At 42.1% G+C, this 144,179-nt stretch overlaps 8 protein-coding genes and 1 pseudogene across 12 annotated transcripts; 5 read left to right on the top strand and 4 right to left on the bottom strand.

Moving 5' to 3' along the window:
* Positions 1-19,330: 19,330 nt before the first annotated feature.
* On the bottom strand, positions 19,331-19,876 carry LOC310862896 (malignant T-cell-amplified sequence 1-like; the record flags this gene model as incomplete). Its single annotated transcript, XM_083771017.1, has 1 exon — positions 19,331-19,876. One exon carries the CDS (start codon positions 19,874-19,876, stop codon positions 19,331-19,333), a length of 546 nt encoding a protein of 181 aa, XP_083627143.1.
* An 18,497-nt stretch (positions 19,877-38,373) lies between these two features.
* Positions 38,374-41,485, bottom strand: btg2 (B-cell translocation gene 2). The gene is made up of 2 exons (XM_083771385.1): positions 40,791-41,485; positions 38,374-39,864 (listed from the first exon to the last, which is right to left on the bottom strand). The coding sequence occupies exons 1-2, from the start codon at positions 40,954-40,956 to the stop codon at positions 39,515-39,517; spliced, it is 516 nt and encodes a 171-aa protein (XP_083627511.1). The 5' UTR covers positions 40,957-41,485; the 3' UTR covers positions 38,374-39,514.
* Positions 41,486-44,771: 3,286 nt separating this feature from the next.
* On the top strand, positions 44,772-60,231 carry LOC310863198 (LETM1 domain-containing protein LETM2, mitochondrial-like). The gene is made up of 12 exons (XM_083771375.1): positions 44,772-44,897; positions 50,701-50,770; positions 51,355-51,651; positions 52,420-52,582; positions 53,024-53,167; positions 53,399-53,539; positions 53,854-54,057; positions 54,781-54,900; positions 56,679-56,798; positions 57,098-57,202; positions 58,305-58,382; positions 58,531-60,231. Exons 2-12 carry the CDS (start codon positions 50,724-50,726, stop codon positions 58,582-58,584), a joined length of 1,473 nt encoding a protein of 490 aa, XP_083627501.1. The 5' UTR covers positions 44,772-44,897; positions 50,701-50,723; the 3' UTR covers positions 58,585-60,231.
* A 4,663-nt stretch (positions 60,232-64,894) lies between these two features.
* LOC310862895 (alpha-2-macroglobulin-like) lies at positions 64,895-88,456 on the top strand (the record flags this gene model as incomplete). Its single annotated transcript, XM_083771016.1, has 30 exons — positions 64,895-65,068; positions 65,210-65,369; positions 65,578-65,633; positions 65,994-66,011; positions 66,266-66,431; positions 66,736-66,820; positions 71,456-71,654; positions 73,378-73,441; positions 73,635-73,780; positions 73,909-74,058; positions 74,657-74,737; positions 74,834-74,909; positions 75,025-75,145; positions 77,137-77,362; positions 77,635-77,761; positions 79,249-79,370; positions 79,671-79,722; positions 79,940-80,023; positions 81,547-81,723; positions 81,881-81,962; positions 82,196-82,352; positions 82,522-82,596; positions 83,050-83,218; positions 83,454-83,644; positions 84,110-84,322; positions 84,437-84,555; positions 85,525-85,615; positions 85,722-85,790; positions 86,537-86,642; positions 87,496-88,456. 30 exons carry the CDS (start codon positions 64,895-64,897, stop codon positions 87,540-87,542), a joined length of 3,603 nt encoding a protein of 1,200 aa, XP_083627142.1. The 3' UTR covers positions 87,543-88,456.
* Positions 88,457-88,963: 507 nt separating this feature from the next.
* On the top strand, positions 88,964-103,166 carry tctn1 (tectonic family member 1). 2 transcript variants are annotated; one of them, XM_083771369.1, is made up of 16 exons: positions 88,964-89,044; positions 89,152-89,230; positions 89,874-89,977; positions 90,562-90,682; positions 91,263-91,396; positions 92,250-92,386; positions 92,483-92,588; positions 92,886-92,998; positions 93,704-93,724; positions 95,706-95,840; positions 96,485-96,610; positions 99,075-99,163; positions 100,513-100,650; positions 101,053-101,206; positions 101,892-102,023; positions 102,567-103,166. In XM_083771369.1, exons 1-16 carry the CDS (start codon positions 88,987-88,989, stop codon positions 102,711-102,713), a joined length of 1,794 nt encoding a protein of 597 aa, XP_083627495.1. In that variant the 5' UTR covers positions 88,964-88,986; the 3' UTR covers positions 102,714-103,166. The 2 variants fall into 2 exon arrangements, with proteins under 2 accessions (XP_083627495.1, XP_083627494.1); XM_083771368.1 differs by having other exon boundaries at positions 89,871-89,977.
* Positions 103,167-103,358: 192 nt separating this feature from the next.
* On the bottom strand, positions 103,359-105,630 carry LOC310863206 (tripartite motif-containing protein 16-like; annotated as a pseudogene). The gene is made up of 2 exons: positions 104,285-105,630; positions 103,359-104,125 (listed from the first exon to the last, which is right to left on the bottom strand). The product of its transcript is annotated as a tripartite motif-containing protein 16-like (transcript).
* Positions 105,631-107,262: 1,632 nt separating this feature from the next.
* Positions 107,263-117,911, bottom strand: hvcn1 (hydrogen voltage-gated channel 1). 3 transcript variants are annotated; one of them, XM_083771382.1, is made up of 7 exons: positions 117,835-117,911; positions 116,334-116,422; positions 115,966-116,170; positions 112,579-112,683; positions 110,889-111,120; positions 110,130-110,242; positions 107,263-108,869 (listed from the first exon to the last, which is right to left on the bottom strand). In XM_083771382.1, exons 3-7 carry the CDS (start codon positions 116,137-116,139, stop codon positions 108,807-108,809), a joined length of 687 nt encoding a protein of 228 aa, XP_083627508.1. In that variant the 5' UTR covers positions 116,140-116,170; positions 116,334-116,422; positions 117,835-117,911; the 3' UTR covers positions 107,263-108,806. The 3 variants fall into 3 exon arrangements, with proteins under 3 accessions (XP_083627508.1, XP_083627510.1, XP_083627509.1); XM_083771384.1 differs by having other exon boundaries at positions 115,966-116,165; XM_083771383.1 differs by having other exon boundaries at positions 117,776-117,883.
* A 2,095-nt stretch (positions 117,912-120,006) lies between these two features.
* On the top strand, positions 120,007-120,981 carry LOC310862894 (polyprenol dehydrogenase-like; the record flags this gene model as incomplete). Its single annotated transcript, XM_083771015.1, has 1 exon — positions 120,007-120,981. One exon carries the CDS (start codon positions 120,007-120,009, stop codon positions 120,979-120,981), a length of 975 nt encoding a protein of 324 aa, XP_083627141.1.
* Positions 120,982-121,622: 641 nt separating this feature from the next.
* LOC310862893 (solute carrier family 41 member 1-like) lies at positions 121,623-141,796 on the top strand (the record flags this gene model as incomplete). The annotated part of the gene is made up of 10 exons (XM_083771014.1): positions 121,623-121,679; positions 125,558-125,665; positions 125,735-125,806; positions 127,113-127,257; positions 136,938-137,084; positions 137,439-137,586; positions 137,960-138,039; positions 138,930-139,064; positions 140,996-141,144; positions 141,599-141,796. Exons 1-10 carry the CDS (start codon positions 121,638-121,640, stop codon positions 141,794-141,796), a joined length of 1,224 nt encoding a protein of 407 aa, XP_083627140.1. The 5' UTR covers positions 121,623-121,637.
* Positions 141,797-144,179: the final 2,383 nt, after the last annotated feature.

The raw sequence follows: 144,179 nt of genomic DNA, 5'->3' as shown, positions 1-144,179 counted from the left end.
CACTTTAGTCACTTAACCCACTTTCACTATAGACAACACATCACATGCTTCAAAATGAGCAGATCTACAAGCTCTACAAGATGCAGTGGATCTGAGATTATTAATTAATGTAAAAACATGTGGGGCGACTGTGGCTCAGGAGGTAGAGCAGGTCGTCCAATGATCCATGGGTCGGCGGTTCGAATCCCGGCTTCTCCTGTCTACATGTCGAAGTGTCCTTGGGCAAGACACTGAACCCCAAATTGCTCCTGATGTGCTGGTGTCACAGTCACTGCCTGTCTAGCTCTTGTATTTCTATGTTGTTCTAGTTGTTTTGGTTCTATGTTGTCTTCCCCAGGTGTTTCTCATGTGTAATCAGCCCTCTTGTGTATATTAGTCTTGTTCCCCAGTCAGTCCTTGTCCAGTCATTGTTTGGTGTCACTTCTTGTTCAGTTCAGTGTTTGTGGTCCTCACCACACCACCGGAACGTGACAGCTGGTTGGTACCTTGTATGGCTTCCGCCGCAATCGGTGTATGAATGTGTGTGTGAATGGGTGAATGTAATACCCAATCTATGTAGTTTATATATAAATATAATATATATATTAATAGTTTATTGTGCTCAGATCTCTTGATTTAGAGCCTCGGTTACAATGTAGATAGCTGTGTGTGGCCGTACAATCACGTGTGTACATGGAATAGAGGACAGGGCTCAGCACACAGCCCTGGGGGGCTCCTGTGTTGAGGGTCAGGGTTCTGATGTGATGTTTCACATTCTCACCACCTGACTGCGATCCGATAGAAAGTCCAGCTGCACATGTTGGCCGGGTGGTGCAGGCCTATATAGGTCCCTGAGCTTTGCTTCTAGTCTGGTGGGAATGATGGTGTTAAAAGCAGAGCTATGAATGAATGCATGAAGAGCATCCGAACACATCTGTTCTCCCCCGTCTTGTCCAGATGGATGAGTGCAGAGTGTAGAGCCAGGGCAACTGCATCGTCCATGGATCGGTTCTGACGGTATGCAAATTGCCATGGGTCCAGTGTGACTGGCAGCACCAAAGCCAGAGTAGACATTAGTAAAGTGCCCCTTTAAAGACTTGCATTCTTTTAGAGCAGGGGTTTTCAACTGATGGTCCATGGACCACTGATGCTCCATGAAGGCCTTGCACATGGTCCCTGGCTATATGCATTCAATAATGTAGGAATGCTGTGGACATTTTTCTTCCCCTTTGGTTTTATTTTTTGAATAAAAGAATGTGGATTGTCTGTGTTTGAAATATTTCGACACATCAGCTTGTGTAATGGGACATTCTGCATAAGGATGTTATGGTGATGGCAATACTACTTCTCAACTGTGAGACCAAAGCCTCCACATTTGAGGAGTTGGGGTGAGAAAGTGTTGGCACAGCTGGACCACCACTCTCATCGTCCACTGGGTGGCACTGTTTACAGAACTTTACACCATTTTGCCTATACAACTCACTCTTACCTATCTTAGTTTTAATAGTATTATTATATTGGTCATTGTGGTTGTAGCAGTACTGAATGGAACTCACAAAAATGCATTTAACGTCTTGTACCTACATTAGCAGTGACAGATAAATCTACATTTCATATCCAGTTATCTTCTGTTAGATCTAGTTAGATCTGTTTGCTTCCATGGGGGGATTTCAGTTTTCAGCTTCACCCAGCTGATTGCTGCTCACAGAGAAGCACAGGGGACACGAGAATCGAAATATTCTATCTAAATATTAATTAAATATTAAAATAGGACACCACGATGGCACAACAAGTCATAAAAAACAGCAAATTCAGTGCAAATTATACAGTATAAAACCACAAATGTACAAAAATAACAGCAAACTTGTGTGCATGGGTCAAAGACCTGGGCAGAACTACACACTCCATGCCATACACTAGCTCTGACTCTAATCCACTCAACATTGTGTAGTCTATAAATAAAAAGTACTGCCTGGGGATTTTACTGTGTGGATTTTGGTAAATAATATTTGGGAATATTGGGATAAAAAAAGTATCAAATGTGGGTCTGTGGTAGTGTTAATGTTGGCGACAAACTGTAACAAAAATGTTTGTTGATTACCCTTTTCACTGCTGAAAACTAAATAAAAAATATGCTATAGCCTATATGCCAAAAACTATGATATAGCATACTAGACGATTCCATCATGCTGTTTACACCATCCACCTGTGATGTGCAAAAACTGGAACAATGTGTCCAGGAAGCCATTAGTAAAATCAGCGTTTTGTGCAAGCTCGTTCATCCTCGAGGTAAATGTCTGATTGTTTCTTTGTCGTGCAGCATCGATGGCCATCTGGACAATCTTGCGACGATCTTCCCGACGCTGGGCACGTTGCTCTGCAACAATCGCATGCCTCTCCCTGTAGGTCACACGGTCCTCTTCCCGCTGTCCTTTCCTCCTGCCTGGACAATAATGCAAAAACAAAGAGTTAACTAGTGAACGGTGCGTGCTCTTCAGGGGCCTACACTAGGCCCTAACAATCTACAACAGGGCTGGCTTGTGCACATTGCCTACTTAACATGCAATCTCACGAGTAGATTGTGAACTCCATCGCTGAAGTAGGCCTTACAGTACGTTTTAACAGTGGGCGACAGCCAGACGAATTTTCCGGAAGTGCATTATTTGTCAATGGGACCCGGCAACTACTGGCGATAGAGGCAATAGCAGGCGAACAGGCGATGGTCGAAAAGTGGGCGGAGGAACGTCGGCCGAAAAGATAAAAATAATTCTTCTTTTCGGCGACGTCGCCCAGCGATAGTGGGTGATAGCCAATGAAATTCAAGCGACGCTCGCCGTTGGTCTCTAAGGTCTCCGGGTAGTCACCACCGGGTCCCATAGACAAATAATTTGTCTGGCTGTCGCCTGCTGTTAAAACATACTGTTATGGTCACATATTCAAGTTCACTTTTACATTGAACAGAACAACAAAATCAGTGGCCTACCATTGATACAGTGCTGTGTCAGCTTTGAATCCGGTGCTGATCTCTGTGTGGCTGGTGGTGCTGGCATCCAGGTTACCTGGAATACATTATCTGTTATGTGACTGCCAACTTTGAGCAATAATACATCTCTGCTGTCTGGAAGAAACCACCTAATTCCAAATTCATCTTGGTACTTCAGCTTGTAGAATGTAGATGTACCAGTAGCTAATTCTGATACCTGCTCAACATTTATCTACATGCAGCCTGTGCCCACATGACTCGCTGTGTTCATTGTTTGTAATCACATTAACAACTGGTTCAGAACTGGAGTAATTTTCTATTCTTTCCTATGATAACTCATGGTATGCTACACATAATGACAATGTTTCAAGTTTCAAGAACATTTATTAGAAAGATATGCTGAGATTCAAGCCATCCAACGTCTCTTTGTTAACTCCTCTGTGAATTGCCCTCATGCTGGAAAGCTGAAACATCAAACTCCTTGATCTACCTGCCACATTCCCTTGACGCGACCTGTTATGGCACTTCTAAACTGAGCAGGTCTGAACTTTTTTTTTTTTGGCTTTCACCTTTATTTTATATTTTTTATAGAGGGACAGACAGACAGACAGTAGGCTGACAGGAAATGGGGGAGAGAGATGGGGGAGTGACATGCAGTAAAGGCCGTCGGGATCGGGAGTCGAGCCCGCGGCACACTGCCAGACTTGGTGACAACTGACAAGGTGCCTGGACCGCTGAGCCACGGCCCAGGCCAAGACTGCACCATTTTAAGTCAATAAACTATGTAATCGCACAGAAGAGTCACTGTTTATAAGCTCCGTCACAAACCCTGTGATCCACTGTCAATCTGTAGAAGGACCACGGGCGTCATTACTTGCGCAAGCAGAGCGCGCAAGTACTAGTTTCGCCCGGGACTCGTATGCACCGTCCCAGCCGTCCCGCCAATTTTGATGCGTATGAACCGTCCCAGCAACATATACATATACATAGTATATGTATAACTAGCTCTCAATGATGACGTAATAAAGATGTGGATTAAAGGACCCAATGCCAGAGTGTAATTGGTTTTCGATGGTGACGTAATGACGATATGTTTTAGTGTTGGGAGGATTAAAGGTAATGCTCCTATGTATACATGTATGTAATCTGGCACCACTGCCGTATCATGCACAAGTAGTCATTACTGAGATTTGACAGTTTGTAGCAGTCAAAAGTACTAGTGTGCTATATCGCTATATCAATTAAGTGACACGCGTGTTGATATGCCCTTTTGGGTTCTTTTGCCAGGCCCTATGGACCAGTGATCGTGATATTAAACACATGCTGATGTCAAGTACAGGTTAACTCACCAAATCAATGTAGTAGCTGTCCTCCTCTTCCTCCGACTCCTCATCTAGGTGACATAGGCGTTCCAAAATTGTCCTCTCCTTTTCTTCGTTCCTTTGTCTAATCTTCCTCAGCCTGCCGCTGTAGTCAAGGTCTCTCTGTTGCTTGAGATACAACCAAAAACAGAGAATCTTATGTCTGAGATACAACCAAACACAGAGCATCACTAACACCATTCCTTCAAAGTCATCCATGTTGCTGTGTTGAGATGACGTCAAAACAGAGGAGAGGAGTTCAGCTCTTAACAACAACACACATTTAAGTAACACAAAAAACAGAGCACTGCTAAATACTTGCCGAGGGGATCTGATGGTCCAATCAGAGTATGGGTGGGACACACCAACAATAGACAGAAACTGTACTGGACGGGCTGTCCAGTACAGTTTCTGTCTATTGTTGGTTTGCACTTTGCATTTAGTAAAGAACTGGTCTTTCTGGGTTATAAATAAAATAATAAATTAAATCTATAGTATTTATCTTTGGTAGCCAACAACAATATGAGACATTATGAGCCATGGTGACCTCTAGCTGTTCCCTCATTCTCATGTAGCTCAACTGTTTTGTTTCAGCAAAGCATTAGCCTCCTGGACAAGTTTTGAGGTTTCATAAAGTAGTGTAGTGACATTTATACAAATCAGCTAGACAGTAGTAGTGAGAATTATTTATATTATATATTATTTTTTAGATTTTACACAAAAAAGGAGATAAACGAAAATTATACTATGCTTCAGACATACAAATAGACAACAAATGAGACAAAAGATAAATTCAATACAGTACAATACAAATCTATACAGAAAGAATACAATATAATACAAACAATACAATAAATAAAATAAAATAAAAGTAAAACAATGCAAGGTCCTTGGTAATAGTAACATACAATTTATCCAAGAGGGAAAAAAGAAGACAAAAAGAGTTTTCTCTCTTACTCAAAAAGTATGTTGCACTCACACCACATTGGGATTTCTGTTATTTCACAGTATGTAGAATGGGTACATTTGAAACGAAAGCACAAGTAAAAACTGCTGGGAGGTATGCTTCTGGCGCATGGAAGGACACAGTTTTCCATAAAGATATTAGAACAGTAAAATGAGGTCTGTACAAAACACCATGGTGGTGCCATCCAACAACTCAGAATATTGAGGCAGAGTTCTGGGTGAACCAAATACTCCACATAGTAAGTGCCTCAATTGCAAATATTGCCAGAATATATGTAGATCTGGGAAGGCCAAATTATATAACGAAGATCATCAAACAATTTGAGAGAATCTTCTTTGTATAAGTGGCCCAATGTAAGAATTCCTTTATTAACCCATTCCTTCAATAAAAATAGAGGTTTATTAATATGCAATTTAGGATTCCGCCAAATGATTGATTCTGAGTTGAGGTATGGGTTTGTCTAGTTGACATTATTTTGTCTGTACAAACCAGGGAAATAGTACCAACTGGAACCGAACTGTCATCCTGTTGTGCAAATAAAATTAAAAATTAAAATAACTCTTGTATATTTTATATATATGTATATTTTGTACTACTGTAACTTTATATATTATATTATGTTATCAATTTATGCTTTATGGTGCTATATCAATAGCATTTATTATTGTGTTGAATAAACCAGTATGTACAGTATATCCCAATGCAGACAAAACAAACCTTGAATTATTCTATAAGGTTCAAAGAATTTATTGATGCAAATAAAACTATACAAAACAAATCATGTAGTCTACAAATAAAACATGCAATATCCTGTGCAAAATATACAGTATATACAAATAAAACCATAAACGTACAAACGTCAAAGAAAATTGTACTGAACTACACGTTCATAACATACACTCAATATTGTGTAATTTGTATAAACTAGCCCTTTTACCCGTTGTGAGATATTGCCCCCCCCCTCTTGTGGCCGCAGGGGGTACTGCGCCCTGGGTGCGTTTTCGCATTTTTTATTCACTAATAAATTCATTATTAATCATTAATGTGTAAGACCTCCATATTATTATGGTCAATGCCTGTGTGAAAAGTGGGAGTGATTGGTGCAGGCAGTGAGGAGATACGGCGGTGTTTCTGACAGACACACACACATTCAGACAGACATTGTCAGAATTATAGTATGATTATAGTATGATGATGATGATGATGTATAAGCACTGGGGATTTTACAGTGTAAATTCGTCCCAGGAATCCAAAAGGTATCAAATGTGGATATGTGGTGGTAGTGTTAAAAAGTAAACTATGACAAAAGTTTGTTGACTACCTATGCTATGATGACAAACGACATACTACTAGAGTACAATGTCACTATGCTGTGCAGACCAGCCACCCGTGATGTGCAAAAGCTGATTCAACGTGTACGGGAAGCCATCAATAAAATCAGTGTTTTGTGCGATCTCGTTCATCCTCAAGGCAAAAGTCTGATTTTTTCTTTTTTGTGCAGCATCAAAGGCCATCTGGACTAACTTCCGACGATCTTCCCGGCGCTGCGCGCGTTGCTCTGCAAAAATCGCATGCCTCTCCCTGTAGACGCTCACAAGATCATCTTCCAGTAGTCCTTTCCTCGTCCCTGGACAATAATGGAAAAACAAAGGGTTAACCAATTGAACAGTGCTCCTCAGGGGCCTACACTAGGGCCCTAACAATCTACAGAGCTGGGCACATTGCCAACCTGCACTACCTACACTAGGGCCCTAACAATCTACAGGGCAGGGCACATTGCCAACCTGCACTACCTACACTAGGGCCCTAACAATCTACAGGGCAGGGCACATTGCCTATACCTGCACTCTCACCAGTAGGGCCCTAACAATCTACAGGTCTGGGCACATTGCCTACCTGCACTCTCACCAGTAGTAGACTGTGAACTACATCACTCAACAGAACAACAACAAAAATAGTTACCTATACCATTGATCCTGTGCTGTGTCTGCTTTGGATCCGGTGCTGATGTGTGTGTGGCTGGTGCTGGCGTCAAGGTTACCTGAAATACACAGGACATACACAAGATTTACATTTGTGGTAGTCCAAAGCTCATTAAATACTTTATACCACTCATATTGTGATGGTGACATTAAACACATGCTGGCGTCAGCTACAGGTTAACTCACCAAATCAACGTTGTAGCTGTTCTCCTCTTCCTCCGACTCCTCATCTAGGTGACATAGGCGTTCCAAAATTGTCCTCTCATTTTCTTCATTCCTTTGTCTAATTTCCCTCAGCCTGCCGCTATAGTCATGGTCTCTCTGTTGTTTGAGATACAACCAAAAACTGAGAATCTTATGTCTGAGATACAACCAAACACAGAGCATCGCTAACACCATTCCTTCGAAGTCATCCATGATGCTGAGATGACGTCACAACAGAGGAGAGGAGTTCAGCTCTTAACAACAACACAACACAGAGTGACACACAACAAAACAGCTCTGCTAAATACTCACAGTCACAGAGAGGGTGGTATGATGGACCAATCAGAGAGAGTGTGTGGGGGTGAGGGGGGGGGGGGGCAGACCAACAATTAATGAACAGAAGTGTGCAAAGAACTGGGCTTTCTACTGGATTATAAATACATCTATGTATTTATGTTTGGTGGTCAACAACCATATGAGACACAACCTCTATACCTGTTCTAGCTGTTAGAAGCAATATTTTGAGGTATTTGTACTTTTAGTATTTTTTATTTCCAATACTTCCACTACATCTCAGATCAAAATATTGTACTTTTACTCCACTACATTTATTTGAAATCTTTAGTTACTAGTTACTTTGTAGATATTGCTTTTTGGATTAGAAAACATACAATAAACAAGTCAGCCCTATACATTTTGGCCATTTTAAAATAGCAGATCTAGAAGCTCACAATGTGTCCCGACTCACGATCCGACGCATTGTAGACACTTGTAGATCGGCTATTTTCAAACGATTTTGTACACACGTTGAACTTGTGAAATGGGACATTCTGCGGAGTACTTTTACTTTTAGTACTTAAAGTACATTTTGATGCCGATAATTTTGGCACTTTTACTTGTAACGGAGTAGTTCTACATTGCAGTATTGATACTTTTACTTAAGTAAAACATTTGAGTACTTTTTCCACCACTGGTGATGGTGATTCATTGTTGGGTAGGCCTCTCACTCACACCTTTCCATGCTAGATCGAAAGGTGTGAGTGAGAGTGTGAGACATAGGCCTCTGCACTCACACCTTTCGATCTAGCAAACAACATTGATGCATGTTAGATGTAATCAAGATGTAAGTGTCATGGCCGCCCCAATGCATTTCCAATGGAAGTCACATGGTTTGATACAACATTTTGGACTACAAGCTGTTGTATGGCTTTCGGCTGTGTTTCGACTGCCCCCCTCCCCCTCATACAACACAAATGTGTCAAACCATGTGACTCTCATTGGAGTATCACACCCTTTGTATACAACAAGCATACATCAGTCTGTTGCGAAGGTGTGAGTGAAAGTGTTGGCCAATAGATTTACCATTCACATGTAAAGTAAGTAGGTCAATGTAGTAAAGTAATGCATAGGCCTATGGATGGTGGCTTGTTGTCGTGTCATTAAAAGTGACTCATTGCTTTCGCTTTGTCTGAACCAGGGGGGCAGTCAGACAGATATTTTGTGAAGCCATAAGGAAATCGGGATTTCCTGAAATATATATATATAGTATAATGGCCTGTTGTGGCGCTGTCATTGGGCCCAAAAAAACCCATAGCCCCATAGAAGTCCATGTATTTGGGCCCAACTTCACCTAGACTGTATTACCTTAATAAACATGGTCATGAATACTTTCTGCTTCCAGTCACTAGTTTAAAGTCTCATTTCTAATGTCATAATATTCTTTTTGGAAAATGATGGTCCCATTTATTAAAAAAATGACCATAAAGTCGCGTATGTTCTGATGGGCATGGCTACCGTTACAGTCTATGATCGGGATTCCCCACCCACTCGAGTCAAAATAAAAACCAACTAAGAAGAAGGGGGGAAGTCCCGCCTCGTTGTCTGGGCCAGCCAATGGGCCAGCTGGGCCCAAACGGATCTAGAAAGATGGCGATTTACAATTCAAGGACTGACAGGCTTCATTTTACGTTCATGTTAGACCCGGGGAACGCTTTGTCCATATTTCTTTACAGTCTATGGTCTGAACACACCAGAAAACTAGACTTTCCAACTGGAACCGAAACTGGTTCTTGAGTGATGTTAATACTTACCACCCGTAACTTCATCAACCAGTGTCTTCCCTGGGAGACTTGGTCGAATACACTACTTTTTCCCTCTACGCCAAATCTTTTTGTTGAAAATACACGTTTTGTGCTATGACACATTGTGAGCTTGTAGATCTGCTACTTTCAGTGAATGTCGCATATAAGAACTGTGTTTGAAAAATAAACATGTCACCCCGGCCGTTTCACTCATATGGATATTAAGAATCAACTGATTGAGAGAAAACGTTAATGTTACTGCTTAGTTACATTTTCGCTAGAAACAGATTGTATCAGTGACTGACTGTTGCAAACGATACAGAGACACTTCCATGACAATAACGCCAAGACAGCTTGTTTATTTTACGATTTTAAGATGAGCCCATGTTATTCTCCATAGCGAAATTACTTCCGCGAACCAGGGGAATCGAAGGGTTAAGCGAGTTACGTCAGGACTTCGGTGCTCTATATGGCCAGACATCATCAATCCCTGTACGCACAAGACACTCCCGCCGCTGCAACCCTTAGATCTCCATATTTGAAGCTGACCTGTTCTGACATTCCATATGTTGATCTGACCATGTACACTCAAGACACGCTCCATATATGGCCAGTACAGAATTTATTCCATAATATGTTGATCTGATCCCCATCCCAAAGCACCAGCACTCACACAGCAGTCTGCCGCCACCTAGGTGGATGTGTGCACGCGACCTCGCACTTCTGGGCGAGGTTGTTTCTCGCCCTCAGGGCGTCTTACTCGTAATATAGGAAAAACATTTTTTTTTTTTATGAAAATAAAACATAATAACCTTGTAGAGAATTACTTTCATGTTACTGTATTTTTTTGCTTCTTTGAACAACTCCTATTTCATCCATTTACATTTTGAGTATAGTTTTCATTATATATATTTTTTAATTAGCACTAGTCCAACACTTGGCATGTGTACTGTAACTATATATGGTTTTATGCTACTATATCATTATGTAGATGATCCCAAAGCAGACAAAAAAGTATTCGATAAGGTACAAAGAATTTATTGACACAAGTAAAATGATACAAATAAAACATATCGATATAATCAATATAAAAAAAATATGGGGGGAAGATACATAATGTAATAAAAAGAAAGATTGATGAATAATTTTTAGCTAATAACCATGACACATAGCATACACACACAAGTCATGGTTATTAGCTTAGTAGGAATATATCTACCCCCTTAAAAAGCAACACATTGACCATATTTGGTGAGGTGTGTAGAGGTGCTCCCATGCATCTAAACCCTGATAATTGGTGTTGAACACTCCACCACTGCATCTAACTGCAGTGTTCCAGAGTGACACACACCTTACTAGGTAACACCTTCAGAGGGACTTCGAGGTCAGAAGTGTGACCGAAGAATGGAAAGAGTCTCTCAGTGAAAGCATGTGTGGTGGTGTGTAGGTGTGTGTTAGAATCAGCGTCGTAGAAGGACAGCTTTCCTCCGTTCCAGTCCAGCTGGACTCTGACCTTCCTGAGTTTCAGCGAGGAGTCTCTTCCGACAACAACAGTCATTGTTGGAGCTGGGGACTCCACTTGGTACTCTCCATATGCGTATGCTAAACAGCAGATACCTCTTTGTCCTCCCGTCCTCGGGATAGACACACCCACCTCCCAGGACGTGATCTCTCCAACCTCAACCTCCCAGCTGTGAGTCCCTGAGTTATAGCCCTCAGAACCCATGACAAGAATGTTCTCAAACCTCTCTGGGTTGTTGGGAAGATCTTTACGTTCATATCCACTTTCATCGTATATCAAACTGGTCAGATCATCAGACAGCTTGATTTCTTTATTCTGGGTGTTGGGGTCAAGGATCACAGGAGTGTACGAGACAATGTCCTTCATCTTGTCCCAGACTCTGAAGGTCAGGTTTCCCAGGTGTTTGGCCACATCTACTAGTGCTCCTGAGACCAGCCGTGGATCCGGAGGTGTGCACTGGACTCTTTCTACTATGGTCTTGTAGTTTTGCAGGCATGAGATGTCATCTGTCTCGATATATCTGATGGCATTGGAAAAAGTCACCATCTCTCTGTTCAGCCCATCAATCTTCTCCCTTATCATCTCTCTCTTTTGCCCCTCTTCCTCCCTCAGTGCAGAGATTCTGGTGTCCTCTTCCTGTTGTAGGAACTTGTGAAGCTTTGTGAACTCTTTCCTAATGTGCAGCTCTGTTTGCCAGGCCTGGGCCATAATGTGTCCGGCTGTGTGATCATAGTTTGCTTTAACTTCATTAAAGGTCTTCAGTTTCTCCTTTAAGAGTTTCAGGAATTTCTGGAAGTCCTTTTTGCAAAATTGTGCAGCTTCGTCGATGGGTCTGAACTTGTGTCCGGCATGTTTTTCAGAATCTCGACACACAAGACATGCCAGATCTTCGTCATCCAAACAGAACAGCCTGAGTTTCTCCCCATGCAGAGTGCAGACAGCCTCAGGCCTTGCTGACAAAGATCTGTGATTTCTCTCCTCTAAGAAGTTCTCACACAGGTTCCTCAGTGCTAAGTTGATGGGAGGTTTCTCATGGGAGCAGCTGGTTTTGCAAACAGGACAGTCCTTGGTTGGTTTTCCTGTCCAGCATTGCTGCAGACAGGCTTCACAGAGGCTGTGGCTGCATGACAGGAGAACTGGATATTTAAAGATGTCACGGCACACAGGACAGGTGAGCTCCTCTTCCTTCCGACTCTGAGTCACACAGGAAGCCATGTTGTCAGCAAGAGTTCTAGTAGTAGAGGAAACAACAGTGTTAGCATTTTGAGCAGCAGTGGCGCTAGCAGTTGTAGTTTTCTTAAACTTAATAAACTTTCATGCTACATTTGTAGCAAGCTACTGTCACAGCCCCTTGGCCTGGCCTGTAGGGCCTATGCTGTCTATATGGTGTACTGCCCTGTGTGTATTTCTCCCACTTGAGACTCCTCGTTAGGTGCATTAGGAGCACCTGGCCAGTGCTCCTGGAACCCTATAAAAGAGGGCTTGCCAGCCATTTGTCCCTCTCCAGATGACAGCACGTTTGTTTCCCTTTACTGTTTGAGGCACATACAACACCCCTTCACCATACTAAGGACACATCCACACTGGGGGAAAAAAGCCTGCCTGATTTGAGTCTGGTTTATTAGCCAGAAAAATTCAATTACATACCTGAAAAAAGTTTTTTACATACCTGATAAGTGATAACCAAGTCCAGAAGAGAGAAGTTCAGCTCTTAACAACAATAAACACACATTAAAGTGACAACAAACAAAACAGAGCCCTGCTAAATACTCACAGAGGGGGTCTGATGGTCCAATCAGAGTGGGGGGTGGGAACACAACAACAATAGACAGAGACAGACTGTTGCATTTCGTGCAAAGAACAATACTTCTCTACCAGCAGTAGCCTAATGCATAGGTTAAACTACTACCTAAAATACAATCATATCGGTTATCAAATCATATTGTATAAGTTAAACCAAACCAAATAGCAGATTGAGGATTGTATATGTGTTTTTATAAATGTATTATAAATGTATCTGAAACAGAAATTAAGTTGTGAAGTAGAATAATTCAATTAGCATTCAACGCATACACTATTTTCTCTGACTTGCAACACACAATCTTCTCCCAGCTTTGAGGATGGACATGACCACACACACACACACATTTCAATTTATTTATTTGAATCCACAAATTATAACGGGGTTGACAGTTCGTGTTCACTTAAGGATACACATGGCACCTCCTTCTCCACACAGACAAACAGCCTATAACAGCCGAAACAGAACAGTATTTGGCAAGTTGTTTGGCTTTGCTTTTTGTCATGCCAGCTATTCTTAGGCCACTCATGGTCAGTTTATGCACATGGCCCAGGCTTCCAAATATCAGTATGGCAAATCTACAGCGATACCCCAAGTTTGTTATACTTCCAAGTAATGGTTGATACTTAGAATATTTATCTTGGAATGCCTGGTCCATGTACAAATCAAAGACACAGCCCACCTCCAGAATCAGGACCTCCTTGTGACTGGTGTCAACAAAGACAACATCAGGTGTATTCGGGATGTTAGCAAAGACATCGCATGCACAGCTAAACCAATCTGGTAACACTCCGGTCGTGGCAAGCAATATACAAGTTTTTGTATGCACTACATCCATTTGTTATGTGTGCGATGGATTCTAGGTGTTGTTCAGAATCATGATGGTTTATACAGAGTGGAGTGTGGGTGTCGGGATACCAGATTGACAGATTTAAAACATCCTCCCCAATAGCAGCATTTTTGTACATTTTTTAATCATGTTATGTAGACAGCACTATAATTGTATTGTATATAGTCATAGCACGCCATAGTACATATGTATAGCATAGTAGTGAATATGTATAGTTTATTATGTATAGTGTATGTATAGTTTCATCATATAGATATTCCACTGTTACCTTCTTAGCTTACGCATGTTTCATGATAAATGCTTTTATGTGATGTATTCCCATGCTTTTGTTCTTGCTTAAATGTAAGTCGCTCTGGATTAAGAGCGTCTGCTAAATGCCTAAATTGTAAATTGTAATTGTAATCAACACAGGCCAACTTTCCCTGCAGTCGAAGGCCACGCCAATGTTCTTTGGCTTCAGTCTGTTTCGTGCTAAGCAGAACCCTTCTTGCCGTTTCTTCCTGTAGTCTAGTGTCCGCACCCTGGTGGGTGAGGGTAGCCTTCACTACCACTGTACTTAATCCATCAGAGATGGGCATATTTTCGTTGTTTTTTGCCCATTTTAGCTGGACTCCTGTCCGATGGCAAAGGTCGTTGAGATCTGGCCAATCAGACCAGACCCCGAAGCCCTTGGCTTGTGAGTCCAGTTTCCCAGAGTCTTTCCTCCTAAAGCCTAGGAAGTTATTCTGGTCTGCATCAGCCAGGGGTAGCCTACCTTCCTCCTGCGCAGGTCCAGTAGGAGTGATGCCCTGGCCATTTCTCTGACGGTGCCATCATCATTATTGAGCATGTGTAGTATGTGGCTTAGCCGTGTTGCTGCATAAGTCCACTCTACATTTGGGACCCCCAGCCCCCCTTCGCCTTATGAAAGGAAGAGTATGTCTCGTGTGGAGTGTGAGTTTAGGCCAACCCATTTTCTGGCCAGCTGGACAGTTCTATTTGTCATGTCTCTCAGTGCATGTTGTGGGATGTGTACATTGGCAAATAGGTGTGGTATCTTCGCCAGGGCCTCTTCTCTCACAGCCTTTAGGCAGGTATTAAAAATATCTGTAAGGTTTAGTAGGTCTAGTAGCGCACACACACACACACACACACACACACACACACACACACACACACACACACACACACACACACACACACACACACACACACACACACTTCCATGCCAATTGAGGAAAAAGTACCTCTATTCGAAAAGATTTTGAGACTCCCATAAGAGAAGGCATAAGACAAAGCATTTCTTTTCTGCTTTCTTTTCACAATGTTTTTACTATTTTCTAGCACTAGCATATTCATTCATTCATTCAAGTCCCCAAGACCCAAGACTGTACAATAAAGCAGAGGACACAGAAAAAACTCAACTCAACTCAAACTTTATTTATATAGTATTTAACATGACCAGCTCAACCAAAGTGCTGTACACTACAGCTTAAAAAACGAAGAGCAAACAATGCCATATAAACAGACATTGGCAGACAATAAAATAAGCATAAACAAACAGACACCTGTTTGCAGATCTGAGATGTATGACATCAGATCAGTGGGGTCCAGGGACCCCCAGGGGTAATTGAGAGGGTCCACAGCAAAATGTGTTAGTATAGCATCACAATCAATTCAATCCATATTTTATAGGTTGGCTATTCAAAAATAGCAGATATGCTGCGCTCGGTGTGTGTACATCTGCTAGATTTGAAAAATCTATATATTTTTATTTTGCATTTGTTAATACAAATCTTCTCTTCTTGTGGTCCTTGTAATTTTTCATTTATATATTTGTGGCCAAATATATAATTATCATTTTTGGGGGTTCTTGACATGAAAGTTTGAGAACCACTGAGTTAGACAGTAGAATCGTTTGGATATGGCCTACTGTAAAATAGATTTGTTGATTTCAAATAGTCTATAATCTATGCAAAAAAAAATCACCAGTGTTTCATCCTGATTCATTGTTGGGTGGGTGTGAGATATACAGCACATCTTGGCCAATAGCTTTACCATTCACATGTAATTCAGTCAGTAAAGTAGTGCATACGGATGCATGGCTTGTTGTCATCTTATTGTCATTAAAAGTGACCCGGCATCTCTTTGTTTGAACACACTACAATAGTTGTCAACTCGACCGAAACTGGTTCTTGAGTGATGCCAATGCCATAGAAAGAACATGTTCGGTTCTAGAAAGAAGTCTAAGTTTGTGTGTGTGTGTGCGTGCGTGTGTTTTTGCGAGTGTCACAAGTGTGCTTATTATTGAGGGGGGCTAGCCCTCCTATATACAGGTTTAATGTTTGTTTTTAGTTCAATGTTTGTTTTAATAATGCCATTGACAATGAAGGGAACATTTATGTCAGCTTGTCCCTAACACAAACATTAAATGCCATTAACAATAAAGATAATTGAATGTTTGTTTTGTAACCGTTTGTTTTACCTCACCATTACATCACCTAATTATAGCAACATGAGTTAGACTTTAATATATTAGCGGCCCTCACTTCACACGGGTGTGATTTTTTTTTAATATCAAATCAACTAATGATGCGCAGGAGTGGGATTGAACCCCAGTGTCACTCCACCTACTCTTATTTTTGAAGAAAGAGGGTGCCCAGGACCAGAGGAAAACATGTTTTGTTCTCTACTGCTCAAAAGGGTTCACGGACACTTCAGTGGTAATGTAGTTTAATGATGTTGTGATCATTATCTGGTTGTGTCCTGTATCTCACTGTCAATTGTTGTGTTTTCATTTGTGAGTCAACACTAGCCTAGTGTTGTATTGTTATACACAAAGTATTGTATATTTACATCATTACCATCCCAGTTAATTCATGTCATTGTGAGTCTACAGCAAACATCATGTGATTAGCATTATAACAGTCCATTCTAGCCCCATCCAGCACACCAGTGAAAAGAATGAGGAATAGGCCTACTTTGTTTCAACCAGTAGTGGAAGAATCACTCATCTTTTTGGCCAATGACAATCATATGGAATGTGGCCAATATGAATAGCCTAATTTACATCTGGCAAAACCTTCAATGATGACAATGTCAGCCAATGACCTCATTCTGGCAATGGGATGAGGCAAGAATGAATACCACCAACACCTTATTTTTGGTTTTCTAGTCCTGATGATTGGTAAAAAAAAAAAAAAAAAAAAAGTTTTTTCCACACTGTTTTACTCCCACTATGAGGCCTAGGGCTGTATTTTGCGTGTCTTAAGTACCAGGTCTTATTTCCCTAACTTGAGTAAACGAAAGACCTGGAGGCGTGATCAATGCTCTTTGGCCACTCAGAATAGTCAAATGGCATTGATCACGCCTCCAGGTCTTTAGTTTACTCAAGTTAGGGAATTAGACCTGGTACTTAAGAAACGTAAAATACAGCCCTAGGGTAGAGGGTAGAGGCAAAAGTAAATCTAGTACCTCCCCCTTAGCTTCCGAGGCAAGAACACATCTTAAGTCAGTCTCTCAAGCCTACCACAAATCACCACCACAAGCCAAGAAAATCCAACTAATAATGGCTAAAAAGGCACTTGACGATGCTTACCTAGATGCTGAGGTGAACTTTATAAATGGCAAAATCGACCATCTCTCAGAGCAACACTCCAGCAAGAAGCACCATTTAGCATGGAAAACAACCGGGCAAGAATTCAAACTCCACCATCCGAATCAAGGAAGGGTCAGCCAAAAAGCGTATGGAAAACTGGTCTAACCATTTAAAAAATCTTCTTGGTAAGGAGGCCAAACTTCCAGAAGACTGCACTCTTCCGAGTGTACAGGTTTCAGAGACGCTGAACATCAATACATCCCCATTTACCATCATTGAAGTTATAGCAGCCACCAAACAATTTAAGTCATCTAAAGCTTTTGGTCTGGAATATATTGCTTAAATAAGCAGTTCCAATATCTATTGCTCAATCTCTGCAATCATACCTTCAACACATTCAAGGCACCGACTACTGTATATGGCATAAAAACCAGATCATCCCAACACCTAAGAAAGGAGAACTCTCATTAGCCAATAATTATAGAGGCATTTCCTGAATGCCAATTGCTGCAAAACTTTACAACAAACTCATCCTTAATCGTCTTATCCGCTTCAGATTTAGACGTGGTAGATCCACTTTGAGTCAAATCCTATGCTTACGTAGGGTTATTGAGGAATCACAGCTCTGCAACACCGATCTCGCACTAGTCTTTGTTGATTTCTCAAAGGCTTTTGATTCAGTGGACAGAGCCAAAATGTTTGAAATTCTTAAATTATATGGTATCCCCGACAAAATGATCAATGCCATAAAAGGTCTATATACAAATACCTCAGCGATCATCCTTACTCCTGACGGAGAAACACCATCATTGCTGGCATTCTCCAAGGCAACACACTTGCCCCGTTTCTATTTATTATTGTTGTTGATTATGTTCTTTGTATGTCAGTTGATACTATCAATGATAAGGGCTGCCAACTAAACCCTAGGTGAAGCTCTCGTCATCCTGCCAAATACCTAACCAACACTGACTTCGCTGATGACATTGCGCTTATCAGTCCATCATTGGAATACGCTCAGGCTCTCCTTCAGTCTCTTGAGCAGGCCTCCAACTGTGTTTGTCTTTATCTCAACGAGACGAAAACTGAATACGTAAATATATGCAAATCCAACAATAACCACATTATAAAAACACTTAACAACACTCCTCTGAAACAGGTTGATGACTACAAGTATTTGGGTTCATATATATCTTCTTCCCAAAAGGACTTTAAAACTAGGAAGGGTATGGCCTGGTCAGCCTGTAATGACATGCATAAGATCTGATCATCCCAGCTTAGTAAGATGTTAAAAGTAAAAATATTTAGGACGACCGTTGAGCCGATTCTACTCTATGGCCACTTTCAAAGAAACTAGAGAAACGGTTGGATGGCACTTAAACCCGCCTTCTAATGAGAGCGCAAAATCTGTCTTGGAAGAGCCACTCATCGACTAATATACGGCAACCTTCCCCGTGTTTCTTCACTAGTCCGATCCAGAAGAACACAGTTTGCCACTGCTACAGAGCTGACAATGAGGTTATATCTTCCTTTCTTCTCTGGAGTCCTGCCTCAAAGCAGACCAGAGATTTCTACCTCTGGTGATTCCCTGATGTCTTCGCTAGGGACACAGGCATCAGTAAGCAAGAACTGGGGATGGCAATGACGGACCGGGAAGTCTGGCGTGTTATTGTGAAATATACGATCTCGACCGCGGTCGAAAAATGATGATGATGATGAGGCCTAGCTGCGGGATTTCTGGAGGAACACCCTACTCGTGCGTGGCCACTTTTGGGGGGAAAACAGTGTAGTACGTAGTACACATTGCATGGGTCTTTCACGCACGCCACACAGACAAGGAAGCACAGTCAGCAAGAGCAGCCGACAAACTGAAGCAATCACATAATTGTGGCATCTTTTGTAGGGAATTTATGAAGGCAATTACAGTCAAATCGTATCCTTGGCCTACACCACAGAGAGCAAAGTTTCACATTGATCGGTCCAGCGGTGCCTGAGATTAGATGTACAGACTCAGACTATTGTCACATCAATTACACATCTTCATGTGCCACAATCCATCATTAAGATAGTGAACATTCTCAATTCCGATTCCCTTGTTGACTTTCTCGATGTTTTCCGCAGACATCTTCATCAGTCCAACACAGAGTGCATGCTGTTTGCCCTCCGCAGTGATGCCAACTACCTTGTCCACAGTGGCGGGCTGGAGTTTAGCTCCCAGGGATGTCAGTCCCGGGCACATAATGTTGGCTCCACTTAAGACAAATTTGATGGCCCCTTTGTCTACTTGCTGGTATGGAAGTATGAATGGATATTTATGCAGCAGTCTGAGAGTTGGGTAGAACGGTCCTTCCCTCTGTCTGAAGAAAAGCAGCTCCCCGTTCACTGTCAGGATTTCAATGTGTTCGTGGCATCTCACTATTTTGACCGGGTCCTTTTTTGGCATAATTTGGTTGAGCCATGCCTCGATTTCGGGAAACTGCTCCAACAGCTGGTTCTTGATCCCTTTGATAACTGATGACTTCAGCTGAATGCAGTTGGAAACGTTTTCCTTCTCGTCAAACTTTTTAAACATCCTTGATCATGTTCAACACGGTTCAATGAACTCCACCACGGCTACATCACACTTATTAAGTCACACTGACTGCAAGGAGAATCCATATTTGGTTACAATAATCGTCTATTTAAAGTTGAAGCTTGTCTGTGTGAGTGTGAGTGTCCAGATTATGCCCAAATATGGACATAGGCTATCTCATGTGACATTACTGACATTATTGACTATTTATTGGCTGCGAGCTACCAATTGACGGTTACACATACACAGTTCTGATGCCCCCAAAAATCTGAATGCCCCCCTATATTCAGCTATTAGTGTAGATTTCCGTCCTATACACAAACATGAATAGATAATTTTACGTCAGTGTCTGAGCAAATCGGTTTAGTGTCTATTTTTGTACTACACAAACATCAATTTCCCATTGACAATCAATGGACAATTTTACCTCAAGTGAATGAGTGTGACTGGGTGAATGTGAAATACATACGTAAAAGTGCTTTGGAGACTTTGTCCATTTCCTCAGACATACAGATGATTATCCTCTTCTAAAGTTATGCCATGGATGGATATGGATGTCTACACATCACAGTGACATCACGCCAAATCGTATAAAGGGAACACTTTGTCTCTGGATCTAGTGCCATTAGCCGAGGATTAGCAGAAGACAGCCATCAATCTATCTGCTTAGGATAACCCTCTCAGCAGACAGCTGTACAAATGGCTGATAATAGTATGCTGACTCTCGACAAATGTTTGCTGCCATGCTATATTGATCTAAACCTGAGGCCTACCCTGCAGACGTTAGTAGTATACCACGACCACAAGTGAACTCAACTCATTTTTATTGTCACATGTTTAATGATAATAAAAAATTGGTGGAATTCTTAGTCGTATGAGCGCAAAAACGTAATGTCAAAAACGTGTTAAGAGCCGAGTTACACAGTGCGATGGGCCCAATCAACAGCATCAGCGGAAGCCGTGTAACTCGTTACACTCTCGAAGAAATTCGATCACACAACGCGAGCGATGACGCGTGGCTCGTCATCCGTGACAAGGTGTACGACATCACAGACTTCCTTGAGGAGCATCCTGGGGGTAAGGAGGTTTTGCTGGAGCTGGCGGGCACGGACGCCACAGAGGGATTTGAGGATGTCGGTCATTCCACCGACGCTCGAGGGATGCTGGAGCAGTACTACGTTGGGGAGGTGCTTCGTACGGATGTCGAAAAGGACAAGCCGAGACCAGGAGAGTCCAGTATCAGTAGGAGCTCCTCCTGGTGGTTGATATCTGCTATCGCTGCAGCTGTTGTGGCGCTCATGTATGGCTATTATGCGTGTTAGAACCACCGTTTCTCAACGTGGGGTTCGAGGACCTCCAGGGGTCCTTGATGGGGTTCCACGGGGATAAAGGTCCTTGCAGACTGGACATGTTTTTCGGAAAAAACGGCAGAAAAACGCTGCTAAAATCCGAAAAATGCAGCAGCGTGCAAGGACCTTAAATGAATGATAGTTGGGAACCAAATGGACCCCTATCGGTACTGTAACTCTGAGAAACAGCCCACAAATGTTTTTGTTGTTGTTTTGTTTTGTTTCTCTTTTTTGTCTTTCTTTCTGTTTTGAATTGTTTTATGAACAGCGGTGAGAAGCAACTGGAAAATAATTGATAAAGTATGTTTAAAGTACTGTATACTTCAGTAACATTTTTAGGTATCTTTTTTCCTTTACTGGAGTATTTCCAATACTTTTACTTCTTCATAACATCTCAGAGGCAAATATTCTAGGCCTACTTTTAAATCTACTGTGTGTGTGTGTGTGTGTGTGTGTGTGTGTGTGTGTGTGTGTGTGTGTGTGTGTGTGTGTGTGTGTGTGTGTGTGTGTGTGTGTGTGTGTGTGCGCACGCGCACGTGCGTGCGTGCGTGCGTGTGTGTGTGTAGAGAGAGGGGTGCCCGGCTGTAGAGCACCGAGTCGGTACCGATGGAGGTTGGAGATCCATGCCCCGCACCAGGCTATGCAATACCCGTTGTACCCGTGTCAGAGTACCCGTTCCACCCATCTGTCTGTGTCCCTTTTATGTCCATATATGGAGGCATGCCCAAATATGAAGTGTGTTGCCTAATCTCAATGTGACATCATGGAATCTACAGGGGAGGGGATTAGGCTCATTACTGTAGTTCCACTGGCAGAGCCATTTTGCCAGAGCCTTTTGTGGTGCTTCTGGACAACCGTGTATCTGGCTGACTTGACACCAAGCACTCTGTGGATTACAGACATACGTACAGAGTAGACACGTACAGAGATGTTACACTAGGCCATTATTGACAAAATGTCCGCAACACAAACATAGACTGACACCGAGCTAGACAGGAACGCCCAAAAACGTCACATCCGGTTTTAGCCCGGGGTATGAATTTTCTATGGCTGCCAATGCAACTTGGTCCAATCCTTAATCACATACGGAACTTGCGGAGGTAGCATGCCTTGTCCACGGGCAACAGATCTTTCAACATATGGCATTGCTACTAATCGCTACTAATCGCTACTCTGCGCAATATTGTTTTGGAAATGCCGCAAATTGCATTGCAGTGAACGAAAGCAAATCACAACTTCCCCCAGGGGTGGGCGGAGTCACAGCTTGACGCTCTGAATACGCGCCGTGGTGTCAGTGTATTGAATGCATGCACACACGCACGCACACACGCACGCACACACACACACACACACACACACACACACACACACACACACACACACACACACACACTCACAATGCACCTTGTGACCTTAGCTTGGCAATTTTCAAAACATTTTGAAAGGTGCCGATCATATTATCTCTCTGCACTGGCTCCAGGTTAAATACAGAAAATAATTTAAAATTCTCCATGCCTTCAAAGCTCTCAATGGTGAGGCACCATGGCAATTTAAAGAGCTCATCAAGCATTAACAACCTGCTAGAACACCTGTGACTGTAGCTAGATTGCTTTTCTTGGCACTCAAAGTCGCTTTACAAAAACAGAACAAAAAAGGTCTCCACCAGGGCAGGTCAGGTTGTGGACTTCCGGTGGCGCTATAATAAGCCAATGTGAAAAGGGTGCCATTTCTTCTTACGCCTTTGATGGCAATTGGATGATTTGAGGCAGTTTGTTCCAATAATAAGCAATAAGCCATTGGCTTGTTATAGCCAGTGCTATAATAAGCCAATGTGAAAAAGGTGCCATTTCTTCTTACACATTTGATGGCAATTGGATGATTTGAGGCATTTTGTTCCAAAAATGTGTTTAGCAAAAATCCACCTGTTGGTGGTGCTATAATATCCCTCAGCCTAGTAGGAAAGTCTGTGAAGGCTTTTTGTTCAAAACGGGCCAATCCTGTAAACTTTGAAAGCCAATGTTAGGCAATCAGGATGGAATATGAAATATCGGACACATCTGTGTTGAGCACATGACTATAGAGATACTGTGTAACGATTTGCAGGATTTTTGGATAAAATATTAAATTTAAATTTAAAGCAATTGACAATTTAAAATAAATAATTAAATAATTATACTGTATACGTGATAACATATTTTATTTCAGTTTATATACCTTTTCTTTTCATCGTTTATCGATGATTTATTTTTCTTTGAGAAACTAAAAAGGGATCCAGAATAATTCTAAATCGATAAAACTGTATTTCTTTTATAGATAGAAACTTGTACCATACTTCATAATACTACTTTTTTACATGCATAAAGTAGGAAATAGCTAAACCTAATAATTCAACATTTCAAACGTTACTTCACAGAGAAGCTGAGATTTGACAGTTTGTAGCGGTCGACGGTACTTGCACGCTCTGCTTGCGCATGGCCTACTAGTGTGCAACAAGCATGTATGTGCCTTTTATTTCAATGTATCTTTGTTAATGGTACAAGATACCGGGTTTGTGGCTCTTTCAGAGCGGGAACTCTGGGGAGAGGGAGGGGTAAAAATGTCAACAATTTATGTATGCTATTTTTGACTCATATAAGATTGAAAAGTTAATAAAGAAACTTTCAAAAAATATTAAGGGTGCAGCAAGTTTAAGAAAAGTCTGTCCTCTCCAGTCGACTTCCTGGTGTCAATAGCTTGTAGTGCACGAAGAACATCATTACAAGGGTTGAAAGTGAAAATTAAAATCATGTCTTTCTGCCTGCACCTGATGATTTCCATCAATAGGGGGCCCCGAATAGTTGGTGTCAAATAAGTTGCCTGCATTTACAAAATGCTTGTTAAAAGCTTGGTGGATCTCCTTCAGTTAATAAGCAATCATTATATTTTACTTGTGTTGGTAATGTTGTAGTTGCCTTGCTTTTGTCACAGCTTTCCAGAACTTTGATGGGTCAGTCAGTGTTAGTATGAGCTAGTGACCAGATCAAAATAATAATTTTACTTAGCACTTTCCACTGCAGAAGTGTCTGCCCAGCACCTCCCTAGTGTCTGCCCAGGGCCTCCCTGGTTACTCCCCAGTGCCTCCCTAGTGACTCCCCAGTGTCTGCCCAGTGCCTCCCTAGTGACTCCCCAGTGTCTGCCTATAGTGCCTCCCTAGTGCCTCCCGTCCACAGTGTCTCTGTGCCTCCATAGTGTCTGCCCAGTGCCACCCTAGTGTCTGCCCAGTGCCTCCCTAGTGACTCCCCAGTGTCTGCCTATAGTGCCTCCCTAGTGCCTCCTGTCCACAGTGTCTCTGTGCCTCCATAGTGTCTGCCCAGTGCCACCCTAGTGTCTGCCCAGTGCCTCCCCAGTGTCTGCCCGGTATTAGTTGGTTACCTTTAATGAGTCACATTTATGTACATAATTATTGTGAATAATAATAATAATAATAATTTTTATTCATAACGCACTTTACATTTGAAACAAATCTCAAAGTGCTACAGGCAGAATTTTTTTAAAATACAAATAAAAATAAGAATAAAACGGTTAAAAACAGCACACAGGGCAGCTTAAAAGTCCGACTGGGCAAATGCCTTACTAAAGAGGAAGGTCTTTAGTCCCTTTTTAAAAGCGTCCACGGACTGTGGTGCTCTCAGGTGGTCGGGGAGGGCGTTCCACAGCCGAGGGGCAGCTGAGCAGAAGGCCCGGTCCCCCATGGTGCGGAGTTTGGTTCTAGTGCATTTGAGTGTGTTTGATGTACCGGAGCGGAGGGAGCGGGTGGAGGCTGGGGGTTCAAGGAGTTCCTTTAAGTAGGGGGGGGGGGGGGGGGGGGGGCGTTGCTGTGGATGCATTGATGGGTGAGGAGGCAGACCTTGTATTCAATCCTGGAGGAGACGGGAAGCCAGTGAAGGGAGTGGAGTATGGGTGTGATGTGGTCGTATTTTCGCACTCTCACCAGGATCCTAGCAGCACTATGTTCTGGAGTGGAGGCAGGTGGAGTGGAGGAGTGAGATAGGGCGGAGCGGATGTTATTGACCTTTGACCTAAATGAATCGAGGATGTTGTTGCACTGGTCCTCTGTGGTGTCACTGTGGGTGGGTGATTGAGGTTTAAGGAGGTTATTTATGGTGGAGAAAAGTTGCTTGGAGTTACTGGAATTGTTATTGATGATATTTGAGTAGAACAGTGACCGAGCATCTCTGAGGGCTTTTGAATAGGCTTTTTGATGCTCCCTGTATGCCTGTCTGTGGACAGTGAGCCCTGAAGCCATGGAACGGCGCTCAAGGACACTGCCCGCTGCCTTCATTTTCCGCAGCTCACTGGTAAACCAGGGGGAGGAGCGTGAGAAAGTGACAGTTTTTATTTTGACAGGGGCGTGAAGATCCAGGAGACGGCTCAGGGTGTTGTTGTACAGGTCGACTGATTCAGTGGCTGATGAGGGGGTTGCAGAGGAGAGGTGATGAAGGTCCAGGGCTATGGCGTCCGGTCTTCAGTCTATTTTCTACCTTGTTTAGTCAAATATAGACGTTTTATTATGTTTCAGCAGTGGTTATTTTCATCAAATCCTACGACACTCTCATCACTGACAAGCTTGATGTGGCCAACTACTTGAACATCTTCTTTACAAACATAGCAACAACTCTGGTTAACAAACTGTCCTCCCACTCTGGGCTCTTTGGTTTAGAGCACATTAAAACCTTCTACAGAAACCTAGGTGTTTGTAAAGATGATTTTAAACTAGTTATGGTAACAACTGATGAGGTACTTAAGAAATGGAGTGTCCTCCAACCCCACAAGGCCACTGGCCATGACAATATTCCCTCCAAATTTCTCAGAGACTCAGCCATCTCTATAGCTCCAATCATCACCCACATAGTAAACCTCTCCATCAAACAGGGACAGGTCCCCCAAGATTTCAAACTGGCCAAAGTAACCCCCTTGCACAAGAAAGGGAGTAAATTAGACCCCGGCAACTACGCCCTATTTCTATTCTAAGCTCCATCTCGAAAGTGATGGAAAAATAGTCTATGAACAGGTTGAAAAGTATCTTGCCACAAATAAATGAATGTATGAGTTACAATCTGGCTTCAGAACATCCCACTCCACTGACACATGCCTTCTCTATTTGAGCGACCACATCAAACATGAGGCGGATTCTGGCAAATACTGCTAGTCTCGGAACAAACTGCAGGTTGAAAAGGCCCTCAGCTCTGAACTCACTAGAATCTGCACCTGGCTCGCTGATAACAAACTATCTTTACAATCCATTCTCAGCAAGGCAAATGGCTTCTTGGTTAGAGTGGGTGACAATGTTATCACACGTAAAGATGAAATTACCTACCTAGGTTCAATCCTGGAGGCCAATCTTTCTCGTGATAAAATGGCCACCAATGTAATCAAAGAAGTCAACCAAAGAACAAGATTCCTTTACAGGATCTCCTCACTGGTCAACAAAAACACCTTGAAGACCTTAACAGTAGCCCTCGTACAAGGTTTCTTTGACTATGCATGCACCTCCTGGTACCACAGCACCTCAAAGACCCTTAAAACTAGGCTCCAGACTTTCCAAAACAAACTGGTCAGGCTCCTACTTGGCCTCACCCCCCGAACCCACCTCACCCCTACCCACTTTGACAGGCTGGAATGGCTTAGGGTCTTGCAATGGGTCTGGTCCACAAGATTCGATACACCACCAAGATACCCATGTACCTGTCTAGATACTTCCTTAATGTTAACAAAGTCCACACCCACAACACCAGAGGGAGTGCAACGAACCATGTACAACCCAGATTCGGCACAAACAAGGGACTAAATTATTTTCGCTCCTATGCCACCAAAATGTGGAACTCCTTCAAAACCGCTATCAAAGGGCACCTATACGGACGGCTGCAATTTGAAACTGGCCCCCGTAAAATCTGAATCCCCCCCACCGCCCACTCCTTTTTCCCCTCACTGTATAGGCTATGTTTCTTTTCCCTTTTTACCTCCTTTATGATGAATTCCTGTTCTGTTCTTTGACTATATAGAAGTGTCTATTTGTACGTCTCTAAATGTTTTGATGAATTGAACAAGGTGGACCCTAAACAAGTGTAATGCTTAATTGGGTCGTCCACTCACAGTTAACAGTCTTTGTGCTTGAAATGTACTGTCATTCTGCAAACTGTTAATAAATATTTAAATCAATCAAAATTCAATCAATCAAGTGGCCGCCATCTTTAAATGGTCCATTTTGAGGGATTAGGGGCCATTTTTGCAGCTCTACAGCAGATGTGGATTCAGCACACCTTAATACCCCTAAAAAAATGTATGGCAAATGTATGGCATAAATCACCACGTATCTTGGATTTATAAAATAGTTGTGGGTTCTTATTAAAACCAATCAATCCGCTGGTTTATTTTATAAACATGAACACATTAGTGATTGAAGGTGGTTTGTACCGAGGTCAGGAATGTACTGATTACCACCGCTGGATGGCAGCATTATACGAGGTTAGTGATGTATCGATTCGTTGCCACTCAGAGACATGTTAATACCGCTAGGCGGCAGTACAGCACTGCACATCTTAGCTGTATTGTGATGGTTTAATATAGGGCAAAGCAAAAGGAAAGTCAGTTTGTTTGTAGTGTATTACGTATTACAGACTGTATCAGACTGATTGTATTCAAAGTAAGTGCAGCTTTGTTATTGCTATGTATTGTCCCACCGTATATAGAGTCTATACGGTGGGACAATATGTTGGTCGTCACGACCAACATGACATCACCACTTAGATAACGCTGGAGAGGAGACCTCATTAGGAACTGTGCGGCAGCATCGCATTTCTGGATAAACTCTGATATTGTCAATAGGTGAATCCCAATTGGGATTCACCTATTGACTATTAACACTTGTATACTTTATAATATTGTGAAAACGTTCTACCCGGAAATATGTTTCTGATTAATTGAAATAAATGGTGGACCCTATTGTAAACAAGTGTAATGATTTATGGTGTCGTGACTCGTGACTGTCGTCCCACGTACAGTAAACAGTTTTTGTATATTGAGTTGTGCTTGAAATGTAGGCTACTGTAATTCGATCTGCAAACTGTTAATACATAATTCAATCAATCAATCAATCAATCAATCAATCAATCAAACCTGATTGTTTACAAACATTCGATCTGTCTGATATGGTTTATATGGGGTGGGCTAGTAATATACACATGGACGACAGACAATCACGACATTATATTATATAAAGTCTGTCTGTCTGTCTGTCTGTCTGTCTGTCTGTCTGTCTACAGGTAGCCTAGAAATACCAAGGCCTCTCTCTACCTACTGTCTTAAATGTTCTTGTAGATGTAGACTATGGGAATAACAGTGAAATAGTAGTTTTTTTGTGTTTACTTAATAATGCTAAAGACTCAAATCAATTAAGTGGAGACCCCCCCCCCCCCCCACACACACACACACACACACACACACACACACACATGGTCCCCTGGGGACCCCACAAACCAACATGACATCACCACTTAGATAATGCTGGAGAGGAGACCTCATTAGGAACTGTGCGGCAGCATCGCATTTCTGGATAAACTCTGATATTGTCATTGACTATTAACACTTGTATACTTTATAATATTGTGAAAACGTTCTACCCGGAAATATGTTTCTGATTAATTGAAATAAATGGTGGACCCTATTGTAAACAAGTGTAATGATTTATGGTGTCGTGACTCGTGACTGTCGTCCCACGTACAGTAAACAGTTTTTGTATATTGAGTTGTGCTTGAAATGTAGGCTACTGTAATTCGATCTGCAAACTGTTAATACATAATTCAATCAATCAATCAATCAATCAATCAAACCTGATTGTTTACAAACATTCAATCTGTCTGATATGGTTTATATGGGGTGGGCTAGTAATATACACATGGACGACAGACAATCACGACATTATATAAAGTCTGTCTGTCTGTCTGTCTGTCTGTCTACAGGTAGCCTAGAAATACCAAGGCCTCTCTCTACCTACTGTCTTAAATGTTCTTGTAGATGTAGATTATGGGAATAACAGTGAAATAGTAGTTTTTTTGTGTTTATGCTAAAGACTCAAATCAATTAAGTGGAGACCCCCCCCCCCCACACACACACACACACACACACACACACATGGTCCCCTGGGGACCCCACGAACCACTGCTGGCACAACTTATGCAACAACAGGTATGTGTTGTGTACTACCTTTTGGGTGGGTGCTTTAAAAAAAATACATACAGACAAGTTGGAGACAACAATAAGATCATAATCATGAATACAAAAAGAAACTGCATGGTAAACAAAACATAGACAGGACAAAGAATATCTCTAAATTCTTCACAATATGTACGTTAATTTAGTCAGGGAATTCTCTGCAGCGAATTGAGTGCACTATAACCAGTGGTGGAATAAATCTGAGAGGGCACATGATTTGGTACATTTGTACAGTCTCAGGGTTAAAGAAGCGTTCCATCTAGTTGGGCCCCAGTGGGCCCCAAACCAGAAGTTGAGAAACAGTGGGTTACCACACACTATAATTAGGCCTACAAAGATAAGTAGCAGGAGCTAGGGGAGCTTTGTAAATAAAGACAGATAGGCAAGTCAACTCAAGCATGGAAGTCACAATGGTGTGTGAGGGCTTATACATCTCAAAGCTGCATGAGAAAGAAGACTAGGCTACTGATTGTGTGAAGATAGTGACAGGAAGCATAATAATGAATCTAAAGTTTACAATAGGCAGCAACTCTCTTTGGATTCTAAAGAAATGCAAACATTTAAAATTAAAATTCATTTACAATTTGAGAGCAAGTGACAAACAGTTGAGTATTGTTTTATACCTTTTAACCTACCCTACCTTCTACGCCACTACAATTATTTTGCAGCTTTAGTTATTGGTTATTACAGATTTAGATCATTAGTACAAATCATACATCAAGTGATGTTTGAAAAATCAGCCCCACCTTAAAATGTTGCACATTACAGACAGTTGAGTGATGAACACATTTACACTTATTTACCTGTGAAATGGACCATTCTGCCGAATGAATCAATTTACATGCTATGATGCTAGGCTACTGTAATTAATATTTTGGTGCCAATATGTATGTAATTATACCCAAGTAGAATTTGGCAGGGCATTTACTTTTCTTTTCTTTTCAAAATATTTTTATTCAAGTTTTTGTGACAAGTATTAAACAGACATATCAAAATATGAAAATAAAAATTTAAACTCAATCCCCTATCCCACCCACCCCTCACCCACAATCCCAAGGATAGTCGGAAAGACAGTCAAAATTAAATACATATATACACATATACACGAAATACATGCATACATAATTACAAAAATAACAGATTTTAAACAGATTTTTATAGCAGAGCAGATTTTGTTTCTGTTGTGGTTTGGAGGGCATTTACTTTTAACAGAGTGTTTATTTAAGTAAAACATCCCAGTGCTGCTTTCAGCTCTGGACTTTCATTCAAAATGAGACGCACTGATAAAAAGGCTGACAGTCAAACTTGCAAAGAGGCAAAGAAAACTGTGTTTTTCTCCTGTTGAATGGTCATAATTATTCTACTGCTGCCATGCTCCACCTCTCTGTTTTGTTTATGTGTGGGAGGGGGGGCACTCAGGCACTTGGGGGTCCCACCCTGCATGCCCCTGTTGGGCTCAAAGGAGGAGCAGATGGCAGGGTTAAGCCTAGTCTATATTTTGTCATACCACGGTGTCGCTCACCCTAAAGAGCCAATCTACAATATCATGTGTGGCATCAAGTGGAGCCAGAGTTGCCATGTCCGCTTATTTAAGCGACTTTGGGCTCGTTTTTATAAATATTGGTAGTTGCGTGTTTTTTGGGCTTGTTTCTAAAGTGTAGTTGCTTATTTGTCTTGCTTTAATGCTTACACATGTTTTTAAATTATTATTATTACATATACCAGTGTGTCCAATGTGTCCTATACCCCATCTGAAAATATGTTGTGCCAGGCCAGTAAGTGCTCCTGTGGTAGCCTGGTTAATAAACCAGACCGAATCAGCCGTTGGCAAGTCTGGTTTATTAACCAGGCTACTCCTACTGGCATAGTCATTTATTTTGGGCTTGTTCTGGTTGCTTTTTTCTCTCACAAAATCTGGCAACACTGAGCAGAGCGGCTCTGCTTTCCAAATAAGTGGGTTGGGGAGAGGATGGGGGGGCAATAAAGTGTAAACATGTATAAAACCCACAGACAGACATGATGGGGGGGCAATAAAGTGTAAACATGTATAAAACCCACAGACAGACATAAACCACTTTCAACATGTGAGGTGGGTGTACAGTAGAGCTGTCTTTTTAATGTTAATCTTGGTTCTTGCCATTGATTAATTGAAATATGTATTAACAGTTTGCAGAATTACAGTACATTTCAAGCACAAACTCAATACAAAGACTGTTAACTGTGAGTGGACGACCCAATTAAGCATTAGACTTGTTTACAAGAGGGTCCACCTTGTTCAATTCATCAAAAATATGCAGCCATATCCAACCTGGGAGAAACACCCTGGACAGGCCAGAGACATGACTAGCATAACACCAGGGACCCGACCATGGTCATTTTACAATAATAATAATTATTGTTATTTGTTGGGGTGACAACAGTTCGGTGTGACTTTACCTGCCACCAAAACATTGTTACTTTAGTCTCTGGGTTCAATGAATACTTCAGCCATTCACGTGGTGAATACACAGTACACATGAGCAGGAAATCACCTGAGACTGCACTCAAAAGACCAAATAAAAGTACTATTACATTTACGATTGAACTGCCAGACAAGAGAACAATACATTTCCAATTCAACAGGTATTCTGTGAAGACTGTGCTCAGTGTCGCTCCATTGTTATGTAAGCACGGCGGGTAGATATCTTTGTTTCAGTAGGTTCTGTGCAAAGTACAGACACACACTGTCCTGTATGCAGAATCAGATCACCTTTACTATCAGTGATGGACTCAACCCTGGTAAAAGTGTAGATACTCCTGGTCAAATATGACTCAAGTTAAGGTACTGAAGTACAGATTACATGCTTTTAGAGTTAGGGTGAAAATAGCATATCTACCAGACAGTCTAAACTAATGTCAATAGTAAATAAAAAAGCCAGTGCAGGGGTTCTCAACCTTTATCGAGCTCTGAACCTTCTCTTGTCTCAAAGAGTCGGCTATGAATAAATTGTGACAAAATAGCAGATAGGAAAATGACACCATAGTAGTAGACTCTATATGAAGTCTGTTTCCTCCTTTGTCTTTCCACAAATTAACTGTGTTGTTAAGCACTTATATACTCTACTCTACTATTCTATTCTACTCTATTCTAATTCTCATTCTACTAATACTCATTCTACTGCAGTTCTTACCCGCAAAGGTAAACATACAAGCTGAAGAATTGAAGTTTGTTTGTCACTACACAATGACAAAACCAAGATAAGATAAGAAGAAGCCTTCAGCAGTAGCAACATCTGCGTAAACAATAAAAGGGAGCGGTAAAAACAAAACGTATGCATATAAGTATGGCATATAAATATGGCATAACCATAATGTGCAAGATACATTGTACATACTATAGCAGCAATGGCAACAGTTACCTTGTGTTAACGTATGTACTGTACTATAACAGCAGTGGTAACATCAACATTTAACAACATACAAAATTACTGTCATGATGAGCATGATATGTGCACCTATTCCCTGTATATGTACAATGTACAATAAGCAGTCTGTGCAGGAATGACTGCAGTTAATTGTGCCAACATACAAATCTTGTTTATTTTTCCTGTCTTTGTTTCGTTTCTCTTTAAAAAAATAATAATAATAATAATAATAATAATAATAATAATAATAATAATAATAATGTAAACGATATGGTGGATGTTGTAAATGTAAATGGACACTGGCATGGTCCTTTAAGGTCAATATGCTCAAGGGTCAACCAGCCGAGACCTTAATGTTTGTGGTTGTATGTTTGGCTGGTCTGTGCGTGGCTTGGGGGGAGGGTGTAGAGGAGATTGTTTTGGTGCTAGGAGTCCCCTCCCCCTGCTGTGTTCTCATCCCAGAGGCAAATATTGTACTCTTTTACTCAACTACAATTATTTGAAAACATTAACATTAACTAAATATGTTTTGTCCTAAGGCCTAAGGCCTAGGCTTAGGACAAAACATACACTCCTATTTTATACTTAGCTTCCAGCTTAAAAAAAAAAACATTTTGCCAATACTACCATATTATCTTAGTTGATGCCACTACTTTTGTACTACTCACTCAAATTGCATTTTTAATGCAGCCCTTGTAACTTGTAACTTCTTCCACCACTGGTTTGGGAGGTCGGTGGTTTGGAAGAGGGTGTAGTAGGGGTTGTAATCTATACCAGTGGTTCCCAAACCTTTTAGTTTGAGATCCAAAAAGAGAAATTCGACGCCTCGCCCCCAGGACCCAAACTAGTGAAAAATTGCAGATATACAAGCTCAAAACTTGCCACAGATGTGATGCGTTGTGAGCTTATAGATCACTACTTCTTAAAATGTCTTTTAGGAAATGGGGGGGGGGGGTATTTAGTCAGGACCCATAAAATGAGCCCACGTCACGACCCACAAATGGGCCCTCCTGACCCAGAGTGTTTGGGAAAACACTGGTCTGGAGAGGAGATTGTTTTGGTGGCTTGGGGGGAGGGGGAGGACGGAGTCCTCCTCCCTAGCAGCTGCTCCGAGACTACGGGAAGGGACAGAGGTCCCTCCCAGCATGCATCACACACACCGCAGACAATACCAGCTTTGTGGTGGGTCGGGAGGGGTGGCGGCGAGGGGGTGAGGGAGACGAGTGATCAGAGATTTGGCAAACAGCTGCTAATAAATACCATAAAATGTCACCCACCGCCTTTCAAGGTGTCACCTCTGTATGTGTGACATTTCCGCGTTTACAGCCATTGTCATATACCGACTGTACCAGCTACTGTAAAGAAGCTTTGAAGTTATTTCAACACTGTGTGTGTGTGTGTGTGTGTGTGTGTGTGTGTGTGTGTGTGTGTGTGTGTGTGTGTGTGTTTGTGTGTGCGTGCGTGCGTGCGTGCGTGCGTGCGTGCGTGCGTGCGTGTGCGTGTGCATGTGCTGCATGTGTATGCTTTTTCAGGAAATATAGTTATTTCATTCATAAGCCCTTTTCAGCTTCAGCAATATTCAAAAATGGCATCAAAACCCCAACAGATCTATGCATTGTGAGCTTGTAGACTGGCTATTTCTGTACACTCAACCCTTAAGGGTCCATTTGGTTCCTATGAGGTCCCCCTGGAGCCTCCTCAAGGTCCCCTGTGGGTCCCTGGACCCCACATTCAGAACCGGTGCTTTTATAGTGTGTGAGTGCAGTGCATGTTTGAGCAGGATACGTTCAAGAACGTTTTAATGAAACAAATACCAAAAACGATTTCAGATTGTGTTGACATGGCCTGGGTTTTGATCCAATTTAAATACTCTTTTCGTAGGAGTGTGTGCGTGCCACTTTTGAGGGATTAGTTGGCTTATGTTGAGCAACAAGTGACAACACTGCAGGAAGTGTCACTGGCCCTGGGCGAGGGAAGGGCCAATGACAAAGAAATATAGATGAAGGAGGAGGGGCTGGTGGGGAGGGGGTCTCTTCTTGCAAAATGCTGCTTCAGAGAGAGAGAGAGATTTTGTTGAGTTGATTTTGTTGATTGTTGAATCAAGCCTTTGACGGTGCAGTTGAGTCAGCTCAACATTATGACATTAGAAAACACTACATCACATTGTTTATTCAGCATAAGCATATCAGTATGTAATATTGAATGCACAATTCCTTCAATAGTTTGAAGTAGAGATATGTTAGCAATATGTTTGAAGTACATGAGCTGCTTCCAAGATATGTTGTCTAATCTCAAGTAGACAGATTAAACATTCCATATTGTAGCTGTCGAAATAGTAGGCTACCCACTACTAGACAGATCCATGTACTGTATTTACTGTTTTTATGATATGATTTAGGGTTAGAATTATGTGGTGTAAACCTTTATCTGTTATCTGTACCGATCCACTTTCATCAGCATAAGCATACAAATATACTGCACCAGGGTTTCTGCTTTATCACTGTATGCCTAGTGATACAAGATGCAACTGTTGTTGACATAATGTTTTATTGTGTACTTACTCTTATCACACTCTGTTCCTTTTTATTCCTTTACATTGAGACACACTTATCCTCCTTTCAATATCTTTTAACAATATAGCAAAAAATGCCAATCTACAAGCTCACGTGTCACGTTGTGACGCTTTATACTTCAACTTTATTTTTCCTTTCAGAAACTTATTTTGTGCAGTAGTTAAAAAGACAACAAAGATTCACAATACAGACAGATGCTATAAAATGATAAAACCTACTTTTAAAACTAGTAAAAGCATCCAAAATCCATATGGAGCAATTATATATAAGTATTGTAGGATGGTGATGAAGTACTGTAGGTGATGACTTTGCATAAGTGTCACGTTGCTGTGCGTTGTGAGTTTGTGACGGTTGTAGATCGACTTTTACGCAACACTGTTGTATAAGGTATTATTTTATGAAAAACATAAAATGTTAAATTATGAAGATACAAGGTCTTACAGCAGCGATATGTTAGCAGCAACCTGTTGAATAAATACTCATCTGTGTGCTAAAGTAAAAAAAAAGGCTATATATAAGTCATGTATATAGCCTATCCCTGATTTTCTCAGTGCTGTAACTTGTAGCCCAAACAAAGTAGTATTTCCCTGTGGGAGGGAATCAAGGGAGTGGAGAAGAAAGTGAAGAGACAGTCTGCCTGGATACTGGGATCTTGCCGTCAACCAATCAGCTTGCAGGCTGCTCTCCAGTGTTTTGACAGTCTCTAGCAGCTGCCTGGGGGTCACAGAGCAGACCATTCATTGTCAATGGAGCATTTAACCCCCCCCCCCCCCCCCCCCCCCACCCCAGCCCCAGACAAGCATGGCTGCCTGGGGAAGTGATTTCTTTCTTTTTGTGGGGGATGTTCCATTCTACACAGAGGGGGGATGTGATTTTCTTTATTTTGGGGGGGTGTTCCATTCTACACAGAGGGGGGATGTGACGATACACTTCTTAGTTAGTGAACATTTAACTGAACAGCCATTGAAGAAGTACTCAATGTTTACTTAAGTAAAAGTAGCGTTAATCCATAGTAATAAATACTTGGTATTCGGCAAGCCATTCTAAATTGACTTGGATCTAAATGCCTACTTAAACACCCAACGTAAAAGTACTCATTATAGAGAAATGCCCCACTGATTGATTTATTTAATACAGTTTGCGAAAAGTACAGAGGTACAGTTATACAAGCATGGTAAAAGAATTACACAAAAAGCCCAGATGGCTTTTTTCCATTGTGGTCCACCGTCCTATGTATTAAATGTAAGTTTAATAGCTAAAATAATTTTAATAATTCATAATTTTAATAGCTAAAAACTATACTCAAATACAGTGCCTGAATAAATGTTAGTTACTTTCCATTTAATTCATTTAGTTATTTGTATGTACTTTATTTACTGTTTTACTATTTACTTTAAGCTGCTGTAGTTTTAGTTAGCTACTTTTTGTTACTTTAGTTTCAGTTCATTCTAGTTACTGTAGTTACTTTTAAGCTGCTGGTTGGTTTGCTTTCAGTGAATCAACCCTATGATTTTATCTCAACTTCACTGCTGACCCCCCCACTGCTGTCCTCCAAATGCCCCCCATTACAGGAGGAACCCCAGGGGCAGCCAGCAGGGCCTTTTTACACCTATTATTTTATACTCCAGTACCATGGTGTCGCTTGCCCACAGGGTTTGTTGATGCAAAAGTTACCCAAAACCTCTCAAGACAGATCCAAACAGCATATCTGCTGTTGGGCAAAAACCAACTATGTTGAAAATATTAACCTCTCAGGGAAAAAAAAGCCTCATCAAAGTTAGCATTTAATATATTGTCACTTGAATGACATTCTATTATCATCACTTTACCCAAATACAGCTCAAGTGGAGTTAGATGTTAGATATTTTCAGCCACTAATGTGGAGATTGTTATTTTGTCCATCATTTATTAGAATTAATTAAGACAGTTTTAGGATCCAATGGCGTTAGGTTTAGTCATAAGCTATTTTTAATACTTTTCATGGGTCAAAATTGGAAAACCCACATGCAGACTGGGCTGATGTTCATACTATTGAGAGCTTTTATTTTCATTTTTTTCATTTTACTTTTTTACTTTGTCTTATGAAGTCCCTTGAATAACAGTGTGGTTTCCATGTGGATCTGAGTTAGCCTCGCGTAGCCAGCCTTCAATTTGCCTTTGCAATGCATATTGCCCCAAATATCCATGCAGTGATATTAGTATGGCTACGTGAGGCTAGATGTCAGTGACATCATTCATCTATGATAAGTGGTTCCCAAAGGGGTCATTGGGGGAGGAGGAGGGGGGTTCCAGCTAAATGATTGATAGCTAGGAACCAAATGGAGTTGTAGGGACATGTCAGTAACTGAGTGTACAAATGGAACGCTCTGAAAAGTGAAGGGGTCCATGGCTTAATGCATACCAAAGTGGGGTCCTTGACATGTCATAACTTGTTAACCCAACATGTCACCCAACATTGCGGCTCAATGTACGTTCTACACAACCTAAACCTGGCAGAAAGATCTACATTTACGCTTCTGTGTATTTGAATTATGACAACACAATTATGCTTTGTGTTTTGTAATATACATACTGAATTGTGAACAGAAAAAATAAGCTTGAGTAAACATTCACACGACTGCCAACACTGTAGACTTGCATGTATTAAAAGGCAAGCGAGATACAATTTCACTATAGGATCTACTCAACTGTCTGTAAGGCTGTATCAGCATTCTTCCTAGTTAGGAATTTTGTCCTAAATGACCAAATGTTTGAGAGTTCAAGAGTTTGCAGGACTAATGTTCTTATAACACTATAATTAAACCTTGACATTCAAGTATGCAAAGATTCTAGCATTAATATGAATGCAGGCATAGATGTCAATATCAAATTGATATTGAAATGTGATTATTGTGGGAAATTAAGTCAAGCAAAACATTCAATTCACTTTCAATTCATATTCAGTTTATTGTAACAAAAACTGTAAAAAATATAAACTGTACAAGTCTTTACAGAAACCCATTGCAAAAATGTACAATAAATGCATACTAACTCATTACAAAAATATACAATAAATGTATACCGAGCTTCAAACAGCTTACAAAACTAAAATGTTTTCAGTTCCTAGAAAAGGTAAATGGACTGTTCAACAGGCCAGTTAAAATGCTACAAGGACTCAACACCCATCATATGATAGAGTATAAAGCCAGTATTTGAGACGATAGGCAAACAACACTGACCAACCACTTCAGACTTCAGTTAGAATATAAACCACCTTACCAGCCTCAACTGTGAAAACGGTTTGCTTTTAACAGTGCTCAGCTAAATGAGCATATCTTGTAGATCTGCTATTTTTGTTGAAATGTTCACCCTAGTGTTCATGTTGGAATTCAGATGGGAAAGTCCAAACCCGTGGGCATGTCCCATACAAAGTAGTACCCATACATCACACTGTAAAACCCTCAGTGCTCAGTTTATCAATTCAGAGTCACAAATGTGATCTTGGAAATGTACCTGAACAAAACCCCAGTTCTGACTGGTTTTCAAAAACATTCACATCTGCCAAAAAAAAAGCTGTATTTCTATCATGGCTATTATTGCACCTTGAGAACACCATTTTACACGGCCATGGCAGCTAGAGTTAGTGCTCAAGACGTTCACATTACAGGACTGGTTCTCAACTCCTCAGCTAAATGATGATAGCTAGGGACCAAATGGAACCTTGGAACCTTGACATGGGTCTGTAACTGTTAAGTATAATAAGAATGGAACTAAATGTTCCCGTAAGGTCCATTTGTACAGAGTTAAAATAATTACAATTTCTAAAAACGTGTTAATCAAATGGAGGTCTGTGGCTTAATGCATATTAAAATGGGGGTCCATGAAATGTAAAAACGGTTGAGGCTACATGTCCAGAGCCACTGGCAGTGCAAAGTAAGCCTGTAAAACAGCCAAACGTCTGCAAAAGTCTTAATAGTGCCTGTCCCCAGTGCTACGTAATCAAACAGGAAGTAGGTAGGAGGTCAGAGGTCGTCAGCGGTGTCATGGTAGTGCAGTGCCATTAGCCCGTTGGCCCGGCTCACGTTAACTGGACACCGTCATCATCAGGTTCTTCGGGGGGCTATTGCGGCCACTCATCAGAAAGTGGTTCTTACAGTACGACAGGTCGGCCCGGAGGGCCGGTGGTGAGGGCGCCGGGCCGGTCTCGTACAACACGCAGATGGAGCCGTCCTCGCCAATGCGATAGGAGACCTCGTTAGGGTCCACCCACAGCGTGAGTTCCCGGGGTAAGAGGCTGAATAGCTCCTCAGCCGTGATTCCGATGTGGTGGGCGGCCCGACCGATCAGGGGGTCCATTTCGTGGTTGATGCGAATGCAGCGGTAGCCGGAACCCTTCTGGGGTACTTCTGGGAACCAGTGGTGCTGGTAGCGTTCTAAAAATTATATATACAAACAAAAAAAACTATCAGCAAGTATTCTAAGTAGGCAACCAACTGCATTAGAATGAACACTTACAGAATGTCTCCAATTCATGCAAAACATTAAAGCTAGGTGACGGTCACCATCACCACCACCATTTGCATATGTTAAGGAGGGATGGAAAATGCAACATGGGGACTGGGGGGCAATGTGCCCTTGAGGGGGTCCCATATAGACGGTGGGGGGTCCCCATCTAATGACTGGTAGTTAATCTTCATCATTTAAAAAAAATGGAACTACTGAACATAATGACAATCAAATTGGAGGTAATTTACATCAAATTGGTTTAAAGGGTGATCTGCCTACGTGCAAAATTACATTGCTGCAAAGTTGTTATTGGAATTTGGGCGTACTGTGTTGTGAGCTTGTAGATCAGTTTCAAATGGCGTTAAAATGACATTTTGCCTCCAAGGACCCCCTGAACCCCGCATGAGAACCAATGCTTTAGAAATAACATACCAGGCAGTAGGATATAAATGAATACCTAGGCCTACTTGTCTAGACAGACTAGGAAAGTTGATCAAATGAACATCTACGTGTCGATGTCCTGTATATTCTTAGCCCTACAAGTCAGAACCCAATGCTACTGAAGTTTCTGACATTTTACGGAGGGTTCCGAGAGGGGCTAGTATATTCTCCAAGTAGATCTACTATAGATTCCGAGAACCAATATGGGTCCATACCCAAATGGACCCATGTCGATAAGACCCTGCCTTACCCTTATACAAAGAACATTATAGTTGGGTAAAAGCTAAGGCCCTTAGCCTTTACCAAGCGATACGGTGTCGTATAAAATGGGGGTCCATGGCCTTACGTCATTGGCATTAAAATAATCACTGCTACAAATTGAGCTTTTGGTGTCAGGGAACATTGTACCGACCTGAAAGTGAGTTCTGGAGACAGTCTTTGAAGACCTGCAGTTGGTTCTCGTTCAGACAACCTCTGGTCCTCAGCAGTCTGGACACGAAGCCTGCGGCCGCCGACACCTCCGGAGCCATCTGGGTCCTACAAGATCCGGACGACGATCCTCCATCACGGTGCTCCATCGTCTGTTCCGTTTATAGTTCCGATCCAAACGTAGAAAAGGCCGCTTTGAGACGTCAACGACGTGATTGTTTTTCAGGCCGAAAGGAGCTGCTTGCTTGGGTAGATCCAGTTCCAGCCGACGACGATTGAGACGTAATACCGGTAAATCAGTTGGAATTAAAAAGTCTAATTCTAAAGGAAACGCTCCTGCTTCTAAAATAAATTCGTATTTGGCTTGTGTTCCGTTCCGTACACAGTGTGGATGCAGGTCCGAATAAGAGCAGATGTGAGATGGTTGCCAGCCAGGCTGTTTATTTATAGGGCCTGAACGTCCTGTGGGCCGCAGGGGAGTTATTGTCTTCCCTTCCGTGAGCGACGGGCGATCGAGCCAATCCGCTTACTCCCTCTTTCATCACGCTGGTCCCGCCCCGTTCCGAGCACTTCCAAATATGGCAATTGACGTCAGCACTACTTGCTGCTATCGCCTAGGAACCCGTGACGTCAATGACCGAAACTGACTGCTAGTGCCTATCAATTGGGCTATAATGTTCTTGTCCCAACAATGGCCTGTAGCCTACTACATTGTATAACAAATCTTATTTTGATTTGATTATATAAAACGGTGAATAGGCTACTGATTAATGATTATCAACTGATTATATATTTTAATAAATAATTTAGACCTGCAGGTTTAGGTTTATAGTACCATTGTTTATCAGGACACCAATCTACACTGTCTATATTAAACTGCTCAGTCTTCACTCTTATGTAGAAATGGAACCAAATCGACGAGTTACATACCCCTATAGTCTCGAGACTAGTCTCTCACTCTCTCAAGTCTGTTGACTAAGGAAAAGCGCCCCCTTTCCTTTGTTTCCTTTGTTTTGCCAATGGGTACCTTAGAGTGTATACTCTAAGATGGGTACCCATTGCTCGAGACAGACTGTTGACTATGGAAGGGCGCTGTTTCTCCCCTTTTGCCGATTCATTCTCAGATTGACAGACCCCTATGAAAAATTTGGGGCCCCGGTAGTCCCCGGACCCTTGAGAACCAGTAACCAGTAATATAACCAACATTTACATTTGAACTATATTTATCTACATTTGCTAAAGCCTTATTGAACTCGTACTTTATATTTGTATAACACAATCCCAAAGCCATAAATACCTAAATATTTTGCGATGAATATTGGATACTGTAGGCATATTTATTATTATTATTAATAATAATAATAATAATAATAATAATAATAATAATAATAATAATAATAATAATAATAATAATAATAATAGAAAACGGAAATTATTAAAATAGTTTAAGACTCGATCAAAGTGTATGTGAAGTTGAACTTCCCAGTTTGGCCGAGTTGGATGCCCCATAGCACTTAATTCGCAATACAACAGTGACACCTGGTGGTGGAGATTCATATAGGGAATAAACTAGGCCCAGCATGGGCCAGGTGGAAAGTAATTACTAACAAAGTACATGTACTCAAGTACATTTACAGCTTGAGTGGAGTATTTTCACCTTTTATATGCCGTATACTTTTACTTCTACTCAACTACAATACATCTCAGAGGCAAATATTGGAAGAAAACATAATTATACTACCCACCCAGTCCCATATCCACCCTCTGGACCCTCTGCCAACAGGCTTCTTTTGTTTAAAGAGGGACATTTGGTATATCGTTTTTTTATTGGCCTAAAATAGTGTCTATATACTGTAGGCTACTGTCTATATACTGTACATATATATACATTCATGAATCCACTTGCTGACCGGCTGTCCGTATTGAGGAATCTTTTTTATAGGGGATATACTGTATGTGACCCTTAGAAGGCAAGATTTTCAAATTTTCATTATGCTTTATGTAGCTCCCTGGATCAGCAAACACAGGAAGGCAGTTCAAACTTTGCCCCAAAACACCTTGGACAACACCCCATGCATTCTACACTCTTCTGGCTCTCAAAGTGTGGATTGACTTCTGAGCTTTCCAATTACATCAGAACTTCACACTCAATCTCCATTTTCCACCACAGTCTGGCCTACCTCACCCCCCTAGCACTCACCTCTTTCCTGACACCTTATACTCTACCCCCCTCTGTAGGGACTACAGTTGTATCACTTCTTGTCTATTTTGATGGCTTGTTATGCAGATGTATGTTGGTTACATCTACTGAATGTGACGGTAGATCAAGGTACTAGGGGGATGCCATACTGTTTGTTACCTCCCCCTTCATATTCAATAGACCCCGTGATCTTTTGTGGCCAGGTGTAATTTCTTGGGGTCTAGTAGGACTATAGTAAAAATATAAAAAAATAAATCACCATATTTTTTGGTAATAAAAATACATATTTAGCCCCTTGTTCGAATAAATAGCTAAAATCGCTTAAACTAAAGAAAGCATCTAAATAATCTAATAACAACCTAAAACATGAACCTTGGTTGAAAAAAACTAAAGTTGTCCTATGGTGCAAAAGAGTATCAACGTATTTGTCAGGTTCAACCAAATTTTTTATAGGATCCAAAACGAAGCACGCACATTTCAGAAAACTCTACAGGTGCCTAACAAAAAAATACGTACAATGAGAAAGAAGGGTTGTCTTCACACCGTGTATCTGCTCCCAGGAAACTTTTATTAAATAAACAACGTTTCGACCCTTCCGGGTCTTCGTCAGAGCGGGTGGCATACTTGACGAAGACCCGGAAGGGTCAAAATGTTGTTTAATTGATTGGGAGCAGAAACACGGTGTGCAGACAACCCCTCAACCACATTTTTCACAGGTAAATCCACATGGTGATGGTACGAGCAGTAACTACCACAGGTAGGTTATCAATGACAGGTGATGGCACCATGGTCAGGCCTGATTGATTCGTACAGTAGACTAGTATTAATTAGTAGGCCTACCGGTAGCTCTTGTAGTCTGTTGACCTGGGATAATTTATTCTAATCACATCAGACACACATCCCCTAGTTAGCTAGTAGATCAGCACGATACAAAAACAGTGTTCAACAGTGTTGTATACCAGCAACTCCCCGGACTGATTTATTTTTTGATTCATGCATACATTCCTTCAGTCATTTAATTTGACAAATTAAAATACCATACACAGATATGCATAATTGGTACCCTAGCCTAGTAAAGTCGCATTGCAGTCCTGCAGTCTTGGCTGCAGTGCAGAGGAGGCAGGAATAAGGTGTATAGGCCTAGATCTGGCCTACTGTGTAGGTTGTAAAATTAGTGATGAAATGTAATTTATCTTAATCAAAAAGTAAAAATCATAAAGTGTGAGTCTCTCTGCTCTCTCAGTGCTCTAGTCTAAGATTAAAGGATTATTGTTTGTTTGTAGAATATAATAGATCGATGCTTCATTCATTGCTTCAGTTGGATGCAACGTGACACCCTCCTGTATCAAGGGCAGACCCCACTCTGAGGAGGACCACGCCTACTGCCATTTTGAATGGCCGAGAGCGCTGTCTGTCATCCTTTACGTCCACACGTTTGCTCCCCGCACGAGACGCGCCTCCATGCTCTATGCGCCATATAGGAGGAGGGCGGGGGGGTGTGTTCTAATTTATGATTCGACCGTACGATAGGAGGAGGGCGGGGTGGGTTCTAATTTATGATTCGTCCGTACGACGGTGTCACGCGACAAAACACAGCAGATCTACAAGTTCACAACGCGTTGCGTTCGCGACGCGTGGAGAGCTTGTAGATCTACTAAGTTCGGAGCTGGTAGATCGGCTGTCATCGGTGGCTTTCGGTTGTTTTCGAATATAGGCGTGGTCTGTAGTCTGTTCCTTCCGAGAAGTTGCGGTGTGACATTGTGCAGTGTGCGTGCGTGACAGTAAAGGACGTGGTGGAAATTTACCGGCCAAAGTGAATACTAAAATTGGCTTTTCATGACGAATAAAACGCAACAAGTTTAAAAACAACAACCCGACAACGTTTCTTAGGTAAGTTGTGTTCATTTATTTGAGCGGTTTGATTTAAATCGCTTCGTTTTCATATCAAAACGCCGGGTTGAATTGGGTTTTATGAAAGTTCACGGAGTTCGTCTTGAATTTATGTAATGGTTGATTGATTGCTCGTTCGTTACACAACGGGCGAAGTCGCGTTCGGTTGTGATTTAGTTGATTGTATTTATTTATGTATTATTGGTGGCATCAACAACAACAGGCACAGTGCATCGTGACAGGACGTTCACGTGTCCGTTTTATTATTCAGTATATTCACGTAGCATAAAGCTTACACGTGAGCCGATATCTCGTGGACCTGTCGCCAATGGTGTGCATCATCATGCCACCACCGGGGGCGCTGTTTCATAGTAATTCTCACAGTATGCAGGGAGCCGCATGACCGACTGTGATTGATTCAATCAATCATTGATTGAATAGTATACATACTTTGCAAAAACTAAATGAACTGCCTACACTGATTCATCAGGTTATTTGGTGTGGCTACCCATTGTGCAGAAAAATAAACATTATGATTTGATAATTGAAAGGGTAAGGCCCTTACCCTTTCAATTATCAAATCATAATGTTTAAGTGATAAGAATATCACTTACAGTACAAGTACACCCTTACCGTAAGGGTGTACTTGTACTGTAAGTGATATTCTTTGTAAAATGAGTGTTGGGTCTCATTAATTTACATCATGAGAGAGAACTTTGACAGAATTCTGCATATAAGTGATTAAACAAAGACATGGGCAAACATTTTGGAATTGGAACTTTCCTGACTGAAGATTGTGAAGAAATTGGTTTGACCCACCTGAAATTATATATAGTTTGAGTTTATTGAAGAGATGGTGAGACCCCTGCTAATGAACAAACTTGATTTGCTCATTGCTTTAAATAAATAAATCTTTTTTTTTTAAGAATTGGCAAGAAGTGAAACTGATTACTGATGGCAGATGCACCAAGGGCAACAACCTGTGGGGTTGGTGTGTGTGTGACACTGTGGTGGATGAAAAATAAACAAATAGAATCCATGTGATGTGAGTGACTATTCTCACAGGCTGTGACGCTTTTAATTGATTTGACAGCTTCATCCCCAATGTTGCACAGAGATGCACCCAGTCGGTACAATCAACTGTCACTTGATGTTATCAATAACCACTTAATGAAGGTGGTTTAACATGCACATGCATGTATACTGTATCTATTTTTTATCAGGATATGAGATAATTATTTTATTGCTAGGCAGGCACACGTGTTCTCATCGTGGTCCCCGGGGACCAGCAGGGGTCCAAATGGAACCGTTATGGGTCTATCTCTCAGTGCACAAATGGACTCTCGCAGGTCCATTTTTATTTTTGTTGCATTGCTTTACTGACAGACACAAAGCTTGTAACGGGGACAATCCTGGACGTCTGGTCTTTACACTTAAGCCCTGGCCCTGCTTTTTCAAAAATGGTTAAAAATGACCTGCCTTATAATTATATAGGGACACAAGTCCTGTTGAAAGTGGTTAAAATAGTTAACAGCTGCAGGTAGTAAAGGACAAGAAGTGGGACACTGCCTTGCCTTGCAGCCAAGTGTTGCTAGCACAGAGGGTGTGGTTTCACACTGTAGAACATTCTGTAATAATGACCTACAAGGAATCTGGACTCCAGCCAACAGACTAGTCTGCTTTTTTTTAATCAGTTTATGGATCCTATTCCCGGCCAATGACAGCATACAACAGAGCACTACACTGAGGTATACTATTGTATAATAGTAGTAAATTATAGATTGACATTTTTTATAAAAATCTTTTCAATGGCGAATAAACTAAAGTAAACTTAATTCAGAAAACCAAACTAATGGGTATCAAATAGAGCCCGACCGATGCCAAATATTTGATTCCTAGACCACATTACAGATGTTTTAACTGATATGTTGTCAGAAAATGTAATGTAAGTTAAGTTTCCAAATCTATTCAAAAAACAAAACATGGATGTTTCTTTGCAAAATATATTATGTATTATTCGTCAGAGCGTTCAGGTCACTGCTTCTCTTATTTGAATGATATTAATTTCTATTGCTTGCTGGATATTGATAGTAACTCCTAATTTGGGGATTTTAATGTGTTTTGTCACATGTATTAATCTGTACTCCTGAGTCCAATCCATTGACAATACATGAGATGTCTGTTTGTGTTTATAGTTATACCCAATGTTCCCTCTAATTTCTTTTCGGTCTGAGCAAACACTCAAACCTCCTGATCAGACATCAGCAACTACTGAGCAAACATACGTCACCTTGACACCAACTATCCAAATGTTAGATAATGCGAAGTGAGCGCCCCTCACTTCACACAGGTGTGATTTTTTCCCCCTTTTTTCAAAATGGATTTTGGTATACGAGTGAATCAATGAATAGTTACATAAGGTTACGCAAGTTACAACATTTTTATTTTATATCAAGGTGGTAGGCTAGCAATTTTAGAAATATTAGTTAGTCTATATCAGTGGTTCTCAACCTTTTCAGGCTGTGACCCCCCAAAGTAATCATATTTGAACTGGGGATCCCCCACCCAGACAAGCAACAGAATGGTTCCACAGATAAATATTGTGAAAATAGTAAATGGCCAATCTACAAGCTCGTTGTGAACTTGTAGATCGGCTATTTTCACCAGTTTGACCAGTTTTTATAGCATGGTTTGCTGATTACTTTTGATGCAGTAATTGTATTTTTTCTTTTAGAGCCTTTGAGGTATTATAAAAGTCTTAAGTCCTTAAAATGTCACTTCACTGTCATCTGGGGTCCTCCCCCCACCCCCAAATCATATGGAGACCCACAGGTTGAGAACGACTGCTATATGAATAGCCTACTCAATTGTGCATTACATGGGGGTCATGAGAAACCGTAAAAACTTTATTGGGACACACACACACACACACACACACACTAAGACCGAGTTTGTTGGTGTGTCAACTCCTATAGTTTCTCAGATTGTCGAACGTCAGCAGCCCCTACTACGCCAGCTATGAGCTATTATTATATGTAGCTCTACATAGCAGAGGGATTGATTGATTGAAGAAAGCTGTATTAACAGATTGGATAATTACAGAGAGAGGTTTGATGCGCCATCCTGTGAGAGGGTTATCTAATAGTCCAATAAACAGGCTGTACACTTAAAATTATGGATTCACAAGATCTGGCAAAATTGAATGGTCATGTGATATATACATGTGAACAGCAAAGACATATATGAAAGCAAATACGACCTGTTACGTCACGAATTCGGATTCGATCATATCAGTCCACAGATTTGGGGGCCCCGCGAAGCGCAGGCCAGAGAGGTTGTCTGACCCGGAGAATTCTGACGTGTCACTCTCTGCCCTGACAATATATACAGTAGCAATCTCTCACTCACTGAAGTGACCTTGCATGCGCACAGCTCAGGCGGCACACTCTGAAAGTAATGGTAACTGCTTGAAGGGTCTACTTTACCCCACCAGGTTCCATATGGGACTAGACCACTAGAGATTAACGTTAACTTCCATGTTGTTTCATTCACAAGTACACTGGACTGGAGGCTTGTTGTGCTGTAGTGATAACAACAACGTTAGCTAACCAGCTAATGTGAAGCTAACGTTATTCCCCCTCTCCTTGTTGCGCACAGCCGCACTTCCATCCGTTCGCCTTTTAAATCTAAATGTCCCATCAACGCACAGGTCCAAGGCGCAACGCGATCTTATCTGGTTCTTGGGGTTTCACACACTGACTGCACTGCAGTGCTGCCTGCTCCTTACGTCTCCACCTAAGGTCCTCACTCGCCGCGCAGACGGCGCAGTATACACAGGAGGAGAGGAGAGCAAAGAGTCAAAAAAGGAGGGGAGGAGACCTGTCTGTCGCCTCGCCTGTGTAATCTAAATAAACTGAAGTTTGGGCAAATGTCGACTCGGGATAGGTATTATTACTGTAATGTAGATGATACTCCGGGGGGGGGGGGGGACACCTTTTTCTTTTAAAGAAAACTTTTTTTTACACCAGCGTCGGTGTCTGTGCGCGACAGATTTCAGTTGTGCGTGAGAGCATTTGGCCGTGTGTGCGCGCTCGCACGTTAGGGGGAACATTGGTTATACCTCTCTACTGGGTAGTTCTAGTAAAATGGCAGTTCCAGTTTCTAAAAGACAAGTGTACGGTAAATGATTAATGATTAAAGGTGATTTAATAAAAAAAAACACCGGGTCACATATGTGAATTAATGACGGATTAATAAAAAACAGAGCAAATCATTCCTGAGTTTCCTCATTCTCAGGTCCTTAAGATATTGTGACCATGTATTATTATTATTATTATTATGTATTGATTTATTAACTCATCTTTTTATTAACTCATCTTGTCATGGATCTTTGACCAAAGATCCATGACACCACAATCTGGAACCTTCCGTTGGCGATCATAACAATTCAATTAAAGTGCTCTATATCTTTAAAGTTGATCAAAGTCAGATCAAGGCAACAGCCATGTCTCTGCATACTAGATCTAGACAGCCAAGTCTGCAACACATTGTGAGCTTGTCATTGTACTTTCTTTGTATGAAAATGTGGAAAACAATCCCACGTGTCCCCTAGTGATAAAGTTAAGGGAGATAAACAAGGCAAAGGCACGTTCCCACCCATCCGAGGGGGGACTTTGCTGCTTCAGTCGGTGTCACTCTGGCTTGCATGTTGTAAACAAACAAACAAAGCCAGGTCATCTTCCTGCCCTTCACAAACAAACAAACAAATTGACACCAGCAGCCAAACAAGACAAATGTACCAGTGGTACCACCACCTAACCTGACGCTGCCAGATCCAAGAAGCTTGCTACACAAATTTGTTTCACAGCTTATTGGGATCTGGGATCGCGGAAGCAAATTCGATGACGGGGCTGTTCCTTTTTTTCAAGATACTTAGTAGATGATTCGATGGGACCGTCTGTCTATCACCGTGTGGGCGTGCAAACACAACCAATCATATTGACGTGTCTATATAGCTTCACGTCCGGTTTCGCACATATCCCGCCCTTAGCTCACGCTGATTGGTCCGGTACGGAACGGATTTTTGTCAGCTCAACTGCCTGAGAGATCCCAGATGATTGCTGTGTTGGGAAACATGGTTACCCAATACCGCCCTCATCTGGCAGCGTCAGGTTAACCACCACCCACCTTGTACTTTTTATTTTCTGTACTGAACTTAGGCCATGAGTTGCCTATGGAGTATTGTATCGCCCCTGGGGGAGGGGAAATTCCTTTTCCGTGTTCACAGTCACACAGCAGATGATTCATTCAGAGGTTAAGTGTCTTGCTCAGGGACACTTTAACACGTAGAAACCAGAAAAGCAGACAAACCTGTCTTACTTCTGCTGTATCATTCTGTTTTGTCTTGTTCTGAAGGTAGGCTACCGTAATTAACGTAATAAGACTTGGGCGGAGGGGTGTCTTTTCTGTATTCAGCAAGAAGGCATTGCGGGTTAAGGGTTAAGTGTCTTGCTCAGGGGCACTTTGAGCCAAGGGTCAAACCGGTGACCTACTGATAATAACCAGATAGCGTCTCTGCACACTCTGCTATTGCAGCCCAAAATAGATAAATTGAATTTACAAATTGAATTTACAGCACAATCTATAGTGTTAGAAGGATTATAACACACTTTTTATATTATGTGATACTTTTTTTTAAAGGTTTTGTGTTTATGTTTTGTAATGTCAACCATTACATCTACAATCAATCAGACTGACAACGCATACTCAAACTGATCTGTTATATGAATCTTTTCACCTCCAGGACCTTTAGACCTGCTCCCCACCATGGCTGTGTTTGCATCCCAAGTCCTGGTAGCTGTGAGTCGTTCAAGGTAAAAGACTTCAGCCACTTTATTTGCTATGGCCAAATTGGCCATGCATATTTACTAGTAATAAATGATGGGTGACATTTGGTGTTATCTGAAATGTACATGTTTTAGTTTTGGTATGCAATGAATTATAATTATAGGGTTTAATGATTGTTTAACTTTTTTGTCGTTTGTTCTCCTAGTTTATTGGTTGAACTTGCATGAATGATGCTTGACATGTGGTGTCCTTAGCTGAACTAATGCTAAGGGCCGATTCATACTCCTATTTTACCGCTGTTTCGGCGCTGTAGTGCCGAAATGATTTTCAGTAGCACCGAAGAGCCGACTTTAGGACGGTACCCGCCCCCCCGTACCTCAAATGATGTCACATTGTAGGCTCTACAGAGCCGAACCGACTTTTATTCGGCTCTAAAATAGGAGTATGAATCGGCCCTAACACTTGTTGCACGCCTGTGTCACGCACCGAAATCTCTGTGTGAATACACGTGTTTGTATATATATACGTATATATCACATATCGGCAAATTTTGGTGCATAACAAAGTATAACACGGCTTTAATGCTGTTTTTGTTTGTTTTTTCTTACAGGGGGTCACATTTGATCTCCAGACACCAGCACCATGCACGTCTCATGTCTGTGTCTCAAAGTGGTCCACTGTCTGAGACTGTCACACCCGCACAGCACCGTAGAGCAGTTAACTGGACCGCACCACCTTCACAGAACCACAGACGTCAAGTGTTTGGACCCACCACTACAGAGGCTCATCGGCATCATCTAGGCTGCGCTCCAATGCGCTTCTTCCACCGGTCATATGACAGGCTGGACGAGGCCAAGCCCACCCCCCCACAGACCGAAGCGTCGGCCAGCAGCGGTGCCGTTGACAGGTAGGCCTGTGACAATTATCACAACAAAACCGTTATAGGTGAAGGCACGCTCTACTCAGTCAAGTTACTTATTACTACCAGTAGGTAGTCTAGGTACTATAATAGGGATTTGTACACGGTGAGGTGTCTGAAAACACTTAAATAAGGCGCGGACCGAAACGACGGTCCGTCCTCAAAGGTTCCTTCTGAAACGGAATCTGTATAAATGGTTCCTACTGAAACTGAATCCATGTCCTGAGTCCTGACAATGGCCACGTTTACATGAGGACTTTTAACCCCCTTTAATTCCGAATAAAAGTTAAATCCTATTAAACGTTGTCATGTAAACGCCTACAAAAACGTAAATCCGAATGAAAATGCTCAATGCGATTTAAAAACCATTCCGATGTCACTGGCCGGATGTTGAATGCGATTGAAAGAAAATTGGACTCGTGTATACACTCATTCGGATTTAAGTTGATTCTGTTTTTTTCTGAGCATGCTCATTTCCAAGGCGCTCCAACTCCAAGGCACTCCTATCAAGGCGCACCGAGGAGCTTGCACATAGAGCGCGTTATTTCGTGCATTTTGCAGATCAATTTTCAAACATATTCCAAGTTGCAACCAAAACGTCATGAAACATAACGGCTTTGCAGTTTAATTGCATTGATGAGCAGCTGTAATCATTCTAGTATTAACTAAGCCGCGGAATCAAGGATTGTTGTCTGCTGAATGTTCGCCGCGGAATCGATTCCTGTGGGGACTAAACAATACATTCCTTGTTGCCAGGCTGTTGGTGGGGGCCAGGAAGCCTTTGAGTAAGAGGATTGTGGAGGAGCTACAGCATTACTACAATGGCTTCAGACTGCTGGCTATAGACACGAACATTGCATCCAGCATGGTCTGGATGTTACTGCACGGACACAACCTCACCAGGAGAGAGCGTAGACGAGTAAGTAACATTTGATTTATTAAATGGTATTTATTTTGGCAGCCATAGAAATATGCACGTAGATACCTCATTGGAGCTGTGCAAGATCGTGACATATTGGTGCGGTCTATTGAAGCAGGGGGTCTCTACACAATACAATTCATAACTCACTGAACTGTCAACCGATCTTAATGCATGTTCGTTTTAACAAATGTCAGACGTGTAGTTTTATGAGGCAGCATTTTAACCGGAAACACACGTGACCCCTTCACATGTTTTTCCGGTTCAAATCTGCGGCTTTGAATAAAAACAGCGAACGTGATATAATGCCACCCTCTGAAGACTGGGACTGGAGTTGTGCAAATAGCCTTTTGACCCCGTCTGTTTGGTCAGAGTTAAAGTATGAGTAATTTGGACGTGAACAGTAATGCCTTAATGTCATTGTATCTTTTGTGTCTCCAGTTGTTAAGGACCTGTGCAGATCTGTTCCGCCTGGTTCCCTTCACGGTCTTCATCATCGTTCCCTTCATGGAGTTCCTCCTGCCCGTCTTCCTCAAACTCTTCCCTGAAATGCTGCCGTCCACCTTTGAGACAGAGTCCAAGAAGGTACGTTGATCGCCAGCGGTCTGTACTTGGCTCCCTCCTTTTTCCCCTCTACAGCAAAAGAATCGTCGATCTACAAGCTCGCTATGCGCCGCAATGCGATGTGAGCTCGTAAATGGTCTATTTTGGCAGTATGTTCGGTTTGTTTGGCATTCTGGCTGTATTTTTAAATCCTAAATTAGGATCAGAATCTGAAATGAAACACTGGATTTGTATTTGTCTTTGCATGGTCAGGAGGAGAAGCAGAAGAAAGGTCTGGCTGCTAAGCTGGAGCTGGCCAAGTTCCTCCAGGAGACCATCACTGAGATGGCCAGTAGGAACAAGGCCCTGGCGGTGGGAGACGAGACCCACCGCTTCTCCAGCTACGTCCAGAAGGTCAGTCTGCACCCGACTGTCTGCATATGAACACACACTACACCCAAAAAACAAACGAACCAAACCAAAAACATTATTTACAGAAAGCTACTTGTCTTTATGTCTCCCTGCTATTTGGATGACTTGAGCCTAATTTATACACTTGTATTCATACGACGGTGTGGCTTGCTGATGCAAATATAGTTCTTATTTAATTGTGTAATCGTACCGAAATTGCTAATAGATTTTCAAAAGACTTGAGTGTCCCAATATCATCAGGTACAGGGCAGATATGAGTCCCACACATGTACAACTGTATGTGTGTCATGTTCCAGATGCGTCACACAGGGGAGCAGCCTTCCACCCGTGACATTGTGCAGTTCTCCAAGCTGTTTGAGGATGAGCTGACTCTGGAGCATCTGGAGCGCAGCCAGCTGGTGGCGCTGTGTAAGCTGCTGGAGCTGCAGCCCATAGGAACCAACAACCTGCTGCGCTTCCAACTGCTCATGAAGCTCAGGAGCATCAAGGCTGACGATGAGGTGAGAGCAGCACGTGTGAGCTTGTAGATCTGGTGTTTTTGACAAGGGACAACTTGGCTGTACTTCCTTACTTCCTTGTGTCTGTGTCGTTCGTAAATAGCAGCTCAACAAGTTCACAATGTAATGCATCGTGATAAATTGTGAGCTTGTAAATTGGCTATTGCTGTGGCGTGTATCCATTATAAATCATTAACATTCATGTCTGCAGACGTAACCAAGAGGTAGAAAAGAACTAGGTGTTCTTTCTTGACTTGACTTGATACGGCACAGTTATATAACTGTGTGTAGTGTGTGTACTTGTAATACTATACATCGGAGGGACAAATGTCCCCACAAGACCCAAGAAATTCAGAAATAGACATTGTGAGGATCATTTTCCTGCACCTCTCAAAATAAATGGTTGTGTTAATGGTCATCAATGTTTAGAGTTGGGCTTACTTTTATAAGTTATGGTTAGGATTCGGCATTTAGAGGTTCGTTTTTAGGGGTTAGGGTTAGAATTATGCCTGATTTACACTAGTTGTGTCGCATCGTAAAAAAGCCGTTCTACGACTGACATAGAAAACTGTCAGGATTTAGAAGACTTTTTTAGAATCTGATCTCAGGTCAAAATGGGTTATGGTTAACGTTTGTAAAAAATAAATAAATTATATTCATTAAATTGCCATCCTAAGATATTGGATGTCCTCACAAGTATACTAATGCAAATGTGTGTTTCTCTAGATGATCTCTAAGGAGGGCGTGTCTGCACTGAGCGTTTCGGAGCTGCAGGCAGCGTGCCACAGCAGAGGAATGAGGTCACTGGGTCTGACAAACCAGCAGCTCCATGAGCAACTACATCAGGTACTGTACCATGTCTACGTTTGTCTTGTTTTTCAACCCTCCTCAACCCCTTGAATCCATCCTTTCTTTTACAAAGATTCTTCTCATTTAGCTGAGACGGCTGTGTTTCTCCAAAGAGCCAGATCTTGATACTCCATCTTTCACCCACTTGTCCGCCACTCGCATCATTTCCTTGTGCCGTAGCCCTGCATCTGTGTGAGAAGGAGAGGTGAGGACAGAGAAATCGCTTGGGTTCGCTTTAAGGAATGGGAACAGTCCTCGCTCAGTCAGCGTAATTAAGGTCACATTCCCACCTAATACTTCGGTAGACTCGATGTGTATGGGCGGAGAAATTGGGATTCTTGCATATTTCATTTGCTGCGGTTTGCCGTCACACTGTCATCCGCAGCAATTGGAAACGCAGCAGGGGGGCCCTTTATCAATGTGCAGCCACGTACTGTTCTTTTGGGCATGGAGGCACAGCACTGAGCACACTGATATAACAGACTGCAGCGCAAAATGTTTACAAGTTTATCGAGATGAAAGTCCCTACTCCCCATGCAGTCCCCACACAGTGACAGCACTCCATGTTTACGGCTAGGGATGCACCGATCCGGCTTTTTGGCATTCGATACCGATTTCGATACATGGGGGTCCAGTATCTGCCGATACAGAGTACCGATCCGATACCCCCCACAAAGAAACGTAATAACCTATTAAGCTGTATGCCTCACTGTGTGGAGTCTGGAATCATTACTTTGTGTAAGGCAACATCAAGGCTTGACTTAAACATTACTTTCCCAACTTTGTAAAACAAAATGTAACAAACACAGATATAAATGCACTGAATTATTTATTAAATAACTGTGCAACAATTAGACCAGGTTAATGTGTGCGCAGGCTAGCCTGGCTGCATTCCACATGTTATACTGTCGATACTACACTGCTGTGTCACAGAGGAGGTAGAGTTGTTTTCATACTGTAATTACACATAATTATCGGATCGGATAATGGATCGGCCACCGATCCGATACCCGATCTAGAATTTTAGCCTGGATCGGCGCCGATCTCCGATACGAGTATCGGATCGGTGCATTCCTATTTACGGCACGCACAGACAGACCGACAGACAGAATATTCTGTAGGCTATAATACACTGCAGTGTTTTTATGTGTTTTCTTAAGCAATTGATTAATCTAAATCTACATTTAGATCAGGGCTTCAGTCTCCTCATTCGACCACGTCTATCCACGGTAACGGGACATCTTTGCGCTACGTAAAATATGCCTTCTCCGTCTCTGACTGTGTTCAGCTCCTCACCCGCCACATTGTTTGCTTCATTTCCTTTATTTACTGCGGATTGCATTCACACATGCACTGTAATCAAGTGCGATTGGAAGCGAAGCGAAACCCCCGTTTTTGCTCTGAGTAGAATGCGGTTCTTTGATACGCATTAGGATTCGAATGAGCCTTCACACCTGCCAAACGAAGTGCACTTTCTGAAAATGCGCAGCAGGATTTGTTTTAATCGCAGCAAAGCTCTCTGGTGTGAATGTGACCTTAGAAATGACGGCAGTTACTTATGATGCGTCACACAGATGGCTCACTGGACCACTCTGGTGCCTCTCTCTCCTCCAAAAGCAAATTAACATTTTGGATGCGATTTCCGAGTCACACTGGAGGACGTACTGTGGGAGGCGTGGAGGCAGAAATGTGAATACTGGGATTTTATTGTCTTTTAGTGAGTTCCTGGGTTTTTTGGTTGTCAGATAATCAATGAACCCTTGTACCTTTTGCAGTGGTTGGATCTCCACCTGACAGAGAAGGTTCCTCCATCTCTGCTGCTGCTGTCTCGTGCCATGTACCTGACTGAACTCAAACCCAAGACACCCATCATCCCTGCTGTGCCCAAACTAGAGGTATACACGATTCCACTATATTTATACTGTATATATTGAGCCTGACTGATACATCAGTTTGTCCTTATTTGACCTCTCCGGCGACATTGCAGTCGGCAACATGCAGCCGATGTGTCCCGATTTCAATCACTTTGAGCCCTATTTTGGCAATAGGGCTACGCAATTGTAGGTGGAAGTTTCTAACGTTCTCCGACATGTTCCAAAATACCAGATTTACAAGATCACAACTCAACAGCTTAAAAAACAGAAATGTTTAATGTTTTGGACCCGGTTTAATGTTTTCCACTGCTGTTTTGCAGAGCGTTACGGTGGTTCCTAAGGAGGATGAAGCTCCAGTGAAAGACGAGTCGTTTTCAGCCTCACAAGTCATGGTGGACCCTGCCCTGGTCCTCATGGACAGAAAGGTAGCACAACTCATCCTCGTAGAGACTTCTTACTACTTCATGTAGGCCTCCATCTCAAACCTAATTTATACTCTATAGTATAGAGGTGTCGCAGTCGTGTGATGAACTATTCACAAGGCTTTATTGTCTCCACCAGGCCGAAGGCATGGGGGGAGAGTATGTTTTGCACTCCGTCCGTCCGTCCGTCCGTCCGTCCGTCCGTCCGTCCGTGTGTCCGTCCGTGAGCAGCTAATCTCCGGCACCGTTAACCCGGTCGATGCCAAATTTTGCACACACACAATTTCCAGAACGGCCTGTTATAGCGCCACCAGGAGGCCGCTTTGTGCAAAACAAGTTTTTGCACAGTACACCTACAGATTTTGTCCAAACATCGCGCAAATTGGTACACCGTCTCTCTACAGCCATTCAACGAAACGGGTCTTTCAGATTTCTCAGACTCCATCCTGATTGGTTAAGATTGGCTTCCAAAGTTCACAGGAGTGCTCAGTTTCAAACAAAATGCTGCAAATCATGAACACTTCGCGTGATTTCCGTGAAATTGTGCACGCACATTCCCACTAGGCCGAGGAAGAAATGCCACATGAACATTTTCAACTCAGCCTCATGGTGGCGCTATAACATCTGCTCTTTATAGCACCACCAGGAGGCCGACATATGTAAAACACATTTTCTAATATATTACTCCTTCAAAATTTCACGCAAATCGGTACACATGCTCTCCATAGTCATGTGATCAAGACGGGTTTGTTTGATTTCTCATAATCCACCCTCATTGGCTACCGATTGGTAGCCCGCTTTGTACCCGTTTTGTACAAATCGCCACAACTACTCAACACAGCGTCCGATTGTGGTGAAACTGTGCATGCATATTCCCACTAGGCTTTGGAAAAAATGCCACTTGACCGTTTTCAAATCAGCCTCATGGTGGTGCTACAACAGGCCAAGCAGCGACACACACACACGTTTATATTGCTCCAAAACATTTTGCCAAACGTCACACACACACACTCCTATCCTCCTGGTGGAGACCTGTGCCCAGAAGGGCACTTTTTCTAGTTCAAACTTGGACCGTGTGAAACTGTTCAACTTGCTTGTTTTGTAGATGGAGCACATATTGGACCCGGCTAGGATTCTGGAAGTCTCACAGGACATGCCATCCATGGAAGCCCAGCTGATCCATGTACGTTTCTATCACTTGCTCTTGCTTGTCACTTTCAACGGTGCACAGAAATCGCACTCGACTTCAATATCTTATTCAAGGTTTCCTTTCTAAATCCAATCTTACATTTTTGTTTTGTTTTGTCCTTATCTTTCTCCTCTCCCTCTAGGCCAAAGGTGCAGAATTGGCCCAACAAGCTCACATGGCAGCTAAAGGAATGTGAAGTCTATAGTGATTTTCAGCTCATTGCGAGACCTGTGCAGGGGACCGGTTTACCATGCCAAATGTCCCCTAAATCCTGATCCAACATTACTGGAGCTGAGCTGTTCCACGTCAACGGTAACTCCATTCTTCACATAGGCTTCTTTTCATCCTGGAAGATCTGCTGCTTCAAGAACATACCAGAACCAAAGGTTCTTGTTTGGGAAGAAACTTCACTGGGGGGGAATTTTGCACTGTAACATATATACATTTGTAAATAGGATGTACAGACCAGTCCTGCTATTGCTACTGGCATTACCTCATATGTACTGTAACAGATTACTGTTGGCTTCAGTGTGTTATGTACTGTATGTAAACAGAGACTGCATATAGAAGTGCCTTTTTATTTACACAGTTCATGTTGAGCTAGTGTTCTTTGCGGGTTTCCACCTACAAAGTATTTGTTTAGCAGAGGTTACTTGGACATGAATGATTATTTAAAGACCTGAAGCATTGGTCTGATTATTTGCAATCAGACAAGTGAATCATAAATCTTGATCATTCTAAGGAGTGCAATTTAACGACCTGTCACTTGAACAAGTGCTGCTAAAGGGAGTAGTTGCTGTATTTTTCAGCCAGTGTATAAAGATTTCTATTGCAGTCAATATAATTTATTTATTTAGTGTAAATGAAAACATCTGGGGTAAAAACAAAAAAAAGGCAAGCCTTACTCCCAAGCCACTATGTCTTGATCCCTGGTATTAAATTAAATAGTTGAGAACTAGTATTGATTGGTCAAGAGAACTTAACAAATGCTCTTCAGAACTATATCTGTATTGATTGTGGAGCACATCAACCCTAGCATCCCTACTCTGGACAAAAGTAGCAGATGTACCAGCTCACAAGACAAAGAAAATCATTTTGCTATGTTTGGCAAAGAGATTTGGTGTAAATGGAAAAAAGAACAGTCAAAATCTTTTGAAAGCTCTACAAGCTCACAACTCATCACATTGTGAGATTTGTGACGAGTTGTGAGCTTGCAGATCTGCTATTTTCAAATGGCCAAAGTCTAAAATAGGCATAACGTGGTTTAAACGATTGTGATGCCTACTATATCGAACTTTTTTTCCCCCACCCAGACCCCACTTTGACAACAACTGGTCTAAACCATACTATTTAGTCAGTAGCCGAGGTGATAGGATTTTCATAAATCATTGAATGGTGTGATTTGTAAGATGGAGGCTTTTCTCCCTGTCCTCTTAACCAACATAAATGACAATGACAAAATGTTCCTTTTGCCAGTGTCCTCTGCTGCTTTTGGATACAGAGCAGTTTGTTATAAAAATAGCCAATCCACAAGCGTCAACTTGCAATCCGTTGGCTATTTTCTAAAGCCGAAAAATGAAATGGGTCTTGCTGGGGACCCCATGGAACTGCCTTAAGGACCCCTGGGTGTCCCGACTCCCTAGAACCCACTTTGAGAACCACTGACTTAGATGTCATCCTGTATTATATGTTTTAGAAACATGCTGATTATTTCAATACGGCATGTAGTTCCCTGAAGTCTTTTGATATTGAGCCCAATCTCACAACAATGACAATTATCTGATTTGTGTAAATATAACCCTACTGACTTTATGGAATTGCATTGCACCCAACAACCTGACATCATAAATATAAAATTGCAGCATTCCTGCTGCTCTGCCCATGGAAATACTACTGTCCAAAATCCAAATGAAATATACTGTGAGGGTATTGATTATGAATTACTTTTTGTAATATGGTTCACACATCTGGAAAGAAAAGTAGCATTCTGCTCATTTCTAGCTCTGTGCTGGAGTAAAATAAATTGGTTATCCTGTCAAATTGTGCTGGCCTGTGTTTTTTTAATATTTTACATCTCTCGATTTCATAATACACCACAAGTAAAAGTGAACATGATATGAAAAGCTATTTTAACACATTGGTGTATCTATGAGGGCTGCTGTAACACCTAATTTAACCTCGGGATGAATGAAGTACTTGCAATACTGTACCAGTGAATCATAAATCTTGATCATTCTAAGGAAAGGAGTGCAATTTAACAACCTGTCACTTGAACAAGTGCTGCTTAAAGAGATTCACAGTGGATTGAAGACAAGGTCCTCCATTTTCAATTCATCAGAACATTTAAAGACATACAGATTTACACTTCTATGCAAAACAAAAATCATATACACAAAATAAGGGAAAATATGTACAGTAGGCTATAGTATTCCAGTCCCACCTTCTTTGAAGCACAAGCCTACTTTACATTATTATTTTTTGCATCTCCATCGAGCACCTGGTTGATTTTCTTTTTGTCGCTAGACAATAAGGTCTGTAATAGCATTTGTCGGTTCCAAACATTTCAATATTAGTCAACAAACCCACCCACTGATGCACCAAGACTTTTATTTGGTCTTTGGCAGGCGTAAAGAAAGTAAACAGAGGCTTTTCCACCGGTTCAGTTCTTTTTGGTTCTTAGTCCTGTAGCGGTTTGTTGGGGCGAGCTCGCGTCGGGTGCCAGTCAGAGACCAGAGCTCCAAAATTGGACCGTTAATTATGAATTGAATGTGCAAAACCATATCTATATTAAATTGTTATCACCATGAAACTTCCCCAGTTGATTACTTAAATTTAGACAATGATTTATTGTATTACAATTTATTTTAATTTATATATTCAAATTAGGCATTATATAAGAAAATATGCAAAAAATCTACCGTGGAAGAGTTATCATATTAATTGACTTATATTGATCCTATAAACAATTTAATCTGGGTATGGTTTTGCCCACTCAATTCATAATTAACGTTCCAATTTTGGAGGTCTGGCTCATGGACTAAGAACAAAAAAGAACTGAACCGGTTTTTACAATCTACGGTTCAAGAGTTGTATAGCCAAAACATAAAGCGGTCTAGCCGATTTGAAAAAAATTGGCCATGGTTCCAAAGATTAATTGATCACAGACCAACGGACATGGTTATATCCTGCCAGGAGATAAATTGGCCATAGGCCTACAATAAAATAGAGTCTGTATGGCATATTGTCAGTTCCAAACATTTCAATATGTAGCCTATTAGTCAACAAACCCACTGATGCACCCAGACTTTGGTCTTTGGACTTTGACAGGCGTAAAGAAAGTAAACGCCCCTTTTCCACCGGTTCAGTTCTTTTTGGTTCTAATTAGTCTATGAGCCATACAGAGCTCCAAAATTGGAACGTTAATTATGAATTTGATTGTGCAAAAACCATACTTATATTAAATTGTTATCACCATGAAACTTCCCCAGTTGATTACTTAAAGTAAAAAAAAAATGTAAAATTGTAATCATTGACTTTGTTTAAGTCTTAAACGAAGACAATGTTGTATTCTTTTTTTATTTAAATATGCAAATTAGGCATTATATAGGAAAATATGCAGAAAATATGAAAAAGCTACTACTGTGGAAGGGTTATCATATAGTTAGTTTACTTATATTGATCCTATACAAACAATTTAATGTGTGTATGATTTTGCCCACTCAATTCATATAATTAATGCGCCAGGTACAAATACTCGTATTCGTATCCCTGTATACTCCGTGTATATAATGGTTGAGTCCCACGGCAGCTTTTAACATTCTGACCACCATCTAACTTGGTTACAAACAGGATTTTCAAACCTCCATAAATCGGAATTTTGGAGAGCTGTCCTATGGTGGATCTTCATCTTCTGCCATCCAAAGTTTGGATCTAATTTGTGACTTTGTACCGCGTCGCTCCCGACATGTAAACATTTCAGGTAAAGAGCGTGTGCTTGCGCTAATGATAGCAGCGTATGTGTGCTCAGTGCTGTGTGTGTGTGTGTGTGTGTGTGTGTGTGTGTGTGTGTGTGTGTGTGTGTGTGTGTGTGTGTGTGTGGGGGGGGGGGGGGGGGGGGGGGGGAATCCTTCCCTTACTGTGGACGTGGATGGTGGTACTGGGAGCCTCATAAATGCAATAGCTAGCTGCTAGCTGGCACAGAAAGTATTAAGGTTCCAATTTTGGAGGTCTTGCTCATGGACTATTGGACTAAGAACCAAAAAGAACTGAACCGGTTCCCAACCAGTGGAAAAGGGGCCCCTAATTTTGCATTATTTATAAACACATGACTAAAATTCATGTCTAAATAAACCATTAATAAACATTGGTATATGTGCTATGTGTCAACTGTCATGTACTGTATGTAATCTTGACTGAATCTTCTCGACTGCAAACAGTGATGACACTTTTATCAGTCTTCAGCCTTCAATAGCAAACAGAGATTGTTGACAGGCTGTGTACAGGTTTCTTCTTGCATAGAGGAAGGTGATGAGTCAGATCTGTAGGCCTACTATACTCCGGTATCTTCTGCCTCTTGATCCTTTTATTTCTGGAGCTCTGACATCTTCCTTTCTCCAGAGGCAGTTCTTCACTTGCTGATCATGAGTCAGTCCAGTGCGTGTTTGCGGTCACCCACTGCAAACACACAGTCATCCAAGCATCACCGGGCCCAGTCCAGCTGTCATCATTCACAAGAGCCATCTCCAAACATGAGTCTCACATGAAGGGTCATCATAGCACCACATCTCCCTACTGGTTGAACCAGTTGAACCATCACAATGGATCCTGGAGCAGAAGAGGAAAGATTAGGGTCTCTATATTCGTCCATGCTAAACCCCTTATCCCTAACCCAGAGCCATAGAGTAACACAGAGTTACGCAAACTCCGTTCACTTCATGTGGTCAGTCCAATGGCGGCTCTACATAGACTTCTATTGAGAATGGGGACAACAAACAGGGACAAGTCCTGGAGTAGGCAGAAATGCATTGGACTCAGGCAACAACCCAGCTTTAATGATCTTAAATCCCATTATTTTAGATTGTTTTGTACAACATAAACATTACAGAGACTTTAAAACAGTTGGCATGTTTGCTTAAAATAGCTCTTATTTGCGATGTATGTAGGCTATTTCAAACTCCAGCTTGTACCAGTTCAGACTGCACGAACAGTGCTCGAGCGCTCGGTTTCCGCCCCCTCAATATCGTAACTCTTTAGATGGCTCTGCCCTAAACTAATTTGGCTTTTTTTTTTTACTATTTTGAAAAACATTTTTGAATAGTTAAATTAGCCAATCTACAAGCTCACAACATATCGCTGTAGATCTAAAGCCAGACTTTTATTATTGTAATGTCGTTTGTCGGTTTTTAATATTAGTCAACAAACCCACTGATGCACCCAGACTTTGGTCGTACGCAGGCGTAAAGAAGCAATGTCCACAGGCAGAATTCATTTGGTTTGCATATTTACTTCCATTTAAAGTGCATTTACAAACATTCCATATGGTGGCTGTTGTCTCTGTGCTGGTAAAAAAACGTATTTCCACCCAGGTGCTGAGGTGCATAGCCTACCATCTCCCCCTCACCTGTCCATAGTTGCCCTGTGCCTAGAGAAGCATGCCCTTTGGTGCCCAAATAATAATCAAATTAATTAATAATATATCAATCATAATCATAAAATCGGAACATAATAATAATACAAAATATAGTGAAGTGCAGGCTTTTCTATTAAATAGAAATAAATAGTGTTTTATGTAAATCGTATCAGTTTAGCAGGAACTCATGACAACTACTGTAGGCCTACTTTGTAAACAAAATTTACCCTCAAAGCATGTGACCTGGAACACAGCTGTTTTCTGCTGGGAAGTGTTTTGCACCTTGTCCCTGTGTGTGCACTGTGCATGTGTGTGTGTGTGTGTGTGTGTGTGTGTGTGTGTGTGTGTGTGTGTGTGTGTGTGTGTGTGTGTGCGTGCGTGCGTGCGTGTGCGCGCGCGAGTGTGTGTACAGTATGTGGAGGAGGGCACTAGGCATGATCTGATCTATTTAATAGAGATGATCGCTGTGTGTGTGTCCCTACATTACAATGTCTCTCTCCAGGGTTAAGATGTGGACATGGATTCTATCTGCCTGTTTAACCTGGATTTGTATCAGTCAAGCAGCAGCCAGACCGTAAGTCTAGCTCCACAGCTCACAGCTTTAAAACAATAACAGCATATAAAATGTACGTGTAAGGACTCACCCCATGGCTTCCTCATGCAATTATGTTTAGGGTTAGGGTATAGGCTTACTGTCGGATTATTTGGATTTATCACTGGATTTGAATTATTACTGGGTTGGATATTTTCTTGTTAGGAACTATTAGCCTATTATGAATAATTATAATTAATTTAAAATGACAATTTAGGCATTTACTGTAGGCAGCAGATAATCACTAAATCCATGAACATTTATTTCTACAATCATAGGAAATACATGGTGAGCATTCCTGCAGTAATCGAGGCAGGCTCTGAGGCCAGGTTCTGTGTGGATTTTACAAAACCCAATGAGACTTCGACCATGACCATTTTTCTGGTCTCTCAAGAAATGAACAAAACGATCTTCCAGAAGACCTCTGACACACCATTCCTCCAATGTGGATTATTCCAGGTCACTTTGTTCAATCCCAATTCAACATCAGAAATACTTTTTTAACACATAAGTTCTGCTATTTGATATATTTCAATAGTTCAATATTGGTGGATTTTGCAACATCAATATTTATGTCAATGGTAACTGTATCCATCACAGGCTCCAGCAGTAGAGAATGAAATGATTCTTGATCTTGAGGTGGTGGTGCAAGGTCAAACATTCCTATATAGAGAAGCCATCAGGGAGATCATGTTCAAATCCTACAAACCCATGACATTCATCCAAACAGATAAACCAATCTACCTCCCTGGACAAACAGGTAACACTAGTATGACATCCTTAATATAACATGAAAGGATCGAGGCTTCATTCAACAACCATCTTGGATTTCACAGAAGTTATATAATGGAAGGGTTACATGAATCATCAGTTGTGCGTCGACAACAGTCAGCTCCATTTATCCATGCTGTTCATTCCTATCAATGTCTTTGTCGTAGATGATCTTTAACTAATATAATGTATTGCAGTGAAATTCAGAGTTGTTACCATGGACACCAAGTTCACACCTCAAGTCAATGAGATGGTGAGTTGTAGCTACTTACTGTAGATCATATTATCCACACACATGTAGGCTACTAGATGTAACTTTATAGATTTTTGGAGCAGCTATTAACACACAGTGATCATAATTAAAGCTGATGGTAACTTACAGTAAGTAATGGCAGATGAACCAAACCTGCAGCAGTGTGTTCTCTCGCCTGACCAAAATGTTTTAAGATTTTGTAGCTGATAATGGGGTACTTATACAATATTTAGTTTAAAATACCCCAGAGAAAAGGTTTAGGTTTATATTATGGGTTATGGCAATATCTGTTATGACTATGAAACTTAATTAATTCCTGTGTAACACTAACAGATATCCCTTTTGTTTGTTTTTTTGCAGTACAATATTGAAATTGAGGTAAGACTCACACTGCATTCATTGAATATACGTACAGTAACAATATCCACCACAACACACTATATTATACACTGTTTAGTTGTAACCTAAACATGTATCGTATTGTTCTTCTTTTTGTGATGTGATACTGATGAATGTTTTTACAATCTTTTCTAATATTTTCCATTCCCTATAAAAACACATCTCTTGACTTAATCTTGGGTTATCTTGGGTTATCTTGAGTTATCTCCTCCTTAAAATGTATGTTTGAACAGGATCCTAATCGAAACCGGATTGGGCAGTGGGCTGACCAAACATCCAATGGAACGATTCTGCAGCTTTCTTACTCATTGAACCCTGAGGCCCGTGAAGGAAGATACAAAGTTATTGTTCATGTTGATGACAGGAAAATATATCATGACTTCAAGGTGGAGAAATACGGTAAGTGATCCTTATTTGGGAGAAATATTTATTCAGAGCGGCGGTGGACAAACTGTGTGCCTACAATTACAATTACAGCTTCAAAGAATCTGATTCTAGCCATCCTGCAGGCATTTGGCCCCATCCTACATGTTTGTGAAGGACTCCCCATGCCCACTATGGCCTTGACTTTTGCAAGGGACACAAACTAGTGAAATAAGAATTTTCACATAAAAAAAGAAAGAAATGATTTGATTTTTAAACATCTAGTGGTCTAGACTATAAACTATAGTATGCAATGCTAACACCTGTTAATTGTTCCCAGTTTTGCCAAAATTTGGTGTGAAAGTAGAAGCACATGATGAGATAAGCATCGGACAACAGGAATTCACAGCTGTAGTTTGTGCAAAGTAAGTAAAGTATGGCGCATCAACTTCTCTAGTGTAAATATACAGTTTATTTGGACTTTCAGTCTTGATAGTTTTACATCAAACATTGATAAATGGCCAAAGATATACTTTAAAGAAGAGACATTGGAGACATTTTGAGTAAATGTTTTGTAGATCATAATTATTGTAAGGGTAAAAATGATAAAATGAAGGACATGAAAGGAGGACAAAGAATTTTTCATGAGGTCCTGCCCCATGTTTACTCCTTATGTTATTAAGGTACACCTATGGACAGCCTGTGCCTGGTAAGGCAGAAGTGGAGCTGTGCCGACCTCTACAGTGGAATTTCGCTGACATTATTGCACCATGTCATAAAGAGAGTAAACAGGTGACATAATGCACCAACTTGTGCAGTAAAAAAAAAAGTGTGTGCGATGCATTTATGTGTGACAAACACACACAAATTAAGGTTTGACTATGGTATATTGATTTATTTTAGAAGTACCACTGTACGGAGCCCCTAAGGGGACATTTCTAGGTAGATTATTTAAGAGATGGTGGTTTTCTGGTATGGAAAAACATTTTAGATGTTGGCAGGAAAAGGCTATAACATTTTTCTTTTAGGAGATGGAAATGTTTTGAAAGGGGAAAGATATTTTTTTTGGAGGGGATGACAATTTTCGAGGGGGTGACAAAAATAAATCAAGGCTGTGACTTTTTTTCTTAGGAGATGAAAATGTTTTTAAAGTGGAAAGATATGTTTTTTGGAGGGGATGACAATTTTTTTTTAGGAGATGGAAATGTTTTTAAAGTGGAAAGATATGTTTTTTGGAGGGGATGACATATTTTTTTAGGAGATGAAAATGTTTTGAAAGGGGAAAGATATATTTTTTTGAGGGGATGACAAATCTTTTTTAGGAGATGAAAATGTTTTTAAAGGGGAAATATATATTTTTTGGAGGGGATGACTTTTTTTTTTGTTAAAGTTTTTTTTTTTTCACTTCCAAGTTTTCTTTTCAAACTTTGAAAAAAAAAAAAAAAGTCAACAGAAGCACATGGCTACTTGACCCCCAGGGACCCCCAAATGGTAACTCTGTCATTTCTCTACCGTTTTGGACGGGGGTGGGCTCATTTGAATCGTGTCGCCCCCCCAGGGGGCGTCTTTGGGGGTCTCAAGGTTCGGGGACCCCCAGGGACCCCCAAATGGTAACTCTGTCATTTCTCTACCGTTTTGGACGGGGGTGGGCTCATTTGAATCGTGTCGCCCCCCTGGGGGCGTCTTTGGGGGTCTCAAGGTTCGGGGACCCCCAGGGACCCCCAAAGACGCCCCCAGGGGGGCGACACGATTCAAATGAGCCCACCCCTGTCCAAAATGGTAGAGGAATGACAGAGTTACCATTTGGGGGTCCCCGAACCTTGAGACCCCCAAAGACGCCCCTGGGGGGGCGACACGATTCAAATGAGCCCACCCCCGTCCAAAACGGTAGAGAAATGACAGAGTTACCATTTGGGGGTCCCTGGGGGTCCCTGGGGGTCCCCGAACCTTGAGACCCCCAAAGACGCCCCCAGGGGGGCGACACGATTCAAATGAGCCCACCCCCGTCCAAAACGGTAGAGGAATGACAGAGTTACCATTTGGGGGTCCCTGGGGGTCCCCGAACCTTGAGACCCCCAAAGACGCCCCCAGGGGGGCGACACGATTCAAATGAGCCCACCCCCGTCCAAAACGGTAGAGGAATGACAGAGTTACCATTTGGGGGTCACTGGGGGTCAAGTAGCCATGTGCTTCTGTTGACAAGTAGCCATTCTATTTATAGCCATTTGAAAAAGAGGTGTTTTTTTTTAGGAGATGAAAATGTTTTTAAAGGGGAAATATATATTTTTTGGAGGGGATGACTTTTTTTTTTGTTAAAGTTTTTTTTTTTTCACTTCCAAGTTTTCTTTTCAAACTTTGAAAAAAAAAAAACTTTGAAAAAAAAAAAAAGTCATCCCCTCCAAAAAACATTTTCATCTCCTAAAAAAAAACACCTCTTTTTCAAATGGCTATAAATAGAATGGCTACTTGTCAACAGAAGCACATGGCTACTTGACCCCCAGGGACCCCCAAATGGTAACTCTGTCATTTCTCTACCGTTTTGGACGGGGGTGGGCTCATTTGAATCGTGTCGCCCCCCCAGGGGGCGTCTTTGGGGGTCTCAAGGTTCGGGGACCCCCAGGGACCCCCAAATGGTAACTCTGTCATTTCTCTACCGTTTTGGACGGGGGTGGGCTCATTTGAATCGTGTCGCCCCCCTGGGGGCGTCTTTGGGGGTCTCAAGGCTCGGGGACCCCCAGGGACCCCCAAAGACGCCCCCAGGGGGGCGACACGATTCAAATGAGCCCACCCCTGTCCAAAATGGTAGAGGAATGACAGAGTTACCATTTGGGGGTCCCCGAACCTTGAGACCCCCAAAGACGCCCCTGGGGGGGCGACACGATTCAAATGAGCCCACCCCCATCCAAAACGGTAGAGAAATGACAGAGTTACCATTTGGGGGTCCCTGGGGGTCCCTGGGGGTCCCCGAACCTTGAGACCCGCAAAGACGCCCACAGGGGGGCGACACGATTCAAATGAGCCCACCCCCGTCCAAAACGGTAGAGGAATGACAGAGTTACCATTTGGGGGTCCCTGGGGGTCAAGTAGCCATGTGCTTCTGTTGACAAGTAGCCCTTCTATTTATAGCCATTTGAAAAAGAGGTGTTTTTTTTTAGGAGATGAAAATGTTTTTTGGAGGGGATGACTTTTTTTTTTTTTTCAACGTTTTTTTTTCAAAGTTTGAAAAGAAAACTTGGAAGTGAAAAAAAAAAAAACTTTAACAAAAAAAAAAAGTCATCCCCTCCAAAAAATATATATTTCCCCTTTAAAAACATTTTCATCTCCTAAAAAAGATTTGTCATCCCCTCAAAAAAATATATCTTTCCCCTTTCAAAACATTTTCATCTCCTAAAAAAAAAATGTCATCCCCTCCAAAAAACATATCTTTCCACTTTAAAAACATTTCCATCTCCTAAAAAAAAATTGTCATCCCCTCCAAAAAACATATCTTTCCACTTTAAAAACATTTTCATCTCCTAAAAAAAAAAGTCACAGCCTTGATTTATTTTTGTCACCCCCTCGAAAATTGTCATCCCCTCCAAAAAAAATATCTTTCCCCTTTCAAAACATTTCCATCTCCTAAAAGAAAAATGTTATAGCCTTGTTTTTTTCCTGCCAACATCTAAAATGTTTTTCCATACCAGAAAACATAAACCACCATCTCTTAAATAATCTACCTAGAAATGTCCCCTTAGGGGCTCCGTAACACTGAGAATACAATCAAATCTGATTGGTTGGATGCTGTGCATTGTTTTCAGAAAGCCACACAGTACACACCTGTAGCGGCCCCAACACCATTCTAAATTCATACACATGCTAAAAGATATACTGTATTACTGTAACATTCTTTTTTTTTAAATGGCTCTGAACAGGCATACAATTGATGCTTATACACTTGAAGCTGGGTGCAGCAATTTCATGATATCGCCAAAACATAATGACCAATCAGAATGATTATAACGTAATTGCCTGCCCATTGAGTTGCATCAACACTAAAAGGAGTGAGGGGAAGCTGTCACTCAAATTGGACCCAATGCTTCACACTTTCTCAGACTATACACACGCTTCAATAATAAATATAAATATACTGACGCATACTATGGTTTCCAACGTAACCAATCTCAGGCAAATCTATAATGTATTATATGCGCATACATTCTTTTTCAATTTACCACATGGCTCATCATTAATGTCCCTCACATTTTAAGCCCCCATTTTCTCTTTGTATGCTGTATAGATGGACAAGACAGGCTGTGCCACCTTTACTTTCAAAATGTCAAGTTTTTCCACACTTACCCAAATGATTCTTACTGATAAACTGCATCTCAATGCTAAAGTCGAGGAAGATGGAACAGGCAAGTCTTCACACTGTTGGACCAATTTCAAGCAAAGCAATGAGATTCAGTTGCTCATCATCAGTGTCATGAAATGTTTCACACTATGTGACAAGGCGGGTTTTTCTCCACAGGTATTACACAGCCACAAGGGAAAGTGATCTTTCTCTCATATGTTATTGGAAAACTTTCCTTTATTGAAAAACCCAAGGTGAATGAGGCCCAATCAGTGATTGAAGGAAAAGTAAGTAAAATATATATACATAGTTTTACAACTGATTCAGTACAGTTCTACACATGTTCTACACACTGGCCATATGCATTCTCTATAATGCTACAGTATTTTGTATTTCCGACAGGTCAAAGCACTTTACTTCAATAACACACCTATTCCTGACATGTTGGTGTACATGTTTGAAGGTCAAAGATGGCCATTAGGCCTACGTAACATACTGAACACTGACAGTGATGGTGTGGCCAATTTTTCATTCAACACGTCATCTAAACGATACACCACACTCAAAGTAAGTCTGAGTTTGTTGTGTTCAACCACCTGCGTAGTGTATGCATCGTTCCCGAGTAGAGGGCAACAATCTAGTACTTTTTTTTTTTTTTTTTTTAATCACATATTTTTCCTTTCTTTTTTTCTGTGATAAAGGCTTGCGCAAACCCAGCGCCAAAATCCAGTTATTACAAAACACCACACTATGTGGAAGAGGAACTTTATCTGACCATGGTCCAGGAAGCCACAGTTGACACCAAGACAGTGAGCTCACTGGAGGTGAAGAAGACAGAGAACCCACTGCTCTGCAATGGAGAAAACCACATCACCATCCACTACACTGTAGTTGGAGAGACTGCAGGCCCCGTGGACCTGATGTACCTGGTGAGGCATACACACACGCACGCAGTGTCAACCTAGCCTACCTATTGAGATCAGATCTGGTAACAGTGCACACCTACTACAGCATTCTCTTATTGTATCCGCCAAACCGAAGGCGTGGCCGAGATTAGTTTTGCACCATCCATCCAGAATCTACAGAATGTTTTACATGGGCCTGTTATAGCGCCACCAGGATGCCGATTTTTGCATGATACATTTATACTCTATATTCATGTAATCAAGACAGATCTGTCCAATTCTTCATATTCCATCCTGATTGCTGAATTGGGATAGAATCCCATGGATAGAATATAGAGTGCAAAAAAGAGCAAACAAAGAGTTAAAAAAGAGTAGGCTATCATATGTACATGTGCATGTTTCCCATGTAGCAGCAAAGTTATGTGAACACTTGCCAGCATGGGTCCCCAGCACATAGAAACTGCTGGATGCTAACTTTCATACGTTGAGCAATTTTCATACTGTAATTGGCATAATATGTGACCATACCATTAACAACGTATGAGGAAATCTTGGTCTCCAATTTGCCTCCACCTGGCCAGCCGGGGCACCTGATAGAGGGGAAAGGAACTGGTCGGAATAACGTGTTCCTTCCATGCGCTACGTCCGGCCGGGGAAATTCCCCCCTGTCAGGTGAAAAGAAGCAGCTTGGACTCCTCATGCATACAAGGAGGCATGAGGTCAGTCTGCTGCCCCCCAGTAGGGGAGGGGTTGGGGGAGGGGAAGCCCCTGCGGGGCGAAGCTTCCCTCCCCCATCCCCTCCCACATGTCTGTCAGAAGACGTTGAGGGTTGATTTCACCCAACACCATTTTAAGCTCCCGGCAGCCATCATGGACGCCATCTTGAAACCTATGCCTTTCTAGTTGTTTGTTTTTCATAAATAATTATTTGGGGTTTCAACCACATACTGACATATCTAATAGTGGTTTCATTGTGGTTTCATTGCAAACCTACCGGGGTGAGCCAAATTAGTTTGGGATGATTTTTTAAAGCCCATACTAACACCATGACAAAATTCAAATAGTAGTTACCAAGTGCATAATTGTTATTTTGTTATTATTTTATTTTTGACATATTGAATCTCAATTTATAGGCATTTTAGCTAATTTTAGCCACCGTGGACGGCATCTTGAAAACGATGCCTTTCTGGTTTGTTTTTAGTATGTTATTTAGCACACCCAATAGTAAAATAATTTAAAAAAAATCACACCTGTGTGAACCGAGTGGTGCAACTCCCCCCCCCCCCCCCTCTCTCTCTCTCTCTCTCTGCTTTATTATGGATATCAATGAACCTAGACAGTCAGCAGTTGGATTTGCATCCAGCAGGTGGCAGCCATGTCACATACGTTCCAATTTCACGCGCACACCACTCGTGCTCTTGACGGATACATGATACGGACATTCCTGGTTGTAGGAGTGGTTGCACCACTCAAAAATCTCTTTTATCAATTATTTTGGTTTTCAACCATACCTATACATATCTAATATTTGAGTCTGTGTAAACAGACCACTAGGGGCAGGGGGGCACGCCCAACGCGTTTTTGAAAACCTTTTGAAGACCTTATACCTAACACCACACCAAAATTCAAAAACCTGTCACAAAAAGCCAAATCTTGGTGATTTCTTACAAGTCCGCCCCCCTGCTATGAAGTATGAAGAGTTTTCCATTCTCCTCTCCTCATTATTCTGTCCATTCTATCTCAATAGATTTTGTCCAGAGCAGCTATTATCAAGGAAGGACTTGTAAGTGTTCAAGTGCTGGATTCTCCAGGTAAGTAAACAACAAGAGCCCTGATTATCTACTGAATGTCCAGTGTATAATTTATAATAAATAAACACATAAATAAAAGTAAAATAAATTATGCAAAGGTCTATTGAGCACCTAAAAGGTGTCTGGTCATTCAGCTTCAGAAAAGTGTGTTTGTCTGCTCTGCTCTGCTCTTCAAACTGCTGTGTGGTTCCAGTCACAGAGGGTGAGATCTCCTTCAAGTTGGATGTCACCCCAGAAATGGCCCCATTGCTCCAGGTGCTTGTGTACACCGTCCTCCCCAGTGAGACGGTCATTGCTCACAGCGCAGACTTCACCACAGAGAAATGCTTCCGTAATAAGGTCAGTTCAAGTCTGGCCTCTAGCTGAACTCTATTGTGAAGAAGAAGGGTTAAATGTGAGTGGGGCTAACATGAGTCATTGCAGGTGTCAGGTCTGTGTTTATGGTGATGTTTTGTTTTACGTGTCAGGTGTTTCTGGAGTTCTCTCCATCCACGGCCATCCCCGGAGAGAAGAATACACTGCAGGTGTCAGCCATGCCAGGCTCGCTGTGTGGTGTCAGTGCCATCGACCAGAGTGTTCGCATCAAGGAGCCAGGGAAGCAGCTCAATGCAGACAAGGTAAGTACCTTCCATTAAATGCAGACACGGTAAGAAGACCTTCCACATAGTTAAAAAGGTCCTTCTGCACACCTACTTCAAGGACAGGTGTGTAGAAGCAGACAGCCAAAGTCAATGCATTAAAAAAGGGGTGCGGGAATCACTGTCTTCACTTACAGCAAAGTATTTATTTTGTCAATGGTCGCACTGACCTTCATTGGGGCAGATCTTCCACCAGGCAACATTTATCATTTTCTGTTTTTTTCTGCTGTATCTACTTTTGTGTGCTCAATCTACCATGAAAATATCTCCCAGCGGATTAATGTATTTTTTATCTGATAATTATATCTTGTGTTATTCTATCTTAGGGGTGACGGTGGCTCAGGGGTAGAGTGGCTGGATGGTAACCGCAAGGTTGCCAGCTCGAACCCGGGCTCCCCCAGAGTTAGTGTCGAAGTGTCCTTGAGCAAGACACTGAACCCCTAATTGCTCCCGATGTGCTGATTGGTGCTATGTAAAGCGCCTTGGATAAAGGCGCTATATAAATGCACCATTTACCATTTATCTTCAGAACCATCACTACAATCATCGCACCATCATGACATTTTTCTTTCAACAGATGTTTGACCTGTTGCCAGTCAAGAAAGCACAACTTCATGATGAATGTTCTATTGATGACAACGCTTACACAGTGTTTAAGGTGCTTGAGGAATTTCTGTTCCTCAATTTACTCATAATCAGTTGAATTGTCACCATGGAATATATATTACTTTATACTACATGTTGATTTATCTAGAATCTAGGACTGAAGATGGCAACAAATTTGCTTACAAACATATATGCCTGTGATGAGTGGGAATCCTCTTACGGAGGTAAGATCCAGATAAGTATTATGTGACAAGCATGAATTCAGCTGATTTTAGTGTATTATCATTGTCTAATGCTGTGTGAATGTGTGTGCTGTGTTTGGTTCCAAATATGCTGCAGGTGGAGGACAACTGCACTACAACTTTGCAAGCGGTCCTTCTCTCCCTTCAGTTCCGCCACCCATACAGACGATCCGCTCCTTCTTCCCAGAGACATGGATATGGGACCTGGTGGAGGTGGGGTGAGTGCACAGAGCTACAACACGAGCATTACACATCCTATTCTCTAAAGGCAGGTCAAATTATGTTACTTTATTGAGTTTAAGGTTTTTAGAGACAGCATATTAGCCAGCTTGTAGATGATGTCCTTTCTGAAAGGCTAATCATCATAGCATTCGTTATATACTGTATAGTAAGTGTCAGATAGTGTCAGATAGAGAGGTGTCATCAGACATGATTGGGCAACAAACACTCTCTTCATAAGGAGATTGACCCCTTCTCCTCAGTGGATGGAGTTTGCACACAATCTGAATTTGAACACGAGAAATGACAATGAATCCTGGGAGTGTTATTGCTTATAGGCAATATAATACATATATCACCGTAAAAGTGTATAAATAACAAAAGTAAAGGTATGTCATATATGTTCCCGAATGGGTTTCTAACTAATAATCGTGAATAATATTTTTTGTAGTGACCGTAAAAGTGAGGACGCCAGTATAAAGGAAAGGGCCGTTGTAAGTGAATGGGATATATATTTTTTCAAAATGGACTGAACGTTGCATAATGGATGTGCCACGGGGGACACCCGTTATATCTATCTATGTGGCAGATATTCCGTAGGTACAGCATATCCCCAAACGGGCATGGAGCCCCAAACGGGTAGTTTAAAAAATCACACCCGTGTGAAGTGAGGGGCGCTCTTATCATCTTACAACATCAATTACAACATAATGTTTGTTTAAGCAACGGGTGCTAATGTTTGTTTTAGTCCTCAAAACAAACTAATATCCCTCAACCACAACCACACTAATTAAATGTTGTCTATGGCATCTTCTTAAACAAGCATCGTTGAAAAACAAACGCAAAAGCTGTATATAGGAGGGGCCCTCAAAAAAATATATATATATTAGAGAACGCAAAATTACCATGTATGCCAGCAAAATTGAGGACGGAAATTGGCATTGTGATTGGCCATTGTGATGAGCTGGAAGGTGTGCCATTCTGCGCTGTAATTGGCTGATGATCATAACGTAGGTGCCACAGTGACACGTTGAGTAGCAGATATTCTGTGCTCAAATTTGAGAATGGAATTGGCGTTGAAATGTGTACGTAGGTTAATGTATCTACACTCCGATTGCCCGGGGTTATTTAATACATTAAATCACTTTTACCGACGGACCGGAAGTTATACCGGATGTGGCTGGAGCAGCTAAATGTAGCCAAAACACTCTTAACGGCGATCGACAACCATGGGAGGCATGATTAAATCTAACGCGACTATAGCGACTGGACAGCAGGAGGCCGTCTAACACAGGATCTTTTCTTAGAATTGGACGGGATGATTTAGATCGCGAGTTATTAACATTTTAAGATTTTCGTTGTCGTTGGCTAAACAGGGGGGGGGGGGGGGGTGACAACATGACATCCCACTGTTGTGCAACATCGAGGATTGCGCAACAGGCGCGCGCTCCTAGGCTGTAGAGCGATGCGATCGGTTTTCATATCAATAAACTTCATCAATAAACTGCTGCAAATTTGCTGCATTCAGCAAAAGAAAGAAACAAAGAACGGGTTCCCAAACGGGTATGGATAACTATTAGTGATGAGGACGGAAATTGGCCCTGTGATTGGATGGAAAATTACCATTAATGGCGCCAAAATCGTCTGGAAGGTATTGTGTACACAGTACATGTGTAATCCTGGTCCTCTGAATATCATGAGTAAGATGTCTTGACGACGATTCGAGCCAAGGCTCTTAGTCTTCATCTCGAAACGTCGTCAATATAAAGTAACTTGTTGGAGCAGATGAGTGTGCGGGTTCTTTCTTCTTTTTCTGATGTCACTTTCGAACCCAGCACCTCTACTAAGTGATGTGCGTATTCTATTAGTTTTTTTCACTGTGGGATACACCTCCAGCAGATTGAGAGTCAGACTCAGAGGGACGTTCCATACGTGATGTAGTTTATGAACTTTGCATGTCTGTCCATCATCCATCCATCCATCCATCCAGGGATTCAGGAAGAGAGGACATGTCCCTCACTGTCCCAGACACCATCACCACATGGGAGACGGAGGCTTTCTGCTTGTCCTCAAGCGGCTTTGGTCTCGCTCCTCCCAAGGAGCTCAAAGTCTTCCAGCCTTTCTTCCTGGAGATCAGCCTGCCTTACTCCATCGTCAGGGGAGAGAGATTTGTTCTGAAGGCTACTGTCTTCAACTACCTGTCCAGCTGCATCATGGTAGTCTGTCTGTCTGTCTGTCTGTCTGTCTGTCTGTCTGTCTGTCTGTCTGTCTGTCTGTCTGTCTGTCTGTCTGTCTGTCTGTCTGTCTGTCTGTCTGTCTGTCTGTCTGTCTGTCTGTCTGTCTGTCTGTCTGTCTGTCTGTCTGTCTGTCTGTCTGTCTGTCTGTCTGCCTGCCTGCCTGCCTGCCTGCCCATGCCTGCCTGCCTGCGCGTGTTTTGTGCATTTGTTGTTGTCCCTCCATTCATTCAACCATTGTCTCTCTTGCTCAGGTGAGTGTGACTCCCAGCCCCTCATCAGATTACACTCTCACACCCAACCCTGATGAAGAGTACTCCTCCTGTGTCTGTGCCAACGGACGCAAGACCTTCCACTGGACTATGGATGCCTCTGTCCTAGGTGAGACCTAAACATTGTGTTCTTTGGGACATGCTATAATCAAACCCAACATGTCATGATGCAAGTATTACAGCTTCCAGTAATTCCATAGCATCCAGTTCAAGGTCTGTGAGTCTTTACAAGATGATGATCGATTCATGAACTTTATGAACTATTGTGAATTATATTTTTTGTGAAGAAACTACTAATACTACTAAACAAAGTTATACACACCGAAGCAGCCTTCGCCCACCTACCTACCTAACCAGGGCGATCCAGTCTCGCATAGCCAGAAGCCAGACAACTATTCTAACATCTCCGAATGGTATACTGTATCTGGAACTACAGCTTCCGAAACCTGAGTAATCTGTTTGTCATTTCCGTTCACACAAATATATATATATATATTTTTATATTACGATAAATTTGCGTGCCTATAAAGACGAAACGAAAATGGGGAGGAGGCTTCACTTCCGCTTTATATTTTACTCATGCCCTTCTGGGCACAGGTCTCCACCAGGATTCTTCCTCAGCCTAGTGGGAATATGCGTGCACAGTTTCATCGCAATCGGACGCTGCGTTGAGGAGTTGTGGCAATTTGTACAAAGCGGGCTACTCCTGAAAACTGTAGGAGCCAATCGTGGCCAATCAGGATGGAATATGAGAAATCAAACAAACCTGTCTTGATCACATGACTATGGAGATCTGCGTGAAATTTGGATAAAATAATAGAAAATGTGTTTTACATATGTCGGCCTCCTGGTGGCGCTATAAAGAGCAGATGTGAAAAATTCCAGACAAAGGTTTTTCCTTGGCCTCTAGGGAGTTGGCATACAAAGTTATCCACAGATCCGTGCAGTTAGAGGTAAAAACACTTTTCGGCCAGTTATAGTGCCACCTTGAGGCTGAGTTGAAATTGTTCATGTGGCATTTCGTCCTCGGCCTAGTGGGAATGTGGATGCACAATTTCACGGAAATCACGCGATGTGTTCATGATTTGCAGCATTTTGTTTGAAACTGAGCAGTCCTGTGAACTTTGGAAGCCAATCTTAACCAATCAGGATGGAGTGTGAGAAATCTGAAAGACCGGTTTCGTTGAATGGCTCTAGAGAGACTGTGTACCAATTTGCGTGATGTTTGGACAAAATCTGTAGGTGTACTGTGCAAAAACTTGTTTTGCACAAAGCGGCCTCCTGGTGGCGCTATAACAGGCCGTTCTGGAAAGTTTGGGGCAGAGGTTCATCGTTGGCATCCAGGGAGTGTGTGTGCAAAATTTGGCATCGACCGGGTTAACGGTGGCCGAGATTAGCTGCTCACGGTCACACGGACGGACACACACACACACGGACGGACGGAGTGCAAAACATACTCTCCCCCCATGCCTTCGGCCTGGTGGAGACAATTAGCAAGAGGCAACAGTCCCCCTCCCCCCCCCCCCCCCCCCCCCCCCCCCATCGTCAGAGATGGTTGAGAAGGCATTATTTACTTTTGTTGTTGGATGTTTCCAGAGGTTGTCAATGTGACTGTGAGTGCTGAGGCAGTAGAATCCCAAGCATCATGTGGCAACGACATAGTCAGCGTGCCAGAGAGAGGTCGCATCGATGTCGTCACACGCTCTCTGATAATCAAGGTAGGCCTGAGTTGTGATAGTTCTGAATTTTTCAGTTCAGTCAGTTAACTCACAAATAGATTTAACCAATATTTATTATAGAATGAGCATGAATGTGCATAAAATATTTTATCTTGGCGTTCGGCTCGGCTACATTTTTCTCCCTGGTCGGCACAATTAAACACCATCATTAAACATTAAGAGCAGGGAGATAGATATACAACCAGTAAGACGCCTGAGGGCGAGAAGTGACCTCAAGGGCCTTAATTTTCGGGCCCGTTTGGGAACTGAAACTGAAAAACTAAATTGTACCCCTTTCAGGCAGAGGGCACAGAAGTGACTAAGACGTACAACTGGCTGCTGTGTCCAAAAGGTGAGTGTGGACTGTGGAGTGTACAGTACATGAAGGGTGCTTAATTCTTTTCAACATGTATAGGCCAAACATAAAAAATAACACAGAGGTGGACGGCTCACTACTTAGTCACTACTTCTCTTTTCGTCGATAATCATGTTGTAATTGACAGAGTTTATGTGACTAAGGTGATTGTTTGATGTCTCTGCTACTCATGTTCATGTGTTTCTCTGTCTAGGAGAGACTTTGACAGAGGACATCCAGTTACAACTCCCTGATAATGTGATTTTGGGATCTGCCCGTTCTTCTGTATCCGTCTTGGGTAAATTTTATTTTCTGTTCTTTTGTATTTAGTGCATTTCATCTTTTTCACGCACTAAAGTGGGGTAAAACCATAGACTGTAAAAAATATGGACAAAGCGTTCGCCGGGTCTAACATGGACGTAAAATGAAGCCTGTTATTCCTGCACTGTAAGTCGCCATCTTTCTAGATCCGTTTGGTACCAGCTGGCCATTGGCTGGCTCCGTTTTGGACCAGCTGGCCATTGGCTGCCCAGACAACGAGGCGGGACTTCCCCCATTCTTCTCCGTTGGTTTTTATTTTGACTCGAGTGGGAGGGGAATCCCGATCATAGACTGTAACGGTAGCCACGCCCCTCAGAACATACGCGATGTTTTTTTTTCTTTATGGTCATTTTTTTAATTAATGGGACCATAATTTTCCAAAAAGAATATTATGACATTAGAAATGAGACTTTAAACTAGTGACTGGAAGAAGAAAGTATTCATGACCATGTTTATTAAGGTAATACAGTCTAGGTGAAGTTGGGCCAAAATACATGGGCCTCTATGGAGCTATGGGGCTTTTTGGGTCCAGTCCAGCGCCACAACAGGCCATTATTATGAACTACCGATTTCAAATGAGGCTTCACGAAATATCTGGCTGACTGCCCCCCTGGGTAAAACAGGATATAGGAGATAATCTGTCATGTGGTTTACAAGCAACATTCAAACCCATAGCAATGCTATTACGTCTACTAGAACTTGACCGAACTTAACCTCGCTCTAGCGCCACGCCACGCCAAAAAAAAAAAAAGACAGGGCGGCGGTGGCTCAGGGGTAGAGTGCCTGGATGGTAACCGTAAGGTTGCCTGTTCGAACCCGGGCTCCCCCAGAGTTACTGTCGAAGTGTCCTTGAGCAAGACACTGAACCCCTAATTGCTCCCGATGTGCTGGTTGGTGCCTTGCATGGTTTCCGCTGCCATCGGTGTATGAATGTGTGTGTGAATGGGTGAATGTAATGCACAATCTCTGTAAAGCGCCTTGGATAAAGGCGCTATATAAATGCACCATTTACCATTTACCATTTACAAAAGAAAGGGCGAGTGGTCCAGGCACCTAGGCCACGGCGGTAATCCAGCCTGATGGCGTGCCGCAGGTTCGAGTCCCGAGCCCGTCTGCCTTTGCCACATGTCTTCCCCCCATCTCTCTCCCACTTTCCTGTCACATTACTGTACCCTATCAAAGGCAAAAAAAGTCATAAAAGTTATCTTAAAAAAAAGAAAAGAAAGGGCCCAGTTGTCCAAGTGCTCACTCATCCCGGTGGCCAGTTGTCCGGGTGGCCACTGGTCCCGGTGGCCAGTTGTCCAAGTGCCCACTCGTCCCGGTGGCCAGTTGTCCAAGTGCCCACTCGTCCCGGTGGCCAGTTGGACAACTGGCCACTCATCCCGGTGGCCAGTTGTCCGGGTGGCCACTCATCCAGGTTCACAGTTGTCCGGGTGGCCACTCATCCAGGTTCACAGTTGTCCAGGTGCTCACTATAATTATCGTGCATCACTAAAACAGGCGACATCCTGGGCCGTGCCATGAAGAACCTGGATGGACTGCTGAGGATGCCTTATGGATGTGGGGAACAGAATATGGCGCTCTTAGCTCCCAACATCTACATCCTGGAATACCTGAAGAACACAAACCAGCTGACAGCGGCCATCAAAGAGAAGGCCTTTCCCTTCCTGGTCAGCGGTGAGTCAAACTGTTGAATTGTTTTAATTTAACAATTTAATTACTTCCAGAGTGTGATGTCAGCAATCCATATCCAACCTTAGGAACACCCTCCAACAAACCTTCACCAATGCTGTGATTCCTTCTGTATTTTATATATCATAATAACCATGTGCAGGATACCAGAGGCAGTTAAACTACAAGCACAGTGATGGTGCCTACAGCACATTTGGAGCTGGAAAGACACTGGAAAACACTTGGTAAGAATAAACGTATTTATAATGATAGAAAAGTTTACATAATTTGGTGTGTGTGTGTGTGTGTGTGTGTGTATGTGTGTGTGTGTGTGTGTGTGTGTGTGTGTGTGTGTGTGTGTGTGTGTGTGTGTGTGTGTGTGTGTGTGTGTGTGTGTGTGTGTGTGTGCGTGTGTGTGTGTGTGTGTGTGTGTGTGAGTGAATACTGAGTTAGCAAAAATATTTTTTCCCATCATCAGGCTAACTGCATTTGTCCTGAGAGCTTTTGTCCAAGCAAAGTCTTTCGTCTTCATCGACCAGTCGACCATAGAACAAGCAAAGACCTGGCTGGAGAGTAAGCAGAAGAGTAATGGCTGTTTTGAACAATCTGGAAAACTCTTCAACAACGGAATGAAGGTACGAGAGAGGAGAGATTTACTGAGTAAAGAAGTACAGCATATCACCTTTATCGCCTTTATATCATACGTTTCTAAAATCTATTTCGAATTTGATTATCTGTGTGTGTTTGTGTGTGCGTGCATCCGTGCGTGTGCGTGCGTGCGTGTGTGATGTTTCCTTTCTGCAGGGTGGAGTGTCAGATGAAGTGACTCTCAGTGCTTACATCACTGCTTCGTTAATGGAGATGAAATTGTTACCTTCAGTGAGTCGCCTTTCAAGCATTTTAGAAGATCATGCAGAGGTGGAGTAGATGAGGAAGAAAATTGTGTAGAAACGGTGTGGGGGTGACAAAAAGGCACATATCCTATTTCTTATTGTAACCCATGATGTCCCAAATAGTTGTGTCACACTGGCCAGCTAAGTGGCCTTGTCGTTTGAGTCTGAGACTGGGAGGTTGGGGTCATATCAAGGGCTGAAATATGAGACTCCCTGCTTGGCACTCAGCATCAGGGTTGGATTGGAGGTCAGTCCCTGCGTCATAGTAGTGTCATGTCCAGGGGGTGTACAGTACTTGTACATCAAGCTGCCTCACACTACAGAAACTGGAGATAGGCTCCTGAGTCTTGCCCTGTGGCCCTCATGGCTCGGCATTACTCATATGAAGCACATTTGCCAATAGCTTTTCTGGATGTAAAGCCTGTTTGTGTTTCTGTAGGATCCTGTGGTGAAAAAGAGTCTGTCTTGTCTGAGGGAGGCCATCGATGAGTCCATGAAGACCAACACCTACACTACAGCTCTGCTGGCCTACGTCTTCTCTCTGGCCAGAGACACAGAGACACGTGCACTACTACTACAACACCTGGACAAGATTGCATCACAAGATGGTGAGATGGACTATACATTTAAATCACATAAAAATGATAAAATGAAGCTAGCTCATTAGCTAAGATAAAATATGTTAATTTCATCTTTATTTACTTGATTTGCTCTTCTCAATGTATTTGTTTATTTTCATAGTTTTAAGTATCTGACCTTAGTTTACTTATAGTTTATTTCTGTATTGTTACTGTGCATAAATGTTGATTTGATAAATGCTTGTTTTGTTTGTTGGATTCCCAGGAGATGTGCTGCATTGGTCTCAGACCTCCGCCGACACTTCGGCCTCTCTGTCCGTAGAGATCAGTTCCTATGTTCTGCTGGCCAAGCTTACCAGCCCTGAACCTAGCGCTGCAGACCTGGGTTATGCTGCTCGCATCGTGAGGTGGTTGGCCCACCAGCAGAACTACTATGGTGGCTTCTCCTCCACACAGGTAGGCCTACTGTACTGCTCAAATATCTGTTCTATCTGAGACACTGACAACCCCATAGGCCTAGAGTCTAGTCAGTTATGGTTGCTGCCGATCGGCAATCTCTGATTGAGCATTTTGATTGACAGAGGAACAAATGAGAGGTTAAATCTATTATACACACACTGTGGAGTTCTATATCTCCTACCGGATGGCATTAGCTTGTACTCTCGGTTCAATACATGCAAATGGTCAGATAGCCTACAATATTCCAAGCTTGTCTTATCACTGCTTGTTGTGGCAACACAAAGATATTAATATGTTTTGTGTATTGTGGCAGACTGTAGTCTCCTCAAGGCTCTATAGTCTGTCTTGATTATATTCTGTTGCATGGGAACATCACCACTCACCAGACAGCACCGTTTTCAGCTGGTCAACAAGCTCTGTACGTGGAAGACTGATGTCAGAGGTGGTCTGTGTGCTTTGTAGGACACAGTAGTGGCTCTGCAGGCCCTGGCTCGCTACTCTACTCTGGTCTTCACCCAAGAGGGCTCCAGCACTGTGAGGGTCAAATCCTCCAAGGGTGACGAAGTCTTCCATGTGGATCAGAGCAACAGACTGCTTTACCAGGAGAGGGCGCTGCAGGATGTGATGGGAAAGTACAGCTTGGAGGTTAAGGGCACTGCATGTGTCGCAGCGCAGGTCAGCTCCTACTGTATCTGTTCTAAAAATACAGTACAGTACTTTAGAACGTATTCGTCATGCCTTACGTACTTGTAATGATGTAAGAAAAGGGCTTTACTTCTGTTTCCTCAGATGTCTCTTAACTACAACATCCCAACACCAGTTGAGGAAAGCAGTTTGTCCATCAAGGTCACACCTGAGGCCGACTGCAACTCTCTGAGACAGAAAATTACTCTGAAACTTCAAAGCCTGTAAGGTTCACCTGTAGACACAGAAATACGGCTATGTCAATGATACATTTCATACACAACAAACTCAATGTGCCGCACAGAAAACATAAATGAAAATTAAAAATAACTGAGGGGTGCAGATATGGAAGCATAAAGCTGCCAAAATTCAAATGAAATGGCAAATACAAAATGTCAATTGAAATAAGAGAAATGCCTTTTCATTTTCTGATCATTAACGCATTTCTTGAGACAAAAATAAATCTAAAATGCAATAGCGTTTACATTTAATCTACAGATGTGCTCATTCTATGACACAATTAAAATTGTGGAATGAAATATTTATATATATTTATGTATATTACTACGGGTTATCCAGTCGTGCTGAAATGGGCATGACAGCACACCTACAGTAGCCCTTAATAGAAGATTTGAGAATGGATTAATCATATTAGAAACATCATCAGTTGTGCTGTTTAGTGATTAGACTGAGTTTAGTCAGAGCAACAGCTTTATTGGCTTAGGAATGGAACAAAAAGGGCAGGTATAAACAAATAATAAATGTTGGGTGGTGGTACATGGAGAGACAAATATTTTCTTAGGTAGTACTTCAGTATAAAAAGGTTGGGAACCAATGCGTTACTTACAAGACGTGAATGCAGTGTGTTATTGTTTAAAATAAAACCAGTCACAAGATGTATTTATATTGGCCACATGACGTCTCACGTCGTCAATGTCTGTTTAGTCTGCCCTAAACAAACATTAAACTTCTATAGACTTGGCTGCTATTAAATTTTTGTTAAAGGTGTTCTAAACAAACACAGTAAAAGTCCCTATACTTGGCTGCCATATGCCATAATTTCAAGTCAGGCATCGGAGGGGCTAGCGCTCCTCAAAAAATAAGAAGAAGCAAACATATAGGATACCGAAGATATTATAAATAGATTTTGTGAATTCTTGTAGATAATGTAAAATATATTTTCTAATCTACAGATATAGTGGAAATGAAACAACAACAAACATGGTGTTAGTTGATGTAACGATGCTTTCTGGATTCATCCCAGACCCAGAGTCTTTGAGAAAGGTGAGTTATTGTACACTGTAAACAACATTGTTTCCTGATTGTAGACATTTAATATTGGAGTACAGAGTTCACAGATAACCAGTTCAATATGATGGTTTCTTCACAGCTGAAAGAGGCGCTGCTGGTGAATCGTGTAGAGCAAAAGAATGACCATGTCATTATTTATATCAAAGAGGTAAGAGACTGGTTCACACCACATTATGTTCAATACAAATCAGACCCAAGGGTAAAAAATCAAACCTTAATTTACACAGACTAGTTTACTATCAGAAGTATTATATTATATTATATTATATTATATTATATTATATTATATTATATTATATTATATTATATTATATTATATTATATTATATTATATTATATTATATTATATTATATTATATTATATTATATTAAAGTTTGAGCATCTACGTCCTGCTGCATTCGGACGCTGCGTTCATGATTTGCATGGCATTTTGTTCGAAATGGGCAAGTCGTGCAAACTTGATGTCAGTCCTAACCATTTAAGATGGAATAAGAAAAATCTAACAGATCTGTGATGATTACATGACAATAGAGAAGAGATAATTGTATAATACCGATTTGCATGATGTATGTCTTGGACGGAGTGTACTAGGAGGTCCTGCTAGCATACAAAACCAGCAATAGTAATCAGTCAGTAGTGGTCCTGTCATGCTACAGAACCAGTAGGCTACTTACTGTAGGTGTCCTGGATAGAAAACCAGCACAATCTGTCATTACTAGGGGTAGGGGGTCCTGGTCCAGGCGAGAAATTAAACAAAAAGGACGTTCTAGGTGTCTTGGTAGGATAGAAAGGATTGGGAACCACTGGATTGGGAACCACTGGAACCATAATGTAGCCTACATTGACAGCATATACCTGTAGGAATAATACATAATCTACATTTCTGCCAACAGTTAACAAAAGACATACCAATCAACCACGTCTTAGAGCTCACACAGGAAGTCCAAGTTCAGAACCTGAAGCCAGCTCTGCTCAAGATCTATGATTACTACCAGCCAAGTGAGTACATGTACTGTACATGAACACAACCTCTCCTATGGCTATCTGTAGAAACCTTCAATGTAAAACTAAAGAAACGGCCGCCCCGGACCCTGTTGGGCTCCAGTAAAGTTGCATTTTTTTTTTTTTTTGCACCTGAGTGCTGCTGTAACTTTTCAAGCTTGGCCCTTGATAACGTTCACAAACTCAAAACGTTACTGCAACATTTCGAGCTTAGGCTCTTCGCAAACTCGAAACTTCACTCACAGTAGGCTAGCATGGTGCAATATATAGGCCTCTATATTTTTTTTATCAGATCACGAATCAACACACAAAGCTCACGTTTGCACATCACTCACTGGCTGCTCATTCACACACTGTACACCTCGTAACTTGCTCTCCATAGATTCAGATTGGACATGGAAGCTCTTTTTTAATGTGTTTAATGAAATGAAGAGAGAAAGAATTAAAGCAGTGTCCTCGTGCATTGCATTCATATTGCAGTCAAAATATTAATAACAAAGAGCAATGTGTTTTATTTACATACCAGACACTTTGGCATTACCATATCTTTGACTTACCATGAGCACTGACCAAAGAAAACGCTGTTTGTTTACATTCAAAATTGAGGAAAAACAGCAAACTAAAGTTGTGTTGTCTTGGTATAATAATACTAATGAAAAATAAATAGCTGCTAGTGTTTTTTACACCTGGCTTTGCCAGGGTTGTTGCTCAGATTTCTGTCACCAGCTTTGGTCAGGTTATTGCGTGGGTGAAATAGTCTTTCTCTCCCTCTCTTGCTTGCGCTGACATTGGGCATGTCCATATTTCCTGTTGCTCCAAACACACTAACAGGTTTCTTTGTTTTACGTAGGTGACAACCAGGAGACAGAATACAGCTATCCTTGTGATACACAGTAATAATGGCCAATTGGCCTTGCACGATGTCACATAGCCAGCAGTTCAGCAGGTATTACATCGTAACCATGTGAACATTTTCTCATTGTCACTTGTCGTTGGATTCATTGAGGAATACTGTCTCCTTTTCTTTTCAATGTTTATATACATGATATATCATTGTTTTAAATGCACGTGATACAGGGTGTAGGGTTGGTGACTCGTTAATGAACCACCTGTTGTATGAAAATCTGTCTCCAACAGCTTCTGAGTGTATGCTCACAGTATGGTCTTGATTTTAATATAAAATACAATGCAGAAAGATTGTCTGAAGTAGGGAAGACAGACAATGAACCTTTCCTGACTTCTATACTGTCTCCTTTTCTTTTTAATGTTTATATGAATGATTTATCATTGTTTTTAAATGCACGTGGTACAGGTTATGTAGAGGTTCATGTGTAGGGCATCAGTAAATGACTAAATCACTGTCATAACAGACCCTACAAGCAGTTCGGTCAAGTTCTCATCTAGACTATGGAACCATTTGCACACATGTTTCATGTTTGTATACAGTAACTGAACAATGTGGTAGATTTTTATTTTATTTTTTACTTTCTGTATTATTTGTATTGTGTTGTATAATTGTGATATGGATCTCCCTGGGTCTGAAATAAGTATTAATTGGTTTTTCTTGCTCTTTTGTGCAGTGAGGATTGATTATTGAGAGATTTCTACAAGTGTATCTTAACTTCACTAGATGTTCGCCTATTCATGAAGTCATATTTGTGTACCATTGTTCCTTGTTGACCTAGCCTTGCCTCATTGAGTTTCATTGTTGTAAGTTTATAATAAGTGTGCATGTGTGAGATACAGTAGTAAAAGTACAAACCACAGATTCAAGTGCCTTTTAGATTACCTGTGTGTGTAATAAAGTAACATTTCAATACTATCATAGAGGACTGTAATTATTCAAATGATGATGTACCCACATATAACATTTGATCGGGTGATGTAACTTAGTTTTCTTTCACAACATTTTATAGATTGTAATAAAATAAAACTAAACTAAAAAGTAAATAAAACCGCATTCAGGAAAATGCCTTACATTACAGAAATAACTTCCTTTCCAGAGTTGAACAGGGCCCCGAGCTAAATGAGTGATACTTATGAACCAAATGCCATTTGTTTAGTTGGTTATGGGTCTGTAACTGCAGAGTGTATAATTGGAACCAAATGATTGATTGATTTAAAATTGTATTAACATATTGTAGAATGGGTACAGTCCAAGGAAGGTACAGCCAGGTCATTACAAAAACTAAGAGGATAAAACCAGAAAAAGCACTAAGACTTGTTTACACCATGCAGGCTCGTTTAATAGAGCCTGACAGCGAGCTCAGCCACGGGCTACTAGTACTAGTAGTATTTCAATTTCATAATCCATTCAGTGACGTATGCGGAGGTTCCCAGAATGCAGCAGCGCGTCTCTCTCTGCCATAGCAACGGAACATGGCGTCTGTTTTGTCTTGGTGTGTTTTATATAGTTTGTTGTTTTCCAGTCTCGCTTCCGCGACATCAGCGCAAAACTCAACTTATTTCAACTTCATAGACAATAATTCAACGGTTCAACCCACAGCTGATTCCATCACGCCCTCTGACGCCAGCGGCACGTCGGAGAACCCGGGAATCGAACCATACAGTCAGGACTGGAATAAGTAGGCTTCTGCGATTTATTTTACTTAAGTAAAAAATAGCAGTAGCCTACAGTAGGCTACCACAATGAAGAAATACAAATACTCGATATTCAGTGTTGGGCAGTAATAAGTTTGTGGAACGCCCTGCCATATGTTACCTACGGACGGCTGCAACGGGCACTCACAGTTAACAGTTTTGTATTGAGTTGTGCTTGAAAATGTACTGTAATTCTGCAAACTGTTAATAATATACTTCAATCAATCAAACGACTTACTTTTAATATTACCGTAATATTTTACCCAGTAATGATCGAGTAGTGTAAGTATAGTGTAAGCCAAGGATTACTTGCCCAAAAACATTAATATTATATAGCCTACATTACTATGTAAAATAGTATTCGTCGTATATTACTAACGTTTTGTTGGCTGCCTTTTCAAAACATTTCGTTTAAAATTGCTGCATGCTTTATTTAGGCCTATAGATATTCGACTCCACGTGGTGGGTATAATTTCCCTGGCCCTGTTCTTTTCGAGTGCTCATAGGCGGGTAGCTATCTGACAAAGTACTCATTATAAATGGAGCATTTATTTTACTGGTACTTTTTCAGCCTACTTGAGTATACAGTATGCATTTATAGTTACTTTCCACCACTGCCTACAGCAGCACACCAGACACTCCGGGAATCGAACCCCTGCCCACTGAACCGGTGCCACCATCCGCTGAACCCCTGCCTCTGTCTGGGCGCCTTCTCTCTCCACTTACAGATGGTACACATTTAAAACCCCTCAATGTTCATATCAAAATGCAATGCAGGGCAGATGCAACCTGTATTAAGTGCTTAGTGTTAAAGTGTTAAATAGCTATTGATAGTAATGTGTGTTTGTTCCGTAACAGTGTTAAATAGCTCTATATTATGATTGCTATAGTGTGTTTGTTCAGTAGCAGGCCAGGGTGTCTCCTCGTCTTTCATAAACCGAAAACACATTTCGGGTGGGTTTCCAATTTCAGCCAATCAGGAGAGAGTATACCCATTTATCTGCTTAAAATGTATATATGGTTCCAGTTCCAATTTTGTGTCACAGTGTTCACTTTTGTGTCATCAATTCCAATTTAACTTGCTTACCCTGTATACTGCATTGGATAAAAATGGTATCCAACTAAAATGGTATCCTTAACTAAAGGCCTGGAGAGAGACAGGGGAGACCCCTGTTGCTGCTGAACATATCATACACCATGTAGCAATGATTACTATCACAATATAGAGCTAATTGAACACTTTAATTTGTACAAAAAAACCTTTTAATTGTACATGTTTGCAGCATCCCATCATGATGCCATTGTGTGTTTCTAGTTGCCGTCGTCTGTCCCTGTGATGAGCAGCGTGACGTGTGTGACATCAACTGCTGTTGTGACATCGTGGACTGTAGTGACCAAGTGGCTCTGTTCACCGCATGCTCTGTGACACATGTCAGGCAAGTGACACCGCTCTTTGAGCTTGTAGTTCAGGTATATTAGACTAGCCACTCCAAGGAACTGTGTGTGTGTGTGTGTGTGTGTGTGTGTGCAATATTACTCTGCAATATTACTTATTACTTATCAGCATATAGCTCCTTTTAAAAAATTAACACAAATATCTCACTTACTGCACCTTTAAGTACTTAAAAAAGACAGTTTGTTAAGCGGGGCTCAATGCTTGAGGCACCTCTTTTGTTTTCCTTCTACCACAAATCTCTTTGCTGAAAACAGTCAAAACACCCACACAAAGCGTACCTAGGTATGCTGAAAACACCCACACAAAGCGTACCTTGGTATGCTGAAAACACCCACACAAAGCGTACCTAGGTATGCTGAGCACAAGTGCACTTTTTCTGCAATGCCTTTCTTCAAATTCACATTCACAAACGGTACATTAACATGGTGCTGGTAAGTCCTTATGTGATTTTTATTTGAATCCCAAAAAATATTCACTTACACTACTAGGAATTATATAAATTGGGTTCATGTTTTAGACTGTACGTGTTTATTAAATGTAGTGTGCTTTTGTCTTTCTAGTGAGAGCCAGAAGAAATGCAGTCGGCTCACAGCGTCTTATTCTTTGGGTACCAGCGTGGATGGTTTCTCCGTTCCACTCAATACCCTCCAGACACGCTTTAACTACGACATCTTCTGCCTTCAAACACACAACCGTAAGTCAAGTTAACACATACCTTTGGTATGTCGGATTTGCGTGTGCACTCTGGCCTCTAAGCCAATGGGAGACGACTAGCCCTATACGGCCAATGGGATATTTCTGGCAGAAGCCCTTGTTTTTACATTATGTTTTAATTTTAAAATATTAATGTTATATTAACATATTAAAAAATATTTGGGAGGCTCTTGTGGAATTCTGGACCAATCAGTAAGTAATGAGGCGTCGAAGACACTATTCTAGATGGTGATGGTTATGCTTTAACAATGCTATCATGGGGAGAAGCACACTCAGGTCGGTGGTACTGTATGCCTTGTATGGTATAGTTCTGTCAACGAGCACACCTTATTAAAAGGTTAAATCACTATATTCTGATAGTAATCATTGCTATAGAGTGTTTGTTCAGTAGAATGTGAGTCTCCCTGTCTCTTCAGCTCTTTAATAAACAGAAAATACATTTTCGGGTATGGAGACACAATTTCAGCCAATCAGGAGAGTAGCCATTTACTGTACAAGCTTGATTTGTATAGTGTTCCAGTTCCAATTTTGTCTGCTCATTTCTTTGTGCCATCCACGTGTTTAATCTGTATCCTGACTGCGTTCTCTATCCTGATTGGATACAATGAGTACTATACAATATAGAGCTTTTTAATGCTTATTTTAACTAAGGAAACTCACTTACCCTACCTTTAATATACTCTAGCTGCTACAAGGACAAACTGAACCATAACATAACAAGACAGTCTGTAACAAAACATTAGCTACCAGGCCTAAATTCTTCCTCAGGGCCCACTTGCAATATACTAGTAATATCATAATATAGTCCTGGTATTCGTCTGTGTGTCTTCTAGGTGTTGAAGGTTTATCATATTCCTGGCCTGCTCTTCCAACTGTCGGGAGTTTTGATTCCCTCTTTGAGCAGTTTGCAGACACAAGCTTCAGTGTTTTATCAGCTAAGACAGAGAACCAGGTCTCAAATGCATATCTGGTGAGTCTCAGACCCTGTTTACAAGGCTGTTTTAATACAAAATACGTTATACGTTATACGTTATACGTTATACAACATGAATTTTTTACTTTGCAGTTTGGGGACGTCATAACCACGGTGGAACAGAGTGGAGACGAGGGTGTTTTGCGGCTGCCTGTGCCTGGCGTGAGCGCCCACTACTGTTTAGACAAAAATCCTGCAGGTTGGTATCAGTGAGACATCACATTCTCTAGTGGTGTTTTTCTGCAGAAACACATTGTCCTCTTGCTGTATTTTGTTGTTTTCACTGTTTGTTCTGGTAGACCAAAAACGTCCCTGTCTACCTAAACAAACAGTGAAAACACCAAAATACAGTGAGAGGGCTGTGTGTTTCTGCAGGAAACACAGTGTGTGTTCTACCATTATTATTATTATTATTATTATTAACAATGTGTCACAGTTTTAGCTCGTAGAACAGTAGTGTGATTGATTTAAATCAACAAGATTTGTGTCTCCCCAGCGTTCTTAAAGCAACAGAGCAGTCGTTGTTCTCGGAGGATTGTTGTAGAGAAGGACTGCACCACTCTGCCTGCTCTGAACGTCTATACTTATACTGACCTCCAGCTACGCTCTGTGAGTCCTCACAATACTGTGTTTACATGCACGCATGCACGCCAGGGGGGCAGTCAGCCAGATATTTCGTGAAGCCTCATTTGAAATCGGTAGTTCATATAATGGCCTGTTGTGGCGCTGGACTGGACCCAAAAAGCCCCATAGCTCCATAGAGGCCCATGTATTTTGGCCCAACTTCACCTAGACTGTATTACCTTAATAAACATGGTCATGAATACTTTCTTCTTCCAGTCACTAGTTTAAAGTCTCATTTCTAATGTCATAATATTCTTTTTGGAAAATTATGGTCCCATTAATTAAAAAAATGACCATAAAGTCGCGTATGTTCTGAGGGGCGTGGCTACCGTTACAGTCTATGATCGGGATTCCCCTCCCACTCAAGAGTCTTCTCCTCCCACTCGAGTCAAAATAAAAACCAACGGAGAAGAAGGGGGGAAGTCCCGCCTCGTTGTCTGGGCAGCCAATGACCAGCTGGTCCAAAACGGAGCCAGCCAATGGCCAGCTGGTACCAAACGGATCTAGAAAGATGGCGACTTACATCAGGAATTAGCATATTATTACAGGCTTCATTTTACGTTCATGTTAGACCCGTGGAACGCTTTGTCCATATTTTTTACAGTCTATGATGCACGCACACACGCACGCACGCACACAAGCTAGTTAAAGTTGTCATGTTGTGATAACTATTTCTACTCTGCTTCACAGATGAAGAGTAAAGATGCAGAGGTGAGTATTTAATCACTTTAGTTTAATGAACAAAACACATCCTGAGTGTGAATATAAAAGTCAAGGAGTGCAGTGCAAACCATAATACATGACAAAAGATATACCGGTAGCTACATTGTTAAAGATTCAATTCATTGTTCTGGATAATAACTAGACTGGTAAGCCATCCCGGTCGGATGAATTCACATTATCGTGTGTGTGTCTTCTGTAGACCGGTCTGGCCCCAATCACTGGGTGGGCGTCTTACCAGGCTAGATAATAACATGAGCGGACCCGCGGTTCTCCAGAACCACCACAAGAGGCTCTGGTCAGGCTCTGCCAGTGGGCCTAATCAGCCTAAATCCCCTCACCTGTGCAATTTCCAGCCTCTGTCTCAGCCAATTGATTTGCCATGGCAAAGTATTGCATACTACAGAGATCTCCATAATACAGTATGGGCACAAAAGGGACAGACAGGGTATTATTAGATTCCCAAGTTGCATCGTTCCCAATTATGCTGGTGACCGACGGGCACGTACATGTCTAGTGAGCTAAATGTTGACAATGTAACATGCAAAATGTAAATGCCGAATTGACACAGGTAGCGTCAACACCAGTCCACGACACTAAAGCAATAATAAATTGGGCATGACCAATGTTATGAGTGACAGCTGTGACTTTGTGCCAACTTGTGTGTCGTGTGTAGCTGGCATGCCGGTTCAGAACACCCACTGCCAGAGCTGTACTGGGGCCTGTTTCACGAAACTTGGATAAGTTAATATATCATGGATCAGCGATTAACCGGTTTCATGAAAGCTGGTTAATCTTGCCAGATTAATTTAACCAGTTAACCTGGATATGTTGAGGCTTGATTCGGTTTCATGAAAGTGATGCTACATTAGTTACCATGGAAACTAATTAAGCAGTCAAACTGATCACAAACCAATGATGTTTTCCAGACTTATTCAATTATTATGGGTTTATGTTGCCTTATTTGTATCGGTCTGCATTAAAGAACTAATTTAAGCACTATATAAAATCAAATAACCAAAATATATAGGCTGCACAACATCATGACAGCTTGTGAGCTTGTAGATCAGCTGCTTTTGGTGAATGTTCCCCAGAATAGGTTTGATGTCGTGCAAGTGCACGGTTAAGAATAATTATTATATTATATTATATTATATTATATTATATTATATATATATATTTTTTTTTTTTGTAAAAGTGAAAACCACTAAATATTACCATTACTCATTGTTTTACAACATATTACCATTGTAACGTTTCACCCACTATTGAACCCATGACCCACAGTTCACCAGTCTGGCCCCTGTCTGGACAACAACCCCCTTCCCCAAAGGTAGCTCCCTCAGAGGAGGGAGTTATGGCCAAATATCACAATGCGACAATATCATTATGCTTACAATATTAAGAATTCTGTTTTAAGTTAATAGTAGTGGTAAAATGTAAACTATATTTTTGGGGTAGTTAATCATTCAGTCTATCCACTATTGAGAGTATGTTCTCTCTTTAATTACAGCAGCAGTATTTATTTTAGAAGCCTTGTATCAGTAAGTCTTGCACACACGCACACGCACACACAGTTATCAGTAAGTCTAGTAAAGATACTGAGATATACAGAAGGGGGCAGTAATGCAACTATTAAGGATGCAAACTGCCATAATACCGCATGAAGAAGAAGGATCAGTAAATCTGTGTTCTACATAATGGGTCTAGAGACAAAAAGCCAGGCTGTCTATTCAGCCAGGCTTGCTGATCCCAGCTCGCCAAATCCGCCAATTCTGAGCCTCACTTGGCTTTAGTGGAACGGAGTAAACCAGGCTGTAAAGACCAGGATTGAAAAAGCCTGGTTTTGGCCTAAATCCTGGATTAGTTAATCCAAGTTTCGTGAAACAGGCCCCTGGTTGTTTATGTTTGTGTTGTGTGTGTACGTGTGTGCGTGTGTGTGTGTGCGTGCGGGCATGGTTGTGTGTTCTAGGTTGTGGGTGTGGAGTTGTCATCAGTTGTATACAGGTCTCTGGAAGGTTCTGTGACTGAAGTGGAGCTGAGTGAGATGAAGAACCTCAGTCCAGTTCTACTGAGCCCACTGCTCTGTACTGCTGTGGTGCTAAAGGTACATGAATGAATTAATGAATGAGAGAGAGAGAGAGAGGAGGGAGGGAGACCACAGTCACAATCCATGGACTCGTTCAATCTGTAACTGTAGCGGTCCATGGAAGCCTGAATGTTTTTGTTCCATATTGTATGTAGAACTAGTTTTATTACAGTGTCATAATGAATACTGGACTACTCGCCCCGGTGCTTGCCCGTTTTTCCTCCCGGAATTTTCCCCAGTGAGGGGGATAACTTTGTAATATGCTATTGGCTGTTTGTATTCTTTTTGGAAAAATATAAAAAGATACTCCTGTGGAAAGGCTATATTATTTTACTTATATTGAACCTATAAACAATTTAGTATTATTTAGTATATGTAAGGTTTTGCCCCCTCAAATGGTACCTCGTCAGATAATCCCCACATATCCTACAACAACTTCTGTGAACAGACTTCACTGTAGTAACTTTTCATAAATTATATTTGTACTTAGGCTGTTCTGCTGTCATGAAAGTTTATAGTTAGAGAAATTCAAAGTCCAGCCGTCTGCTGTCCAGCCTCTCCCACCCCTCACTGGGGAGAATTCTGGGAGGAAAACAGAAACGGGGCGAGTAGTCTTGTTACCGTCATAATATGTTAATATTCTATTTTCTTTCTCACCTCAGGTGGACTTCGTGGTGAAATACACCCCTGCTGGTGAAATAGTGAACTGCAGTGCGTCCGTGATGCTTGGATCCGTCCGTGGACTTGCACTGACCATGGAGCAGCAATTCACTATTTCATTTGTCCAGGTAATACATTTTATAGTAACTTTTGTTTTCCAATTATAATACTAGTCTCATGAATATCAATATTGGATCTGAAGAGCTGTGATATATACGCAACAAATGATAGAATTAGCTGAATATGGATAGTGTTTACGTGTACCTTGCTAATAAGAGCTGTAGTCTCTGAAGCCTGACAAGTATTCCACAATCTGCCTCGTTCACACCTACGAAGCTAGCTTCTGCTTTAGCTTCGTGGTCCCATGTTATCTCTATGCAGAGCAGCTTTTTCGTTTTGAAGCTTGGAATGAACAGCTTTTTTTTTTTTGCATGCTACTCCTCAAAACTTAACTTTGAAGCAGCTTTTAAAAGCTGGATTCTGGCTTCAGCTTCTAGAAGCTGCTTCTAGCCAATCAGAGCACAGCGTGGTTTGTGGAGGCGGAGTTTAGCTCATTTGACAAAAGCAAAAGCCTCTGCGAAAGCTGACCGGCCGCACCGACTCCGATTCTCCAAATTAAATAATTTACTTTTTAAATAAGGGCTGTATATGAATGAATATTTGGCAAGACCATAGCATATTTATGGAAAGAAATAAAAGTTTATATGAGAAACAAGTTGTCGAAGCGGTGAAAACAGGTTGTGTTCCGTCACTTGCGAGCCAGTTCTCTCCCAGTGGACTGGCACGGTGGCTGGGGAGAAGTGCCCCTTTAGTCACCCCCTCCCGGTTCCCACCGACCAGAGAGGTGAACAACTGAACCCTGTAGCTGGACTAAACACACACACACGGTTTATAAATTAGCAGATATATATATAGTCTATAGACAAACAACTAAACAATATAGTTCAAACCGGTTGTTTTTTTGTGTCGGACCAGCTGCCTTTTTCCCCAAACTTTCCCTGGGAGGAGCAGCGCGCTCTGTGGTCGTGTGTGTGTGTGTGTGTGTGTCGGTAGTGCTGCATGTATGTTGAAACTTGGGCACCGTCAATCATACCCTTAAAAAATAATTAATAGCCTTTATATCAGTTGTATGTACCCCCTCTATTTATGCAATATGTTGCCCGTGTTTTGTGATTGGTTTGCTGCGTTCTGAATCGATAAACCAATCGCATATAGATAATATTTTTTTGAGGGAATCATTTCAATTGGTTTATTGCGGCCTATCGATGAACCTCATAGCAAAAGTTGAAAGACAGTAGATAGCCTATATTTATAGATAGATAGACCACAATCCCTGTGTGTGTGTGTGTGTGTGTGTGTGATATTGATTATTTATGAAGTAATAAAAGTATGCCTACTAGGCTACTATAGTGGCCCAAGTTTCACATCATCTGCTAAATAAAAAGCAAACTTGCGCTAATGGGGAGGGAGGGGTGGTGGAGCACCATGGAGGAGCCGACGACACAGGGAAGCCGAGGGTCTCCCTTCCCCGGGAGACTTGGGACACGTAAACACAAGCTGTTTTAATTGCTTTTACGATGTGCTGGATATATACAATTGTATTTATTTCCATAAATACGGTATGCTCTTGCTAAATCAACATTAACATTACATACAGAGCCGCTATTTTTTTTTAAATGCCCGGAGGGTTTCGCTCGTGGCCCGGAGGAGAGGAGAGCGGAGTGGGGGGAGATGAACACTTCATCCGGGGTAAAAGAGGGAGGATCGAGATCCGGTCCGTGGTCTCGTTCGGTTATTTACAAGCATGTTTACCAAGATTATATTATTTATTCATCCATAAATAGGTTATGATGTAACTAAATATATAATTATTTCTCCTCTACAGTCGCTATTTTACATTTTAGACTTTAAAATGCGCGTCTGCTCGAACTGCCTGTTTTCTTTCTCGTCTCGTCGGCCAGGCAAGGCAGCTTGACTGACAGGTACCTTGTACACGCCCACTTTCTTAAGCTTTGCTTTTTTTTTCTAGCTTCGTAGGTCTGAAGGTGGCTTAAGAACGCTACATACAGTAGATACATGTAGAAGTGTTCCTAGGCAAACAATATAGGCAAGACACTGAACGCCACATTGCCTCCAATCGATGCCTCACATGGTAGCTTGCCACCATTGGTGTGTGAATGTGTGAAGTGAGGACACTGCCATTGATTGTTCGCCGCTTCATGAATGAATGGTGGACCATTGTAAAGTGCTTTGAGTGCTTAGAAAAGCCATATAAAATGCAATCCATTATTAATATTAGTCTGTCACTAACAGAAAGCTGTCATCTGTTCTTTCTTTTCTGCATGTAAATGTTTTTAAAGGAATGTCCACTTCTGCTAAACAGCAAGCTATATGCTTTGACTAATTTGATTTACAGTAGGACATATTTTTGACAGCATTTTCAGCGCTTCCATCGAAGAATAAGACAATCTCTCTCAAAAGACTAGTCAGCAAGCAACAGCATTGTGTGATAGAGAATCGATTCGAATTTAGATCAGTTTTCAGTGGACACTCAAGTGTGAAATCTTGATTTGTCATTTCTCTGTTTCACAGGACGGTGTGGACCAAGACATTCTGCCCTACAGTGGAAATCCAGGTTATGTGGTGGGACTCCCCCTTGTGGCTGGAACAAAAACTACAGAATATCCTTTATTTGCTGAGGATGAGCTCAGTAACCAATGTGTTGCTGGAGCAAAGCTGGATTAAGGCTCAGATTGCAGGCAAATCTGAGGTGTTTCTCAAAATATGATCTTTAAGGACTGTCTGTCCACACTGATATTGACAAATGATCAGTCGCAGGTCTATTATTGCGACTGCAGGTTGCAGTTACCTTGAAAATCAGTAGGAAGCTGTCAGCTTTCCTGTTATTCTCTTGCACATGCACACACACAATACACACACAACAACGTGCTATTGCAGTTTCGAGCAGCATTGGGCCAAACACATGAACACACACTAGGCTCCGCCCACTCCAGAAAGTTTCATCTCCGGAGTAGTCAAGGGTAGCCAGACAACTATTCCACAATCTCCGAATGCTATATAGAGTCTGGACCTATAGCCCCCATGAGCTGAGTAATGGAAGCTGCCATTTCCGTTCACGAAAATATATTTTAAAATATCTTTAGAGCTTATTGTTTTATTTCATTTTCTGCTAAGTAACAAGCTATATATGCTTAGATGTTTTCTATTTATATTAGGATAAATGTGCGCGACTGTACAGACGAAACGGAAGTGGCGAGGAGGCTCCATTTCCGCTTTATAGTTTACTCATGACAGATCTTCCGTTGGCCCAGACTGTATGATGAAGCGTTTGGAAATCGCGGGGGCAACACAGTTCTGGTAACGCGAGACTAGCTCCGGAGTAACAGCGGAGCGCTAAGCGACCGCCCGCATTAAACCAGGAAATTCCTTATTAATCTGTGTATATAAAATATAGCTAACTCGTCGAATCTCTTAGTTCCATCAATATTGTTCTTATAAAATAGTTGGTTTGTGCCTAAGTATTAAGATTATAAAGATTGCTTTTGTCATTTTGACTGCCAGGGACTTCCATTCACTTCCCATAGGCTTCTGTAGAACTCAGAGTCTGAATTCATAACACTTTTCTTTAAAATAGCTGCAGGTTGCGTTATAGGCGTCTCTGTTCTTTCTACTCTGCTCCACGATTCTCAATTATGCTCAACTGCACTTTATCATCATTTAATGTCCGCTCCCACCATGTCTCATATACACGGCTGTCTGTATTTATGTTGACAACCCCCCACCCTACTTCCGTCGCTTCTCGCCCTTCTCACTGCGTCTTACTGGTAGTATACTATATATTTTGATTCACAACACGTTGTGAGCTTGTAGATCATCTTTGCTGTCATACAAGGAAGAAAATAATTATAAATCAGGCTTCATTGTTCACACTGACACGACCAAGACAAAGGCGGTCGTCGTTATAGGCCTATGTTTTCCACCGGTTCAACTCCTTAACAGATGTCTTCACTGGGATGGTTCAGAGCAGTGATAGGAGAGGCATGCTGACTGTGTTGCATGGTTCAGGACAGCAGGGCTGTCTTCAAGGACCTCACCAGCGCTCCCCTGTGCTGTTTGGTGTGGACACGCTGTCTGGATGCACACTAAGGTGAGTTGATGAGCTATGTCAAATAACATGAACCGTAATCAACATAATGTTCTTGTAGTAAAAGTCCTGAATTCAAAATGTACTTGAGTAAAAGTACAAAAGTATTGGCATCAAAATGTACCTAAATTACCAAGAGTAAAAGTACTCATTGTGCAGAATGTCCCATTTCAAGTTTTCAAAGCAGAGCTTTTAGACCGGCTATTTTCAAATAGTCGAAATGTATAATATTGTGTATTGTATTAATATCTTTTTAATAAATGTAGTGGAGTAAAAGTACACTATTTGCCTCTGAGATGTAGTGGAAATACAAATACCTCAACATTTTACTTAAGTACAGCACTTAAGTAAATGTACGAACCTGTAACCAACAACACACATGTATGTGTGTATGTGTGTGTGCAGCCTGGAGGAGGCTGCTAACTGCTCCTGGGTGTCCCAGGTTCTTCTGGATGTTCTGAGAGGACAAAGCTTCCCTCAGTATGTCTCTTCGTTTGGGAACTCTGCAGCCAACAGCCCCCTGGACTGGGTCCCCATCAGGGACTTCTACAAGCCCACGGTGAGCTTTGTTTACACAGTGTCGCTTCAACTCGCTTGCCAACCAGATCAGGTCTTTTTGGCAAGCGACACCAGCATACTACAGGGAATAAATGTGACTTTGCAAGAAGATTAAGCGCACAGCAGAGGCTGGCCGCTTATTTTATACCTTTTTTGTATGACGGTGCCGTGCATTTATAGTGAAAATAGTGAGCTTGAGTGTTTGCAATCTTTGCTGAATGTTCACCCCGGAATAGGGACGCTAGGATTCATGTGGTCAATACAGCCCAAAGTGGGATATTATTATACCCCTGGGGATCACGCCCAGAGTTACTATTACTTTTGCATGCTATCATGAAGACAAACTGTGGTTGCTTGGTTTTTGTTCCTGATGTTTCTTGCAGGAATTTTATGTTAAAATCTGGAAAATCCCTGACACCCCCATTTTGACAAAAATGTGATTGGTGTATATAAATAATAATAATAAAAATAAAATAATAATAATAATAATATATATATATATATATGTAGCTACAGTACATAGGTAAACTTGTGAAGAAAAGTATCATTGTTAAATTGTTGTGTATATTGAAATTGAAAAACAAAGTGTAGTTTTTAAGTTATGGGGTACTATCACCCCTGCAGTGGGATACATGGATGGATGCTGTTAGGAGCTACTGAAGTGTGGGTTGTTGTGATTGCTCCAGGATGCCCAGGGCTGCAGCATACCTCTGTCTCTGAACCTGGAGGTTCAGTGGACCCGCTACGGATCTTTACATAACGCTCAAGCACAGATCGTCAGCGTCACAAAGACCCTCCACACTAACACCAGTGACTTGGTAAGATCGGCACCATTTGATCTCGTTCTGGACTAATGTAAAACCACTGTCTTTTTTCCCCCCATTCCAAACGTCCTCATATTCCAACCCAGTGGTTCTCAATCTTTTCTGGATCGAGACACACACTTGAAAGCATTCGCAGCCAGCACACCTGACCACATAAGTGATAGCGTGTTTTATTGTTAATTTCACCCCTTTTTTTGTTTTTATTGACTTTTCTTTGGTTACGCCAATTGATATTTTTGCCATCATTCCTCAAAATATTCTATCAATATTGAATAAAACCAGACATTTTAGACTAGGTTCTCAATAAGAAAATATGAAGTAACTTGTACAGTATGTTTATTTCCTAAATGTAACTACACCATATGGACACAAAACCTTTCTGAATACTGGTAAACTTAATCTAAAGAATGAGATGTTGTATCTCACTGGTTGTTCACGTGAATGATCTTGCCTCTCATTGGTTGTTCATGTGAATAATCCTGTATCTCATTGGTTGGTTCCATGCGAATTATCTCGTTTCTGATTGTTGTTCCTCAGGAGTTGCTCTCTGGAGGCAGTAGGGTCATAGAGGTCACGACCACGGTGACCTTCACCCCGGTGTCTGCGGAGGCGGTCCCAGGCTTCAGGGCCCCGCCCACCCTGGACGCCAAACTACCCTTCCACTTCTTCTTCCCTTTCGTGTAAAAGGAGCCTTCACACTGCAAAGAACCTGAGTATTCATTTAACTCTACGAGTTACACCTTTGTCTTTAATAGGTCACTGTTTTTCCAGGGACCTAATGAATACCAACTCTGAGAGTTACTGACCTGTTCATAATTTGGAACCAAATGTAACACCGGGGCTCCACCGGGCGCGTTAGCGTCGCGTCACCATCAGGGAATGTTCCCTTTTTAATCAATGAAGGGTGGCTCCACTGCCCGCGTTGCGTGACTGCATTAAAATTGCCCCGGTTCGTTTTTATTTTATTTTATTTTATTTTATTATTTATGCGACATGTTTATTGTGAAATTGTGCCAGGGACATCATATAACACATGTTTGATTATTCAAAAAATAACGTTAATCTTAAAAAGTTACACATGATCACTTTTATGATGTAATGGTTAGAACACCTGGTCTCTGGTTGCATTCCCATAACAACCATGTGCTCTTGAGACAAACTCTCTCTGCACTAAACCCTACATCACAACAAGAGTGTGTATGAATACAAGAGAACGACATATTAAAATAGATTAGACATCAAAGGGGGCTTCAGCCCTTGCCCTTTTACCCGTCTGTAAAACAACTGCCCTCTCCAGACCACGAATGCAGCGTTTACTACATGCCATGCCATGTCGGAAGGAAGGCAGCATTCTAGGAGAAAAGTCTCCTGAACTTGAACACAGTATTTTACTATTTTGCGTTGAACTAATTTGTTTATAAATCCATGTCGTACACACCGCATCTCCAGATTCTCCACTCGCTAAAGAGTGCTGGGTTGTGCCCCGAAAATAGCTGATCTACAAGCTCTCAACGCGTCGCAGCGCGACGTGATCTACTGAGGTCACACAACTCAGCAGTGTCTCCAGTGTAACAAAGCCTAACTCCAGCATGGAGGTTGTCTGTAAACGTGGTGCGGACTGTGTGGAGGAGAGTCATGGTGTCGTCAGACACGCTGTAGAAGGACAGAGTACCTGCACTGTGGTCCAGGTACACTCCTACTCTGGAGGACACACAGCCTGGGATGGGAGTATCAATGCCTCTGTGTCTGATAATATAATCTCCGCTGGTACGGTATAAACACCATGATTTATCATTGAATCCAAATGCAGATTCAAAACCAGACCCTGTTCTGCTGATATCTTTATATGAGACTGGCTGCCTCAGCATATCCACTGGTCTCTACCTCCCAGTACCAGCGTCCACTCAGAGCCTCTCTACTCAGAACCTGATATCAGTCAGTGAATCTCTCTGGGTGATCAGGATGTGATTGTGATTCGTTCATCCATGTTACTTTCCTGTTCCCTTTAGACAGAGACAGGTGTTGATGAGCTGTGTTTGGATCCAGTGTGATCAGACACAAATATTGTAAGAACTCAGCTCTGGTCTTGGGTTCTGCTGGTGTTGACAGTGAAACCAGTGGCGGATTTACCAATCTGGGGGCTCCCAGCAAAGCTGAGGCGGGGGGGGGGGGCGGAGGGGGGGCCGCGGAGTGTGGGCCGCGGGCGGGGGCCTCGGGGCTCTGTGCAACTGCATGGTCTCCGTCATGCAATAAACTGTCCCGGAATGAAACATCCACTCTGTTCACTGTCTCCGAGACGTTTGTCCCTTCCTCTGTGAGAATGTCCTCTAGCTTGTCCCTCATCTTGGACAAGGCCAGAGTCACATCTTCAAAGTGTCTCAGAGGACGGACATGGCTGCTGACTGGATGTGTAGATTCACCGATCGTTGAGAGAGAGGAGGTGTAACGCTGTAGGAAACGGATGTGATCCTCTGTGAGTGAGAGCTGCTCCAGCTCAGCATGTCTCCTCCTCAGTTCAGTGACCTCCTGCTCCGCACGCCTCCTCAGTTCTTCAGCACGACTCACTTCGCGTTCCTGCTGGTCTCGGATCAGCTGCCTCACCTCAGATCGTCTTCTCTCCATGGAAGAGATGAGCTCAGTGAAGATGGCGTCACTGTCCTCCACTGCTCTGTCGGCACCGTGGTTAATGGACTCCACCTCCTGGTGAAGCACCTTCGTGTCTTTCTCTCTCTCCTGGATTCTCTGCTGGATGTTCTGCTGACTCGTATTGACCTCTTATCTGTCTCTCAGCCCGTTCTGCTGCAGCTGAGATGGTATTGTGACCTTTGTGTTCGTCCATGGAGCACAGAGAGCAGATAAGCAGCCGATCAGTACAACAGAAGTCAGAAAACCTTCTTCACTTCGTCGTGACGAGAGCAGATGTTCTCCTGAAGCTCGCCGGAGGCTTGGACCAGCTTATGTCTCTTAAAGGCAGGAGACTGATAGTGAGGCTGGAGGTGAGTGTCACAGTAAGAGACCAGACACTGAAGACACGTCTTCACAGCTTTCAGTCTCCTCCCAGTGCAGACATCACAGGCCACATCTCCAGGTCCAGCGTAGCAGTGATCAGGAGGAGCAGCTTGGAGTCCTGTCTTCTGCAGGGTCTCCACCACCTCAGCCAACATTGTGTTTTTCTTCATAACAGGTCTTGGGTTGAAGACGTGCCTGCATTGTGGACAGCTGAACTTCCCCCTCTGGTCGTCCCGGTTCCAGTGTTCCTCGATACACCTGCTGCAGTAGCTGTGTCCACAGGGAACAGTCACTGGATCCTTCCGTAGATCCAGGCAGATAGAACAGCACAACTGTTCCTGATCCAGTTGAACTCCCTGCTGCGCCATTTCTGTCTGTTGTAACAGTCAGTGTAGCTGCCCTCGAACACCGTGAAAACTCGCTCCGCCTATCGAGGGTGCTAAGGGCTGGAAGGCCACCTTGAGCTTCATACAGGAAGCACAGCAAGCAGGCACTGTGTCACCAAACAATCAGTACTGTGATGGGCCTCATGTACAAACACTGCATCTCTCCCTGTGTCACTCTGGCTGAGTGTGGTTAGTGGTTCTGAGGTCCCTGGTTCGTTTTTTGACGCACGCGACAGACGCAACGCCCGGTGGAGCCCCGCCGTAAGGGTCCATTTGGTTCCAAACTATCAATAATCTTTCTGTGTAATAATAATAATAATAAGAAGAACAATACATGTTATTTATATTGCACTTTACACTTGAAACAAACCTGAAAGTGCTACAGTACAGAGGGAAAAAAGTTAATTTGATCATCTAAAAAAGGTTTAAAGGGGGGGGGGGGGGGGGAGCAGCAAAGAAGACCTAGGGGTTAAAACCTGAATGGCTAACTGAATGCTTTATTAAAAAGGAAGGTCTTTAGTGGGCTTGGAGCCGGAGGTGGTTAGTGTTTCCAGAGCAGAGGTTGTGGCTCCAGCAGTTCCTTAAGCTTAAGGTAATAGGGACTGAAGATGTCACGCCTGTGATACTATTCTGCTTCTTTACACAATGTGGTGTATTAAAGTGATATTTATTTGTTGTTAAATTGTGTTATATAGCTCTATATTGTGATGGCAATCAATGCTAGATAAGAGTGTTTGTTCAGTAACGGTCTTCTCAACAGAAAATGCATTTTCCAGTTGGGATACCAATTGATCAGGATTCATATACAGGACTATACTTAAGTGAAACTGGCAGTGATGAAACCAAACAAAAATGTGCTGATAAATTATCTTTGGGTGATAGTCTCTGACTCCTGATTGGATATAATTGGTATCCTGAACTGTTTATTTCCTGTTGAGTTGTATAGACTTCTTTAAAGCCCAAACCAAACCAGTTGCAACTCCTTGTAACAGAACAGTTTTAAGGTCAAACTCCTTGCAAGTTGCAACTGTCATTGGGGGATAATGGTTGCAAGGAGTTGCGTGGCAAATAATTTAGTGCAGTTTGGGCTTTAGTGAACACACACTCCACAACAATATAGAGCTTTAACTTTTTGTAGAAAATCATGTACATAGGATGTACATTACTTTCAAAGCAAAGAATATATTTTATTAAATATTTTGAATTAAATGCAACGGATGCATAATTTCTTTTATTTTTTATAATACACTCAAAAGAATAATACTCAAGCAAGTTCACAAACATCTTTACATATAATCCAAAGCAAAGAAATTAGTTTTTACATTTGTCTGACAGCAGTATGTGATCTTTATATCAATGCTATATTTGCTAGCATAGATGTGAGCGACAATATGTATAATGAATAATACATATCCATATACAATCTCTTTTTTATACTTTTATACTAAGGACAGTTCACCTATCAACTAGTCTTCATATAATTAGTCGTGATAAATGATCTGTTTCACAGAAAGGATGTACACTTCAGAAATGATTGTATGTTTCTTTTCTCCAAACAAGGCTATTTTTGCTACTTTTGTGTGGTGTTAATTTATGACTTTAAACAAAAGTTTAATATCCATACATTATGGAACATAAAAAAAAAACTGTAATAAACTATACAAATATCAACCATTAAATGATGAAAACGCAATGCTGCTGGAAAAAAAAGGGAAAAAAACAAACAAACAGCAAAAAACAGCTTATGATGGTTGCTGGTTTAGCTGGTCTTAAATGGACTTTGGCTGTTTTAGCAGGTCTTAACTGGACTGGACGTCCTGTGGGTGTTGCTGTGCGGCATCGCTGTGCACCTGCTTCACAGACGGTGTGTGTTGGGCTTGAGCTGGTCTTAACTGGACTTAGGCTGGTTTAGCTGGTTTACCAGGCTGGTTTGTCGGTCAGCTGGTCACCCAGTCATTCTAAGTTAGATTCTGCTGGTCAAGCTGGTCGGCCAGCTGCCTTGACCAGCAAAGCCAAACTAAACTACACCAGCAGGTGGCCTAGTATACAGTACATACAAGGATGTGGATGTAGAAAATGTTTAACTCTGTTACACATAGTAGCCCGAGTGTCAGGCTACTATAAAGTAGCCTGCTGGTTATGTCGAGCGTCTATGGAAGCACAACTTTATTAATACGTCAAATACATGCGTTACATGTGATATTAATGTGTTGTAATCATGTGTTACTAATGTGTTCTGGTGAGATCAACATACATAGGTTGATAGAAACACATCTCAATGTCAGGGTGACCTCATTCATGACCAGAGCAAGTTAATCACGTTATATTTCTATACAGTCAATGGTGCAACAATTGAAAGCTTTGGACATTTTAAATTACATATTTACATTGATTACATTTCTGACTAATAGTAAGACTGGCCATGGAAGGTTATGTTAAAAAGCCCTGATGAAGAGGCTTGTCTGGAGTCCATCACCATTCTGTAGCTTCTAATAGTCTGCACCTCAGGCTCACACTACTAGCTGTATTCTCCTTTACCTAGTAAAAGCGGTGTTTAGCCACTTTAACCATTATTTTATACTTTGGCTATAAAAGAAAAATCATGAACATTTGTGCAAACTTTGAATATACAATTATATATTTAACATTTTTCACTCTATTTGTTCTGGGGGTCCCTGGAACAACAGATGGGGCCAAATACATATCTTAGGGGTACTTGACATGAAAACATTTGAGAACCACTGACTTATTTAGAAGGCATTTGTACAATCGGCCTCAGGCCGTAATGGGTTAAGTCTAAAGCCCAAACCGCACCAATGATTCGCCATGCAAGTCCTTGCAACATGCAACTACTTGCAACAATTAACGCCAATAGCAATTGCAAGGAAGTTGACAAACTGTTTTGTTGCAAGGAGTTGCGACTAGTTCCATTGGTGAGGTTTGGGCTTAATGTACACTTTCTAGTAGTACAACAGTGTCTCTCACTGAACAGATCTTTAAGCTAACAACGATGCTTTGTTAACGTAATGATTGGAGAGCATCAGCATCATGCAATGAAGTGGAAAAGCTTTTAGTTCTTTTCTAAAGGTAGTTGCTTAATCTTTCTGTTGATTTAGCATGGAATTAATGTGGACAGTAATGATTGTGACATGAAATGTGTGTGATATACAGCATAACTGTCTACCATTCATTGTCAATGGAAGCTACAAAGCAAATGCGACGTTTGTAGCTGCTACAAAAGATACAAAGATGACAAAAGCTGAGGTTCAACTTCCAGTTGCAAATATACAAAACTGTTTTTTTGCTCAACCCTACATCAAATAGGAGATACAAGGTTTCTGCAGTTTCCTATAGTGACAAAATGCAACATAAAGTCCAACGTTCACACTTTGACGTCGATGCCGTGCTGCTTTAGGAGGCCATGAAGTTTACTGTTCTCTTGTTCCTAGGAGACAAAAGAGAGAAGAATCATACTCGTTACAAAACAAGACTAAAGCTGAATCAAAGATACTTCACAGACACTGAACGTTAAAGTACTAAAGACATATATATTTTTATTTTTGAGGGGCGCTAGCCCTTCCTATGTCCAGCTTTTAGTGTGTCCACAAACTTGGTCCTACACAAACTTGGTCCTACACAAACATTAAATGTGAATGGAGAATCTTACGTCATAGTGTAAATCAGTCAAATTACGTCAAATGTTATGTCATAGTGTAAACACAAACATTGTGTAACAAACATTGTTGATGAAGGTGAGGACGCAAATTATGATTGGCCGGAATTAGGTGATGTATGATAATGTACAATGATAAGAGTGCCCCTCACTTCACATGGGTGTGATTTTCTTTTTTACTGTAAAAATACTATTTAATACTAGAAATGTGGCATTTGGAAAGATTCTATATGCAAGTTACACAGTCCAGGTGCAATGTGAGTGTAAAATACACTAATAGGGGATTCACACTGAGACGGACTGAATCCGTTTCATTGGAACCGTCTTCGAATACGGTTGCCTGGTCCCCGATGGCCATGATTCACATTGCCCGAGATTCAACAGCGCACCCGGGTACACTTGCATAACACACTTTAATCCTCCTGATGACGGTGTGCTTGATGGCTGGCGCGCACGGACACTGACCATCAACTGTGCGACATTGTCTCAAATAAATCCAGACACACTGAATTGCATTGCCTCTTTGGCTTTTTGCCGTTATACTACTTGTCAGCTTCCCTGCTATTCACTGTGTCAGTCAGTTCTGTGCTCCAGTGTATTAGTTTGCTATGGATTCTACTTTAGCATTATTATTATTTCGTTTTACTTTGGAAACTGTGCCAAGCAAAGCCCAAGAGCCACGTGTAGTCCGCAGAATAAGATCAGCGCTGTGCTGCGCGTATAAGCAGATTCAACAGGAGAAGGGCGGCGTTGAGAAATGCGCTGGTGTTACGCATCGTGCAGAGGCTGTGTTTTTTTTTGTTGACGCTTGGCTCGTCGACTGCATGCATTCACATTGGAACGATCCGTATCTGAATACACTTCAACGGTCCAGAGACCCTCCCCCCATGCGGTCCCAGGGACGGTTGGGCGATCCGCTCCCGGGAACAGTACGCATCATTCACACTACCACAACATCTGCCAAGTGGTCCCGAGTGCGCACCCGGGACCATAGTGTGAATCCCCTATAAGTTAAAGATGAAGTAGACTCACCAGCTTGTCTGTGTGTTCTTGCAGCTCGTTGACTCTTTTGACGAGGTGGTCGTAACTTTCCTTCAGCTTGTGGACCTTCTGGTCAGAACGGTTCTTTACAGACACCAGGATCCCTGTTGTCACAAAATAAACACTTTGGTATGACCACAAATATAATGGATTATTTGTGCTTGCACACCATTTTCCTAATGACCGAGGTTAGATCCACAAATAGTAAGCGACTAGATTTTGCATTAGAGGAAAGGCCACAGGGTCACTAAAATTCTTCTTCTTCCTGCAATTTGCCTATTTCATTCGTTAATCGTTACATAGAATTATAACATAGGTTTTTTAAACAATAGGTCTATTTGAACAATCAGCATTTAAAATGATCTGTTGGCCTGCCTTCACAGGGATCTGGAACCGGATCCAATATTGAGGAACCGGAATCGGCGCATCCCATTTGGAACCGTTTACGGAACCCGATTATCACACTGTCCAAACTGTGGCCTATGTGGACTTCACACATATCTGCTATACATTACGAACGTTTTAATTTCAAGGACCGTCATGACTCTCAGTTACAAACCTGTACGTGTCCATTTTGAACCCCGTCAAGTAACCCAGAGTGTCCCTGGACCTCACTTTGAGAACCACTAATATAATGTGTATGCAATACTGTAGAGCCGTTAAGGAATCAGACCACTGAGAGGGAATCATTAAGGAACCACAATCGTTCAAATCCTAAGCATCCCAACCCTAACGGCAGAATGAACCCACCGTTGATGATCCTGGCCACCCTCCAGAGCCGCAGAAGAATGAGCAGGCCTGTCCCATCGAAAGCATTCTCGTGAGCGAGGGAAGCGATGTCCAACGCGAACGATATGATCACAATCAGCCCGTCAAACACTTCAAAATAATGCTGGAAGAACTCCAGACGGAAGGTGAAGAGCTTTGCTATCAGCTCCACCACGAAGAATGTGAGCACCGCCAGACTGAGGTAGTGAAACACCTGGACCAAAAAAAAAGAAGAGCATTTTAGAGTTAATCAGGGAAATGTCTTTTAACCACTTGAACCCCTAAAATCCATTATTCTGGGGTGAACATTTGGCAGAAATAGCGAGTGAAATAAGAGTGAAAACAGTAGAGGGCCTAGTATAGAGCCTTCACACAAGTATACAGGGTGGTGGTTAAAACTACAACAGGGAATGTAAGTGATATTTATGTGTTAGAATAAGTGTTACATAGCTCTATTTCATGACACTCAATTCTATAGAGTTGTAGAGATGTAAGGCCCCGTCACATCAGGAACCTCTCACAGCACTGTGTGACATCCCTGTGACACGTGCTTCTATTCTACGTCCGAGCATAGACACGGTAACGCCCCGCCTGCCTCTGATTGGCTTACCAGAGTTTCCTCCGAGGTGGATCTGCCGTGAGGTTACTCCTTGGTGGGAAATAATATACATAATATGTAGTACGATATATTTACAAGTATGATATAATACAAGCCGTTTGATTGAACACGTACGCCGTAATATGATTTGATTTGGGTGTGTAATTTCTAAAGTGTTTGTGTTGATTATTGTGTAATTTATTTCTATACATGTGTAAACTTGAAACATTATTGTACTGTAAAAAGGTCTCGTTTCCCTTGATCTTTATCTTTTTTTAGTATAATAGTATTAGTTCAATCAAAGCAAACGGCACCATAAACAATATTAGTTTGCCTCTTCTACAAAAAATAAGTTACTGTCACGCTGCTCGAGCATGCCAAGCTGTCATTCTCTTGTACTTGTATTACCAGTATTTCCCAACACGGAATAACATCGCATCTCGGAGGACAGTCTGGTGAGACCATGGGGGCAAGACGGGCAGTGTCGGTAGGCCAATCAGTTAGCAGGGCCTTATAATCGTAAAAGGCTTTTTTGAGCAGCGCTACCCACTCCAATGTGTGGCCTTGTGTGTCCATCCCTTGTTATTCTTCCCCCATGTGATGTCATGTGGGTCAATACATCATCATCAGACATACGTCATGAATGATCAAATACTTAAATTGACTGTTAAAAGGCACTGCTCACTTCACACTTGGGTCAGTCTAGTAGTTCAATGTAAAAGCTGACACGTTTGAGCTTTAAAGCTGACACGTTTGAGCTTGTAGATCGGCTATTTTCAGAGCGTAAAACACCCAAGCGCAACCAAGCATGAAATGACTTGTCTTTTAGTTCTACTGGATCTCTTCTCCACTAGTCCCTCTCCCTAACAATTTAGTCTAGTTTTTATTTGTTGACGAAATTGTAAATATATTTAGTCTTGGCTTTAGTCATGATAGCTAGGTTTTTATTCAGTTTATTCGATTACCTTTATTCAGACAGTGAAAAAAAGTAATCGACGATACGACAAACATGTTTCGTCATTGTTTCAGTCGGTAACATGATGTATGTAAACACTAAAGAGACTGTAGGCTGACCTCGGCTGCCTCGTGGCCGTGCTCCAGCTCCAGGATCTCTATGTCGACCAGGAGCTCCACCAGCACAAACAGAGCGTCCAGGATGACCAGAATGACCACCACAATCTGAGGATAAAACACAAAAATACCCTATGTAAAGACTACTTTGAAATACAGTCGTAGGGGGAAAAAAACATATGTGAATGTAGCCGGGCGGCAGTGGTTCACGGGTAGTGGCCGGTTAGAGCGGCCGGATGGGAACCGTACGAGGTTCCCCGTTTGACCCCAACAAAAACACAAGTTACTGTATTACCGGTATACAGTCAGATTAGTATTAATATACTATGTGTAAAACATTTTATTTTATTTATCACAATTTACCAATAAAGAATATATCATTAAATTATATATTCTTTATTGGTAAATTGTGATAAATAAAACTTAAGACAAATTTTTAGTCTAAGTCTAACTTAGCATAATTGCATACATGGTCAAAAAGGAGAAGGAAGAAGAAACCTCTTACTATTATCTGCCCCCATATCAGTCCGGTTCTATTATGTAAGTGGTTAGGTATGTTGTTTGATTATACTACAGTATGTATATACTGTAAGTGGTTAGTATGTTTATACTTAACTATGTATGTCAGTACATATTCTGGACGCTGCACATACTTTCGCACACTAAACGTGACTAAATCTACTCTAAATGTCCTAAATCAATTAATTCTAATCTCGTCTGGGCTCATCATACAGTAGCTCCTCACAGGGGAAGGAGTCTTGTGGAAGTATGCTTACATCACATCCCTTCAGAGGATTTCCACACATTTAAGGTTTAAAAAAAGGTTTAAACGCTGTAACACTCTGTATTTTTATGTCATAACACGACATTACAACATGTGTGGCTTTTCTGAATTAAAGCTGACAAGAACCAAGCAGCCGAAACATGTCCTGACTGCTGCGCGAAGATAAAAGCTAATTTTGTGAGTGCTGATTGTTCTTAAATCAGTGGTTCTCACAAGAGGGGTCCTTGAAGGGTTCCAGAGGGTCCCAAGCATAATTTGTTACAGAGCTACCAACCTGCACACATTTTGTGTACCAACCACGCAATTCTAGGCGTATAAACACCTAGAATTGCATGGTTGGTACACAAAATGTGTGCAGGTTGGTAGCTCTGTTGTTAATATAGCATCAATAACACCCTGCATCATGCAGGGTGTTATTGATGGAGTGTTGCCATGTCTGTTTATTATAAGCGGCTTCTTTTTCTGTAAAGTTGCTTGTAAATATTGGTAGTTGTACTAGTTGTGGTTGCTTTTCTTGTTTCTAAAGTGGTTATTTGGGCTTTTCTCCTAATGTTGTTTAAACCAGTGATCCTCACACAGCACATTCCCATGTCAAGGATCCCCAGATGAATGCATTTGCCCAACTAAGGACGGCTAATCCAAAAATTAAATTAAACATTTCCAAGATTACTTTTGAAAATAGCAGATCTAACAGCTCACAATGCATCACATTCATTCATTCATTAAAACTATGAACTCTGACTGCAGGGGGATATATAATGATCTTAATAACAATGTGCAAGAACATATTTAAAAAGAAGGAAGAACTTTATTTGTGGACAATCAAAATATGTTTTTTTATTTTAATGTGGTGTCATTAAAATTAATCTGGATATGGCAGACTCACTATCTAGAAAATAAAAACATGGTACTTCATCTAAAATAGGTTACAGACCCCTGTTATATGCGCTTATTTTTATAGACCTATTTACTTGTTTCTATGAGACATGGCAACAGCCTCTTCTTTTTTTTGTAAAATGTTGAGATTAGAAACGGCCATAATTCTTTCATTTCTCAACCTTAAATAAAAATAAAACATCTCCATAATCCTTGGGAAGTTTGCTTTCATACGCTGTATCACACCCGATTCAAGTCTTCTTCAATAAAATGCTACGAGCGAAGACCATATAGGCCTACCATCGGGGCCACAGGCACAGCATTACGCAGCAGCATTCAACTCATTCCTTCATCATGATTTGAATGAAATAAAATATAATAAACGTTATTTTACTGGTGTTTTTCAATAGAAACAAATAATTTTGAGGCATAAAGGTGACAGCATGCAGTGCAATAGGAATAATTAACCCAAATGTGACAAAGTCATGTCATGTCTTCTATGGTGCCAGCCTGAAGAAATGTAATACCACGAAGTGCGCATTCCGTATGTGACATCAGCTGACTGGTAAAGAGAATTGTACGTCTCAAACACTCCTTAAACACTCCCATGACTAATTCAAGGCCGTTTTGCGCAATCCACGGGGTGTCGAAAGCGCTTCTTAACATGCCCAAAATTGCTATATGACATTCCCCACGCCCCCAGCTCTAAAAACTGTAATATTATATGTAATATTATTGGAACTGGATAATCGACCTGTGTGTCTCTAATCATTCAGTCTTGCACACAAAGCATTGGTTGGACTATTTTCACTGTGTTACATCCACCACCAACCACAACCAGCATGTGTGACAATAGCATAAGATATAGAGCTGTAATGTATATTATCATTAGTCTGAATGAATAATTATTTGTGTCTCCACCACAAAGAGGAACAGAGTTATCTGGAAGTGACTGGATGGCTGGGTAACATGGACAAAATAAAATATGACGGTATTTTTGACCAAATACCTCGATATCAATATCGTAACAGTAATATCGTATTGTGACAATAATATTTTTATTTATTCAAAATGTAAAAAAGATCTAGAAGCTCACAGCACAACATGATGCAACTAGAGATGGGCTTCTAGTAGATGTGCCCTTTTTTCCACACAAAGAAATGGGCAGTTTTTGAAATAATGAAATAGTAATTTGTAAGTAATTGTAAGTAATGGCAGTTAAGTAACGGAAGGGCAGGTTGGTACCTTCACTGCCTTGCATGGTTTCCTCTGCTCTGTGTGTAAATGTGTGTGTGTGTGAATGGGTGAATGCAATGCATTTTACTAAAAGATAACACTAATATCATATCACATTGTCACAATATTGATAGGATATATCCTAAGCAATGGAATATTGAGCTTTAAGTTGCTTTAATTCACTGTCTGCCTGTATGTTCTCAATGTATAATTACAACTTTTCTTCTTATTTTTGACAGTGTGAACACCGCAAGGCATATTACTACCCTCCACTGTGTCTAACTTGTCATACATAATTTATTATTCAATAATCATTTTAGAGCTCAGGGAGTGCTACGTGGGTTTGTGATTATCAGCAACTAAAACAGGTGGTCTTTGGAGAGTGTTCAATTAACAGGTCTAAATAAGGTTATCATAAAACATAATCAATAGAATAATCACAAAGAACATAATGGATACTTTGCAGCCCTATGTGGGAGTATGTTTCTGTGTACCTGGAACCGGTCAGAGGTGAAGAGTCTTTTGAGAGCATCTCTGAGGGTGAGTTTGACAGGGCCTGTGGCTGGAGCCAGCTCACCACTGCCCACATGCAGCTCCTCTTCCAGTTCCTCCCATTGCCCAGGCTGTTTATCACCCACCGCTGTGAAATGCCTCAAATACTTGTCCATGATGTACAACTCTGTAAACTGTACACCTGACCTTATACAGAGAGGGAGAGGGAAAGACAGAGAGAGATCACTTAGTTGATTTAAACATGCATTAGGCCTACCTTTTTTATATAAAAAAGGTGTACAACATACATACATACATACATAGTTTTAAAAATAATTATATAAATGTAGGTATAGGAATGCCAACTTACTTGCAGTGGTGTTGAGTGTCTGTCTGGTAGTTACTAGTCAGCTGTGCGATTTGGAAGACTTCTGTATTTCAGCATTTCAGTGCAGATTTCTCCATGTGTTGAACAATCCAAAGTTAGTTTAGTTTATTTGATCATCTTCACAGTTACAAAACAGCTTATTTGTTAACACACGGTTACATAACAAAAAAAGGAACTGGAGGTGATCAAAAGGAATAGGCTGAAGCTGAAAGCTTATAAAATTATAAAAAAAAGTTACTTCTTCTTTTGAAGAGTAATCCTCCTGCACGTGAACAGGAGTTTGGTTACAATAATAATAATAATTATAATAACCACCACAGCTACAATGTTTAAGAATAGTCAAGTGTAGATCAATCATGTTCATGTCAAGGAAACCCCAAATGATTAGGCCACACGTGCAGGACCACCGTGTGTGTGTGTGTGTGTGTGTGTGTGTGTGTGTGTGTGTGTGTGTGTGTGTGTGTGTGTGTGTGTGTGTGTGTGTAGATCATAATTTGAACAGACACACATAAGCAGTTACAAAACTGTGCTCTGTGCATTTGGACAGACCTGGGAGCCAAAGCCACCGACCCATAGCTTATGTCAGTGCTTCTCAGTGTGGGGTCCAGAAGGTCCCTATAGCTAAATGACTGATAGTTAATGTTATTGTTCACCAATATTACATTACAGACATGTACAAAATAGAGGCGAGAACACAGACTACAACCAACCATGAACCATGTCTATTGATAAGGGTTTCACTGTTATCTCTATAGTAGCTACCTATAGATAGATAGATAGATAGATAGATAGATAGATAGATAGATAGATAGATAGATAGATAGATAGATAGATAGATAGATAGATAGATAGATAGATAGATAGATAGATAGATAGATAGATAGATAAAGTAGGCACATAGGCCTACATAAAGGAATTCTTAACCAAATCATGTCGTGGTCTATATGAATATATTATAGGGAGCCTTTGAATTAAAAGGGCTGAGAATAACTTGACTGATGCGTAGCCTGCATAGTGCAGCTGTGGTCATATACAACTTCTGTCCTATTCATTTCGTTTTGAATTTATTTGAGAAAGTAACCTACTTTTGTGACTGACGGCAATAGTCTGCTGCGACTATAGCAGTCAGTCACAAAAGTAGGTTACTTTCTCAAATACCTCAAAGTCTAGCCGCAATTGCAAATTGCGGCTACTCAAAGTCTTGCATATCCATAATCCACTGCAGAAAAGAATGCAATTGATGTAGATTTGATCCTAAAATAAGGCTAGCACGATTTACAGTAGTCAGTAAGTCAGATCAATCCCACGTCTCAACTGCATGTGAACTCGTGATCATAACAGTGATTTCTGCCTGCAAAGCACTTTCTGTCACAATCTCTTTTTATATAATATATTAAAAATATTAAGAAAATAGCAGCACCAACCACGCTAGATCTCTTTGCCCATGTGTCGTTTTTGGAAATTGTTGCACATAGCGGCTCACCTTTATTCCAAAATATCTTGTTTCTTAGAACGCTGTGTTAGAATAAACACAACGTAAACTCCGCCTCTGAGTCCAAAGCATTTCCTAAGGAAGTTGTACAGAGAGATCCTCCACATTCCTGTTCATTTCCTCTGCGTCCACATACAACATTTCGCCACTAGATGTCGCACTACACCCGTCTTGTTTTTAAGTGTGCACCTCTTATGCTGACAGCTGACATATGCGTGTTGACATTTGTGAATGACGCATGTTTGTTATGGAAGAACTTTTGTGCCACATTTAAAGTGAGTGAGTGAGTGAGTGAGTGAGTGAGTGAGTGAGTGAGTGGAATCTGCACCTGGGAAAAACTGAATCCATTCTCTTTGGATCAAATAGTAATCTCAGCAAGGCCAACAGCTTCTCAGTTAGTGGGTGACTAGCTCTGGTCCATAGCCTTACTGCTTCGATTCTGCCCTGCAGTAAGGCTATGGGACTTTCAGTTTAAAATCTCAAATCGAAATCAGACCAGCCTCTCCTCTTTTGTGGAAATCTCACAAACGTTTGACCTACTCACCAATACAAACACGGGTTGTGTCAATAGAAAGATTACTTTCCTTAGTGGACACACTCTGAGCCCCCCACCACACGTATAAACGGTACTTTTTGGCCAGAAAGGGATTATTTTTCACCGGAGGAAAAATATTCTCTATGAGGCAGTTCTCTGGGCAATATCGGTAGAGGGCGCAGCGGAGTAACTAAAAGTATTTTTTTTCCCGGTGGAAACAAAATCCCTTTTTGGCCAAAAAGTACCGTTTATACGTGTGGTGGGGGGCTCAGAGTGCGTCCACTAAGGAAAGTAATCTTTCTATTGACACAACCCGTCTTTGTATTGGTGAGTAGGTCAAACGTTCGTGAGATTTCCACAAAAGAGGAGAGGCTGGTCTGATTTCGATTTGAGATTTAAAACTGAAAGTCCCATAGCCTTACTGCAGGGCAGAATCGAAGCAGTAAGGCTATGGACCAGAGCTAGTGGGTGACAATATTATCACATGAAAAGATGGCTGGAGGCAAATCTTTCCTTTGATTAATGGCCAATGTAATAAAAAAAGTCAACCAAATAACAAAAGATTCCTGTACAGGTTCACCTTACCCCTTGAAGACCCTATCATACAAGGTTTCTTCGACTATGCATGCACCGGCTCAAAGGCCCCTAAAACAAGGCTCCAGACTTCCCAAAACAAACTGGTCAGGCACTTGGCCTCCCAAAACCCACCTCACCCCTGTCCATTTTGATAGGCTGTTCAACAAACCATGCACGTGTAACCCAGATTAACAGCGGGGATTAAATACATTTCACTAAAATGTTGAACGTCCTACTTTTTTACTATGATGATTTCCTGTTTTTTCATATGTGTGTAGCCTATATTTGTACATCTTTAAATGTTCTGATGAATTGAAAATGGAGGACCATGATGTAAAAGTCTTAGTGTTTTTCATCGTTTCGTCCTCAAAGTAGCAATTTTTGTAATGACTTGTGCTTTTGTTTGAAATGTTGGCTACTCATTCCACATAGTGTGAACTGTGAATAACGTTTTTAGAACATTTTAGCTTTTTGTGACGTCATGCGGTGTCATGTGACGTCTTCATACTGTAGCCTACTCAGCTAAAATTGCAATTTCCCAGAATTGCACCTTTCTAGGTAGGACTATAGTTATTATTTCCGGCATCAGTGTTTTCTCCGCCTAATGATGTCATAATGCAATGAAATCACACGTCATCATCACAACGGTGTAACTGTCTGTTCAAATGTATTAATAAACAGCATTTCTTTAACATATTGACTTTTAGTTTAAAATGATGTTTTTGATTGATTGATTGATTGATGGTGGTCCTATGTGGATGAACGTCCCCCTTCAGACCCATCCTAGCGCTACGCCCACCATACAGCTCAACTTACTTCCTGCAAAGTGCTTTGTTTTTGCTGTATCTTTGTTGTTGACACCCATATGTTCAAGCCCATGGTTTCTGGGTTCCAGAGGCAAGGTGCAACCACTCAGCCCATTGTCTTGGGGAAGGGCATGTAATATGTCTTTGGAGGATACAACTGCACTGCATTCACTGATGACATCTACAAGTTGGACACCACCACAATGGTCTAACACCAGAGAGCTACTCTCACTCTTCTGCTACTCTATGTCTTTTCTGTCTTGCATTCTGCCTATTTTAAAGATATACCTGCTCGGTTTGAAGGTGCTGCTAGCTCAACTGTTTAGCAGGCCCTTCAAGTTGCCAGTGATGCCCAGACAAGATGGCAAGGTTGCCATGGTGACAGGAGGATCCAGGGGCATCGGCTATGAGGTGGTCCGCCACATGGCCAGCCTGGGGGCCCACGTCATCATAGGTGGTACGGACGAGAGGGAGGGCCTTACGGCAGTGAGAAGGATCCGCGAGGAGCACAAAGAGGCTAATGTGGAGTTCCAGAAGCTGGACCTAGCCTCTTTGCGGTCTGTCCACCAATTTGTTCAGGGTTTTGAGGGGCGGGGCCTGCCGCTGCACGTCCTTGTCAACAATGCGGCGGTCATGCTCGTTCCCCAGGGTCGTACGGAGGACGGCTTCGAGCGGCACCTGGGGGTTAACTACCTGGGTCACTTCCTGTTGACCCGGCTGCTATTGGGAAAGCTGAGGGATTGTGGGAAATGCGGTTCCCGCTCCCGCGTCATCACCGTCTCCTCCTCGGCTCACCGCGTCGGGGAGGTCAGGCTGGACGACCTGAACGGCGGCCGGTGCTACTCGGCCCACGCGGCCTACTGTCAGAGTAAGCTAGCACTTCTGTTCTTTGCCGCACACCTGCAGGGACGGCTGGATCGCGAGGGATCGGCGGTGAGCGTGTGTGCCGTGGACCCGGGTGTGGTGGACACTGCTCTTTACCGCCACCTCTGGCCACCCCTGCGCCTGGCGCAGGGTGCTGTGGCGCGGCTGCTATTCAGGACTCCCGCGGAGGGGGCTGCCACGGTACTGTACTGTGCCCTGGAGGAGGAGGAGAGGGGAGGAGGGGGCTACTGGGCCAACGGGCGCAGGGAGATGACATCACCGCCGACCCTTGACCTCCGGCTGCAGCAGGGCTTGTGGGACGCCAGCTGCAGACTAGTGGGCGTGGCCCAGGATTAAGAGATTCAGTGGGGCCAGGATGCTGGTTCTGCGTCATCAGTTATAGACTCACTAGACTAACGATTCCCAACCTGTGGCATGAGGATATTACGAGTGGGCCACCAAAAAATGGCCAAATCATCAATCAAGAGTTTTATTGATAATATAACATAAAGAAATCACACCCGTGTTTTTACATATCAGCAGGGATGAAACCCACCACATTTTGCCCATTTAAAATGGTAAAGGGAAAAATAAAAATGTGATAGACATCAAAATTATTATGATGCAGCATTAGATGCAGCAAACGCAGTGTATGGGACAGGTCTACATTTAAAGACACTGGTTCTGTGCCCAGGCATGTAGGCTACCATCAACAACCAGTTGTTCTAGATGGTGAAGAAAGGGAACTTGGAGAGATCTAAAAACAATAGTGTATCGGCCCTAACAACCACAAGGGAAACCAAAAAGCTGGCAAAACAAATACAGTTGGGCAGGCTGTCTTTTACTCACATGCACACACTGCAGCAGCAGCAGCACATTGTAGCCACAGTGCCATGCTGTCATGTCAGGACAAGATGGAGGAAGACAGATCCAAGCCCAACATGTTGCCCAGCAGCAGAGAGTCTTCCTGGGCTGTCTGCCTCCAGGTGCAGCTTCCATACCTACTGGCAGGGATGGGGATGGTGACAGCAGGCATGGTGCTGGACGCAGTGCAGGTCAGTCAGTTTCATCCCTGGAAAAAGTACTCACGCTTATTTTTACGCTGAGTAAAAGTATCAATAAATACTGCAATCGATGTAAATACTTTGTTAAAAGTAAAAGTCTGTAATTAAAAATGTAAATATATATAATATATAATGTAAAAATACAAAAGTAGCCTACTTAAAATACAGAAAGTAGAAAGTACTCATTGTGCAGAATGTTCCGTTTCACAAGTTTTTAAATGCATAAAATAAGTGATGTAAAAGATCTAAGCTCGCAATGTGCCACATTTGCCCCTGAGATGTAATGGAGTAGAAGTAAAAATATTGAAAATAGGAAATAATCCAGTATGTACTTAGTTACTTTCCACCACTGGTCCATTCGTAAATCAGTGTTTCTCAGATTATTTTCATTTCAAGAAGGCCCATTTTGATTAGGATTTAGGCCATGGACCCCCATTTGATAAAGATGTTTTATCGGACCCCAGTCTAAACTGTAATCCTTGGTATTCATTTGATAAAGATGTTTCATCGGACCCCAGTCTAAACTGTAATCCTTGGTATTCATTTGATAAAGATGTTTTATCGGACCCCAGTCTAAACTGTAATCCTTGGTATTCATTTGATAAAGATGTTTTATCGGACCCCAGTCTAAACTGTAATCCTTGGTATTCATTTGTCAGAGTTACAGATTTGGGGATCCCAAAGACCCCCCCAAGTGCCTCTGGGGGTCCCTCCCTGCACACCGCTCTGAGAACTAGTTTGGTTATTCATGGATACCACAAAGGAAATAAGCTCTCCAGCCTTTGTGTTTCTGTTGGCATGGATGTTACTTATACTTACTTATACTTATAATTACTTATTTGATTATTTGTTATTTGTTATTTGTTGTACAACACTCCATGCCACACAAAATGGCTTGATTATTAAATCAATTAGTTTGATTAACTGTAAATGAAATGAATGTGGTTGATTTGTTCAAACAAGGTGAATGTCACCCTCTGTGTCACTATAGTCTCTGTATCTTGGCGCCGTGACCTTCCAGGTCACAGCGCCCCGATGGATCTGACGGAGTCTAATACATGTACCATACCTCACCGAAAAAGGTGCTTATGAACCTTTATGGCAGGTGATATAAGTCTGAACAGTCCAGAAGTATCCTTTTCTCCATACAGTAGGCCTATATAGAAGATTTTATTATCAGCTATAATGTCATAACAATCCAAACTTGTATTACGGCAATTCAGCAAATATATTTAATCAAATGTAGAGCAAAAACTGATATATGATATTACGATCACTGGGAGCCATCCGGATGCATCATGGCATACACCTGTCTCTCTCTCTAAAAGTCGTCCTGGGGTACATCGTCGCTTCGAGTCATCCCGGTTTTCCATATACTGTTGGTGCTTTGCGCCCGTGTGTTGATTAATAGCACCAGTTTGCTGGCTGGCAGCACTTGCTGTGTCTTTGGCAGTGTCCTGCTAGTCTAGCTCATTCTCCTGGCTGCTATTTTCTCGCTCACCGCTGGTATTCCAACATACAGATTCTTGAATAGCACGTCAGTTGCTTACACACCACTTTACACACTTTATTTCCTCACAATTTACAGACAGCTTAGTGAATGAGACCTAGTGATTTAGCAGGGGTACAGATTGGGCAGTGATTTGATACTATAAGGACACTGTCGTGCACTCACTGACACTGACTGAAGCACTCATTAATTTGTGTACAATCTCTCTGCATCGTATCAGAGTGACCAGGACTGTCCACAAGTCCTTTTTTTGTCCAGATCAATACTTTCAGCTAGGACTTTGCTCCCCCCCCCCCCCCTCTCTCTCTCTCTCTCTCTCTGTCTGTCTGTCTGTCTCTCAGAGAGTGTTTATTTGCAATTTGTGCCGACCCACATCAATAAATTTCTTCCAATACTCAACAATAAATAACCTATAGGCCTACTGTAGAAAGTCCCCTCACACGGTTAGTAGGGAAAAGCGTAGAGAAGACCAGTGTACTCAGGAGTGGGTGGGGTTTAGTCATTTTCCCTAATTGGCGCACCTGTGGTGGGCCTATATAGGCAGAATGCTCAGGGAGCAAACATTTGTGTGGGAAGAGGCAGCACCACCATAACTGGTTCTTTGTTCCATGATGATGTTCCATTACGATGCATTAAGTAAGTTCCCCCATTGTGCTTTAGATCGTCTGTTCCTTTACCTGTTTGCCATTAAGTTAACTATGAGTTTGTCATTTGTTTTACCTTCCTGTTGTATGTACTTTGGTTGATTTTCATTCCTCTGCTTATAGTTTAAAATCATCATTCTTAATCACCATCATCATCATTCATCACCATGTCAATCATCACCAGCACACTATTCAATGCCATTAATTGCCACAAATAAATAGGAACCCATCTGGTCCAACTGGTTATACTCTGATAGGTACCACTGATGTGTGAATATATATATATATATATATTTATATATAATCAATGATGGAAAAAGCACACATAAGAATAAAATTTCAAAGCAATGCACAATCAAGTGCCATTGGCCAATAGATTTGTTTAAAATGCGTACAACACTTGCAAACATTGCACACATTGTTGTCTTGAAGAACCTAACCGCAAGCACGGGAACAGTGCATGTTCGGACTAACGGGACTTCGGATCTATGGGCAGTTTCCTTCCCACCAGGCGATGCTCTTGTGCTACAGAATATAATTGAGTCAAGGCACTGTTTCTCAGTCAACATCCGTGGGTCCACAAATGCACGCTTTCAGGTCTGTAACTCTGAGAGTGTGCCAGGCAGGAGGAGAAAGAGGAAGGCTTTCAGGTCTGTAACTCTGAGAGTGTGCCAGGCAGGAGGAGAAAGAGGAAGGCTTTCAGGTCTGTAACTCTGAGAGTGTGCCAGGCAGGAGGAGAAAGAGGAAGGCTTTCAGGTCTGTAACTCTGAGAGTGTGCCAGGCAGGAGGAGAAAGAGGAGGTTTATGGGAGTGCTGGTGAGAGAAGACATGCAGGTGGCTGGAGGGAGCGAGGAAGAGGCTTATCACTAACAGTGGGGTACAATTTAAGTACTCCCATTTTGTACTTAAGTAAAAGTATCAATATTGCAATATAGAAGTCCAGATGTCCATAATGTACTTGAGTTTGAAAATAGCAGTTCTACAAGCTCACAATGCGTTGTGATGCGATGTGTTTTTTAATAATAATCTAAATCTACAAAGTAACTATAGTGGCTAAAGTTTTCAGATAAATGTAGTGGGTAGATCAGTTTGGTGTGATTATTTCAGCACTGGGAGGTGTTCAAGGAGATATTGTAGGCCTACAGTATGTTTCACATTGGGAGATGTTCAATGAATATTGGTATGTTTCAGCAATGGGAGGTGTTCAAGGAATATTGTATGTTTCAGCAATGGGAGGTGTTCAAGGAATATTGTATGTTTCAGCAATGGGAGGTGTTCAAGGAATATATTGTATGTTTCAGCACTGGGAGATGTTCATGGAGATATTGTATGTTTCAGCCGGGTCCTGATCATAGACTGCAATGGTAGCCACGCCCCTCAGAACATACTCGACTTCATGGTCATTTTTTTTTATAAATGGGACCATACTTTTCCAAAAATAATATTATGACATGAGAAATTAGACTTTAAACTAGTGACTGGAAGCAGAAAGTATTCATGACCATGTTTATTAAGGTAATAGTCTAGGTGAAGTTGGACCCAAATATATGGACCTCTATGGAGCTATGGGGTTTTTTGGGCACAATGACAGCGCCACAACAGGCCATTATGAACTTTCAGGCTGTCAGGATTTCCTACTGGCTTCAGACACTATTGGCTTCACTGCCCCCCCTGGTTTTAGCACTGAGGTGTTCAAGGAATATTGTATGTTTCAGCACTGGGAGGTGTTCAAGGAGATCACAGAAGTATTCATCTTGGTGCCAGCTCTGGTGGGGCTGAAGGGTAACCTGGAGATGACACTGGCCTCCAGACTGTCAACAGCAGTGAGTAATTTAAATTACTACTAATATCTTCCGCTGAACTGACATTGACCACAATTGTCTTCCTACCAGGCCAACACAGGTCAGCTGGATGAGCCCCAGCAGCGGTGGAGGATGGTCTGCAGTAATCTGGCCCTCGTTCAGGTATGCACATGGATACTCAGGACTTAAACCTCGTTTAGTTGTCCCCTATGGCTTTATATCCTCTAGTTCAGTGGTTCATGTCAAGGACCCCCACATTGATAATATGTATTTATCTATTTTTTGGCATGGATCCTCATCTGAAAATATTTGCTGCCAGTGGTTCCCAAAAAAGAAGACGTGTGGAGATTCAAAATTAATTTGAGAACCACTATTGTAGAAACCTACCATGCATGCCACTCTTGTGTGCTCCTACACAATCTAAAATTCTAACTTTATCCACAATGTATTATTATATATTCTTATATATATTCTTCAAAAATAGCAGATCGACATGCTCACAATGCTCAACATGATGCTCAACATGATGCTCAACATGATGACACATTGTGTGAGCTTGTAAATTGGCTATTTCTTTACTAGAAATGCACTCTGTTGAGGTGCCAACTTGCGCCTTGTAGGCCATGTTTGTATGGCCTACTTGTGCGCAAGTTTGGCCCCGTTATTGACCTTATACCAACCTTGAAACGTACCCTAGTTACGTCACCATCAACAGCCAATAAGGGACCACCATTCTTCGACAATGTTGTCATTTGTTGTTTGTTGAGAACTTTGGTTTTCGCCGGCTGCCGGGTGTGGCTGCACTAAATAACTTTGGGGTGGGCCCGTCTAGAGTTTGAATGGTATCCGTAAAAAGGGAGACATCGAAGAGGATGGACGGGTGGAGAAGGATCAACATAGAGAATGTCAGAACAGGTCAGCTCCATATATGGAGATCTTAAGGCCTATTCATAGTCTGGATTTTCGGTGGTGAGGTGACCAGGTCATTGTCGTGATCTTCATATATATGGAGAGTGGCGTGACATGTCACAAGGCATGATGGACTGACGGACATATATGGTGGTGTGACGGACGGACGGACGGACTGACAGACTTTTCATAGTAATCTGCGACCTTGCAGATAGATTTAATAGATTTAAGATTATTATTATTCCAAAACATACATTACCCACTTCAGCCCTATATCTATTTCGGCCATTTGAAAATTGCAGGTCTAAAAGCTCACTATGTGTCGCATCGTGCCGCATTGTGAGCTTGTAGATCGGTTATTTTCAAAACATCTGTATACATTTGAAAACGTGAAATGGAGCACAATGAGTACCTTTTGGTACTTCAAGTACATTTTGATGCCAGTACTTTTGTACTTTTACTCAAGTACATTTTGAACTGATACTTTTACTCACAGTAAAATATGTGGTAACTTTTTTCCACCAGTGCACTCTTGTGTGCTCCTCTCCTCCCTGTGCAGGTGCAGGCCACGGTGGTGGGCCTCCTGGCTGCGCTGCTTGCAGTGGGGTTAGGGGCATTAAGCAAGGACACCGTGGACCTGTGCCAGGCTGCCGTGCTGTGTGCTAGCAGTGTCACCACTGCTTCCATAGCTGCCCTGGCTCTAGGTCAGTGACTTGAAGACTTCATACACAGTGTCACCACCATTGCTTCCATAGCTTCCTGCAGTGACCATATATGCAGATCTAGGTGATGATCCAGTCTTCTCCATGTATGCAGATCTAGACTTCACAGAGTGAAGCTATGAGTCATCACACAACTACTTGTGGTTAGGTTCGACGAAAGAGTTCACAGCTGTCCAAGTTTTGAAGTTTAGAGCTGGATTCTGGCAACACCGCCGAGTTTAGCCACCAGATGGCCGGGTGTAATCGGTTAATGGCAACTATTTCCTATACAGCTTTAAATCCAAAAATCTGAACTAACCCTTTAAAGATCACCAGTTTGATATAGGTTGGGCCAGTGCTTCTCAACCTCTGTACACACACACACACACACACACACACACACACACACACACACACACACACACACACACACACACACACACACACACACACAATTCCTCTGTCTTTCATCACACATAAAGCCATTACCCAAAATCCAATGTTCAAAAGAACATAAGGATTATAGACCCATAGCTCTCACTTCAGTGATTATGAAATCACTTGAAAGAATACTTTTACAACATCTTGTTAGGCTTGCGGCAGAGGATGCGGTTGTCACACTGGTCCACTTAATTACGAAACACCTAGATGAGTCAAATAAGAATTATGCAAGGGTGCTGTTCTTAGACTTCTCTTCAGCTTTCAATACAATACAGTCTGACATACTAGTGTCAAAGATGGTATACAGTTGGAACTGAATCCATACTTAATTCACTGCTATGCTTCCTTTCTTACTAACAGTGTACAGAGGGTGAAAGTAAACACAACCCTCTCCTCAGCATTAATGTTGGGCCCCCCCAGGGGTGTGTAAACTCAGCTGTAGGCTACTTTTCACCCTTAGTTTATACTGACAGCTGTCGTAGTGAGGAATGTCTGTCTGATTGTCGCACCGACACACCAGATCAGTACATTCTAAAGTACTCAGATGATACAACTTTAATTTATCTTCTAGATAGTTCCAGTGATCATGGACTGCACCAACACAGAGTAAATAAGGAAATAATGGAGTGAACAACGCTCTCATCATTAACACAAAAAAGACAAGAGATTATTTTTGGTACACCACTAGAGACACACAGATCCCCCATCACTATTCATAGTGAACAGATTAACCAGGTATGTTCATATAAATACCTAGGAGTAGAAATAGATCATCTCCTGTCGTGGAAAGATCAGATTGAATCAGTGTGTAAGAAAGCAAAGCATCTATTTCCTTCACCGTTTAAGATGCTTTGGTGCTAGTAGACGGATTCTTCTTTTGTTTTTCACTTCTGTTATTATGAGTGTTCTTCAGTACTGTAGTACCACCCGGTATGGATGTTTATCTGTAGCCATAAAGTCACAACTACTGCAACAACTAAACATTTGTTCAAAGATTGTTGTCCAACCACTTCAGAGGCTCTATACATCCACGTATGATAACAGCATCCTAAGGTTAGCAAGGAATATCACCTCTAATACTAGCCATGTTTTGCATGGAGAGTATAGGTTGCGCTGCCTTCAGGAAGGAGATATGGTGTTCCAGACCAGCATACAATAAGGTCAGACTGAAGAGGTCTTTTGTCCATCAATCGACTCTGAGGCTTATCAGGATTTTGGCAGGACTAGACTGAGCTATGGACATTGCTCTCTGCCCTTATGTTTCTATGTATGTAACTGTATGTTCTTTTTTGTGCTGTGTTATGTGTGTATATGTGTTGCATACAAGGCCGCTGGGTCGCAAAACAAATTTCAGTGCAAACTGACAATACAGTACTATATCATATCATATCATATCATATTTGTGGATCCAGGCCCATTTCAAGATCTCTAAAGCACTGGTTCCCAAACATTGGGTCGGGACCCATTTGTGGGGCGCAGACACATTTTTATGGGTCCCTTTATTATTTTGTTTCCTATGTTTTTCATTATTATTATTATTATTATTTCAAAAACATTCCCAAAAAAGCTAACCTTTTCATGAATTACAAATCACACCTGTGTGAAGTGAGGGGCGCTAATATATTAAAGTCTAACTCCTGTTGATTAGGTGATGTAATGGTTATTAAACGCCATTAACTTCATTGTCAATGCGTTTACAAAACAAACATTGAACTAAAGACAAACATTAAACCTGTGTATAGGAGGGGCTACCCTCAAAAACAAAGAAAAATCGAAGAAATTCCATAAATTAGAAAACAAATGTTTAAGAAGTAGCCTATAGTGAAATCTGTGTAAATAGCCGATCTGTCGCTTCGCGCCATGTTGTGAGCTTGTAGATTGGCTATTTTTACTAGTTTTGGTACATCTAATCTCTCTATTGGGTCTTGAGCTATAATGTTTGGGAACCACGGTCCACTGCTCTAAAGAACCATATATTACAGGGAAACGCCATATAGATTACATGTACCATAGAACAATTTACAATTTAGGCATTTAGCAGACGCTCTTAATCCAGAGCGACTTACATTAAGCAAGAACAAAAAGCATGGGAATACATCACAAAAAAAAGCATTTATCATAAAACATGCGTAAGCTAAGAAAGTAACAGTGGAATATCTATATTATGAGACTATACATATAAACTATATATATATATATACTACTATGCTATACATCAGTACTATGGCGTGCTATGACTATATACAATGCAATTATAGTGCTGTCTACATAACATGCTATAAGTTTGTATCAGATGCTATCTAAGTATACAGAAATGCTATCTAAGGGGGGTAGGGTAAGTGCTATGGGCCATGATGGAGTCTGAAAAGGTGGGTTTTCAGACTACGGCGGAAGATTGGGAGTGATGCTGCAGTTCTGACTGCAATGGGAAGTGCATTCCACAGTTTTGGAGCCAGAAGGGAGAAGAGTTTGGGACGTGTGGAGCGTTGTCCCGGCGTTTTTAGTGAGCGTAAGGAGATACGACAGGGAAGCACCATATTGATATTACATGGGAAGAACCATAGGATTTTATGAACGCCCTTTCTACTGAACTATTGCTCGCTCACCTTTGCCAAGGTAAAAATATATCAGATCATTTTTATCAGATGTATTGATTACTGAGGATTCTGTCCTACTGCTCAATAGTGAAACTGTGGCCACATGTGCAGAAATGGCAAACGCTGAATTCAGCTCGATAATGCGTCAACTGAAATGAACTGCACTCTTGTCGAGTGCCACTTATGCGTGGCACACAAGTAGGCCTAGTGCGCAATCTGAGACCTATATTTATTACGTCACCATCAAAAGCCAATTATAACCCGGCATTGATACATATCTTAATTACGTCACCATCAATGCCTACCAAGCATGTCGGGTTATAACTGGCTGTCAATGGTGACGTATAATTACGATATGTTTCAATATTGGTTGGGTAACAGGTAACGTATGTAGTAAGTAAGTAAGTAAGTACATTTTATTTATAAAGCACCTTTCTTAACAAAGTTACAAAGTGCTGTACAATGAACACAATAAAAGCAATCAAAAATTAAAACAGGACAGTACAACAAGCAAATAAGAACACAATCAAGTAAAATCAGGAAAATGTTTCCGAAATAAAAACTTTTTCAACAAACGTTTTCAACAAACTCTACTCTAAATATTTACAGACTCAGCGTTTTTTAAAGTGCAAGGCAGGGCGTTCCATAGGGTGGGTGCAACTACTGCAAAGGCACGGTCACCCATTGTCTTTCGTTTTGTCCCGGGAACCATGAGTAGGCCTTTGCCAGAGGATCGCAGGGATCTCACATTTACCTTGGGGGGCAGAAGATCACAGATGTATGGTGGGGCCAGTCCATGTATGGCTTTAAAAGTAGTTTTTTGATACATGTATGTAAGTTGAAAGTACTATACTGTGGTCGACTGGCTTTTTTATGTACGTATGCTTGGTTGGTATCAACGTCCAGTATACCTCCCAAGCCCACTCCTGCTATTTAGCCATTTTGAACACTTGAGTGCTTTTACGTTTCCACCGTGCCCACCTGTTGTGGTTGTGTTGTCGGCTGCTGATGTCCTGCACTCTTAAATAGGTCCGATAATTGGCACATTTGGAGGCATCTGCCTGAAGCTGTTTTCTTTTCCAGCAAGATTCCAGCTAACTTTATTTCTCCTACCCCCCACCCCCCAGGTAGGCCAGCCCAGGTCATTGTGAGGTCAGCAGTGTGCTAACCTCGCCTCACCAGGCTTTCCACCACCTCGGAGGAAAGCCTGGTCTCTGTTTCAAAAGTCTGTATGATCCGGTCGGGAGCGGATGATATCGTTACGTCATGTTGTAGTATTGTTTTGTAGTCGACGGGCAGGAACAACGGGGCGGCAACTTCCTTTTCCCTCAAAAGCTCTCGTAGGCTCTAGCTTTTATTGAGAAAATTGGTTTAAGGGAAAAGGAAGTTGCCGCCCCGTTGTTCCTGCCTGTCGACTACAAAACATTACTACAACATGAAGTAACGATATCATCCGCTCCCGAAAGGATCATATACCCTAAATGAAATGGTGCCCAGGCTAGCAGCGCGCTGTCTCTCTGCATGTTGCGCGACATGGCCAGTACTACGAAGCTTAAACACGTGCATCTACTCACAGCTGTAGGCTGTATAGTTAATTAGCCTGCCTCGGCCGGCCGTGTGGAGTGTGTACTTGTACTGTGTTTGTGTGACACTGACAGGCTGCGCTGCAGCCAGGATGGCTGAGACAGCGGCTGCTGTGCACAACATTATGTCACAAAGCAACATGATTATATAGTAGGCTGTTACCTTGTTAAAATATAATTGTGTATCTTCGAAATTAAATACATGTTTTTTTTGTTTTTTTTGGCCCAGACCGGCCTGGACTGGACCGGCTGTTCGGGAGTTGTCCCGAATTTCATCATCTTTAATTAAAACTGATCTTCCTTGGTAACATCTTCAGTGGGACACTATCATCAACATTATAAAGAAATGGAAAGAGTGCGTCAGTGAAAGTGTGTGTGAAGGTGTGCAGGTGCATGTTAGTATCAGGATCAGAGAAGCACAGCTTTCCTCGGTTCCAGTCCAGCTGGACTCTGATAATCCAGGGTTTCTGCTTCACTGAGAGAGGGACTGACCGTGGCAAGGAGTTTGCTGTGAATTCACCATCATATGACATCAGCGTCCAGTGTTCACCCTCACTGTCTCCCTTCCTCTGGCCTAATTCCGACACACCGACACACCAGCGTCTGTTTTCTCCAACCTCAACATCCCATCTGTGAGTCCCCGATTTAAAGCCCTCGTAACCAAAGACACAGTACCAGTAGTCAAACCTCTCTGGGTTGTCCGGAAGCCTCCGTTCCTCTCCACATGTCACACTGGTCAGATCACCGGACAGGACCAGTCCGCAACGGGCAGTGTTGGGGTCCAGAATCACAGGAGTGTACGAGACAATGTCCTTCATCTTGTCCCAAACTCTGAAGGACAGGTTGCCCAGGAGTCTGGCCTCATCTATCAGTGCTGCTGAATCCATCTGTGGGTCCTGCAGTGTGAGCTGGACTCTTTCTACGTTGGTCTTATTGTTCTGCAGAGATGACACGTGTTCAGCTCCCAGCTCCTCCTCTATGGCTCTGATTGTGTTTGAAAGAGTTGATATGTCTCTGTTTATTCCCTCAATCTTCTCGTTCATCAACTGACTCTTCTGCTCCTCTTCCTCCCTCAGTGCAGTGATCCCAGCCTCTTCTTCCTGTTGCAGAAATTGATGAAGCTTCTCAAACTGTTCCTTCATCTGCCTCTCCGTCTTCTGGGCCTGGACCTTAATGTGTTCCGCTGCTTGGTCACATTGTGTTTTAACTCTATTAAAGAGCTTCAGTTTATCCTGCAAGAGCTTCAGTGATTCAGGGACTTCCTTCTTGTGATCTATTTTCCTGTGTTTTTCCTCTAAGAAGGTCTCACACAGGTCCCGCAGGACCAGAATACGGGGCGGATCATCCATTGAAGACCTTTTACTACAAATTGGACACCGATTTATTTCCTTCCTTCTCAGCCATTCCTGCAGACAGGCTTTACAGAAGCTATGGCTACATGACAGGAGAACAGGTTCTTTGAATATGTCATGACACACAGGGCAGGAGAAATCCTCCTCAGTGAAGGACAATTGGAAAGCCATTTAGTCTCTGAATGAAAGTACAAGCCTCACTCAAGACTCAAAGCCACTGTTCTCTGTTTCCATGTGGAGATGATGTTGCAGTGATATAAATTCAGTTGCGCTGGCATGAGCATGGCAACTCTGACATCATCAATATGACATCATATTGACATCCAAATAAGTACCAGTGATTTGGTGGATCGGCGGGATGGATGGATTGGATCTGACTTAAATCAATTAAAATAACTAGTCCATACCAAGCCCCCAGCCACAACCTACTGGCCAAAAATGGAACTGCAGCTATCTCTCTCTGACTCCCCCCTGCACCCTCTATCTGCCACTTATAGAGCACCGAAGTCTGACATCACTTTCAGTAGAGGGCGCCAATAGTCACACATGTATTTTTTTATTTGCAGTGAAATCTTCATAGGGCGATTTTAGGTCGCTTCATATAAGAACTGTGTTTGAAAAATAAACCGACCACCCCAGCCTTTCTGTCAGGGGAGTGGCTGTGCGTCGTTAATGATGTCCATTCATATTTGATACAGCCAGTTTCTGGAGAAAATGGAATTAATGTGGCCGCAAAAGCCTTGAAACTACATATGAAGGCAATGTCCCCGCTAATATACGTCACGCCCAGCTGCAAACACATTGCGTTCCTGAGATTCCTCGTTGACGTAAGCTCAGCTGGTGGTGACTCGACTCGTACTAACCACGAAACATTAAATATCAAAAAAATAAACGTAATTAACATTCAGTTAATTTCTCTGGGTTGTTTGACGCTTATTTTGTTACTCTTTGGGTATATTTGTACATTTCCACCTTCAGTCGATGCTTCATATTCATATGAGTGAAAAGGCCGGGGTGATTTCAAACACAGTTCTTATATGAGGCTATCTAAAATCCCGCTATGGAGAAAATAAAAAGTACACAAACCTGGGGACTGACGCCCTCTACTGACAGTGACGTCAGGACTTTGGTGCTCTATAACGGGTGTCCCCTGTGGCACACTCGTTATGCAGCCAATCAACGCACAGAATAGCACACCTTCCAGCTAATCACAGCTTGCAATATCTGTGGACTCATTCCGTCCTCAAATTTTGGAATGCGTTTTGAGCCCCCTTCTCTACTCCTTGTACATCCACGATTGTGTGGCTTTGTTCAGCTCAAACCAAGTGATCAAGTTTGCAAACTACACCACAGTCATAGGGTGGATCACGAACAATGACGTAATAGGAAAGAAGTGAACAACCTGGCTCTCAACGTTGACAAAACAAAAGAGCTGATCTTTGACTACAGGAGGCCTCCCATCCAGGTCGGGGGTGCTGCAGTGGAAAGGGTCAGAGCGTTCAAATTTCTGGGAGTGCATATCACTGAGGACCTCACCTGGGCAGTGCAAACAGAGCGGGTTGTGAAGAAAGCACAACAACGCCTCTTTCCCCGAAAACTGAAGAAAGCTGGCATAGGTCCAAAAGTTCTAAGCTTTCTACAGAGGCACCATAGAGAGCAAATTCCTGACTGGTTGCTTCACGGCCTGGTATGGCAACTGCACCGACCTAAACTGCAAAGCGTTGCAGAGGGTTGTGCGGACAGCCGAACGCATCAGCAGATGTGCTCTCCCTGGCTCCCAAGTTCGAGGAATCATGAAGGATTCAAGCCATTGCAATCACAGACTGTTTGAGATATTGCCGCATGGAAAACGGTTTCGCCGTCTCAAAGCCACTGGAAATAAGACTGCAAAAAAGCTTCTTTCCCCAAACAATCGGATACATGAACGAACTGAAAAGAGAACTAGAAAAACGGGTACAAAGCAGGCTACTCCTGAAAGGTTTAGAAGCCAATCGTAGCCAATGAGGGTGGATTATGAGAAATCAAACAACCCCATCTTGATCACATGACTATGACGAGCATGTGTACCGATTTGCGTGAAATTTGGATAAAATCTGAAGGAGTAATATTAGAAAATGTGTTTTACATATGTCGGCCTCCTGATGGCGCTATAAAGAGCAGATGTGAAAAATTCCAGGCAAAGGTTTTTCCTTGGCCTCTATAGGGAGTTGGCATACAAAGTTATCCACAGATCCGTGCAGTTAGAGGTAAAAACACTTTTTGGCCAGTTATAGCGCCACCATGAGGCTGAGTTCATGTGGCATTTCTTCCTCGGCCTAGTGGGAATGTGTGTGTACAATTTCACGGACATCACACCATGTGTTCATGATTTGCAGCATTTTGTTTGAAACCGAGCACTCCTGCGAACTTTGGAAGCCAATCTTAGCCAATCAGGATGGAGTCTGAGAAATCTGAAGGACCGGTTTCGTTGAATGGCTCTAGAGAGACTGTGTACCAATTTGCGTGATGTTTGGACAAAATCTGTAGGTGTACTGTCCAAAAACTTGTCTTGCACAAAGCGGCCTCCTGGTGGCGCTATAACAGGCCGTTCTGGAAATGTTGGAGCAGAGGTTCATCGTTGGCATCCAGGGAGTGTGTGTGCACAATTTGGCATCGACCGGGTTAACGGTGCCGGAGATTAGCTGTTCACAGACTGAAGGACGGACGGACACACGGACGGACACACAGACGGACACACGGACACACGGACACACGGACGGACGGAGTGCAAAACATACTCTCTCCCCATGCCTTCGGCCTGGTGAAGACTATCGGGGAAAAGGAAAACGCACTATTACAGCCCGCCATGAACCGTAGAAACCGTAGGATTAAATTAGTCGTGCAGCCCGCCAGAACCGTAGCCTACGTTTTCCAGGGTTTATATTCTTTAATTTATGTTTTGATCGGATCGCATCTGTAGCTGCCTCTCACTATAGCATAACAGTCAAAGTGGGACAGTGGCCGCTGCCATTTTGAAGATGCGCGCACATCCACTTTAGCCGGGGATCCACAGGTCCAAAAGCTCAACGGTTAAGGATTAGCCTGTGATGTCATGGCATACTTTTTATTTGTGTTTTTTCTATTCACTTGGTCATTAAGGTCCACAGAATGAGTTATGGCCATTTTTGTATCCCCCACCATAGACAACCAATATAAGGCAAAATGTCATGATTCTGAATTCATTCCAAGCATTAGTTTTGCACGAAAAACACTCCTTGGCCTAAATGGGGCCATATCCACTTTATGCTCTATGTTTTTGTGTACTCATTTTGTAATGTATGTCCGTGGCAAAAATAGAGTGATCATGTGTTTTGTGCCAGAGCTGGTGATGGTGGCTGTGATCATGTGTTTTGTGCCAGGGCTGGTGATGGTGGCTGTGATCATGTGTTTTGTGCCAGGGCTGGTGATGGTGGCTGTGATCATGTGTTTTGTGCCAGGGCTGGTGATGGTGGCTGTGATCATGTGTTTTGTGCCAGGGCTGGTGATGGTGGCTGTGATCATGTGTTTTGTGCCAGGGCTGGTGATGGTGGCTGTGATCATGTGTTTTGTGCCAGGGCTGGTGATGGTGGCTGTGATCATGTGTTTTGTGCCAGGGCTGGTGATGGTGGCTGTGATCATGTGTTTTGTGCCAGGGCTGGTGATGGTGGCTGTGATCATGTGTTTCGTGCCAGGGCTGGTGATGGTGGCTGTGATCATGGGCTCCAGAAAGGCGGGCATCAACCCCGACAACGTGGCCACGCCCATCGCTGCCAGCCTGGGTGACCTCATCACCCTATCTCTGCTCGCCAGAATCAGCAGTTTCCTCTTCCATTTCAAAGGTCCTGCAGAACAGAATGTGTTTACTGTTTAGTTTTTCTCTGTTTTAATGTTTATAGGGACTATAGGCTACAGTTGTATTCATACATAATCATGTCTATGTTCATTGTAATAACGCTTTGTGATTACGATTCATAGTGTGCACTGATGTGCACAAAATAACACTGATAGCTATGAGGTGACGAAAGCTTGCCCAGCATAGCAACGTTTGCTAAACTATATTGAATTGGCATTGGACAATCGCTCTTGGGGTGGGGGTTTAACGAAGGGCTAATTCCCAGAAGAATTCATGTGTTACTGCAGACATATCCTGTATGGTAGTAGATTGATTGGTTGATTGTATGCATGCTGTGCAGGCACGTGGGTCCCAATCCCTCCTGTAGTATGCCTCTTCTTCATCATTCTGATCCCAGTGTGGCTCAGTATCGCCCGCCGCTCTGCTCCAATCAGAGAGGTCCTCAGGTCAGGGTGGACGCCTGTCATTGTGGCCGTGTGCATCAGCAGGTAACTATATGACGCTACATCCACTCCACTTGACTCCACTTTATTTAGTTGTACTCATTATCATAATAATTTATTGACATGTTGCAAACTGTTTCTAATTTACCTCCTTTCTTCCTATGTTAGTCCATTCGTGCAATCAATGGAAAGACTGATGAAATGTCAGCCGAGGACTTTTCCAACTTGTTTACTGTGTGCACACTCGCGCACACACACACACACACACACACACACACACACACACACACACACACACACACACACACACACACACACACACACACACACACACACACACACACACACACACTCTTACCTGTACAAGTACTGTACATACCTCTCCAAAAGATTATTCTTTTCTTACTGTACTCCCCAGCATCGGTGGTCTAATCCTGGAGAAGATGGTGAGTGATCCAGCCTTTGAAGGCATGGCAGTGTTCACTCCAGTAATAAATGGTGAGCATCAGGCCAGGAGCACACTCGTCAGTCATCAGAAACAGGGTTTGACGTTTAGGACCCAAAAGCAGGACGAGAGGCAGAGGAAAGGATATTCAAAACTAGATAAAGTGCCCCTCTGGGCACAGGTCTCCACCAGGCCAGGTCAGGTTGTGGCCTGCTGGTGGCGCTATTATAGGCCAATGTGAAAAGCGTACACCATTGATGGCAATTGGATGATTTGAGGCATTTTGTTCCAAAAATGTGTTTTGCAAAAATCCACCTGTTGGTGGCGTTATGAAGCCCAACACACACCGGGTGCGCAGCGACACGGCACAGCCTGGAAAATAGAACGTGCCGTATCGGAGCGTCAGGCGAGGCGTGAACGCGTGTCGGACGCCGCCGGTGTGCGATAGGTTCATTGAAAATAACAGAGGCGGCTGTTTTGACGCGCGGCGTTCGCAGACGGTGTGTGCAGCCCTTAACAGGCCAATGTGAAAGGGGTGGGATATATTCCTCAGCCTAGTAGGAAAGTCTGTGAAAGATTTCACATAAATTGCATGCTGCGTTCATGATTTGAGGCTTTTTGTTTAAAAAAATAGAGATAGTGTGTAACGATTTGCGGGATTTTTGGACAGAATAGAAAAAAGTAATAGAGTAATAGAAAAAAATGTTTTTCAAAAGTCGGCCTCCTGGTGGCGCTATAACAGGCGGTTCTGGAGTGCAAAACATACTCTCCCCCCATGCCTTCGGCCTGGTGACAATTAAGTGTTTATTATGGAATATTGAATTAATCAATTCAAACTGTCTGGGGTATATGCACACATAGTCTGCATGGCTGCCTAAGAAATCACTTTAGAATGTTATACCTACTGGATAGCTAAGTAGCCTAACTTTTGCATTCTCCTCAGGTGTAGGGGGTAACCTGGCAGCCATCCAGGCCAGCAGGATTTCCACTTCCCTTCATTACTGGAGCTGTCCTGGAACTCTGCCCTCCAACGTGGCTCACAAGTGGCCTGACCCCTGTGTGACCTTCTGCTCCTCAGGTCAGATAACCACAACTCCACAGAGAATAACTTTCTCTGTGTCATTGATCAATGGCGAATTGGGTGGAAACCCTGTATGTCCATGAAGTGTTACTTATCAGGCAATGGGAAAAATAACCTGTGCTCCAATAGATCCAAAATGTAGTTATGATTTAGTCACAAGCTATTGTTAATACTTCATTTATTTAAACCCACAGACACACTTAAACTTTTAACCACAGATTATAAAGGTTGGATTGCGCGTGCTTTGTCAAATTGCCATGGCGTCCACACCAGAACGGTGTTTAGGCCTTTTATTTTTCCCTTGCCGCAGGTGACACCCTCACCACGTGCCCCTCGACAGTGTTGGGCAAGTTACTTTGAAAGCGTAGCTTGTAAAGCTACAAGTAGCTCACCATGGCAGTAGCTTGATCAAGCTACATAGCTACCACCGGAGAGATGTAGCTTGTAAAGCTACAGCTACATGGAAAAAGTAGCTCAAAGTAGCTCAGCTACTTTTTATTTTTCAGCGTTAAATTGAGAATGTACATGCGGGAGACCCCTCCTCCCCTCTGGGAGACCCCTCCCCTCTGGGAGACCCCTCCTCCCCTCTGGGAGACCCCTCCCACCCTGCTCCCCTCGGGGAGACCCCTCCTCCCCCTGCTCCCCTCTGGGAGACCCCTCCTCCCCCTGCTCCCCTCTGGGAGACCCCTCCTCCCCCTGCTCCCCTCTGGGAGACCCCTCCTCCCCCTGCTCCCCTCTGGGAGACCCCTCCTCACCCTGCTCCCCTCTGGGAGACCCCTCCTCCCCCTGCTCCCCTCTGGGAGACCCCTCCTCCCACCCTGCTCCCCTCTGGGAGACCCCTCCTCACTTTTCAAGCAATCAGAAAAAGGAACAGTCCTTGATTTTTCAAAGGGGGTTCTAGTACAAGAATTAACACAGCAACCAATGGTCAAAATTTATATATTTCTTTCATGTTATTGCCCAAAATTGTAGCTTGTAACTTCAGTAGCTAAGCTACAAAAAATGACCCAAAAATGACCCAAAAGGTAGCTGAGCTACTTGACGAGGTACACAAATATGAATGTAGCTAAAATACCACAAGCTACAGCAAAATGTAGCTCAGCTACGTAGCTCAGCTACATGTAGCTTAATACTCCCCAACACTGCCCCTCGACACCCCCGCTAATCAAAACAACTAGCTATGCTCCACGTGTACACGCTGACACGAAACTATACCCAAATGCCTGTCACTACTTGTGATTTTGGTTGACCACCTGGGTGGTCCCTTAAGAGTATTCATCTTCTAAGGGGGTGGTGAGTGATGTTACAGTTGCATGAACATGCACATCGTATCGTTGTGCACAGGCATCAGTCTCTGATGAAGTAGTTTATGGCCCAGGCTCTGCTCCAGGATGAAATTACTTGGGGCAGTTGAAAAAGGCGAGGGGGCACACATCATTCTTATATAGTAAAACAATATGTACATTGAACTTAAACTGAGGGGGGCAGACTTTACAACTGAGGGTGCCAGGCCCCCTCTGACAAATGGACCCGTAAGGTAAGGGTCCATTTGGTTCCATTTGTACACTCTCAGAGTTATGGAGGCCCTTGAAATTAAAAAGTTTGAGAACCACTGCACACTAAATGGAACAGGGCCTTAATCCGGTAACACGGTAGGAAGCGTTATTCTCTGTGCACAGGGCCAATTCATGCAGGGACGTAGCTGACCATTTGATTGCCGTTTGTGAGGAAGCACACACGGCCGCTCGTTATTACGTGGCAGAGAAAATTGTTATTTTGAGGGTCAGCTTGGCACTTTTTGGCACATTTTGTTGCCCCCCCTCGGCGTGTTGCCCTACATGCAGTGCATATCGCGCGTATACTGTAGGTAGCGACGGCACTGCATTCATGACACTACTGCGCTGATATTTTCTCACAACATGCTGCAGGGGTGAACTCCAAGTCAGCCAGAATCCTGGTCCTCCTGGTGGTTCCAGGTCACCTGCTCTTCCTCTATGCCATCCACTTTCTACAGGGAGGTCATACGTCCATGACACCTGCCTTCGTCATGTGTTACCTGTGTGCTGCTCTGCTTCAGGTCCCGTCACATTCATCTCATCGCTGTAACAAAATAGACTCAAACGCTGTCTCCAGACTGATTTTAATAAACACTGCAAACACTGCATAACTGGGAACGTTTTTATTGTTACAGTATATTAGGCTACTGCTTCAATATTGCTGCATAATAGCCTGATTTATTCTCTGTCGAGATATACAAGCTTTTTGCAACAAATGGGGATATATTTTATTGTTCATAATTTGTTCAATATTTTCTTTCTCAAAAAAGAAAAGACAAGGAAAATAGCAGATCTACAAGCTCTCAGGCCTTGTAGCTATGCTATTTTAGATATTTGTGGTTGCCCCCACTTAAAAAAAATACCATTGTATATTAGTTAAGCATAATAATTCTTAGATGTTATTGTTGTTCTGCAAGTAGTGGTATTGGTGTATTGATGGTTGGGTGGGTGTGGTGTTGTCTTATTGTTGTACAGGTGGTGGTCTTGCTGTATTTAGCAGACGTGATGATTGGGTGGATGTGGCGTCAGGGAATGGATCCAGACAACTTCTCCATCCCGTACCTGACAGCGCTCGGGGACCTGCTGGGGGCCAGCCTGCTGGCTCTCTGTTTCACATACATTCTAACGCAGGGTGACTCTCAACCCTTTTCATTTCAAGGACCCCCAGTTTGATATGCAAGCCATTCAGCCACGGCAAAGACCCTCATTTCATACTTAAACAAAATCATTATCTCAGGGACCCAATCTCTCAGTGTACAAATGGAACCATTTGTACCATGTGAGTTCTAAGGGTCCATTTGGTTCCTTGCTAACTTTTCATCAATATAGCTGGAACCTCCTGAAGCACAGCTTCCCCGGACCCCACATTGAGAAGCAGTGTTCTAATGGTTGGTCCTACCAGGCCTGGAGTATAAGCAGTCGAGTAGGCTACTACTGGTCAACCAGTAGATTATTTCTCAATGGCAGACTGATTTGGTTTTCAAAACCATTCTTTGTTGTTTGTTAACTATAAAATGGCATTGTTTGTTTACATGGCTGTCATATTGGATACTGCAAAAAAACAATCACCATGGATTGATTGATTCAGGTGCTCACTCTCCGTCCATATAGCAGCTGTCTGCTATATAGAGAAATGATGAGCGCTGAATTCAAATAATTGAGCACCAATCAAGCTGTGTAATAAATTGTATTAACTTACTCTATACACATTAAAGTAAAGTTGTATTCATAAAAATAAGTTCTGGATTGCAGGTTTATTTGTTCCCAGTTAGCTCAATGATGATTGATGATCGATCAGCTCAAGGATGACTGATCAGCTCATTATGATTGAACAGTCTGATTTGTGGAAACAAGGTGTAATTAGCCCTTCACTAAATCCCACCCCAAAAAGTGATTGTCCAATGCCAATCCAAATAGTTTAGCAACGGTTGCTATGCAGGTCAAGCTTTCTTCGCTGCTAACATGCCTATTGGACAAGGATGGGTTTGGGGAGGGACTTAGTGAAGGGCTAATTCTGATTAATTGTAAAATGGAATGTGGGGTGGCTGAATTAGGCTCCGTCCACACACAGTTAGTTTAAAAATAAATAAACATAGCTCCTTAATGCGTGTGGGTGTGGGGGGGTTGCATGGTCGCCCATAAAAAAACAAATCTTTTTAACCACTAGTCTACGACAATTACAGTTTTGAGGTCGTCAGGCTGATGCTGTGAGCCACTGCTAGAATAGCAGTAAATGAAGCTTAATAACTAGCATTAAACTTCAGGAAGAGTGGGATTTGAACATGAACTCTCTGTGCTGATCAACCCCTACTACACCATCACTCAGTAACAACTGCCTCTTCGTACTGTTGAAGCAATCTTTTGTATGTTTGCAAAGTTGAAAGAATCGAGAGTTGAACATAGAATCACTTTGATCAGATGCTTTGAGTGCTGTTTTGTATGTTAGTGTAACACCCAGGAATCAAACACACAAACCACTAAGCCAAAGCAACTGCCTATGGCTCAGGGGAGATATGAGACTTTTGAGGTCATCAGGCCGAGGCTGTGAGCCACTGCTATACAATAGCCTTCAGTTAATACACCTCTACATGTTCAAATCCCTGTTCTCCTATAGCTTAATGCTGGAGTGTTTCAACTTTACTAACTGAGGGCTAACACATACAATTACCAGGAGACGTTCACTGTGTGTCTGACTGATGGTGCAATTGTCTAATGATCAGTCTCTCTGTATGGACATTCCATGTTCAAGTCCCATTGCTCCTATATAGCACAATGCTTGAGTACTTTGAACTTTTCAAGGCGTGAATAAAAAATAAAAACTCAAAAGCACCAGGAGACATCTGCTGAATGCCCAAAGGTGCCTTGGCTCAATGGTATGGTGCGCTTGATCGGTTGCCTCTGCTACAGACAGTTGGCAGGTTCATGTCCCATGTCATGAAGGTGCTGGAGCGGACCATCGGGAGACGGTGCTCTCTCCCCCTGTTTCCTGAAAAGTAACAGTTGGGGGTTATGTTTGAAAGAACCCTGTCCACCTAACATTACAGATAAGAATTAGGTCAAACGTTTAAAAATAAAATAGCAATGCATTTTGGCCCATCATCTGACAGAATAGTCTGTGTATTTGCATACTGGGCCCGATTATAATCGTCGACAATGGCAATGTAATTTTTCTTGACTTTTGACAATGAAAAAACTACACACTATAGTATATTTGTTTAATCATTTTCATCTTTTTTTATCGTCGCAAAAACCCATGAACTATAGTTCATGGTTTTCGCAATTAGACCACTGCGCCATCAGTCAGAGACTTTAAACCAAAGTCTCCTGGTAATTTCGAAGTTATCTTTTGTTCGTTAGCCTTCAGTTAGTAAGGTTAAAATAACACAGAATCATATTAATCAGATGTTTCTTAGCGGTGTTGAGGTCTTTCTTTTGTATGTTAGTGTACAGCCGGGAATCGAACGCTGGTCTCCCACATGGAAAGCCGACATCTTAAAAGCCGGCCACAGTGTAGATTATTTTAAACTCTGTTTATGCGTCCCTGTGTGGACAAGAA

The sequence above is a fragment of the Protomyctophum parallelum genome (assembly GCF_964188405.1).
Source record: "Protomyctophum parallelum genome assembly, chromosome: 8".
NCBI classification, from domain to species: Eukaryota; Metazoa; Chordata; class Actinopteri; order Myctophiformes; family Myctophidae; genus Protomyctophum; species Protomyctophum parallelum.
The sequence above is the reverse complement of the archived record's forward strand: the minus strand, read 5'-3'. Positions and strand labels throughout refer to the sequence as shown.

Excerpts from the sequence above, each read along its gene's own strand:
- btg2 (XM_083771385.1), bottom strand. The coding sequence starts at position 40,956 with ATGGAGCACCGTGATGGAGGATCGTCGTCCGGATCTTGTAGGACCCAG. Across the intron at positions 39,865-40,790 it reads TCTCCAGAACTCACTTTCAG|AACGCTACCAGCACCACTGG; the intron begins GTCGGTACAATG and ends TATAATTTTTAG.
- LOC310863198 (XM_083771375.1), top strand. The coding sequence starts at position 50,724 with ATGGCTGTGTTTGCATCCCAAGTCCTGGTAGCTGTGAGTCGTTCAAG. Across the intron at positions 56,799-57,097 it reads CTGCTGTGCCCAAACTAGAG|AGCGTTACGGTGGTTCCTAA; the intron begins GTATACACGATT and ends GCTGTTTTGCAG. Across the intron at positions 58,383-58,530 it reads TGGAAGCCCAGCTGATCCAT|GCCAAAGGTGCAGAATTGGC; the intron begins GTACGTTTCTAT and ends CTCTCCCTCTAG.
- tctn1 (XM_083771368.1), top strand. The coding sequence starts at position 88,987 with ATGCAGCAGCGCGTCTCTCTCTGCCATAGCAACGGAACATGGCGTCTG. Across the intron at positions 89,045-89,151 it reads ATGGCGTCTGTTTTGTCTTG|CTGATTCCATCACGCCCTCT; the intron begins GTGTGTTTTATA and ends TTCAACCCACAG. Across the intron at positions 89,978-90,561 it reads TCTCTCTCCACTTACAGATG|TTGCCGTCGTCTGTCCCTGT; the intron begins GTACACATTTAA and ends GTGTGTTTCTAG.
- hvcn1 (XM_083771382.1), bottom strand. The coding sequence starts at position 116,139 with ATGGACAAGTATTTGAGGCATTTCACAGCGGTGGGTGATAAACAGCCT. Across the intron at positions 112,684-115,965 it reads TCACCTCTGACCGGTTCCAG|ATTGTGGTGGTCATTCTGGT; the intron begins GTACACAGAAAC and ends TTTTATCCTCAG. Across the intron at positions 108,870-110,129 it reads AAGAACACACAGACAAGCTG|GAACAAGAGAACAGTAAACT; the intron begins GTGAGTCTACTT and ends TTTGTCTCCTAG.